General features: G+C 42.3%; 1 protein-coding gene across 1 annotated transcript; it reads left to right on the top strand.

Moving 5' to 3' along the window:
- The first annotated feature begins 49,325 nt into the window (after positions 1 to 49,325).
- On the top strand, positions 49,326 to 143,637 carry LOC139282932 (chemokine-like protein TAFA-1). Its single transcript, XM_070902844.1, has 4 exons — positions 49,326 to 49,449; positions 131,630 to 131,770; positions 142,180 to 142,304; positions 143,611 to 143,637. The coding sequence occupies exons 1-4, from the start codon at positions 49,326 to 49,328 to the stop codon at positions 143,635 to 143,637; spliced, it is 417 nt and encodes a 138-aa protein (XP_070758945.1).
- Positions 143,638 to 144,179: the final 542 nt, after the last annotated feature.

Here is a 144,179-nt window from a genome sequence, read left to right as displayed (position 1 = left end):
TTCATATCAATGGACCCTTTGTATTAAATAACTATGTCAGATTTGCCACCATTCAGAAATTTTCACAGCGTACAATCTCTATCTTATCCATGATGCAGGGCGAGATTGATGCTGATGTGTGCTCACAGAATCTCATCAGACACGCCGTTCCACCTCAGCTCTGCTCATCTCTCTCCTTTAGCATTGCTCTGATTAGGCCTCTAAATTGGATTCCAGTGCGGTTCTATCATTTTTATGTTGTTTTGTGTTTGTGCACCCTCCCCTACCCCATCCCACTCACGCTCCACCTCTCACTCTATCTGCCTCAATTTTTCAGCTTTCTCTGCTCGTGCAAACTCAGCTTTCGTTACACTGAATGGGCTGACATTTCAGTCGACCGTGCTATTGTAAGACTATGCCATTCAGTTCGGACGATGTGACAACAGAACACATTTTCTTCCATTATGTGGGGATCATGTAGAGACATTTTTTTTCGTCTTTGTTAGATTTGCAGTTTAGCAGTGAGGTCCTGCGGAGCCAATTACGGAATCCGTAATTCTTACCTGACAATATGTAATCATGGCAAATTAATGTGTGACGCAAATTACTGTACTACAATATCAAACAATATCTAACCACTTAATCTATATGAACCCTCCTGTATTTAACATACAACATAAGATGCATCTGAGGCAAACAATGAAAGACGCTACAGTGGTAAAACCTTTTAGCATGGCAGGGCCTGTGGGATAATATCAAATTAAAAGCAGCACATAAGTAGTAGCTCGCTGTATTTTTTGCTTCCTTCCATAGGCCACTTGTCTCATAGAGTGCACCTAATGTGTTACTTTCAAGGTATGCATGCATTCATAATTCATAACAGAATAGTGGTTCGATAATTCTGTCTCAGGCCCGATTTCAAAATAAATACAGCATACCATGAAACACATATATGTCAAACATCAATGTAAATACTGACTATTGAATCAGATGCTCACTTGTTCCTTGTTGTTAGGAGCATTATCTCGCTGTTGTCCTTTCAAAAAAACGAAATGAATACAGGAATGGCATAATCCCTGCGCTAATATACAATGTAAGTATGACTGAAATTATCCCCTGCCGTGCACACACCCCCACACCAATACAAAGCTTCCACAAATCAGAATGTTTCAAATCCTTTGATGGTGCTAAATGTAGCACTTAATGCCTTTATTCTGGCCATATGCGCCAGGTCTCCCACGTACAGATACTTTATTAAACTTGCATTTATTGGGCAGCTGCCAATCCCCAGCCCACTTGCTCGGGGAGGCAGAGGAAAAAGATTCCATTGTTTTTCAAGGAGGGAGAGCCTGGAGGTAGGTGATGAGTGGGGTCACCAGCTGAACAAGCCAAGCGTGCTGTCATGTTGCCCTCGCCTCCACCACTCTGCTTCCAAAGCACGTTTCTCCCGCTCCACTACAGAGCACGCACAAAGTCTCTAATATATGTGCATCCACATGCAGCGCACATAAACAAATGTGCATATACACATGCATCTGTTAACACATAGGCAGGGCCTTGCGCACGCATGCATCCCTACATAGCAAAGGCATCTAAAGAGTTCTAAACCCAGTGGCTTTAGATCCTTGTTTATCATAAAGTATGGATTATGTATATGTTGTTTATAATATTGATGATGGAAAATGTTTATTTTGCAGATTTACCAAGAAAGTGCAAGAAGTCAATGCCCTCTCTTTGTATATTTTTAGTTTGGTGTGAAGATTGCATTACTGGAGCTTTCTAAATGAGAGTACAAGTATATGAGGCAAACACACAACTTTGTTGCAGCACAAATGCATCGAACGTGAATGGAAAGATTAGGAGAACAGGTGTAGATTGACTCCACTATTTTGAAGCACAAGATAAGGGGAAAGACCTCAGTCAGTCTGGTACATCTGCCTGGGATTTGAATTGCTGGCTCTAAGGACCTCTTTGACTGTCTGGACTGCAAGGTGCCTCCATTGATTTTCTTGTGGGGGAAAGATCTCCAGTCTGAAGATTTTATGGACGACGGTGCTGAGCTTCCTGAATTGGAGCCGCGGAGCAGCTCACAGAAATCATCCTGCTCTATCTGCGTCCTGCAGCGGTGGGATAAATAGATAGTGAAATATGTGAATAAAAAACTACATCCTCACCCAGCAGCATCCGTTAGCAGCAACACGAGTATGCTTGTACGCCTGTTAGCACGTGAGAAAAAAATAGCTTATTGCTTGAATCAGTTGATTATGTTCGCAACATCGCTCAAACCATGGGTTGTGTCTATTCGGATTTGTGCCACTCTCACTTTCTGGTGAACAGAGGACAGAACCCGTCTCCAGTGCAACATTGTGTTACCACCAGGCTATTCTGAGAGCTCCACCTTGTCTCTGGTGCCCAAGCCTTAACAGTCAGTGGCAGCAGGGTGGCAGTTCAACCTTCCAGGAGCACAAGAGGGAAAGTTATGTGAATCATTTTCCTGCAGGAGACCAAAAGCCTGCTTGCCACCAGCATGATTTCTCTTAACCCTCTGAAACCCAAGCATTGATTTTATTAATGTAGAATCCCCCGCCTTTAAATTGTTTTTAGCAAGCCTCTGATCAAGAACAAATATCCCCACTTTAATTTGAACAAAGTCCATGGATATAGAGTCAATAATATCAAAATATGTATCAAAATTATTTTTATTGACATGAAACTGTTTGATACAGCACAATAAAAAGCAAATTAATCCTCTTGCCTGTTTACGGTCAGCTCTGTGCATTGTAAACAAACCAACAGTTTGCAAGGCTGGGGTAGAGATGTTTTCAGGAGACAGGCATGTTGTTTGAACTGTGGTATAGTATACATCCTGCGTAAAATGTAACCCCTTTATTCTTAATGAGGAGTATTATTTAGCCTATGCAAAATAGTTGTATGTGTCTTCTGTTGTTCTGGAGGGAGCTTTCAAAGGCTTGGGGAAATAACCCTGATGGGGTTATGTCAGGCTTGAAAGTTCTAGTGGAAACCCAACTTTTTGTCACCCTCTTCCCAGCCAAGCCATTACAACACATAACAAACAGAAGGTTTTACTGCAAACACCTGGTAACTTAAAGTTAATAATCTTAAAGTTATTGGAATATTTTGGATCCTGTTTTTTGAGCTAATTTTGTTTTAAGGGTATTTTAAGCCGTCTGTCATTAAGGCTGATAACAGTAGACTGTTTGTGAGAATCTTCCTCGTTGAACTAAACAATAATAAACAACTGAAATTATTTCTATGCAAAATCTCACCCACCTACCTTGGACATGTGCCAGTCAGCCATTAAATGCACAACATAAATAATCTAGCATTATAAAAAAAGACATGATAAAAGGTCTCTTGCCTTAAAGGTAGAATATAGTCTTGAGCAGAATCTGAAATGTGAAGCTAAGCATCAAACACCATCACATCAAATTGATAATGGTGATTATAATTTGAAACACTTAAAGCCACTTAGATGATAAAAAAAAACAATGGAATCTCACCACAGTAGTGTTTCCAAAATTAAGATTCATGGGAGACCACCTCATATTTAATGTTTTTTAATCATGTTTACTGATTGCTGGCACAGAATTCTCCAGGTGTGTAATTGTAATTCTGTGGCTCTTCCAGGTCCTGAAGGAGGGAGTGTTCAACTCTGAACAGAATCTATTTCATGTCTAATAAACACCTGCCGCAAGATTTGATAAAAACCCTCTCAGCTAAACCTTTCTAATTAAGAGGCATTGCCTTTCGCTGCTCCGGTTCTGCCTCCCATTCATTTCTTTGCAGCTCTGTGTCAGCCGTTGGTCAGCGGTGGTGGAAGCTGTGCCTTCCTTCCTCTCAGAGCACATTTCCTGCCCATGACAGCTCCTCTCAGGGGAGTGACATTCATTCTAGTCTGGTGGAGTGAGAGCAGAGCCCAGAATACACTCCTCACACAGTAGTAAAGCAGACTATACAGCAGGGCCAAAGAGACTAGTGCCTCACCTTTACTTGACCTTGTATGGACTAAGTTGCTCTCAGCAGGCAGCGGCCTATTGCTGCCGCTCCGAAAAGAAATACTCAGGGAGAGCTCCAACATCATCAGTCACCGCTGGACAACTCTGATACAGACAATGACACACACACATCCCCTCAGGGCGGCCGAATGATATTACATGTTGGGTTCAGATACAGGTGACGGTCTGTTATAAATAACTACATCATTATACTGAGCTGTGAATAAATGCAAAATCATGTCAGTACAGCAATTAAGGGAGTCAGTCGTCACTGCCCGACATCCACTACATGACACTGCAATCAGCAAAATAAATAGCCAATGAATTGCCCAAAGATCAGAGGCGTTTATACTTTTATTTCACAGAAATGTAATTCTGTTGTGGAGTTTCTGCACGCCACATGAACGCCCTTTTTGACTTCCAAAAGAGAGGGCTCCAGGCAAAGGTAATTCATGCCAGAGAAGAAAAGAAAGGAACCTTTGTGCAGGCAGGAGAAAATATTCTGTGACTCACAGCCTACTTTGTCCCCCTTGTCAGACACAAAAAAGAGGCTTTTACTGAGGCACAAATCACTCACAAACAATTCTATATTCCATAATTGCATCATAACTGGCTTATTACGTGTGAACTGCACATTATGATTGATTGCGTAAAATGATGAGCTCTGGATTTTCATTCATTCCGTCTTTGTCGGCTGTTTTACCTATTCAGGATCGTCAGAGCCCTTAATCAGCATGCTTTGGGCAAAGGGCAGTTTGAAAGGTTTCCAGTCTGTCACACTGTGCGCACACTCACAGTGACATTCCCACCTGTTAATACATAAGTGCAGGAATAACATGAAAACTTCAGAAGCCCGGAGCATTCTGGTTGTGAGGCAACAGTGCTGCCCACTCAGCCTCTGGACAACACTCTACATACATTAACGTTGGCAGTTCACAGACATGCAGATTGTTGCTTGGTTACATCTGCATATATGTTTAGGCGCCGGAACAGTATAGTGGCACTAACAGGCGTTCTGTGGAGGATTAATGTGGGAGATTGTGTGACAACATTACAGGCAATGTCACTGTGACAGAATGCAAACAAGACTGCTATGTATGGATGTGTGTCGTTACATGAATCATTCCTCTTTGTGCTGTGCTGAGAGCTTGTATGTTATACTTTGAATGGGAGAAAGATTCTCTCACTCTTTTTTTCTTTTTAGGTGTAAATCTTCTCTACTTGTGCCTGAGGTGTGGAACAGAGAATTTAAATGTTCAGCGAAAAAGGATAGAGAGGCGAAACATTTCACAAGGTTGTAGAAGAGAGTCAGGATCCTTCGGGCACTTGGTAATGTTCTGACCCCAATGTAAATCCATCATTGCCATTTTGCTAATGAACTGATCTATGATTTACGCTGTCAGTGGAGCTCGTTTCCTGCTGCCGACTCTTGCAAAAGTGCTGACAGCGGCCTCTCCGTATTTGCCAGACCTTTTGTGTTATTGTGAGTAAGCTGATTTGTGTTATTCATCTTAAAATCCCTGATCCGGTCTGGCTGTCAGTTGATAACTTTGGGTCACTGTAGACACAAGGAGAAGAAACACTTTGGGGGTGAAGTTTTATTACATAAAACCAATTACTGAGCTACTCTGGGTGTGTAGTGTTTGCATACAGATCTTGTGCTTATGTGCATAATTCATGATGCATAATCGAGATTCCTTATGCAGCGCATATTTACCATGCATATGGCGATTTTTCAAACTTTTACATTAGTGTTGATTCGGTGAAAACAACAAAAGAATGCATAGGTGCAAAAAAGACCTAAAGATCTTTATTTCCATAAGCAAAAAAAAAATATCCTTGTGAGCTCCTCAGTCTCTGCTTATGTGATCACAAGGTGTGATGGGAGAAGGTAAGAGCTGTGCAACATCTGTGGCACAAACATTAAGCCTCCTGAGGTTTAATGAGGCTTAATGTTGCAGATGCGTGTCTCCTGCTGAGTGATGCCCACCTCACACAACCTGGCCCTTTTTCGTGTGATGGGATTAACTAATAAAAAAAAAAGGAAAAAAGGGGAAATGGAAATGGTAAATAAACATTGTAGAAAGCATTCACTCAGTTTTCTGTTTCCTTTTTTTGAGCAAAAAATCCAGAGAAATCTTACAAAGCACAACGGCAACAGTCAATAAATTAAAATTCCATCCACAAAATAATATCAGGCTTACATACATAACAAATACTGACATCACGGCATTAACACATTCTTAACACACAACTTCAATCACGGCTTGGATCAAGTGTTAATTAAAAATGAAATGAAATGTCAGTTTTCTCTAACAGTGCCTCTCACATGGCAAAGCAAATATTCCCTTCCTGGTAAATCACGTGAGTGCTGGACCCTTTGTCCAGTTTCTGTTTATTCGCCCCAAACACCCCATACACTGACTGCACTGACATTAGCTGTGAGCTTGCTAGCAATGTACACTAGCTCAAGATGAAACATTTTCACCTCAGTTCACCTGTCCCCAGGTGAATATGCATCTACCTGCCTAGTCTCTTTTTGACTTTTTATGCAGTTTTATGTGTCACGTCTAAAATCCAAATCGCATTCTGTCTGAACACAAAGAAAAATCCAGTTTATTACAACTTGTTCAGATAAAACAAACAATTGTAAACAAGCCAACAGTTAAGCTTTACTTTTACCATTCTGGTAAGATAAGAGGTTTGTTTAAAACCTGTCCGATCCTCTGACTCTGGTATGCATCTTAATCGGTGCCCTGATGGTTAAGATGCACATCACATGAACGCAGCTTCCATGGTTTCACCGATTCCCTTCTCTTTCCCCTCATGTTTCCTGTTTCCCTACACTGTTGACTAAAGACAAAAGTGCCAAAAAAATAATAAGTATTACCAATAGAGAACCGAAGTGAAACCAGAACTGGTTCTGTTCCAGAAGTAAGAAAACCTCATTCAAAATCCCAGTGACATTTAAAAAGCTAATAACTAAAAATCCAGCCTTGGAACAGAGCCTTTCTCAACATTATGTCTAGATATGGCCAGTCAAACTCTCCCTTAAGTCAACTGGTGAGTCCAGGGGCCGTGGTTAGCTCAGACATGTCTGTAATAACAGCAGGACAGAGAAGAGTGAACGCCAGGCCTAGGCTGGCCATCAGGAGCACCCGGAGAATCCTGACAGGCCTGGAGTGTCGGCCCAGTATTAAGGGTAAGTATATCATCAAATTCTACTAGATATACATATCAATGAAAGGTGTGTCTGTAGAGGAGTGTCATTACATAGCCTTAGTAATTATCACGATTAACGTTACTGTTCATCAGCCCTAAATATGATATATCAGTTATCAGTGGGCCCATGTGTTGTGCACTTGTGGTCAGCAGCTTTGTGCGAGAGGCACAAACTGGGGCTATGGTCAGCAAGTGTTCAGCTTTTATACTTGGCGCGGCAACTGCTACCACAGTGGGGGGCCTATCATGATTGCCTGGTTATGTTTTAAAATGGTGGAGCAAACTTGGAAAGAGACATAATTGGCGGGTCTTCTGGGGGTTGAGGGAAAAAAAGTAATTTAAAACAAATTGTCTGCATTTCTACACCATTTAACCTGACTTATGGTAACAATTTTGTATAGGCCCTCCTCAGTCTTACAGTTAGATGAATAATAATGACACATTATTAGATTGTGTGTTCCTCACTTTGTTCAATGTAACTGCATGGCTCATAAAATCCCATTTGAGCCAGTTGGTGAAGCAGGGTTGGATGGAAATTAGGGTGGACAGGGGAAGTGTGGTCCAATAGAGGTTTGGAAAACACTACTCTAGGTTAGTCTGCTGTTGAGCCTGAGATATTAACAGTAATTGGACAAAATCACAGAGGGGATGTAGTGTTGAAATAAAAGGTGGGTAAACTATAAATACCTGCTGGCTAAATTGTCCAATGTTAGGAAATAGTGAACTCATAGAAAGGTGTTGCATTTGAAAAAGGCAGGTAAAGACTTTTTTTTTTCCAGAAAGATGAAATAAATGCTGCATGAGAGATTGCACTGAGTTACAGAAGCTTTCTATAGGAACAATGGACCAAACTACGAAAAGACCCAAGCTGTAATAAACCAGAGATATCCTTTAAGTTTGAATGCCAGAGGATTTGTGTTTGCTCCTTATCATTTCTGTTATCAGAACCTGCATGACTCCCACACGTTCCATTAAACACTTCTTTTCACATGTACACTTTGTAATTCAACTTCAATATATTTTTGAATGGCAAGCACAAGCTCAGGGCCTATATTAATAATTCCAATTCCCCACTCTCCCAAGGCAGAGAGGAAGAGACTGTCCTCAGATCTGATTTTATGAGGCATTTCTCATTGATTGTTCAGTTTTCACCCACAGAAACACCGTGATGAAAGTTAATGATGTATGCCTGGTCTTCCTACAACACTATTAATTATTTTACCGTGGGTGGCGAGGTCATGGTGTGAAATGGCACTGCTCCAGTTTGTTTGAGTGATTTCCCTAATAGACAGACAGGCAGCGACATGAATTGTAATATATATGGGTTGCTGTGGCGATTGCATAACCCAGACAGACAGATCAGTGACGGGGGAACGAGGGAATCCTAACTAAATTTGGAGATAATGGCAGATGCTCTGCTGTCTGCCCAATGTCTCCTGAGAGACCTGTCTAGGAGGGTGGAGGAAGGGTCTGGGTTAGTGTTGAGACAAGGTGTCTGATGGCATGTCTTTTGCATGTTGTGATAGTGTTTCAGCTAGCTACTCTCACCTTTGCTGTGGCCTGCTGTCCTGTCACTTCCAGCCTCAGTGCTCCTCCAGCTGCAACACCATCATGTCCACCTTCACACACTCACAGCCAGACGCAGTCAGATATGGCTCCATGTTGCTCGCCGGAGAGCCTCAGGGATAAATGGTCCTGAGTGTTGACAATGGCTGTAATTTTATGAAGAGGGTGAGGAGCTGTGCCTCTTTATTCAGCTAACCTGATTACAGACCTTCTCTTTGCCTGTGTGAGCACACGGTGTAATCTAAAAGCAACACCTGGGCCGCTAGGCGATGCAAAGACGGCATGCCAAAGTACTGGCACACCCTCAAAATGGATTAAGGTGGACTATTCAGGTCTGTCCTGACCTTGGGGAGAGATGGGCATACTGGTTTCTGCTCTCGGAGAAACACGCTGAATACAGTCTTTTATTACGGAGTCACTGTGAAATGTGTAATGTATGTTAATCCATCTTGGATTGGGAGGAGGAGAGCCAGGTTCTGAAGGGACAAAACGATGGCGTTAAGAGAGAAGGAGAGAGGGAGGAAGATGGAGAGAGAGCAGAGAAGGAAAGGAAATGGGTTCAAACAGGGCAGTGAAGGAGACCAGTCGAGGGAGAAAGAGACATTGAGGAAATGATAGAAAGGTGAGAGTCAGACAGACGCAGCCAACAGGGGGAACAGACAGAGATAGAGAGAGAACCAGGACAGACAGACAGACGGAAAGACAAGGGCACATTCACACTGCAGCTGAAAAACCTCCTGATTCAGAGTTTTTCAGATTCAGATCTTGGAACACAGATTTGATATTTTCCTAGTCAATGGGTTGCAAAGAGCAGCGTGACATCTATTTTGCATCTATTTTTATCGCATAAAAATCAGGTTCTGATGCATGTGACAGGCATGCAAGTTGACAGCGCTGCCATGACGATAAGTAAAGTGTGCAATTCACCTGAGACGGCAGACATAATGTTGTCCGTGCCTGCTCGAGTTAACTTTAAAGCAAGATACTTTTGAAAGGATAAAAAGCACATTCATGCTTTTAAATGAAAAGTCAGAATCATAAGGAATAGAATGCATGCTGACTGAATTTAATACAGCAGAGGAGTTTTGCTGCTACGAGCTCGGCCAATCAATTCATTCCACTGGAATTAAATCAGTGGTGGTGGATTCTGACATGTTAACTGCAAGCTGTCCTGACAGTGCTGACCTTTGAGGGAACAGAGGGCCGGATAGTCCAAAATAAAGGATGTTATTGTAACATAGTGTTGCACTGTCCACTTTGTATCTAACCGTATAAACTGCTCCACAAAAAATAATGGTTTGGATACGGTTATGAGACAGGAGTTGATGGTACAAATACATCTTTTGTATAAAGTGTGTGAACGTATTGTCCTGTTGGTGACCGGGCAAACAGTTCAGTAAAGAAAAAGTATACACTTAGAGAGATATTGTGACTGACTAGCATGCTCCTGGCGAGCTAGCATGTTAGCTTTGCCAATAGTTCCTACATCACCAAGCTTATAGACAGTGGTGTAGTGTACACACTTCTAAATCCCCTCTGACGCGCATCATTCAATATTTTTTTCTGAGGATGGCGAAGCCATGGCCCACCCTACTCTGCCTCTGATTGGCTAGTACTCGTTGCCTTCGTTGGTTGGGTTGGTTAGGGTTAGAGTAAGAATATCAGGGTAAGCCAATCAGAGGCAGAGTAGGGCGGGTCATGCCTTCGCTTTCGTCTGCAGCCTACCTGCCCTGTTGGGTTACCTCAATAATGCAACGAAATATTTGAAATTAGAAATAGAATTAGAATTAGAAAATTAAATGTATGTGTTAAATATATAAAGAGTGCAAGTTGTCACTGGTAGCATTAAGTCATGGGTAATATTGGACACCCCGTGCCCAAAGTCAGGCTTAGTAATCAGTGTGTGGGGTTCTTGGGAGAAACTGTTCAGTCTGCCGGTCTGTGACTGTATGGTCCAGTATCTCCTACCAGACGGCAGGGGGACAAACAGGAGGTGGCTGGGGTGTGATGTGCCTCTGGTGATACAACCGGCTCTCTTCAGACATCTCTTGTCAAAGATGTCCTGTACGGGTCGCACTGCAGTCCCAGTGATATGCCGGGCTGTTTTCAACACCCGCTGGAGGGCCTTGCGGGCAGCCACAGTGGAGCTGCCATGCCAGACTGTGATGCAGCTGGTCAGTGTGCTCTCCACTGTGGATTTATAGTTTTTAGCATGAAGGGGTTAAGGGGTTGCTTGCGCACGTAGCTGCCATATGTGGTGAGTGCCTCATATGGCATTGCACTGGGGGAAACACTAAAGCAACAGACTATGACACAAGACCTGTTTTGCAGATAGCACACAAACCTGACATCAGCAAGGTTTCATGTTGTTCTGTCAGTTATTCAAGGAGTGTCAGGACTAGGGATATTTTGACACTCAGGAATTATATGAATATGATTAAAGCAAATAAATAATATCATAATGATATCAATCAATAGCAAAGTCAATATAAAAACCCAACATATTGAGTTTATATATTGACTGAGCTGTTGATATTATAATATCTCCCAGGAAACAAATCTAAAATCTAAATGAAATACATAATAATCCTGACATTAAACACTGAGTGAAGTTTAAGACGAATGAAGAACATAGACACTCAGGTAGAGGGAGGAGGGGCTGCTTTGGGGGTGGGGACTGCTGTCTCCAGTGGGCCTGAGTCTGCATGAACTGGTTCAATCTTAAGATATGTGGCAAATTAAGCAAAACAGTTGTGCTACATGCAGTCAGCTTTTGTTTTAGCATTAAACATACAGGTGGTGAATGTGAATGACAGTCTGCAAAGAGGTTGAAAACAGGGTTTTTCTGCAGCTTTATGCTTGTTTAACGGGTGCTTTAAATTAAATTACTCTTATTGGCTTTTTACTCGCAAAGGTTTAATTGCACTTACAGCCACGAGTGTGGTTGTTGTTAACTCGAGTAAAACATCATCTTTCACTCCCCTCTGCCGCTGCCTCTGTGTGTGCATGTGTCGTGTGTGTGTGTGTTGTGTGTGTCGTGTGTGTGTCGTGTGTGTGTATGTGTGTGTGTAGGAGCCCTTCCCTCTGGCAAACACTGACACAAAGCTGAGGAGAGAAAGACAGAGGAGAGGCTGCACATGTGTTCATAAATTACACCAAAAACATATTTTCTGTTGGGCTAATCTCACTCACTCGTTTCTTCAAGTACTGATAAACTAATCTGGGTCCTTACAAACTTAGATTTAGTACCAATTTAGCACCGGATTTTGGGGGGCATCCCAAAGAACTCAGAGTCATTCACACATTTGCACACTCATATGCATATGTGAGCAAAATGCTCACACTGTGGAGCCCTGGTAGTGTCCGTGTGTAACCCTTCTTTGCTCTACATCACAAAGTAAATGAAAGAAGAATGTAAACACATTTACAGTGTGGAATATAACTAAAGCATGATACGACCTAATCACATACATACATTTAGTGTTTCTGTGGCCCTTTCAAGGGGTGAAATCTGACACTGAACCATAAATCCAAACCTGCACCAGAGGTGGTACTCCATTTAAATCCTTCTTTTGGTCTGGCATGACCAGTAGTTTATGGTGGCTAATGTTAGCAAACTTTAGTGCTGTGAAACTGACACAACTGGGTTAGCTAACTGACTTTATGTCTGCTGCTGTTACACTACAGTACGCTTTAGCATTTACAGTTATCCTTTAAGTGCCACTTGTGACAAGAGTAACTGCGGTTCAGAAAGGATTACACAGGCTTGCTTTCACATAGAGGACCATGAGATGGATCAAAGGAAATATAAGTCATTCACCAGACCTGCAGATTGTCTACTGATTGGAAAGTAGGATTAGTAGAACAGACGCAATGACTTTTGATAGTGTATATCCTAGAAGTGATGTGAGCAGCTTTTCCAGAAACAACCAGATGTGAGCAGCCTTGGTGTGAACGCAGACACAGAGAGCTGATGGAAACACAGCTAAGGCTCCAGTCGCATCACTCAGCTCATGCCAGCCCTTCCTGTCTCCACCTATTGAGTGGGAGAGTGAGAGGCGCCTGTGCTGCACCAGCAGCTGTGGGATCAGGTGGCTCTTCTTCCCAGGGCCCCGGCCATACGATCCTGTCCTGCCGTCCTTCCTCTCTCATCTCTCCCACAACTGATCAGCATGCACGTTGCTGCCACCTGCCAAAAAGAGTGAAGGAGAGGATACTCTGTAATCTACGGCTGCCATGATGACTTTGAGGAGCCCCGTCGTTACCTCCCATTCCCTCTCACCTCACCCTCTTCCCTACAGTCGTAATCCTGGTGCTGTCAGCGGGCGGAGAGTTATGCTCTGACCGGGGAGAGGGCATTTTGTCATAGAGATGAAAAGTGGGGGTAAAGAATGTGGGCAGCGGAGGCCTATAAACCTGTTTTATTGCTTTGCAGAGAGGCGCTTCCGTGGAGCACATGCTTTTAATTAATGATACCCCCACCTGACCCTGCGCTACTTTGTGCTGTACATCCAACAGCCGGAGTGCCATGAGCCTCAAGCAGAGAAGTGCTTGGCACGGCATGGACTCGGTGCACCCATCCTTGAACTGAACAAATGACGCACAATTTACAGCTGCAATATTTGCCTATTATTCTCAGTATGATCATCCGTTTGATTGTAATGGATTATCAAAACTTTCAGTGTGGAAGCGTTACCATGCTGGGAAAATTGCTTTTTATTCTTAAAAGGAAGTTCTGTGAAATTGGGGCTTTTGACCTTGATTTATATGATTTATCTGATTCTATTTCTTTTTTGAAACCATAACCTACTTAATTCCTTGGGTGTTATCATTCTGTATACGAACAGTACTTTATTATCATAAACTAATACTTTTGACAATACAGTGTGCAATGTGTTGTGAATGCATAGCTGCTCGTCAGGGAGGATATGAAAGATACATGGGACTCAGGTAGGTAAAGTGCAGGCTAACATCAAAGCCATCACACAAAAGACAGGAGGACTGGCTACATGAAAGATTGATGAGGCACTTAAAACTGAGATTAAAAAAGTATAGAGGAAAACAAAAAGGAATCTTTTATAACTCATCATAAACAACAGAGGGTCTTCGCTTTCACAAGAGAACTCCTGAAATATAGATTACTGGATTTGTGACCTGGAATGACCGGCGTGCTGTACCAAGTCTGTCGCTCTCAGCTATGATGGTCCTTGATAGTGGTTCATGTATTATAGATGCTACAGCCAAAAGGAGTGGGAAGAGTTCCCTGCCCTCCATTGTTTTATTAATCCTTCAACATTTGATCTTAGACCTTCGACCTGGGATGGGAGGGTTTTGGAGAGGGTGTATAAACAATCAAAAAGATATGACGAATAAAGGAGGAAGTATTTGCTTTTTTCAGAGGCAATAGTTCTGTCCCTCACAGTGGGGCAGCAAAAGCTTTTCAAACAATTAGAAAAGTCGGCCATTGATTGAACGCGTATGAGTCTCTGTTGGCATAAGACAGAGGCTTTATTGCTTCAAGGGGCTTCTTTTAAAGTGTTCAGACAGTTTGGTGCCTGGTGTGTGAAATGTGTGATATCAATACTGAAATCGGAGTCTCACTCTCGCTCTCCCTCTTTCTGTCTTTCTCCCTTTCTCTCTCTCTCTCACACACACACACACACACATACACACACCGACAGATGCAGACAGGCCTAAATCTGTACCTTGGACTTGAATTGTTTGCTTATCAGGTTTACCACCCCTAGTCTGTTTGAAGCTAATTCTTGTAACTGTAAAATACAGAAGCAACCGTTTCGCAGGCAAAATCCAGAGGTTATCGAGGATTCCCAGCCAGCCCAGCAAAATGGCTCCAGGGATGGCAATGTGAGTGTGTCGGCTGGTCCAGCACTTTGGTCCAGACTGAAATATCTCAACAGCTACTGGATGGATTGCCATGAAATTCATGTTCTCCAGGGGATGAATCCTAATGGTGATCCTGTGACTTTTCATCTGTCACCACCAGAAGGTCAAACCTTTGACTTAGTCAGTGAAATATCGCAGCATCCACAAGACAGATTAACACAAACGTTGTGTGGTTCCCAGCAGATGAATCTTGATGATTTTGGTGATCCCTTGACTTTTTCTCTAGTGCCACCCCCACATACTTAATAAATATCCCCACAACTATTGGATGGGTTGCCGTTCAATTTGGTGTAGACATTCACGTTCCCCTCAGGGTTACTTTGTGCTCTTTTGCCATCATCAGGTCAAAATTTTAATATGTCCAATACTTATTTCCATAAGCCTCAGCTCATGCTAACATGCTAAACTAACATGGTGAACATGGTATACATTATACCTGCCAAACATCAGCATGTTAGCATTGTCATTGTGAGCATGTTATCAAGCTGACATTAGCATTTAGCTCAAAGCATCGCTGCCCCCAATTTACCCCTCACTGTCAGGTCTTAGCCATCTATTGTTACTTAAAATGTTTTTCTTTTTTTACTTTTAAGTCCCCACAATAAACATAACTACATAATTGCTATAATTCAGTCTATTATACTTATTAAGCTATATATCTACTTATTTTCATTTCACTTATCTAAATGTATATTTAATTTCTCTGTGAAGCAGTATTTAAATGTGCTCTATAAATAAGTAAAATGACTTGACTGTTTAAGTCAGCTTTACAAAATGATTAGCTACAGTGGATTCATCTTGAGAATCCAACACACAGAAGAAGATCCATACAAACTATTTATATTCACAGCATAAACGAAATTGCATTTTTTTAATGTCCTGATTTAAGTTCATGGTACATTTCACATGACATTACACTGTTGGAAAAGCATCGCTGTACATATACATGCTGTGGCCACTGATTAGTGTGCCCTGACAAGTTGCCATCGTACTGCGGGCATGTAAATCCCCTTGAGGGTGGAATTAGTCATATTAATAACAACTTTTTAATTCCATCAGATGGTAGAGAGAGGGAGATAGAAAAGCAGTTATCCAACAGCCAAAGCTGGGATGCAGATCATGCATTTTTAATGAGCTCATAGTCAGATCAGACATTGAAAAGGGCCAAACATCTCTGGGATATTTAGTTCCTCTAAAAGCCACAAATGAAATGAACAAATGTTTTGGGTTATGAAGTAAACAGCGATGGTAGCAACATCAGCATACAGCGGCGACTCTGGAGGGAGGGAAGTTTGGCTGGCAGTGACCTTTTGATGGTTTTCATATCACCCAGCAGGGGTTCTACTCGTGTGGGGGTATTTCCAGAGGCTGCAGTCTACAACAGAAAGTGTTTAAAAGCATACAAGAACACTAGACATACGTATATATTTTTAATCTTGTTCTTTAGGCACTACACGCATCATACACTCCAGATCCTGAGGGAATTAAAGGGCCGTTCATTCTGTTTTCTGTATAAATATTATTTGAACTAGTGGCAGGTATTCAGAGAACCTAAAAAAACAAGGAAATATATTGAGGTTGTACAAAGATTTATCCAGTGTGCTGTAGTTCTGTCGCTCAAAGGTTGTGTGTACAGAAAGATGTCCATGAATAATAAGAAACTCTGAATTGAATACTTTCTTTTCACTCATGTTCTTTTAAATGTCAACAGTGTGTATATGAGTGTGTGTGTGTGTGTGTGTGTGTGTGTGTGTGTGTGTGTATAAGAGCAAGGAACAGTGTCCTCAAGATTAAAAGTGAAATATGGCTTTGTTTAATATTTAAAATATTGAAAACTAGGCCTGGCTGCCTGATGGGACAATAAAGACAAAGATATTACAATGTTTTTTTCTTCTTTAAACAATTTTCTAGGGCTGAAAGTCTGAGTAACTGCTGCAGTCGTTCTCATAGCTGAGAATATATGAATGCTGAAGCTATAATGTACATGGAAACCATAAAGTAGGTCTGATTACATTATAGGTTATAACTTATAGTCAATGTCGTCTTGAAGTGATATTCCACCTTAAATATATCTTGTGTGACACATTCTCTAATCCACCTCTCCTCTTTCCATCCACTATGTTCGTTCCAACCCTGTTTAGGCAATGAGCAGGATTGTGCGTTTGGTGGTTTGTGTATTTTTTGTGTCATACTCTTCTTTCATTGGTCAGGAGAACTGCTCTGTCGTAGCTTTTTTGTTTGTCACATATTAAATGCAAAGATGCAGAGTGGAAGTGCATTATGACGAGGTTTCCATGGCCATTTCCATACTTAGCCATACTTTCCTCCATGTGATGCAATTTGTTGCAACGGCCATGACTCTAAGGTGACCACAGCTTCCATTCTTCATGAAGATGTTTGAAATCACCTCAGTCAGGAGACACTTCATTGCAGAGATGCTTAAAGAACAATAAAATGGTTGAAGAAAGTGAGGAGTGTTTGGCGATTAGGGAGCCACAGACAGAGAGAGGGAGGGTAAATAATAAATAGAGTAAGCATGTAGATAGTCTTCCTCATAAAAGTTACGATAAGCTTCATTTGATGTTAAAACAAGGACTTTACGTTGAAGCCAAATGTCAGTTTAACTGCCATGGCACATCAGTTTACAGTGTGTATGCTTTTGTTGCTGTGCCTGTATGAAAGTATGAGCACATGGCCATGGATGTAGGTGATTCTGCATGTGTGTGTACAGTATATATGAATATGTGTGTTTATGATTCGACATACACTTGTGAGACTAAATAATCCCATCTACATAATCTTAGTGATTAAGTTGTTCCATAGCTGACAAGAGCGAACATAGATTTAATGATTTATTTGTCATATTTCTAGAGTGCATATGTGATCACTTTGTCCTAGATAAAATGATTTCACACAGTTGCTACTGGGCTTGTAAGTTCTCTATCAGCATGAGCACAAATGTATAACCTTTTAAACAAAGGCTCACTCGCTCTGCCTCAGGCTACGCTTGCCAGTTTGCTTTCTTGTCAAGGCAGAAAGGAAACGTACATAAGAGAGAAGTGCGCAAAGATGAAGAAAAAGAACATTGGTGACAAGTCAAAACTCTGACAGAGAGATGCTGAGAAGCTGATAGCACTCTATTTACATGTCTGGAATGCACATTTACACATCAAACACTTGCCTGGTTTATTTAAAAAGCCATGTGCTTTCATAAGATGTCTCTTGTTGCCAGCAGAAAGGAAAGTGAAAACAGGAATTGCGTCTTGTAAGCATATTTGCACACAGAACATGCGCACAAAAACACAGTAATACAGTGGAGGATCCACATGAACAGGGGGTAAATGTGCCCAGTAATATGCAAAAGAAGATATGCACACAGACACAATGAGCTACACTTGACAACGACAGACAAACAAATATTCAGCTTTGATACCAGATATTCACACCAACGCCAAGCCAAAGTCATCTCATTGCTTCATATCTACCAACTGCTGTTGGCTTGGAAACTAATTCCAATAGATTTAAGATTTAGTTGCACACAAATATAGACAACTGCTGTATAATACTTTGTTGTTGTTGTAGAATGAAAACCTCAATAAAAAACAGTTTTTCTGTAGGGTTTAGGGATATTTTTTTAACCGTTATTTTTAAATGTTCTGCATGAAAATATTGTAAAAAGCTAGTGTTTACTCACTGGAATAGATGTGGATATGTCTGTTAAGCAGATGGAGCATCTGTGTTTGAGCATCTCAAGCCTTTAATTTTGCTTTCAACTGCGTATGAGTGAACGGCAGATGAGCACCACATTCTTGCTTATACTGATGTTCTGATAATGCTGATACTTCATGTTCTGTGGAAAGGCCTTTTAAACTCAACATACTAGTTGGTCTTCTGTTATTGCAACCTTCATTATTGAACAGAAATGTCGAAAATCCCTATACATTTTCTAATAAAGCTTCATTTAAATTTAATGGAAGAAGACCAGGTCATAACATGACAACGTTGAAGCACTTCCCCCAAATTGAACAACATTGTTTGTAATTGCCCGATGCCCCAACACATAGAAACATTTTCTGATCTGACGCCCCCATCGGCAGGATGACTTCATTTGTCTGTGCCTTCCAAAACTGTTACAAATCACTGTTGAAAACTAAATCTGTTTTATGATGTGACAACACGATGATTAAGGTTTGATTTAGGCACGAAAATGAATTGGTTAAGTTTGGGGAAAGATCCTGATTTGGATTCAAATTACTACCTAGTTACGTTGGTTTTGTTGACCTATCCACCCCGACCTCCTCCCTACACAGACTTTGTGGTTCTATAGTAACGCCACCTGATTTCCTCCTTTGCTCCCAGCTGACAAAAGCCAAAGTTACAACAGTTGCTAGGGGGCTTTGTCACTTGAAAGTAAAAATATGAAGTTTTGGGGCATTTGCTGAAATGACTGTTTCTGTCGTTTTTCTCAGTCTCAAATGTTCACATGTGCCTTAGTTGTGCTCTTGTTAACTGGTAAAGAGAAAGTTAATACCAGTTGAAAAACCTTGTTTTTTTGTGGTCAGTACACCGTGACATCACCATTAGTCGTGGATGCACTTCTGACCACATGCCTTGGTCAAAGAGGAAACACACTGAAAACTTTTAACCAGGGAGGGCAGTGAAACCTGGTGTTAAGTTACTGATTAAACACATTAAGACTTTTCAAATGCATTTGTTAAATACTTAGTTTGCATGAAGACAATTATCCATGCCACATTTGTTCATTAATTAGTGCAGTAAGTCATGTTAATTAATACAAACATTCAAAGTGTTGCTAATGAACCCAACTATGAGTTTCAGCAAATTGAAATGAACTACACAGTGGGGCAGATTTTTACAGATGAACAGATTTGGTGGATTAGTCTTTTTTTTTTACAGCTACAGTACATTTCAAAGGCAATGGGTTTGGAAGCTTTGTGTATCTTTCAGCCATGTGTCTCCGCTCTCCTCTCTGATATTGATTTCGCTCCTGAGGCAAACTTGTTTTGGCACAGCATTCTTCAGCCTCGGACTAGAGTGAAGAAGTGTGAAAGCTTGTTTTGTAGCATGATGCCTTTTTTTAAAATTTCAACCCGAGTTAATGCTCACAGTGTAATGTGGTCAGAATTCACCAAAACATCGTAGCAGACATGACAGGCCTACACACAAATCATATAGGATCCAAAGATTATATTTAGTCTTATATTATAGATCAATATTTTATTCATGGAGCTGAGCTGCGCATATCATTCTATGGTCTCCAGTAGCAAACAAAACTAACCCAATGTAATGTGTGTGTCAATGTCATGAATCATCTCTGACATTTAGCGGATGCCCTTAACCTCCAGCCTGAACCATAAGGAGCACAACAAAGCTCAGTGAGATAATGTTCTCCTCATGCATGGCTGCGCTCAAATCATGGGAGAAAAATCTTTGTGACTAACTACAGATCCATTTTCTAATGGTATTCATGTATGTTAGTTACTGGAAAACATGCCTGGCGGCCATCGATCCTGAGACAGTGGGCCCGGAGGCAGAAATGTCTTTATTGTATTTCACCTAAACAGGCCTTTCATCTTACTTACAGTATTGACAGGGAGAGAGAATGAGACATGGACGGACAGAGACAGAGAAGCACTTACTCTAGCCTAATTTTTCCCTGATCGCTTTATCCACATCCCTCTTAAGCACATCTGCGTCCAAGAGGATATTATGTGCGACTGTCCCCCGCATTAACAATTGGAAATATAAGAAGTTGTAACACCACAATTCATTTGCTATGAAGAAATACAACATTTGAGTTGTGACAGTCTTATATAAAACACAGAGAGAGAGAGAGAGAGAGAGAGAGAGAGAGAGCAAATAGAGGTTTTATTGCAACGCATCCAAATATATCCAGGCGATGTGTTACCAAATATGCAGGACCTATTTATGTCAGTGAGCATCAGTGCATCCCACTTACAGACAGAGAGTGCTGCTTCGACTCCTTCAGCACTGCCAGGCATATGCAACGCATGTCACATACATAGAGAAGATAGCCTTGTTGTTTAGGGAGCTGCGGCCACCTTTTAACCCAGATTATATGGCCAGATTACACCCCTAAATAGGATCTCCATTTCCAAGGCCAGAAGACACTAATGTGTAATGACCAACTCAAATGACCCATGACTGAGCTGGGAGGAAACAAGCCTCAGGGGCAGACAAGGATCTACTGAGTAGTCCTTATAGTTTGAGGCATTCAATTATTTTCCACTTAGTATAGTGATGACTATGGAGAAGTGGAAGTAAAGTTTAGTGAGACTTCCAATTTCTATGTGTGGTACGGTAGGAATGTTTGGTGTTATCATATTGTGCTTAAAGATAGGGAGGGTGGGGGCACCAGAGAGATAGCGAGATTGGGGGATGGAGGAAGATGGAGATTGCGCTAACATGCAAACTCTGTACAACTCTGTATTCACAGGTGTGAAAGAGAATAGCAGCAGAAGGAGCACAATGCGGAGACGTCAGGCTGCGCTGCTCAATGCTAACCACTGCTGGCAATGAGGGGGCTTGACTCCTCCCACCCAGGCTCCGGGTGGAGTGCCTCCCAGGAGGCTGCCGCTGATTGAAATGGAAATTCAGGAAGTAATGCTTCAGAGGGAGGAAGTGTGTCGCTCTCCCTGCCAGTCAGTCTGTCTGCTCATCCTGTGGTGTCACTTTTTGTTCGCTTTAACCCATAATCATTCATGGCACATAATCACTTTCAGTAAGTTCAGCTCCAAAATCCACGTGTGAGCTCCAGAGTTTGAAGGGTTGCAGTGAATTTTCCACAGCTTTTTTAAATTTTCAGTCAACAGAAGCTAAATTTCTTGTTTCCTTTCATCAGACTCCTAAAGAGTACTGCAATAGTTGACAAGAAATGTCATAACTGCCCTCATTAAATAAATGAATGAATTATATTTGATAACAGTTTAATATGAAGATTTCCTGTTGATCCGAGTAGCAAATATAATAATTCTCTAGCCAGCCTCAAAGAAAGCCTATAAATGTTTACAACATACTATTAAGTCATTTATTGAAGACTATAAACTTGCAAATATATTGTAAGCTGACTGAAGCTGCTAATAAATAATGACTCTCAAGCTACTCAAGAAAAATCTGTTTATATATTTATCTTTATGTTTGTTTGTGGCCACTGGCAAATTACACGTTAAACATCAGAAGCAGCACAGCCGCTCTTTCCCTATTCATGCCTGCTTCTGTCATGTCTGTGTTGTTGTTAAAAGGCGAGATATCAAAATCTTTAAATCTTTGATTTATGCAGCTCGAGCACTTCAGAGAACAAAGCAGCCCTGGGCTAGCAAGAGGTTTGACAGTGCAGCCTCAATGCAATGTATTCAGTCGGTGTGTTTGAAAAGGTCATTAATGATGGGCATGGACCTCTCTGGTCCAAACGCCGATATCTCTTTATAGGGCAAACAGGCCTGAGCCAGTCCCCGCTGCGCCTCTCTGTCAAACCCTGGTGTGTGTCACTTTCCAAACAATACCAAACAAAATCACACACGTCACCCCTCATCTATTTTGTTATAAAAGACCAGACGCCGGCGAGCACTAAAGAGGGGAAGAAAAGGGTAAATTATATGCAAAGTGAGTGGAGTAGGGGGCGTTTGGTTCAGTAAGCTGCAACCTTGTTACCATAGTGAACAATATCCCTCCCTGTTTGAAGAGCGGTAGTGGACAAAGAGGCAGATGAAGTGAGGAGAAGAGGCGGGAGCAGGTTGGTGCTACCCAGTAGAAGCAGTTTTGGCCATTTATAAGTGAAACAATAGTCCATGCTAGCGGCTCTGTGATGCTGTATTTAGGAACAGTGGCGCTTTGAGCTAAATGCTAACGTCAGGATGCTAACATGCTGACAATGACAATGCTAACATGCTGATGCTAAGCAGGTATAATGTTTATCATGTTCATCTTAGTTTAGCTTGTTAGAATGCTAACATTCGCTAATAAGCATTAAAAACAGAACAGCACAGTTCAGCCGAGGCTGGTGGGAACGTCGTTCATTTCACAGGTATTTGAAAGTATTGGACATCATTATTATCATTATCATTATTATATTGGAAATTATACTTCTTGGGGTATTTATGCCTTTATCAGATGGTGCCAGTAGAGACATGACAGGAGACCAGGGAGAGAGCGAGATTTAACAAAAGTCCCCGGCCAGACTCGACCCAGGGACATTGTGGTTCACGGTCGGCGTCTTAATCCCTCAGTCACTGGGGCGCCCCTCAATTGAAAGATCTTGACCTGATAATGCCGCTAGATAAAAAGTTAAGGGATCATCAAAGTTATTACAAGTCATCCTGGGGGGGACATGAATGCTTGCACCAAATATCATGACAATCCATCAATTGTTGTCGAGATATTTTGCTCAGCCACAGGTGAGAAAAGAGCTTATCGAGAGAGCCGTAAATCTCAAAGGACCACTGAAAATGGCACTGCACATTTTTTGTTCTCCTCTCATCTCTGCTCTTTTACAGCTTCAGTGCTCAGTGTTTTCTCATTCTTTCAATAATTCTTCTCTCATCATCAAAAGTGATCCCCTGACTTTTACTCTACAAATGTGAGCTTCTACATGAGGCTGTAAGTTCTGCTGAGCATCTGCTGTTCGGACTGAAATGCAGTTATTTAAATTATAATGGTAACATGTGACCTAGCAGTCTAAAAACACATTCAGACCTCTCAGACATCTCTTCACCTGCAAATACCAAAATCCATGCTTGCTGGAAAGAAAGAGTAAGAAAACACAGAAAAGTACTGAAAGTGAGCAGAGGTGAGAGGAGAAAAAATGTGCATTGTGGCAATGAAGGCGTAGTAATGTGAAGTCAGTGGCATTTTTTCAACATGAAAAGAGAACAGGGTGTCATTTTCAGTGGCCTTGAACACAGCTCCATTGATATTTACAGCTCGACTTTCTCCCTTGTGTGTTTCACGTGTGTTTTAAGTCCGAGGCACTCTATTCATGCTGTCTGATCTGATCGTTGTTTGACTGGAGTGTCTGGATTTCCTCTTGAACGAAAATTGACATGTCATTATGAAGATGCCAGCTGTGTTAACATCCGCTATCATGTTGTTTCTGTGCGCAGTTATTGCTGCTGTGGATACTGCGACTTTTATTGCTGCTGTTGTAAATTATGGAGATGATAAGGACGATGTTGATTAGTAATGAAGCTGCTAGCTGGGGTGACAATGGGTGGCGGTAATAGTGACAATAATGACATTTGATCATACGTGACCTAATAACATGACAATAACATGATTGTTTCTCTATTGCTGATTAATAAACAAAGTGTTGATTGAACAGTGAAGGAAAAAGAATATGACGCCATCTGCAGAAACTCAAGCTGTTTGAGTGACAAAGCAAAAACATCATAGCAAAAGTTTATCTTACCATAATAAAGAAAAAAAACATCTGATTTACCAGATGACCACCTTAGATATATTTTTTCTGTCAGCATTTGTTTTTGTACTTGTGATTTGTGCAAGCCTGGCCATGACCGGGGGTGCTTTACTGTGCTTGGCTTTTTCATGAACTTGTTCCCAATATCGTGAGTTTACTAGCACACAGTAATAAACAGTTTCAGTTTAGTTTTTGAAGCTGCCAAGAGCACCGAATGAAATATGACGCCCCCAAAATAAGCACTCACGCAATTTTCACAGGAGCACACAAAACTGAAATGTTTTTTCAGTTTGGGGGTGAGGGTGAGATCAACCTAAAGTACAGAGGCGGAGGGCGGGTCGGGGGTACAGATATAGCATCCGGAGCAGAATGAGACAAGGCAGCGGTGAAGGGAGAGCTGAGGGATAGGAAAATCAGCATTTCAATTACATGAAAGCAATTGTTTTTTATCTTGAGTGCAAGTTAATGAAACTAATTAGTCTTTGCAGCATGAACCCTCTGGCACGTCAGATAATCGCCAGAGGCTTAGATAGTGCCAGTCAATTTTTAGCTTACTGCAGTGGAGGAGAAAAACAAACAGGGCCTTATCGCTCCAGCAGGCATTACACCTGGGGTTTACATCAACTTCAAGACCTCTTTTCACCTTTCCAGGTTACTTACTGGCCATTTACATGAGGTATCCACAACATAACACTTCTCTCAACTACAAGCCTCAGGGCCTTTAGAACAACTTAATTAGCGTCTGATTGAGAACTCAACCAGGTAATTTGAATATCTATCTGGAATAATACGTAGCAGTCCTCAGGAAGCCTATCTGCTTTACAAAAATGTAAGCGTTTGATGCATTGCTATGCAGCACAGGTAGACAGACCTTCACATTGCTATATCACAATAAGTATATTAAGAATTTCACTGAAAGCCTGGACTACCCAGGAGTGAAGACACCTGCAGTGGGTTTGTTTGTGTGACTCACGGTGTCTACGAAGACACTGAATCAGAATCAGACAAGGCTGTAGTGCTGTGAAGGAGACTGGAATTCACAGCATACAAAAGGATCGACATATTGTGTGCAGGCTTTATCTTGGAATTCACTACTCTCACTACCTTTCAAGAGGTGCTATATAAGTAAAAAGTGATTTACAGTAAACACAATAAGAATAAAAGTAAATCAAATCCAAAATAGAAAACAAGATTAAGTAATTTAAACAATTACAACAAATACCATGAAGCAAGAAAGAGCCCTGAGATAAAAGTGAGTTTCAAAGGAAGCGAGGCGATGAAAGCATGGATGACCTTTTCTAGATCTGCAGATGAAAGGAATGACCTGATCGTGGTTGAATGTCTCAGTTGGACAAAGCAGGGCTGCACTTTTCTTTTGTTAACTTGACAACTTAACATCTTATAAGATTGTCCCAAAAGGGTTTAGGTGCATTAAATAGGTGTTGTATTCACTGAGGGAAGGTCATAATAGAGAAGCAGAGACTTACTCACAAACCCAAAGTGTTCCATTCGAGCTAGGACACAAGCAGAAATCTAAACTTAGCTACAAGGCCTCTGATGATGGTGTTTGGTCATGTAACAAGCCATGAGAGCAACGCAGAGAAGAGAAAGCGCTGGCCACTTCATATGTGAGACAGTGTGAGTTGTGGGAGCTGTCCGTGGTGCTGAACTATCAAGCACAGAAGCCCTCTCATTGGCAACGAAAAATAAAGACAACCGAAGTGATAACCCTTTTCTGTGACATCTAACTTGAACTTAAGTTTATAGCATATTTATAAAATAGCTTCCTAACAGCTACATGGAAGATTCATGAATTATGAATCTCCTTTGTTGTATCCTAAGTTCATCTGGATTGTTATCAGTGCGTTTTCCATGTGAATGTCTAAGCATGTTAAATATGCTACTAGCAAATAATTCATGCATTCAGTTTAATTTTAAAAGTGATGCCTACGGAGAACTTGCTCAAAGCTAAAAGCAGGCGGGGAAAAAAAGGCACCGAGTGATCCAAGGAGATTTAGAATTTAACTGAAAAGGTCAGAACTTTGTGGAGTTGCACCGTTAGACTCGCACATTGATCTGACAAAGCATCACCTTGTGTTTCTTGTTTTAATACCAACTATCGATTGACTGACCTTCATCTATATAAATGGACGCTACCCTCAATGTGGCCAGCATGGATTATTTCCACTTATATGTGTTTGTCAAAGCTCTTAGAACCCCCAGCTTGTCAATCAATAGTCAGAACTGCATGGGGATCTTTTCGATCTACATCAGAAAGTAATGAAAAACAATATTAGGTGCATTGGCTTCAGTCACATTGTGGAGTGCATGAGGAAAGCAGCTCTGTTCTGCAAGGCCTTTTATATAATAATCATAATTTCAATTTTGCAGTTTCTTCTCATGAAGAGAGATTTGTGTAATAGTAGTCAAAACCTGTAGTCAATTATTAGCCATTTACTAACTTGCTAAACAATGTATGACAGTTAAAATATTTAAAATATTGATAACAATTTTAGGAAACGTGTATCTCTCAGTATTTGAGGTTGATTCATGGCCCACAGTGCAATTGCTTAAAATGCCCTGCTTTGATTGGACAACTTTATGGAAGTTTAACTGCAGCCAGTAAAAACTGAGTACTTATTGAAGAGAACTACATAAAAACTTACAGGATGAAATTAGTGAAGATATTTGGCTCTGGTATCCAGTACATGGAAACCCAGTATCTAGAGGGAGATAGAAGTTTGATGGTGAAGTACAGAAGCTCCAACTAGGTCAGAACTATTCCTGGTCTCCCACCATATGCTGAAAGGTGCTCCAGTATACTGGCATTTGTGAGTGGGAGAATATCAATGTAGCTGCAAATTCATCAGCTGGCACTATGGGTATACAAACCTTGGGGTGTTTACTGCAGCGCTGCCAGTGTCTAGCAGCTGGTCAGCCATCCAGCTCTGTAATACCGGTCCTGGCTAAAACCCAGTCCCACAAAAAAGAGAGAGAGAGCCAGCATGCATATACCAGAGGCTAGCTATTTTATCTATTCTGTGAAGCTGCTATTTAACAACAAGGTGCCAGATGAGTCAGAGCTTATTCCGGGTCAACACGTCAGATGAACAGTATCAGAAACATGTACTAAAATCTCTGAAATCTAAAAATGGTTTCAACTTTATCTCCGGACTCGATTCATGTTTAAACCTGACATTAAACTAAAACCGCTGCTGCTGCTCCATCTCTTCTAGCATTCAGCTTTGAAACACACACACGCACACATAAAAAAGGATTGGATGAGTCTACAAATGATATTCTGGAGTCTCGGGCCACAGTGTGAACCATAACCAGGTTGTGTACAGACGGCATGAAGAGGCGGCTCATGCATTTTTATTTTTTCAATACCAGGGAGTAACTTTGTACAACATCTTGCAACTGCGTAGGTACATCTCATGAATACATTGTGGCTTTCCACTATTCAACTACGGTACTGAAAAGCATGCACAGAATATTATGTACTGCATGTTGCATTTAAAGGAAAGAAAACATTTGTAATTTAGTTTAATGAGAAGATAGCACTCTCTGTACAAATGTGAAGCTACCACCAGCAGTCCACTAACATAGCTTAGCACAAAGACTGGAAACAGGTAGAAACAGCTAGCCTGGATAGAACCATCCAAAGGTAACAAAATGTATCCTACGACCAGTTGTGTACTACAACTAGTGGAAACTCCAGTAAGTTACTGCCCCCGACTAAGAAATAGTCTGACACGACCATCTGTAAAATGGTGATTTGACGTTTTTACACACTGTATAGATTAAACAAAAGGCATATAACGTGTTAATTAGTAAACTTTAGAGGTCTTGGTAGATGGATTTTGTTACCTTTGGACACAGCCAGGCTAGCTGTTTCCTCCTGTTTCCAGTCTTTGTGCTAAGCTAAATTAGCTGGCTGCTAGCTGGAGCTTGAGAGTGGTATCTTATTAAATAACTCTCTGCAAGAAAGTGAAAAGGCGTATTTCCTAAAATGTCAAACTTTTTCTTTTTAACATGAGATGGAGAACAGCAACATAAATTGAGACTTCTGTGTCACTCAGACATCCTTAGTGATGTTGTTGACTTATTACTCATGTACAATGCTACCTTTATAACTGTGTTACTAGACAGAAGAACATGCCACCATCTCAGAAACTAACCATCCCCATCAACTTATTGTTTTTTTTTTTTGTCTTGGTATCTCTGAGATCTGAGATGTGTTCAGGATCTTTAATTAAGTCTGCAGTGTCAGGAGGGGATGTCCATATTACTCCTCTGACATTTCAGCTGCACTGATATGGAAACCAGAAGTGCACTGATTCCATTAAGTGTGCAGGGTGCGTGGCGGCAGAACACGGGGCACCCGCGGGATTCCTAAAGTGGCATTTCCTCGGCCTGTCATATCCTCTCTGCGAGTAATGAAATCAGTTTGGCTCCTTCACTCCTAGCTCAGCACTGTCTGATATATTGTAGAGTTTTACTAAAACTCTACAATATATCAGGGGGGGGGGTAATAATAATGTGCAGCAGGGACAGTGATGAGGACAAAAAAGTTCAAATTTCACATTTACTTTCCTGTTTTTGAATAAAACACTTACTGAAGTGATAGAAACTATGATTAGATGAAAAATATAGCAATTGCTTAATTAATGAGGTGTTTCCACCAAAGACATGTATCTGTCTCATATTTTACAGTCTTGTTTATTTCCATACAAGATCATATTCAAAGCACTACTTCTAACCAGACTCCCACAAAGTGCAGCACACCTGACTGAGCTCTCCATCATTCCGTTTTCAAGCCTCATTAGAGAAAAGCTTTCCTCGCGGCTTCCATTACAGGAGAACATCGCCCGATTTCAGCTCAATTTAGAAATCATTAGAACCTCACCGCCAGGGTTTTAATATTTCCAGTGGAGAATCTTTCACAAGTACAGTTCTAAAAGGCCTAAAACATGCATGGTTGGTGTTCCTAAGGAGGAAAAGTCTGATGCATCGTAGTATCAAATCTGATCCCACAGAGACCTGCTTAAGGTTTCTGAGAGGAGCATTGTCTTTGTGTGTAAAGTCCCGACCAATAAATGAACCCTAACAACACCATCCTCAGACTAGAGGGCTGTGTCAGCCGAGCTGTCAGAGGAGCAGCTGGATTCTTTCTGAGCCGAATCTCTTGAAGACAATTGAATACTTTGTGTGCTACCTCACCGGAATGAAGCTTGAAGTGGGATTATCTGGTTATCTGCTTATGCCCTCGATATCTGCAATGACTGACTCTGCAGACAAAAAAGCAAAGAGCTGATGATAGCGCAGAAAAATACTGAAGAAAGATTTTTGGGCTGCCACTAAAGCTAAGGCTGAAGAGAGGGTGCTTTGGGGTGTATAAAGCTGAATTCATTCAATCCTTGGAAATAAAACAAAACAGCTGGCGCTAACTGCTCAAAGGCAACAACAGCACACAATTATATGCACTCTTCAAGGCCACATGTCCTTGTCATTATACAGTAACAAAAGCCTGAAGTGTAGACAAGAGGATTTCATAAACGTGGCTTCTATTTGCAACAAATTGTTCGACATGGCGTAAGTGTGTCTATGGCACGTTTACATGTGAAGACCTTGCATGGCAGGTCAGTAAAGGATGTCGACCACATGAACCTGCTGCTTCAAACATTCTCTACATGGTGAGCATAAATCTATCACTCTGTCCTGTTTTACATGGAAAATCTCCGGCTGGGTTAAAAAATGGGCTGCCTGCTCAGCGTCCTAAATTTCACTGGGCCTTGACAGGTTGATGCCATATTTACTGTGTGAAATATAATGCAATGAGATGTGGCTATTAGAATGGCTGTAGCTCTTTTTGATCAGAGCCCTCTGCAGCACAGAGCTGTCAGCGGAGCTCCGTGAGTTTTTTATTGGGTCGGAGTTGCACAGCTCATCGGGGAGCTGGGGTAACAGATAGATGGATCCTGTGGGGTTCATGTACACAAGTCCGACACAGGCGAGCTCAATAGGTCTGGATGTTTCTGCGGTGTTGCTTTACTTATTGTTTAACAACCCTTTACAGCATGAAAATGGGTGGTGAACGCACACTAGACTTGTTTCCCCTCCTGTCAGATCTTTCAGAGTGCTTAAATGAGACAATTACATTGTGACCTTTACATTGCAGGGTTGTTATCTGCATTCAGAGTGGTTTTGAGATACTAAGCTTCAAAGATTTTACATCCTAGATAGCAAAACTGATAAAGTTCTCTTTATTTGTCACAATAACAGCACGCTAAATATATATCAAAATCACATCTATTTATTTTTAGAGCAGGTGTTTTGTAGATAGAACCTAATTTTTTGCTGGTTCTATCCGCTGAAGGAGGACAAAAAATACTGAATGAAGTTAGGAAAGCAGATATTTTGGAACAGACAACAATTGAGCAACATAATTTAAACATTTAGTCGAATAAAAGACTTACATTTAGAGATTTAAACAGTCAACAACACAGTCCCTAATTCAAAACGAGTTTTTCTATCAATTAATCAACAGATGTGCTTGAGTTATCGCTGTTAGGAAATGATTGTAACGCCTGTTATCAGGTTATTGTCTACTGAAGTACACAAGCCAGTGAAACTGCAATGTTTAGCAACTAGCAGCAAAAAAATATTAATATATAATATTACTACTAATATTTTATCTCAAATTTCTACATATGAAAACTCCCTCAAGTTATTAGCGATAACATGAATTCCTTCTAACACACATTAGCATGAGCAGTGTAGTTTACTTTAGCAAGCTATCTTTCAAGCATGATAGCTAATTTCAAAAATAAACTTTAAGGCAACTTAGCTGGCATCTGTAACAGCGTCATTTACAATGTCTGCAATAAAATCATCCGTTTTAAAACATCAGATTTCACAGTTTCATGATTTTTTCATCTCCTTTTACCTCAGTCACAGAGCAGTGAGGTGACACAGTAAAGAACCTGATTGGACCCCCTGTGTACATTCTGAGCGCTTTTTTATTTTTATTTTCTCGAATTATAGGGCCAATAATGGATTACTAAACTCTAAAACTAAAAATAAACCTGCACAAATTGTTAATAACTTGTCAAAAAACAGTTTCATGTAAGCATCTCCTTTAGAAATAAAAAATGTCAGCTATAACCATGTAATTCTGAGGTAGTTCATTGAAAAGTCTTTTGAAAAGTCAAGCAGAAGTGTAAACACGGCTGCAAACATGTACTGTATATATGCACACTATACTTTATTTTTATGCAGGTCACCACATGACAGACATGCCGGTGCCAGCACAGCAGAACCTTCCACTGGGAATATTAGCCAGAGAAGAATAAGAACACAGGCGGAACGAAATAACAATGAAACAACCGTATGTTCTCCGGCCCAGATCCAGCTCCATTGTGCCAGCTGACATTGACAGAAGCCCCCGAGCCTTCCTGTAAGAGAAGCTTCTAATATCTTGCAGCCTGCTGATGACTGTGCCCTTTCTTCCACTTTTTCCCCATCGTGTCCAATCCACAGATTCGATTTACAGGCCTTTAAAAATGATTCAAACTTTTATTGCTCTGCTCACGGAACAGAACGCTGCTGAAATGAAATATAGGTGGAACACGGCAGACATATTTTATTTGAAAGTTTTACTCACCTCTAATGTCACAGTTGGTACACAGTGTGGGGTCAGACTTTCATTGTTTTAGTTTTTACTAAGGCTGTAAAAATACATTTGACTATTTTAACAGAGAGAATGGGCAGTCCAATGTTTAAAGGACACTGATACATGGTAGATGGTCGTTTTGAATGAAGAAAAGCGCTTCGATCATTTCCCCGTGTTCTCACTTTTCTCAGCAGGAAATAGTTTAAGGACAGATGCCAATAACACACAGTTACGAAGCATTTACTTACTGTACTGGAGCTGAGGGAAGTGGAGGAAAATGGTTTGAAAGTTACCTATAATGACATGCCACATTATGTATATGTAAGATAATTATTCAGACCTCACGTTGTGTAAATACACAAAGATTATTCAAGAAAAGAGCAGCAGACGATATCTATCCTTGCCCAGGGGCACTACATTATATATACAGTAGGTTAGTAATGCATGAATGTATAAGGAGAAAGAGGTGCGAGTTGGTTGGTAAACTGCAGGTAGTGAGCAGTAAATGGCCTCTCATGGTGGTGTTGCAGTGAGCTCATTGATCTGCTGATGTAGAGGTGCGGCAGCTAAATCACACTTGGGAAATCATCTTTGACCTGAAATGTCACCAGTGGATTTCCACGCGTGAAATGGGCAGGGGAAATGAATGTTAAGGGGAGAGGACAGCCTTGAGAGGATTGTCAGCATGGATTTCCTGGATTAGTGTTTGGGGGGGCGGTGGTGCGGAGTGACTGAAGCTGTGTTTGTGGCCACGGGAAGTTAATTAATTAAAAACGCTTGTAACGCACCCTGCTCCGTCTCATAATGCCAGTGCTGATGCGATGCCGGGCGTACTCACTGCCTCTGTATCTTTTCTCCACCTATCTCTTACTGTTATCATCTGCCTCTTCTGAAAACGCCGGACCATGTTTCTTAACAGTCTACAACATCCACCACTTAAGATTCATCCCATTAAAGTCCAGAGCAGTCAATTTACCAGCATGCTTTAATAGATGAGTCAGGAGGCAGGACTTAGCGGGAGATTGGAGCTGATTATGCCCTTGTTCTGTTCATTTGCACAGACCCCAGTTAATTGACTCCTGAGCAGTGATCCATTGGACACACACTATCTGCTGCCAACCTCTTCCTGACCCTACTCACGGCAGGGAACAAAAGAGCAGCGCTTGTTTAAACCAATTGGGGTTTTTTTTTGTGTCTGTGGCATGTGCGCAGCTATTTGTTTGTGTGTGTAAAACAAAGATAGGGAGAAAGAAAGAGAAGAAGAGGCAGAGATGTATCTATCTGCTGCAGGGATAATGTGCAGGACGAGGAACAGGAAGATGAGATCAGCGGCGAGAAAGCGAGAGGTAAGATTGATGCAGATGGCAAAACGTGCTTAATATGAGTCAGCAATTGATTCATAGCTCAGTAAAATGAGAAAGTATGCAATGAACATGTCTAATTCTCCAATGATACATAGACAGCTGCAGCCTTTTATCTTACCAGTCATTGCACAAAAACAGCAGAACTATGGCACCATAATTTTAAATCTGCTTTCACACCTGTAGATCATGAGGTTCAGACCAAGGAGGGAAAAGGACACATTGATGACTTTTGGTTCTGGTCCAGTTCGTGTTCACACACCCACAAACTTACCAAGAGGGGTAAACATGAAGTTATTTGCACTTCAGATAACTCATTCAATGGACAGTTTTGGTGAAATCCTGCGTCACCGGTGCTACATGGACCTACAAGGAGAAATCAAATCCCAGGGACGAACAGCAAGTCATACAGCACATTACTGCGCCTTATGTGTATATTAATCTTCTGTAGTTGTCACAGAGAGCTTGCAAAAAAAGACTGATTATGAACATTATTAGTCAAGATTGCAACCGACTGGAAAAGAGGCATTTTCTATCGTAACATCACAGAGGGGGGGATTCAATGTTTTTACTCACTTTGTATTGGGAAGTTGATAAAATACACATAGTAGGATACAAGGTCCACACACCTGTCTGAGCTCTTTTTCTCAGTTCAGCTCAGTTTCTGATGTATCAGGGAAAATCCCTGCATTCATGTGCTGACATGTATCGGTATTTCCATGGTTACAAAATGATGTTTAAATGTTTAAAATAAGCTACACATTGCTTTGGAAGAGTTTACTCTCACTTTCTTACTACTTTTTTATGAGTTCATGACCAGTAGATGGATTTAATAGTAGTTTAGCTTTGGAATTTATGCTAGGATCACATATCTACTACCATAAAATCATTGGGTTTCACACCACAAACCAACCACAACCACCAAGACCCTCTTTTTTCAGGCGGTCTAGGTTTACTTGTTGATTTTCACAACAGCCTAATAGAGGTGGAAATCAAGACTCACTGCTAATTCGAACCATGTCGTTCAGGTCAGTTCAAAGATTCGCAGTCACTGACTATGTTGTTTGTTCACTTTTTTCCCTACAAGTGCATTTCACTATTCAAATGCACTTCAGTGCTTACGTCAATAAGTGAATGCATCACTGTTCCTACGTTCAGCGCTGACTGTCTTCAGTTCAGTAGTGCGTTCAGTCTGTTGCTCGTACAAACTGTAATGTTCAATTCAGTGCCAAACTAGCCTATACAAGCACTGCACATGAGGTTAACAGCTCAGCAGCCTATTATTTACGTCTGAGTTATCAGATTGGCTTTCCCTGTCTTTTAATAAGCTTTTAACAAGGAAGTATGTACCGTGCATTACAGGCTGAGCTGACAGCGACACTCTCGGTCACTAGTGAGGGGAGCTCCATTGCTAAAAGCTACTGATTTGTTGACAATGGTGATTCAGTATAGTCAGTTCACTTTAAAGATTTGTTCATACAGGTACTGAACACCTCTACAGCCTAAATGAACTGTCTAAAAATAGATGCTATCTGTTTCACAAAGACTCGCAACACTGTTCTCCCTTTCAAAAACAGGTCCAGGTTGACCTTTCATCAGGTATCTGATGAAACAGATAGGTGGGAAAGCACCCTCAGCACTCATCAAGGTGTTTTGCCTTCACTCCCACCAGCAACGAGTTGTCAAACCACATCTTGTAGAAGAATTCTTGCTGACTGTAGCTCTGCCACGTATTGCAGTTTTCACTCTCGCATAAAGCATTGACAGTGTTGTGTGACTGTCTGGGATTTCAGAGATTGAGCTCAGCAGCCCCTCGCTTAAATTCCTGCCAGGGGTCATAGGTCACAGATGAGCTTGTGACAGGTGAAGCAGGCACTTGTCAGCAGCTGTGCCACAGAAACAGAAGTAACCATGGCAATACAGCGTGAAGCCCGAACACGCACTGTTCCTCCTCCATCATTATTCCGTTATTAATATGCCAGCTGGAGAGGGGGCCACACAGTCGACTGCAAAACAACCAAAAACAATAACACATCTCGTAGAGCGATACTGAATGATGCTGGAATCGATGTCGTTGTGCTGAGTCCAAATATTTCCCACCACTTTTTAACATTAAGTATATATATCTGGACCCAGTGCCGCTGCTTAGCGACTCCCAATTTTGGAAGCAGGGCATTGGATTTCACTCATAAATGTTTTAAAATCCAGCAATATTTATGATCATCCACTTTTATGGCTAATCTATAGTAGAACCATTAGGCATGCATTAGTGAGTGAAGTATATTTGACCTAATCCTGGTCCTCACTGAGAAGTCAATAGCCTGCATTAAGCCTGCCTAAATAAAAACTATGGCCTGGCAATGTTTTTGCACCAGTCACTTGAGCACCACTTTCAAGACCCTCTCCCTCCACCGCCTGCTAATTGGGACATTCATAACTCGAACATGATCCCTCTGTGACTATTTTAAACCTCAGGGACACAGAGGAAGAGGCAGGAGAGGGGGAATGAGAGACAGGCTAAGAGAGAGAGAGAGACGAAGAGAGTCACATCAGGGACAGATGTATTGCTACGTGTACAGGAAAAAGAAAAGTGACTATGCTTCTATAGCCAATCCACCCCACACTGGTCCCAAGAGTGAGTATATCCATCCAGTTACCTCTCCTTCAAATTACCTTTATATTTATGATTTCACGTATTATTTGAGCTACTGCTGGATTCTTAAAATGCTCCGAATGGGCTTATCAAATTTGTGTTTTGATAATTACATCAAAGCAAGGAGCAAATGTACAAAAACTGGATTAGTGGCGCCATGGCAGCTTCTACGAAAACAGCCTAATAGGCAATTTGGGGTCCTACTGAGTGCACTTCTGAGGTACAAACTAAAATATGAATATAACTGTTTTCAAATGCCACACTGTTTCTTTTTTTGCTACTTACCTCTGAGTCACTCACAACCGCTCAATATAACTAAAGGTCCAATCCAAGCAATCATGAAAACATGATGATGAAATCTTTTCTACTAACTCCTGATTTCCACTCTTGAGAAGAAAGAGGAGACTGTGGGCGTGGCTCCACCATCTCCACTTTGACAGCTGGCTGGAACAAACCAAGGCTGCTGCAGTATTGTAGCTTTGGGCGTGTGTGCTGTTTGTGAGATAAATGGCGACATGTGGAACACTCTCCACAGCACTCCACCTCCTTTGTTACCTAGTCAAACTCTCCGGCTGCTCCGGATCAGCTGTCTGGCTGAGGTGAATGGAAACATGAGGGGTGGGACGGCTGTCAGGAACGGTTCCCAGCAGCCTTCGGCCACTGCGGCTTATCGCACCCTCAAGTGTGTTATATCTTCGCTGCTCTCATCACGCCCAGGGATCTACTGAGAAGTACAAAGAAAAACCCTCAGCAAAATGATAGCCTCAGTTCAACCAAGATGTGTCGCCTGGCCCAAGAAAATGCACCAGATAGGTTTCGGTTATGGCAACATTGTCAAAGCAGGCTAACGAGAAGAGACGCGTTAAACTGCTTAAAATGCAAATGCCCTTTGCATTTTCCCCAGAGCTTTTAACTGGTTTTTCCCCAGTGGTTTTAAGTGGTTTGAGATATTACATGTCTACAATTTGAATCCAATTTATAGACATATTGACCCATGAAAATCATATGCAAATGGGATCAGTCGTGCCCAGGTTAAGTGAGCGATCTTGGCAGCGGGTAAGAACTTTATGGCTCACAAATAGCAAATGGATGGCTGGACGAGGCCCACTTGAGTCCCTCTTTCTCTCTCTCTTTCTCACTCTTCTTCCTCAATAACTCAGCCCCGGCATGAATATAAATGGAGACCGGTGAAGAGCAGGGACCGGGTGCCGGTGAATGGCTTTCTGCTCGGCCTCCGACAGCAGCGCACCCCTAATGGGTTCAGCCTGACTGGATTCAATCATGTCCCCTGATACCCTCTGAAGAGGATGCAAATTGTCAATCAGACCTCTCCCCTCCCCTCATGCTTCCCCATATTCTGCTGCTGTCTTCACCTCGTTTCCAGTGATCATCTTGCCATCATTCACCTTGCTCTTACTTCCCATTTTCTGTTCTTACAGCCTTTTTCATATTAGCCCTACCTCCTGCTTTCCTGTTCAGTCTGGCTCAAAGATATTGACATGAATTTCTTCCAGGTTGACTGAAATAATGAGTGCAGAGAAGGTCATGTACATGCAAAATTCAAGGAAAATATTGCTTGTCAAGGATACATTTTTGAGTGTCTGTGCTGCATGAAACAGTCTGTATCATTTCCAAAAAGAAAAGCAACAGGTTTACTGACTCAATAAACACTGGTCAGCCCAGTATAAATGAAAGAGGATAATTATGTTTTTCTTTAATCCAACCATTTTAGGCAAACAGCAACAGCTAGGAGGAGATGACATGTTTTGATTTGTAAAGGTTAATGTATTTATTGGTTTGCTTCATAATGCCATCATATTTCATTAGCTTCATGTAAAAGCAATCAGACTGTGAAAGCTCTTGCTGGGGGGCAGGCACAATGAGGAGAAAATGAAACATATTTCCACACTCAGTGACAACTTAATCCACCCTGCGGGATACAGGTGCACCCAGATTCCCTTCAAAATGGTGCGACTTCTTCACGAGTCACATTAGTTTGTGGTATGCAATACTCAACACGTTTGTTGTGTACGTTGCTTGCTGCAGCTAACATTTATGTAATAGTAAAAAATAAACAGACTGCACAAACAGCCAAGTAGTCAAATTTGATGTCTCACCTCTCACGCCTCTGACCACAATAGGTCACTTGTCAGGAAAATGTATCACAGTCACAATAGTAAACATATTTCCACACTGACTGAATTCACCCTATGGTTTACAGATGCACGCAGAGTCCTATCAAATTTGAAGCAGTTCTTCACAAGTACTTTGTGCTATATAATACATGCTGGGGTGTCCTTGTGGCTTAGTAGTCTAATACATATAAAGTGACCAAAGAGTTCTCAGATTTATTACAGTTTTTCTCTATGGTTTCTACGTGTATCATCAAAAAAAAAATGATTGTCATCTAAGTTACTGATAATTGACAGACTGTTTCTTTTTCACAGCTAATGGGGTTCAGACTGATGAAAAGTAAATTGCTCAGCTCAGTTTCTACAATTTCACAGCTCAAGATGTCAAATATTCACTACCTTTCCTCCGCCATTTCAAACTGAGTTGAAATAGAACAAGATGGTGCTGACATGATGGATGACGGGAGTGATGCGCTGCAATTAGCTGTGATGAATTGCGAGACTCTTTGGATACTCTGTAAATAATTGATTTTAAAAGGAAACATCAGATGTAGGCATTCCAAAACTACAAGCATCAGTGTCAGCAGGTGATGTATGGAAACCAAGTTAAGAGCCCATTTCCCTCCCATTCCGCCGGGAGAGGAGAGGCCGCAGTAAATAACCACCACATTGCCAGAGGGGGAAAGAAAGAGCGTGGGGAGGAGAAAATCCCCATACTCTCACTACCTTTCTTTCTCTCTCTGCTTCCTGCTTACACTACTTCATGCATTCATTTTTGCCTGCCCCCCCCCCCCCCCCCCCCCCCATCTGTATGTCCCAATCTCCTTTGCTTTCTTGCCCTCTCAATCCTGTTTCTTTCATTCCTGTGTGCATGGTGGACGATGGCTGAAAGGAAGGTGGAATTGGATGCCTCCCTCCCAGAGCTTTCCTTTGAGACTCGTAGGAGATTTTGTTTTGCTGGAGTGAGTTGTTACAGCTCACTGGCTCATCATCATCCAAACTATCAGCTGTCTGTCGGCTACGGCCCTCAACAGTTCAAAGCATTCAGGACAACAAACATGCTTCCATCACGCCATTCAGTGGTTCATCTGTGACATACTATAGAAGTTTGACATTGATGGTTATCATTTCCTGTTCTGAATGATGGGATGAACTTTGCCCTTGCATGCTCCTCAGGACTGTACTCAGGTGCTGGATTCTATTGCAATCGTTATTATCTAGATTTGGTGAGTCACTCTGACAGATGTGTGCTCTATAATGCTGCTGTCAAGTATGGCTGAGTCATCCCTAGTACCTCTCAATAAAGAGTCTCCAACTCCAATGAATCGTATTGGAAAATGCAATCCTTTGTGGGTGGAACTCTGAGTGTTTGGCATTCAGTTGCGGCTGAATTTTTCCTCAGGGCTTCACCGCCGCTTTTGACAGATCATAATTGTCAGCAGAGGGAAAACGTTGAACACCCTTGTCTCATGGCTGATGAAAAAGGTCACTTCAGTTCTTCCATATTACGCTGACCTGCTGAGTCACCGGTACATTCGGCGGCAGCTGCAGTGGCTGACAGCTTAGTTGTCCGTTCACCCCCTTTTTTTCTCCCCATCTCTCCACAGCAAAGCAACAGAGGGTTTAATCCCTTCCCACAGGTTGAAACCATCTCCTATCTTATCTCCCTCTGTTTCTGCTTCTCTTTGAGTGATGGACAGGCAGCTTGAGCCGTTATGGAAGGCAGCCAGACAGGTCAAAGGTGACTGAGCGGAATAATCCCTTTATGAAACCCTCCTCCCCCACTGAAGTAAAGCTGGCGTAAGGAAGGTCAGCGTGTAGGCTATGTCCCTCCTCAGCATCAGCCAAAGATTGTACTGCTCTATTCACTCTCTTACCTTGAGAAGCACACAGCTGGCTTATCGCCCTGGAATTGGATGTGCAGCATGAATGCAGCAGAAGAGAGAAGCCAGATGAATGTTTGAATGGGGCTCGAGTGTGAATGCCTTGTTTCACTCTATCCGCCGCCAGCTTTTCTCTATCCTCTATCTGTTGTTTCTCTCTCTCTTACTTTTATCTCAATCTATTCTTCCGCACATTCCCTAACTCCACACGCAGGGAATTGAATCTGTCTCCTGTCTGTGATCTGTGTGTTGATGACATAAGTGAAGAGTGAGTCTTGCTGAAAGGGATCTCTTTGAAAGGGAAATCTTTTTGTGGTAAAATACATTTATTTTACTTTTCGCAACTTTGCTGTTTTGGCTCACTCTCACCTCTCTCATCAGTGGCCATTTCCAGACACAGCAGGCAACTGTTTTCCGTGGAGAAGCTCTGGTAGACACTACCTGCCAGTAACACCAGACAGACAAAGTTAGTGACTAGCTGGTGAACACAAAGGAGCATTTAGCAGCTAAAGAGCCAGATATTTCAGGAGTTGTTGAAGACAAAAACACAACTAAATGGAGAATAATTTCAAATGAATGGTAATGCTGGTCCATGTCTGCTAGATGTGCAAATATGCAACTGTTAACAGTGGGGTGTTAATATGTTGATGTCTTGTTTACAGCTTGTTGCAATGCCCCCAAGGTGGCCAAAAGATCAATTAATGCAGGTTTAAATATCAACACTTGTAGTTGGATGTGAAAATAATGGACAAAGGGATTTTGTTGCTGAATAACTTATTACAGATGTTTACAAGGCACAGAGAATTTTCCCAAAAAGGCTCACTGACTCTTTGTTTGGTGAAGGTTTTTATAAAGTTTGATTCAGGTGCATATGGTAGTTCTAAACTAGAGCTTTGTCACTACACAGAGTTTTGTCACTTGATAATATAGATTGGGACCTGTATTATCAAGCAGTCAAATCAATCACTCACTCTTTTACACACTGGCTACTTGATTAATCTCTGACAACAGTGAAGTGGTTTGGGGAACATTGACAGCTGTCAATCTGAGGACACCTTGAGCAATTACACATCTGTTACTTTTCCAGTTTGAAAAATGAAAAGAAGTGGGTTCTGTTTTTGTTTTTGTTTTTTTGTCTCCTTGTTCTCATCAGCATTACTCTCTTTATCACGCTTTTTTCTCTCTCAGCGAGTCCCCTGTCTCATCAGTTTAATAGTGGTGTATTGAGCAAAGCATTTCCACAGGTGGTCTCCTCGGGCCAGAACCCAACCCCACTGTCCCCAGTCCAATTACAGCAAGAAGGAGAGGACATTTTTATTGGTCTGCGAGGGGACATTTCCATTGCTGCCATCGTCTCCAGGAGTAGAGTCGTCTAGCGCTCAATTACTCCTCCACCCTGAACCGGCAAGGGAAAGAAAACGTCCCCCGCGGAGACCCGGTGAGTCCCAGCGCATTACCAGCGCAGAATTTCTGACCTACTTCAAACACAAAAACCCCACAACTTATTTTCACTCCTACCTACAGTATATGATTGAATATGTGGCGAGTAATATCCCCCCAGCACACAGACTCTTTAATAACATACTTTTCCATACAACACATAAAAAAAGCATTTAAAGCCATTTCAATAAGCTTGAGTGCAAAGATGCCATAAGTGATAAATTATCTCAAATATACACATTAATAAACAGGTGAAAGCCAATTTAATAACAATGATAACTATGGTTTGTGTAGGACTTTACAAAACAAAGTGATTTATGAGATTTTAGATGATTTGGTTATATTTCCTCCCTGCGGGGCTGTTTCTCAACAGTACTGTATGCATGAGTATACAGTATGCTGACTTTGATTTAGTTCCAAATAGAATAATGATAACATATTAAAGTTAACATAATAGCAAAAATAATAGAATTAGTTTTTCTTGAACTCTAAAATTACATTTATCTATTTACAAATGATTTACTGAATGACAACTGCTGAGTGCATTTCAATGTTCTCATCTGATGTAAAAATGTGGCTTCTCATGGCTTATTAGATGCTGCTATGTATAAAAAGAGCAGTATACAGAGAGACTGACAGGTGCGGATTTGTTTGCCAAGATTTATAGAGCTAGTCATATGTTCATCAGTATAAATATGCCCACAAGCCAGGCAGTAATAAGTAGCCTCATATATGAATGCATGTGCAAATAGAGAACAACACAATTGGTGTTAGCAAATAGTACCTAAAGTTGCACACTTCATATCTCTGAGATGTGATGATGCTGGTGCAATAGTGTATTTGTACATTTGAACAATGGGTGACAAAGTTTTGTGTTATACGTTATATTTTATTCATGGTGGTGTGTATGGTGGTTGATTTTAATGTTTAAAATTGTACCTGTACATAGATAATCTAGACGTACCACAAACTGTGATCTTTGGGGTTGAATTTAGATGCTTTGTACTTCATGACCTCTCTCCGTTAAGACTCCGTGTCATACTGCATCCATTGTTATTGAGTTTAAGGAGATTATTAGATATCCAACATTTAAAATCTGCCAGGCAGCTTTACATGGAAAGTGAAACTTTTGGTGTCACTTGATTTCATAGACAAGGAGGAAATTTGACTATGGATTATTTAGCCAAGTAATAGCACACAATTGTAGAGGGCCTAGGTAAGAACCAGGAGGAACTCCACAATTCAGAGAGTCAGTTGAGGATAAAGAACTTTCAAGTGCCCTTTAGAAAGAAAGGGAATCAATCACTTGAGAGTGGTGTCTGAGAGTCCCTTCAAGCCCTAAAATACTGTGATAAACCATGAAAGCAGAACTCAGATCAAGTTGAAATAAAACAGTCCATTCACCAGCATCGAGCAAGGAGGAGATCATTAGTGAATTAGCCCAGACGCCAAATGAGGTCATGGACAACTGAGGCTCGAATGCCAAGACAATATAAAGGATCTGGCAGAGAATGACCACTGGTAACCTGGTAACTATATATATATATATATATATATATATATATATATATATGCCCTGCACTAATGGGATGATAAAGGGCAGCTGTACAGACAGAAGACTGGCTCGGGTGACGGCTAGGGATAGGAGATGGTATGCAAACCGCAATTTACCACAAAGTCACACACATAGTATGCCCAACCATCTGACCCAACCTCCTCCCTAAGACTTAGTACAATGATATGATGTACATTACTTTTTCAGCCTTTGCTGAACATAAATATAAATACCAGTGAATTAATAATTGTCCAATTATAGAGGAGTGAAGTGTGTCAATTACCTGAAGTTGCCTCTTGATGAAAACGAGAAGGTAATTAGGGACGTAACAGCCAAAAATGATTTGTTTATGGCAATGAAATAACAATTTGCTTTTGTGGAACTGTGTGTATCCCTTCCTTTTAGAGTTTGAACAGACATGTTAGCGTTTGTTTGCATAGGATCTGCTGACAGGAGAGAAAAGCTGAAGGTAAAGCCTGGGAGGTTTATGTGTGGAGAACTGTATATCCACTAACCTTGCCTTTTACACTTCAAATTCCACTGTTACAAATCGACAATATCCTCAAAGCCAGGTTCCCTCAGTAATGAACACCTGTGAGCAAAAGCAGAAAAAAAGATGCTCTGATAAATGTGAAATAAATTATTTCTACAGATCAGGCTCCTTCATTTCATTAATCATCTTCTTCCCTTCACCATCCACCACTGAGCAAGAATTGCCGCTGCATACTTCTTCCAAATGAATTTTCTCCCCCTGCTTTAATCTTTCCTTCTTTCTTGCTATTTTCTTTCTCTCCTCCTGTCTCTGCCTCCCTGTGTCACTCTACCTTTCCCTCTGATAGAATGTTTTATGGAGCGAGTGTCTATGGAGAGTAGGTATACTAACACAACAACTCCCCTCATCAGATGAAGAAATGCTTGTTTTGCTCCAGTGAGAAATGTAGAGAAGTATGTAGGAATAATAGTGGACAAGGTCTCATTTTTTAAAGGGAAAGCAGAAAGCTGCTGGGGGGGAGGGGTTTAAATGGTATTTTGGTACTGCTAGCAGGTGCATATTGAAGCTTGTTGGCTGCATTGGCAGGAAGAATTTTATTAGCCAGAGGGAGAAACAGAAAGAAAGAGAACGACAAAATGAGAAAGAAAGACGGAGAGCGAGAGAGAGATATTGGCAAACGCTGCTGTTTAACAGGGCTGCCCAGATCCAAACACAGAGTTGGCCAGTGATTGGTCGGTTGTGGTTAGGTCTTGGCACAGGCTCCAGCGACAGCTGTTTGGAAATGATGGAAGCCCCTGAGAAGGGAGACAAGGAAGAGCGGGACCACGACAACAATCCAGAATCACTGTGAAATTCTGTTGTCCCAGTCCATCCTCCCAACACAGCTCCGACTGACGCAGAATGGAAAATAGGAGACTGTAACAAATCAACAACAGGAAACAAATTAAGATACAAATGGGAGACTTGTGTTGGTACTGCACATTGCTGAAAGGAACATGTAGTAATTGGATGCCTTCAATCTTAAGTTCTCCTCTGAGGCTTGTTTGTGGGCCTGTTTCATTTCACGCCTTCATCTCAGTCCAATGGGACAGATCATAAAAACATTAGGCGCCGAAGACAAAATGAAATTCAAGCATGCATGCCATTAATGCTCCTTACAAAAGGAAATATCAACAACTAAGCACAAATACAAATAAGCCTATTTACTGGTAATCAAGCCATTTTGTGCAAATATAGCTTGACAGTGTAGAAACACTAATCAATGTGGTAATTACTCTGCAGTTCCTGCTTAATGTGAATCTGGTCACTTAACATGTGGTGTGCTTTACCCAACAGAGATCCAGATGGCAGCTTCACTGTTCATGACTGCATTCCCATTAGATTATTACAGGACTATGTGAACAGAAAGGACACAGTCCAAAGGCATAAACACATCAACACATGGCTTAAAACAAATCCAGGAACAACTACAACACTGCACTTTTGTTTTTGCCCAGTTTTCAGGAGGTCTCTGTTAACACCTACTAGTTTACCCACTCAGGTACTCACATCACCCTTTGAGTAATCCAACAGAGGGAATAATACCCCCCCCCCCCCCCCCCCCCCCATCTCTTCCTTCATTTTGTTACACTGCTTTTGTACATTCAGCCCCTCTCTCCCCTGCAGATTGTAACTCTGTGGGGCTGTGCGCATCTGGCTGTCAAATCCCACTATGGCGTGTAAAGAACAAGCAGAGGTGATAGCAGCAGCAGAGATGGTCCAGGATGCCCTGTGGCATGGCACGGTGACCAGCAATTGAAGGGCTTGTTAACCATCTTCTCCTACTGGATAACTGGATAACAACAGCCAATCAGGAAGCTGATCACTTTGCACCATAGCTCTCTGAGACAAACATGGATGGACTGTATTCACACAAATCATAGCAAACAGGGTGCAGTTACAGCTCTGAGACAAAGTTTGTCCAGATATTCATCATCAAGTTCATCTGTCTGTACTCCCCCACAGCACCAACACTATCCTCACTGTCTGCCAGCTTATTTGGCCCCTCAGCTGTGTATTGTTTTGAGTAGCATAGGGCTAATTTTCTGTGAAATGTCAGACTGTGAGTGAGTCAGCCGTGGCAGGTGCGTGGGATTGGCACATACTGTAAATCTCTGGTTAACAGCATAATGAGTTAAAGGGGAGCTCCTCCATATGGAAGGAAATGTGTTGGAGGAAGACATACTCCACGCAAACAAGGACTGGTTGCTTTCACCATGCCTGCACGGCTCAGGCACAGTGGATACACACACATGCATACAAAGGACAGTGGATGTCTTTCTTTCGGAGAGACAGCAGATCCACTTTGTGAGCAAGTGAAGTGATCCGGCTGCAGATGCAAGTTTGTTTTGGTGGTGGGAAACAAAAAAAAAATGAAACCCCGCTCATCACCACAAAAACAGGTAGAAAGAGAGCACAGCCAGCTTGTAATGGATAATATGGTGATTGCAGAGGGTGATGAGGCACTCTGCCTTCTATTAAAAGTGCTGTGCTCGGAGCACATTTCACTCTCACCCCTCAAATGCTGGGGGGCGATGACTAAAAGAGGCACATTCAGTCATCCTCCCTCCACACCCTCTCCACTCCTCTCACACACGTGCATGAGCACATGGGTACGCTCAGACATGTTCAAAATGAGCTGAAGGCTGTACTTGCATGTCACTTGATGTTGTGGATGGGAGGTTAGGATGTAAAGAGGGGTGGGTTGATAAAGCATGCTTCATTTGCTGATGAAGTCTTGATGCAGAAGTGGGCAGTCTTGCTTTAAGACATGTGATCTCTCTCAGCTCTCTCTCTTTTCCAGCTGGGCTACATTGTAATACACACACACACACACACACACACACACACGCTCACTCACACACTCTCGCTCTGCCTCTCTGACACAGACTCTCTACTTAGTGCGTTAGAGAGAGGACTGAGGCTCACACTATCAGCACAGCTTCTCAATGGGGGGACGCAGCCAAAAGCAGACAGAGCAGTCATTCCACTGGAGCCTTCCGCTGCACGCGTGAGAAGGAGACGACAAGTGAAGAGGGTGGGGGGCTAAATTAGCTCCCTGTCATCACAACATAGGAGTCCTACTGACGGAGAAGAGACACAGACTGAAGGAAGGAGAGGACAAGAGATCTGCTCGTGTGTGGCTCATCCAGCAGTGACATGATCAGTCTCCCATCCCTCAAATCCTGGCCAGTTTGTGACATAGACCCCCGGGTGTTTTGCTTTTGGTGACTGTTTGTGTTGGATTTCAAAAGGAACTGAGCAGCGTGGGGGTCCAGAGGAGAGACTCTTGAGGAAAAAAGGACAGCATTTTTAGCCCCCCTTTTTTGAGCGGTGTTCAGCTTACCTGGTACTGGAATTTCAGGTGGGAATCCCTGGCTTCAAAGTATGGATGGATTTAAGACAGAGGAGTGAGTCTGCTGGGCAGGCAGGCAGTGATTCTGACTGAGCTCCTTTCCTCCTGAATACACTGCTCAGGTAAGGGTGTGGGACTTTCGAGGAATACCTCTGGTGTTTGGGGGGGGGGGCGTTGATTTACTAGGACAAGGACAACAGCATCTTAGGATACATTTACCACAACAACATTGAGCAAAGACGATAAGACTGCATTCAAGTAGTGAAATGTGAAAAACAGCTTCTACTAAAAACATCCTGTGTATAATACAAATATTCCTTTAGACCAATATGTTATACACATGTCAAACATGTTTAAATGGAGCAAAAAGGTTGCATTCAGTGTACACAGTGAAATGCATACTTTACGATCATGGTATTTAATGCAAATCTAGTTAAGATGTGTTACAGGAGCCTGTATCACCTCGATCATCCAGAGTGCTTTACTCGTTTTGTATGACGACCAGACATTTTTTTTTGTTGTTTTTTTGTGGGAGTCATCAGCTGAAGTCGTCTCCACAGCGGAACAAGTGCAGGCGAGGAACAAGACGAGTCTCATTTTGTTAAGTCAACGTCGCACACAGGTGCATCAGTGGCTTATGCGCCTGCAGGTGTGTCTGCTGTTTCTACTCCTCCACCGCATTTACTATCTCACGCAGGACCCGCCAATTACGCAGAGAGGAGAGGAGCTGTCCCCTCTCCTTTTATGTGACACCACAAAACTGAGAGCAAACATCTTTGAATGTGTCTTTCTTTTTACGCACGGAAAACAAGACGGATATTTATATATATATATATATATATATATATATATATATAAAATGCTGTCTTGCGCAGAGAAATGAGGCTTAAGAGTTTGGTTCTGTTCATCTGGAGAGCTGCTTTCTTTCCCTCTGAAGTTCCTTTAAAAATGATGCCCGTTTTATTTAAAGTCTGCGTCTGCACCGCTGGTAAAACGCGCTGCTCGCAAGGACCACATTTTATTTTCGGTAAGAATGAGCGGGAGGAGCTCAGAGTCTCTCTATGCAATATGCAGTTAAGCATGCAAGCGCAACGGTTCTCTTGAATATGAAGCCAGCTTGAGGAACAGAAATGCTGTGTGGTCATAAAAAAAAGAAGATACACACCCGTGGGACCAGTTCACATTTCCACAAACCCACGGATTATGGTGGATTTAGTGCAGGGGTGGGGATTTACAATGTGCTGTTAATAACTATATGCTTAATTTTCGCTGAATATTTAGCAGCCTCAATGTCACTGAGGGCACAGAACGCAACATTTAGCAGCCTAATGGCTTTAATCTCACATGCACATCCAAACACAAAGTGGTCTAGTTGGAGCAAACAGGCAAACGCATTGGATCAGGCCTGCTTTCATGGCACTTTCTTCAGACATTTGAAATTATACAGACTCCTTATTTAAATGTGACATTGCCTGGGTTTGAAGTTCATATTAAAGAAACTCCCTGGGGTTCATAGTCTGCTTTATATTCTCTTGCGTATTGAGATATGGGAGAATCAAACATTAAAGGAGTAGCTATTAGATTCTCAGTCACTTATTAGAGCATCAAATTCACTCAGAAAGTCTGCACCTCCTTGAAAAATGTAAAAAAAAAAGTAAAACAAATGCAGTCAGTGCCTGTGATGTCTGAGATATCTGAGTGATGAAGTGAGTGATTTGGGGGGGGTAATATATTCTTCGCAAAACCAATGGTCAGCCCAAGGGTTATTCATTTTTCTAAATAGCCATCGACAGTCTCAGTGAATAGGACGTAGTCGGCAGGGAGCCCGAACACCAAGCCACAGTTTGATTCAGAGGAGGTGGGGGTGATGCTTTTACATTTTCCCACCGAGGGGTCCTGAATGGAGAGAAGTGCTAACAACACCTGGAAAGGAGGAGAGCCTCATTATTCAATGAGGGCTAAGGCGTGTCTCCATATGCTGGCCCTCACCAGCCATTAAGCAGTCGCTGAGCAAATCTGCAAGAGGGCTGTTCGTGCTCAGAAATGATAAACTTTTAGAATATTAAATGTTTCTGCTGTTGCTGTTAATGGAACTGTAGTTTTCATGAAGAGATGACATGGCTCATTATGAAATTATAACAGTCTGACAAAGAGATTGCAGGAGGTTATTTTCCCTTTTCTGCTTTTGGTTATTTATTTTTGTGCGGTACAATTCCTTTTCAGACTACAGCAGGTTTGGACAAGACAGATGTTGACAAGATTAACTTTGTGTTTGATTATTTGTTTGAGTCTTTTGTCTGCAGGGTTTTTTTTTTCCCCCTGGAAGCCTCTATTTCCAGTTTTTATTTTCATTCCTAGTGTAAATACCCACACACATCCTACTAGTAGACATGTTGGTCTAAATATTCCTAGGTGACATCGGAGTCTATCAGGAGAAACATCAGTATACTTCTTTGTTCCTTTTGTTTGGCACATTAAAGTAAACACAAAGTGTGTGTTGTAAATATGTATGGAGATACAACTGTAATACAACTCTGTCCCTGTCTCCCTGTTGTTTCTCCCCCTGCCGTGTGTCGTCCTGCAGAACTCGGCCTTACCATGTCCTGGTTGTTGGCCATGTGGATTAGCCTCGGCTTCCTGCTGCTGTGCCAGGCCACAGTCTACCAGACCATCCAGCAGCACCATGTCGCCCGGCCCGGTCGCACCGACATTCTCACCCTGGGTATGTGTACCTCTTTGTCAGATTTCGATTTCATGTTACGGTGCGAGACGTTGCCTTCTCGATGTGGCTGGAGCTCTCAGCTTTGGCTGTTTAAAAAGCAACAGCAAGAGACTGCTGCAGTATGTCAGAATGATTTGCCACGGTACAATACTGTAACATGGTGATTCACTGTGCTCGCAGTCATACAGGAGAAGCAAAGGAGAAGACTGCTAATTGTGCTTCTAATTGCATGTTATGTATATATAGTTATACTATCTACCCATATATATTTAGTGCTATTTATGTAAGAAATATGTAGGCTGTACATATTGTTAGGCTTTGGTTCTTTGGCTGAGCTGCACAATTCTGTTTGAATGTGATCGCGCGAACCTTGTTAGACAAAGAGCATCTTCAAACACTGTGAGTTTGCTGGTAGGGAGATGACTTGTGTGTGCAGCAAGGAGACTACTACACCCTGAATCTTGCTGGCAGACTGTACGAGTAGGACAAGCTGTAGGCAAAACTCCCTATTACTGTGCTGGTAGCCAAGGGAGCTTTGATCACTGTGGCTTAGATGGAAATGACAATTATGTTTCCCTCTTTTGCACTGGAAACGTTTGGCAATTAAGCCCGACGCCTTCTGCACCGTAGGGGCAAAAGGGGAGGTTAGACGCTGAGGCGGATCTAATTCTCTGATTATGGAAAAGCTTACCAGTATTGCTTATGGAGTATATGGGAGTGTTACAGGGAAGGCAAAGGTTTTTCTAGAGCTTTCTTTAAGCTTCTAACAATGAGTGTGACTCCCATGCTGAACCCTCGTACAGAGTGGGGCTCTCTCCAGAAGCCAAGCGGCTGTTAAACATTGATGCTATCTTCTGCTTGGTTTCTTTTGTGTGTGTTGCATTGCCAGCAAAAAAAGGCAGTAATTGAAGCACAGCAAGAGGGGAAAAAAAGCATCATTGAATTCTCCAATGCTTGTGTTGAACATTGGTGACTTTAAGCAGCATGTCAGAGAACTGGCTTACTTTTGCTGTGGAACAGCTGACACATAAAAATCCCAGCTATGATAGATAGAAAGTTCTCAAAGTATCCTGGTCCCGTTAATTGGAACAAGAGGGTGAAGGATGAGCGACAGAGAGCTCCGAATGAATTTTTAAAGGCTGGATTCCAGTTTTTCTGTTTTTTTTTCTTCTTCTTTTTGACTGGTTGGCAAGTCGAGCTTGGTGCCAAAGATGTACAAGGAAGTGCAAGGCTCAGTAAGTGTCTCTTGAATAATGCAGTGGTCCCAAAGGGGAAGAAGGGAAAAAAATAAGAGCCCCCCCCCCCCCACACACACACACACACACACTCCAACCACCACCCCCAGCATAGATCTAGAAGAGTCATCCAGGCAAAGGATAGTTACGGCTGAGAGTTGTTCTCTGGGAGGTTTCCTGTCAGACAGATCAACTCGCACACTTACTACATACGACACTGATCGCACATTTACACACCTTTTTCTCACTGTGGTCATTACAATGTGGCACTTTCATGGGTCCCTCTGGGGATACTGGAGCTGTGTTCAGGACACACCAGGTCTGAGAGGATGCAAGCTTACACTTAGTGACGGACAATAAACACACACTCATTGTTGATTTGATGATGATCTTTTTACGTCAGTATTATTATTATTAGACTGATTCAGGCGGAGCCGCTACGTCACATAGAGGTAATCAGATGTTTTTACAGTAAACCAGCATTCACACTGAGGCCGATCTCTGTTTGTTAAAGTGTTATTCTAACACAAGTACTCTCCAGGAAACTTTTAAAATCAAACAAACTGTGATGGATGACAGCCATAATTGGTGCTGACAATCATAATCCGAGGATATGTTATGATATTTTACTATCCTCATCAGCAGGCTTCCTAGGGATAATAGTCTATCACAACTGGGCGTTCGAAAAGCACACAGCTCTGTCTGTTTTTTGTTTTTTTCTCCCTCTGCTGCTCGGCAACTGTACAATTTACTGTATATCATGTTTTTTTTTAGAGGATTAAGCTGACATCAATCTTACTCAGCCGTGGAGTGGCGTTAACCGATCTAACCAGAGCTGCTCTCTTAGAATTGAAATGCTGTGATGAATATTTGAATCAGAATTGATTTTATAATTTGAGAAGCTCTCTGGTTTCATTGAGGCCAGAACCCTCAGATTTAAATAGATATGGCTATGTAGGATGTAGCAGGAGATGTCTTGCTTTGAAAAATCCATTGGCTTTCATGCTCTGCTGTTTTCCGTAATCAAATAATGCCTCTGTGTTTCCAAAAGATGATGAAAAGATGTGTGATATACTGTCTGCCATACAGAAGATGAAGTTGTAAAATGGTTTTGTTAATGAAGCATGAGATGTACAGGATTCAAAAAGTCTGTGCTGATAAACAGATTAATAGAAATAGTGCTTTATTGTAGACTCACACACGCCGCCCATTTGCTGAGATTATTGATTCATTATGTTTAAAATTGCTTGATGACAAGATAGGTGAAGCTGCCTTTCAATGTGGCATGAAGCAAGTCTCGGAGTGAAATATGGGGTTGGTATTTTGTAAAAAAAAAACATGTCCTGAAATATATTTTTGTGGCCTTGGCTTGCAGCCCGGCTGACTGTCTAAGAGACTGAGTACAGACTGGTACAAAAACTCACAAACCATCCCACATAGACAAAGGGGCTGTGTGGGTATCTGAGGAGGGGGAGTGAAGGTCCCGTTGAGCTAGGTACAGATGTAATCCTGCAGCCTGTCGAAGCATCTAACAATGTTTGAGAAATCAGCTTTTCTGCCTTCTGCAACAGTGAGCTGACAGTGCATACCAAAAAAAAAAGTGACTGTGTAGATAAAGTTTCAAGATTGCATTTATTTATTTTTTCCAAAATGTTTCCGTGACAAATCGGCGTAGTCACCGCTGAGGCGCAGATTGAGTAACGAGTCGCCTGACTGCTTCGTCACCTGCTCAGGAAGCGGCGCCGCTCTCTTTCCCATGAGCCTCTGCTTCGCTCAGCCTCCCCTGCGTCCCGCTAGTGTGGCTTGAAGATTGATGGCGGCCTGATTCTGGGCAGCCAATTCGGGTCTCTCAAGAAATAATCCACTACATTGACAGATGAGCTGAATGTGACATGACACACACAAGCCTGGCTCTGCACTCTCCCCACCTGCCAACACAGCGAGCAGAAGTGCTCACTGCCAAGACTGCACAAACCAGGCCACTCTTGACAGCACGTAGTGTTGGACTCCATCACAAGTCAGTAAAAGTGTAACCAATTTACATTGTCAGTGCATAGCTGGCAGAAGTTACTGTAGATTTGGGGTCTTCTAAAATCAAAATGAAAGTGCTCCCTGATGTGTTGTCTACTCAGTGTAATACAGTATTGTCATTAAGTTACGCTTAGCAGGTACAGTTTTTTTTTACCCTTGTTCAGCTGAAGTATGCATACAGTAGCCATGCTCATAATGTATCAATACCCAGAGGGGCAGACTGAATATAACAACGCTTTAGCTGCTGCTTTGTTTTATTATGACTCTGACAGGGCAGTTTAAGAGAGTCTCAGATCTAATAGAACAACATGATTCCTGTTCCAGGTGCAGCTGTAAAACTAACTCCTCTAGCCTGTTACGCTTTGATAGCAGTCTGTTGCTGACATTTTGTTTGACCATTTTTTTTTTTGTCAGCCATGATGACAAGGCAGTACAGTGTATGTGTGCACTACTACATAACTGTACTTCACATATTATTCAACCACTTATTATGTAAGTTCTCTAAAGTTGTCATAATCAAAGGCTGAGATGAAATGTGATTCAACTGTGAGTGACAGCCACGGCCACGCTGACTTTACATGAACATGAAAAATGTTAACGCATGACTACACAGAAAATGGGTTATGGTATAGTTGAGAAGGCTGATAACCAATGCAGTGTTGCTGCTGTTATGTTTTCATCCTTTGTTTTTGAAATGACTTGTAAAGTCTAATCACAGATAATTGGAAGGCATTGTTCAACGTGCCACACCGCTCCCTCAGTGTAGAAAACCCTTTGAGGTGGAAGAAAACATGTAATTACTTTGATTGGCCAAGCCGCATCTTATGGCCAAACTAGAGCAGCTTCACAGGCAAGGATGTGTTTGGTAAATTAAGAAATGCATCTGCGGCTTTAAGAACTCAACCTGTCAAAATACTGTAGTGCTCAACTTAAGATTTATGTGTTTATTGAAGCTCCAGTTTTTTAACTTTAGATCTAAGGATCTGAGTTTTTTGGAGAGAGAGGAGAATCTGACAAGATACAGGGTGTTGAAATAAACCTTGAACTTTGATTTAGGATAGCTCTCTTTTGGGAAATGAGGACACCGTAGAAGTCTGGAAGCCAAACATACGTGTACGTAACACAGTATGAATTGATTTTATCTTTCTTTCCATTGCTGAAACGGCTGGCTGCTTCAGAGGATTGATGATTTTTCTGGCAGCGTTTGGGAATGTTATGAAATTAGCCACAGTGGCTCACAAACTGAATGCACACACTGTCTTCGACTTGGAACTCTTTTCCATAGCTCTCAGACTCCTCATTACAAAAGCTCAGTGTTAGCGGCAGAAACGTGGAAGTGAACATGCACTTTTTTCCCCCTTTTTTTTATACAGTCATCTTCAAAGTGGTAATCTTGCAGCTTTGCTTCTTCTGTGGATGTGTGAGAGCTTTTGTGAACGGCAGATCCATCCATAGTACTGACAGGAGCAGCTTTCCACATAGGCTCGCTGTGTTTTTGTTTTGCCGTTAAATCAGCTTTATTTACATCCCCATTAAACTGTGGGGACTAATTAGTGCGAGAATTGATGGTGAAAGCAAATTCAATTAAATTACAGTCACCGGAATGGATGACGCCTTAATCATATTTTTGTAAATTGGATGAAAAGGAATTGTTTGATCCGGCTGGCAGCATTGGCTCATGTGAAAATACAGCATCATAGAGTATAAACCACATACATATGTATACACACACACACACACACACACACACACACACATCCTAGTCATTACTGTCCAAGGTTGTGGAATAGCCTATTATGTGGTTGGAGTAGGCAAGTTTTCATCCATGCTATTTAGTGACTAAATATTCACTTGTGTGTGTGTGTGTGTGTGTGTGTATCACGTAAATCCACCTCTATTAAACTATAGGGCGTTGGAAATCATAAATTATATATGACGCCTTCATGTTTTGAACATGGCATTTACAAAATTCTGCCTTTCGCCAACAAAGGAACTAAAATCCTATGATATACTTCCACATAGGATTATAATTGCTTTGAAAACAGTGGGCTTGGGTTGGAAGCTCATCAGCTCTATGTGATCCCACTTTCTATCACACAGCATGCCCTTCGCCGTAATGAAAGCAACCTTTCTAAAAACTAGGCAATAACTGCCTGATCATTCAGGTGCTGAGCAGCACCCTCTCCGCTCCTGGCCTCTTCCCCCCCAGCCCTCCATCCTCTTGGCCCCCCCCTCCCCCCTCCATCTCTTCGTCTCTATCGGCCCCTCAGACGATTTGTCATGGATCAGATGAGACAATTTGTCATGGATTAGTGCACTTAAATGTCTGTGTGATAGTGGAAGCAGTCACTGGAAAAGCTTAGGAATCCTATTACACTGCGTTTTATGGCCGGCAAGAGGGGAGGGAGGAGTGGAGGTTGAATTGGCACTTTCTATGGCCTGTGTGCCATTTCTTGACTTTTTCCTCCACACGCAATCAGATATTCACTTAGAGGTGAGCTCCACTGATGTGTCTAAACTGGGAAAAGTACACCCGAAGTTGTAAGTTCTTTCTTGGTTCACCACTTGCTGCATATGTTGCCATTTAATTGACCGTTCGCCAAGCCCCGCTATACTGCCTTTACTACCTGTCAAGCTTTCCGTTCTCTCACAGCACTCAGTTTACAATGATAACAGTGGCAGATGTGCCACAAAATCCATTATCATTTTTGAAACAATGGGTCCTTGATTTCACACAGAAGTAAACAAAAACAGGCTTGCAGGTAGTTAGCCAGACTTGCTAATGCACATCTGCGGACAAACGCACGGTTTAATCCACTCCTTCTACTTTTGCTCTTGTGTTTCTAGTTTTGTAAAGGCTAAAAAAAGACAGCGCTGTCCAAACTCCTTAGAGAGAGCTCTTATAAGAGCCTCATACACATTGCTTCTCTATGCAGAGACATTTAAAGCTTGACAGGCCTGCCTTGTTACAGCTGCTAAGCTGCGATCGGGGGCAAGGTTTAGCAAATAGTCAATTAGGACGTTGTTTGCCTTTTCAACATTGTTACAGTACAAACGTTCCCCCTACTGTATCTATTAATTTCACCATATTAGTGATACATTTGTGGCCAAATATGAGCAGTCTGTAGTTCAATTTGCTATGAATGAGTCAGTGACAAATAATCTGTCTCTCACTGTTTCATATTCTGTCTTGGCAAACACACTCTGATTCACCTGTGGCAATATTGCCGTGTCATTAGTATTTATTTACTCAGCTGTATTTCTCATCTCAAGCCTTTAACTGCATGTACTCTGATGCATTTTCTCCCCCCTCCACTGAGATTAGATGGTATTAGATTAGATCACATTCTTCTGTGATGTCAGATGGTATAGGAGCTATTTAACACAGGTGGCTCATTCCCCCAATTATTTCCAATAAATTGAAGGATATGAAAATAGACAAACCAGTCACACAGTGTAAGTTGTGTTCAAACAACCCATCAGTCTAGCAATAGTGTCTCAGCGTTAGCCTATTTTCAGCTGTCTATTTTAAATAGTCCTCTGTGTACTATTTTTCTGTCAGGTTTTATTCATTCCAGCTCCTTGCAGCACATCCATTTTGTTTATACTAAACAGAGCAGCAGAAAGTTACTGTATCATAGATCATTACCATCTTTATTCATACAATATCTTATGCAGCTTCTTTGTCACCTTTAGGCCCCTCAAGCCCTTCAGTAGCGTTTCACTGAAGTGAAATAGCTTGCTTATGTTAATGGAGCAGAGAGACACACTGCCAGGTAATTGTGATGCAGCAGAGCTACTTCGTGGCATCATTTAGAAGCACTGCGGGGGACAAATGTTACTCATTCAGTGTTTTGTTTGCAGAGGACTTGCTTTGCCCCAGCAACTCATTTACCCAGTGGCAGTCGAATTACATTGTCTTAACCATACTACTAATTTACTTTCTAAATTGTTTCACTTTGCTGGACTTTTTTTGCAATCAATTTTGTGGAACACTTTAGTGAGATTTTTCAAATCGATTCTTTTTCACATTGATTTCCACAGCCACAGTTCAGGAAATGTGAACAGACAGCCAACAGAATCCAATGAAAACTTGTATATTGTCTTTGCCATCTAGCTGGTTATTTCAGAGTACCCCGGAGCGTGCTATGTGGGTATCTTCCCTGGCTTCTCCTCTGACATGTTAAGAGAGACACAGACAGAATAATTGATCACGTTACACCTCTAAAGGTACACACACCTCACTTACATACACTCACAAAATCTGTGAAAACCACTTCATCTTTGCCCCTCTCTGTTTCAGAATTGTTTTCACACTCCTAATAACATGAAATTTGAGATGCACATATTCAATTTGTTGCCAAGGTGACTTGCTTTCTCAGTCCGGCCATTGAATCATTCATTCGAGCCCTGACAGGGGACAAAAATGGATTATGGGGTTTGGAATTATGGAAACAGAAATCCTCTTGCTTGAATATGTCCCCACCTGTCATACGAATGATTGAAAGTCTGTCTAAATTTTCCACCCGGGGTGCTCCGTCAGCATTAGCTGAGGTCTATTTGTCTTGTCTGATGTGTCTAGATGAATCTATGCGGCTGCTGTGCCGAGGCAGCACCGTATTGTCTTATCACAGCTTTATCTGACAGCAGACGCTCTAATAATGGAACTTAGGTTGAGATGTCACAGTTAACTGTTCATCACTGCTATACAGAATACAACACATGGACACGGCCAAATACCTGAATAAATAGACAGGATATGTTGTTTTGGTTTTCGCACTATTGTGTAGCTCGTATAAAATGTGCCAGTCACTTGTACTGTACGCGCGAGCACGGTGACAGACTGTTGAAAATGTAGGAGGACAATTAGTATCCACTGGCCCTGCAATGTATCTTCATTTGCCACAGTATCTCCAGCACATGTCAGGTTCACTGAACATGGCTCAATGCCCTCATACCTTCCTGCTCCGTGTCTGTTGGCCAGGAGAGTGAGCGAATGAAAGATGAGGTGGCACCTGCATGTGTCTGTCTGTAGCCTAATGACCCAGAGGAGCTTTCTGTCTCGCACACTGTCTCTCTCCTCACTTTTATGCTCTTTATCTTAGTCGTTGTCCGGACACCTCGTCTGCCTATAAGCTGTGCATCTCGTCTGCCTCGGGTCTTATCCCAAGTCTTATTCTTTCACTCACAAACTCCTCCTACAAGTCAGTTTCCTCTGTGGACTTACCAAAAAAGACACATTTAACTGCAACTATCTTGGGAAACTGAGCAAAGTTGGCAGTGTGTATTTGCAAGGAAATATTATTAAAACCTCAGGCAGCCAGGCAGGCTATGTAGGATTTTCTCTTTCTCATCTCACGTCCCAGAGGTTTAAGTGGTATGAGCTACTGAGCTTTTCCAACAAAAAGACCTTTTGACCTGCTTTCTGTAAGTTTTGTGAGTTGAGTTTAAATGAGGATTAATGCCTGCTCTAAGGAACTTGTTCAGCCTTTTCCCTGAAGGCATCAACGAAAGTACGAGGATGGCATACATGTGTACAAAATAGGAGTGCTATTGGAACAGAGCTGATAGACCTGAATACCTTTCCACATGCCGTCTTTGATCATAACATCTTTTGCTCGTCCTTGTGGATTTCAGTCCTCTCCAAGGCATCAACTGCAAGGCACACATGCATGCTAAATAAAGAGTGGAACTGTACTGATGTATAACTGGATCCCTCACCTCATCTTTTATCATAATATTTTGTTCTCTGTCCTTGTGGAGTTGAATCTGCATCAAGGCCTGTGAGCTTAGGTTCCTTCATGAAAGACTAACAAAAACATCAGTTTTTATAATCTAGCCGCCGCACTGTTACATTTGTAGGACATTCAGGTCTAAGTCTGGGTGCAAAATGATTTCATCCCTCGCATCCACAAAGAGGAGGAGCATGTCTGTGCCCAACATTTGGCCCAAAAGCAAAGTGTGCAGGTTAATGCATACTGTCCATACCACAGCAAATGTAAAAGCAATCAATGGGAATTCATGTTTAATCTCAAGACGCTGTTATTAATTCCTGCTGTAATATTTCCTGCTGTAGAAATGATTTCCTTAGACAAGCTAAATGCTGCTTTATTTCTCTTTTCTTACAAGCCATTTTGTATTTTTACCCCTCCATTGACGATGTTCCTGTAAATGTGTGTGACTTGGTGTAAGCATGTAATGAAAGTCTATTCAGAGCTAAGCCAATGTGCTCTGCTCTCGTCAGGATCAAGGGCTTTAGTTTTGCTCTTCGCAGATGCAAAAAAGCAGAGTAACAGTGTGATGTCTCGCTGAAGAGAGAAGAAGTACCTCTGGCTCACTTACTGTATATTAGCTTTTAGTATTACATTCCACCTCTTCCCCTGTTTTGCTGAGTGCAAGCCTCTCATAGAGCTGCGCTCACATCTCGACACGACTCCCGCTCTTCTCTTAGGTGCAATCAAAGCACAAGTCTGTGATTTAACCATGAATAAAATACAAAAAAATGTTTTGTGATACATTCTGTGGAGTGAGCAGTACCTCTGTCTAGCTTAGATGCTACACCTTTTTTTTTTTTTTACAGAGTGCATGCCAGGCAGAGAGCTAGCAGAAAGAGAAGAAGCTGGCTCTGTCTCAGCACTCATATAGGTCACAGTCACCAGTATTATTCATTCAATATCTTAGTCACTTATGTCATACTTCCACACCTTTCATCTTCTGTCTGATTGCAGGATTGATGATTATATTTCCCGACACATGACAGAGCGTCACCTTAGCATGAAACGCAGGAGTTGCTCCTTCTCTGGGTTTGTTGGGATACAGAGGAGCTGTGCACATCCTGTCAGGGCAGTCACACCAGACCGGGTCTCTGTGCAGCAGCATGTTGCTGGAGTGATGTTATTACAGTTTTGGATGATTCACATGAGAGGGCAGGCAGGCAGACAGCATCGCAGTTTTTTTCCCCGGCTCTTCAGCAAATGAGAAATGTCACCCACAGCTGCAGCTGGGGCTGGCTTGAGGGGGTACATATTCAAAGAGCTATGACTATTTGTTCCACTGGTGTAATGTAGTTGGCTATATACACCGGAGGGTAGAGGAATACACGCTAAGAAGGGTTGGTGGTGACGGAATACTTTGTTAGGGAAGAGGAAGTGGGAGGGCAGAGGGGTGAAGAATATAGAAACCCCTGAACAAGGCTCATTGAGCGCACATGAGTTTGACTTGGAGAATATCTGTTTCTGACAGGTTGCTCTCTGCTCTGACATTGTGCTCTGCTGTTTGTTCGTCACAACAATGTGTCTTGGGTTGAGATGTGCAAATAGAAAAGGTATCGTTCCCACTCAAGCAAACACTGAGGTGCAATAGTGTTTTCACATTTTCAACCTTGAACCTTCTGTTAGATTGTGCCTTAGCCTTTTGATAAATTGGTGTTAGATGTGTGTCACACCGCTTCCAGGCCACAAAATACTGTCAGACATCCTTACTTTCTTACAGTATAGCAGTGTCATGGAACAGGAGCTTCCCATTTACTGCTGTTTTGTGTCAAGTTTATATCACCTAAATAATTTACCAGTGCCTGCCACGTTCTTATCTGGTGCTGTGTCATTATTTGTATTTACTTATCTTAAGTTGCTTTTACAGGACAAACTTTACAATGTCAAATCAATCTTGAAATGAATTGCTGTTCTGGATCACAAAGACGCCTCAAATAAAGATAAAGGGGTATGGGAATAAAGTTTATGGCAGCATGTTTGAGAAGGGTTATTGCTTGCGGAGACCACGTCCTCCTGTGAGAGAGTGCAATCAGCAAAGATGTCAGCAGCCGGTGTGTAGTTCTGACCTGGTCTGACCCTGACTGTTAGGGCCAGGATGGGCTCGGATTGATCTGAATTCTCTCCTGTTTCACCTCTATCTTATTAATCAGAGCAGTGCAGGTAGGGAGTTACTATATAGCAATATTTTTTACTTTGTTATAAAAGTGTATCTAACTCTAATCAAGTTTAAGGTCATTAAATGCTGCAGTTAGGTCTCAGGTCTGGTTAAAACTAGATCTATATTGGTTTTGGCTTCAAGACTCTATTGTCTGGTACACTTGGGTCTGTTGATGCATAAACTGATATGAAATCACATTACCAAAGAAACAACCATTGATGTAAACACCATCAGGAATAATGGAGAGGTTAACGGATCAATCGACTGAAATTATTACCAACTATTTGGGTAATTGATAAATTGTTTCAATAATTTTTCAAGCAAAAATGGAGTTGATGGTTCTAGCTTCCCAAATGTGAGAATTTGATGCCCTTCTTTGTCATATATGATTGTAAACTGAACATTTTGCTGTATATGTTGCCCTGGGCTCTGTAAAATTAACAAGAATTTTGTTCACTATATTCTGACATTTTGATAAATAAAATTAATAAAATTAATTGATAATGAAAATAATCATTAGTTGCAGTTTGTGTGGTAACCGCCATAACAGGATTAAGACACCTGGAATTAACTGGAGTACCACTTCAGTGCTGAATCGATGAGGGAGATTGTCTGGAGCCTGAAGGAGATGAAAGCCCTACAGTTGTGCTTAACTGATGTTATCCAACACCGGCGCTGACGACGAGGGGGGCGTCTTTCTTACTCTTTCGCACGCCCGAGGTGCGGTGCGCTAATGTTAGTAGTACTGGTGATATTGGATTGTGAATACGAGCCCCTTGTAAGGTCTTACAGGCTCTCGTGAACACTCCATCTCATCCTGAGGTGAATTGGATGAGGAGCGAGTACAGATCTCGTCAGTCCCCTCCAGGAGTCATGGCTCTCTCTGCAAGGGCACTTGTAATAGGTGTCTTACACATGGGACAGCAGCGATATAACAGCCTCATATTCTTTTTCATGAGGAAGAGGGGATTATGTCAGTCTTAAAGGAGGGATGTGGCTCTCGTACTGTACATGTGAAGGATACAAATCAACACCAGAAGCATAAATTGTTGGTGTAACATTAGTAATAGTGTAAAACATTTAAGAACCATAAGGTGATGACTTGCTAATCCTGCCAATCTCTCTCTATCTTATTGTTATCCAGGCAGAATGCTTAGTGCCTATGTGGCTGAATACGAGAGTAGAGACAATAAGATTCATGTATTCTGTGGATGTGTGGATACTGTTCAAGTCTTGCTGGCAGTTGGAGGAGGCATCAATGTGTTTGAACAGCGAGAAAATCTGGCCAATCAATCTCACGTTCCCTGTCCAACGACTAGACTACCATCGATCATCGTTTACCTGTTACATCTCATTCCAAGCAAGATGCTAGTTGCCAGCTCGTAACATTTTCCTCCAGAGATTTGCATGTCTGGCTGGATTCACCTGTTTGTGTGTGTTTGTGCGAGAGAGAGCGGGGAATGAAGAGAATGAGCTTATGTGTATGCAAAAGAACGAGATAGGATGTGTCTGTCTGAGCCAGCCAACCAGCTTGCTGCGTTGCTGTTGCTGAAGCCCGGCCAGACAGATGGCATCCATTTGATCAGGGAGATGCTGTAATGGTGGGCCAGGAGCAGCTGAGAGAGGCTGTTATTGGGTCGTCATGAGCAGGCCATACTTCCAGTCTGCCAAGCAATGAAAACTTTAACCTTTTTAAAAGCTTACCTTCTTTTTCCTCTACTGCTCCACTGATGTGTTGGCTGACGTGCCAGATCGTTATTCATCAGTGTTTGCAAGCTGACATACCTGTGTGTCTGTCTACACTTCTAGTGTTATTCAATCTCTAATCAACTCAAATACTATTATCCACAAGACCTCTATGAGACCAAACTCAACAATGAATTTAAACTGACATTTGTTTATGTAGCCACAACCTGGTGTATGTAAGTTATGGCTTAGTGCCATAACCAACAAGACTTGAGAGTCTACAGCCATGCAAGTGCCTCTGAGGCTATATTTAGGGACAGCAGTGCTTTGAGCTAAATGCTAACATCAGAATGCTAACATGCCAATGTCTAGCAGGTGTTTACCATGTTCACCATGTTAGAGTAGTGTGGTAGCATGCTAATATTTTAGAAAAAATAAGAAATTAGAACTTGAACTTAACACAAAGTACAGCTGATGGGGATGTCATTCATTTTGCAGGTATTTCATCACAAACCAAAGTACTGGACGAAATGAAATTTTGACTTGCAGACGTGGTTTTGTGTTTATACTGCTGAAAATAATAAACTATGCCGGCAGTGCTCACTGTAATAAAGAAATGTGTCACCCAGATTCAATAGCATGGCTTTTTTTATGTGTTCTTCATGGTTCTTGGGTGAAAATGGAGTTGCATGGCATGGTGGCTTGAGTTATACCAGACTGTGGCTCTACAGGCAAAACATATTAGCAGGTGTATTTCACTGTTTATTTTGGTCTTTCCATGGTTGTTGACAAAAATAAAAAGATAAAACAACGCCAGTCTTATCTTTTAAATCTGGGAATGTACTACTGTATGTGATAGAATTGGGAGCTCGTGCTGGGCTCCAACCTACTTCTATGATTTATAAAAACAGATTCAAAGAGAACAATTTGTCAGCCATGGTGCTGTTTGGATTTCAATGGAAATAGCTTTGTGCTGCATCGTCAAAGTAGTTTGTTTTACTTCAGTTCAACATATAACTTATGTTAAGTTCACAGAGTGTTAGTTTCCCTTATACACACATTTGGTATTAGATAAAAGGCGACATCTTAAGCACAGTGTGTTTAATTTCACTATGAACCCTGTGATTGTCTCCCCTTCTCTTTCTCCCGTTTACTTGTCACCGGGCAGCGACATTTTCAGGATCACATTCGGCCCTTATCTCGTCACACTTGCAAATCCATTTTTAAAAGGTTAGACATTAATGGCAAGAATCCCCTCTTTCCTCCTCCTCCTCTCCCTCCCACTTCTCAGATATGAGATTACACATTTCACCCCGAGCAACAGACAGAAACTAATCCGCGGCCCATGTGAGATATTAGGCCGATGCTCGCCGCGTGGCTGACAGCTCTGCAGGGCCAAGTTTTGATATTGGGCATTTAACAGGCCACTGTAAAAATCCAGCTGCAGTTGGGCACTAAACCACACACTCACGCTCCCATACACACTTGCTTTTGCACCAACCATGTGTCTAAATGAAGACACAAGAAGCAAATACACAAATGTGCAAACATGCTTGAACTTTCACACACACAGACCCAAAGCAGATCTTTCATGCCAGTGTTGATGAAACACTGTGCAGCGTGATGTCGAGTATAGTAAATGTTAAATAGCAAGATAAGCATTGGGCCTATCTGCCTAAGTGTGATAAGTATCCCATTAAGTGCCCTATGGCTTCTACTTTCTCTCTGAATCAGTGGATCCTAAGTGGAGAAATTAATATTTAATGCCTCTGGTAGAGTGCTACAGACACTTCCTGGGTGATTGCATCAAACTCGCAGTAGGTCTGACAGTATCAAACCAACCTTTTGCATTTCAGTGTGCAATCCTATTGTATTATGACAATAGCCCCTATTTTACATTTATCGCACTATTTCTTTCAGTGTGTGCACACATGACTGCATATGTTTACTTCAAAAAACTTGCAAAGGTAATTTCATGACACTTTACAAATAGAGCAGGTCTAGACCGACTCTTTATAATATTATTACAGAGACCCAACAGTTCCCACCATGAGCAAGCACTGTGGCGACATTGGCAACTTACAGTACAGAGCATACAGTATTCACACTTGCATGTCTACTATTCTTCATTTATGTGAGAGGTATGTTGCTATACATCTACACCTTTGTGACATTGAATGGTTGGGCCTGTTGAAAGATTAGTCCCGAAACAAAGGCCAGCAATATTCACAGTCAGTTTGAGATGTAAGGAGTAAAAGAAGGGTCATGCTGATAGGAAATGTTACCAATGAAATACTTATGAAAACGGTTTAAAACAGGAATTCATTCTAGCTGTTTGTAATTAATATTAATATTTATCAGACTGTGTAGAAAACCACAAGACCTGTTGGCAGGTTTTCCATCGGCTTCTGTACTTTACAACACTAATAATGGCAACAGGATCAAACATACCCTCAGTATCTGAATATGAGTAACTACTGTTCACTCTGTTTAAATGAAAGACAGACTGGACTGCAGTTTCAAGAGCCAGGGGGGAATTTACTCAGCATTCATCATGCATGTCCAATTCATTAGCATCTAGCGCTTTATGAGGGTATCATAAATTTCAGATCTGAATTTTAACATCAAGAACTTAGCCTTATTAATAAATTACCACCACACGATTTGGATTAGTGCAGTGTGTTAAAACATAGCACGTCTTTACGTTGGCTCAGGACACGAGTGCTGGCACGACACTACGTGTGGATTTTGTGGTAAACCACCCAGCAGGGTCTGATGATGAATTATTAAGTTATTTATCATTTTTCAGCCACGTTTTTAGTTTGGCTCGGACGTACACAGGGCTTGTTGACATGACCTCAAAACAGAAACCGAAAGAATGTGAAATTTAAGCATGTATTTTCTTCCCCTCTCACTGTCTTTTCCCCTTATCACTTGCTATACTAACACATGTGAAACTTGCATATCAAAAGCAGCAAAGTACCAAGCTCTTCCTCCTTCCTGAGCTGAGATTAAAAGCTGCTGTACAAAATCATATTAGCGACACAACACAAGTTTTGACGTCTGTGGACATGTTTCCTTGAGACCCTGTCATTCAGCGCCACATTGATGAGATTAAAGTGTCTTTTGTCTCTTTAAAGAACAGCACGCTCCCTGCACAGCCCTATGTACAACATAGAATAGATGCCAGTTGATAGACAGCCAATTTTCTATTGTGCTTCTGTTGTGAATATAGCCGTGAGCTGTGGACCACGTTAATGAGTTACTGTATGTGTGTTTGAGACACCGAGCCAACACAATTCACAATTCGGGTTGCAAAAGCATGTGGGGAGTAGAGGCTGTCAGCTTGCGCGCTTAGACCCTCCATTCACACCAGTCCGCTGGTCTAAATCCAATTCATCAGCCCTTAATGGACTGCACAAATTGTCTCTCTAGGATCTTAACTCGTGGAGTGGATGGACTAAGCAGGAATAGAGTGGCAGCATATGGCGCATAGTGTTGAGCACAGTACAAAGTGGCAGGGGCTGCAGAATTAACCATTAACATGTAAGAACATCAAAGTTTTTGTGTCCAAAATTCAATTTTTTGAAATTAGAAAACAACATTCAGAAAGACGGGAGCTCCAGGATGCTCAGAAGAATTATTGGCTTAGAAATCAAACATTCACTCTGGAGAAAGTCTTTAATATTACACTGAGCAACAAAGCTGAACCTAAAAAGAAATCAATTAGTGTCAATTAGTTTCCCTAACTGACATTTTTTCTGAAGGTCTCAAGAAAAGCGTGTCTGCATTGCATTGCACATTTAAACTCTCCAAACTGTGATTGCAATTGTCACACTTTCCACTGCGATCACAGTTTGGACGAGCCGAACAAATACGTGTGGCTGAATGTCACTGCACACATTTCCCCGTGCGCATGCACCTGCAACTAAAATTACAGATGGCATGTTTCGATAGCAATGAGCGTCTGTCACAGAGCAACGTTCCGGTGGATTCAGCTGCGAGAGCTATCCTTTCTGCTAAAATCCATTTGCTCCCTCCATTTCCCTGCATTTGAACATGATCACACAGCTCACAGGGCTCAACAGCAGCGACAACAACAACACTGGTAAATTGTCAGTCATTTACTCAGGGGCAGCAACACTTATGGGCACTCTGTTCAACTCCATCAGGCCTTTGATCCCATTTGTGAACAGTGTGTGTTTATGTATGTGTGCATGAACATAATACACGCCAAGAAATAAATTGTATTTTTCAGAAAGAGTCCAGGATTCTCCTGAAAAGGCGCTTAATATCTGAGCTTTTAAACAGCAACATTCACTGTAGAAATTCTGTTGCAAACACACCTTTTACTCTTTCTCCCCCGCACTGTTTTTTTTTCCTCAGCTTGGTTTGTCTGCACTCTCCCCAGCTGTCAAATTACCACCTCTCTGACTTGTTTCACTACAATTGATTACTCAGTACAATTTGGGAAGAAGAGCAACACAGGTGGTTCTCTCTGTGTTTTAAATGGAGAGGAGAGTAGGAGAGAATGAACCCATCTGCACCAGAATGACTCATCAGTCCCTTTCCAAGGTTGATAACATCTCTAACAATCTGGGAGCGCAAGAAAAGTCCCCCAGCTACTACTGCTACAACATCACCTGTTGTCAGACGACACGCAGCAAAATCTGACTGGACCACCTGTCAACACAACACACGCTCAGCAGGGAAGCTTTTATTTTCTTTTTTTTCTCAACTAATATTGGAAAATGTGAATGTGTGTTAAACTCGACCCTGTCATTAGGCCTAATCACAATTTTGTATTGTCCTGAACTTGTTCCAGCTACTGTGTTATGAGAATCAGTTGAGGACCAGTGAGTTTTCTCTTAAAGGGATGGAGCTTTAACCTCTATCCCAGTATGAGGGACTCCTTCCTCTCCCCTTCACTGCTCTCTTGCGTGCGGCTCTCCTCACCTTACTTCACGCTCCGCTTGGCAGGAACACTTACAGACTTCTCTCCATCCATCGCTACACTCCCTCTCCCTCTCTCACACCTTCCGCTCTCCCCAGCCGCGACGCAACCGAGGGGGATCGACTCTTCATGATTTTTTAATATCTCCCACATCTTGGGACTCCGTGGCCGAGGTGAAGAGTGTTTTGTGTGATCAATGTTTTCCAGACTCTACATCTTGTTTTAATCAGGATATCATCTACCCACTCTGGCCTGCTGCGACAGGTGTGCCCTCTCCCTTTTTCGCTTTCCCTCTATCACATTTAGTCACACTTTTGCTTCCACCTCTCCCTCTTCCCTGAAGTGTGAGCATGTTATTTAAGACTTCCCTGTGAGAGGACTCCCCAGGGGCAAAGGCAGAGAGAAGGTGTACGGTGCGAAAAGGGAAGAGGGAGAGCTTTGACTCAGAGGTCAGTTACGTGATGCAGGGTGGAGGGTAAGGCCAGGGCAATGCACATTGATCGAGCCAAATCACAGCTTCTGTTTGATTTTAACTCTGTGGATTGATTTGTCGTTCTGTTTTACACCCTAAAAGAGACACCTGTGAGCAAAAGCATATGGCTTAGGGTGTTGAAGTAAAAGACGCAAGTGTGATATTTTAGTTTATGTTCACACTATGCTGCAGTAACATCTCACGTCGAGGTGCAAGGCTGTCATATTAGCTCTGTGCCAACCATTCAGAGGCGCAGAAAACAAACTTTGTTCCAAGTTACATTGTAAGGCTGCTGGATGTTGCAGCAGCAGCTCAAGCTAAAACTTCTTTGATTTTTAGATTGTGGCTTTTTGTGGATTCACTTTGAGGTAAATATTGTCATTTTCAGGATCAGAGTGGCAAATCATGTACAGTGTAGTCTATCAGAGGCTTCTTTACCTCCCCGGGTCTCTCTGCGCTTTGGTGTGGGTTGGATCAAAAGCGCTCATTAGATCAGAAGGATGCCAGAGCAGGCCTGAACCCACATCGCAAAGGTCACGGTTCACTCCATTATTCATCAGGTTCCCATGCTAAAGCCGGGGAGTGTTAGGAAAGAAAAGAGAAGGAGAGAGAGAGATCGAGAGATTGATTTAGAGACGCGTCCCCCTTTCTATACCTGTCCTCCCACAGAGACCCCTGCCAAAAGTCCTCCTTCGTTATTCCAAAAGCCCCAGCTCTCCTGTGGATAGGGAACAAAGGATGGAGGCGAAATGAATGAGAGAGCAGCAGAAAGAGAGAGGCAGAGGAGGGAGAGCACCTCCCTCTTGTGTGGCCTGACCCGCAACTTAAAAGACCCCCTCTCTTGATTTAGCCGTCTGCCACCACTACCACCCCTTTGAGGTAGGAGACCAAAAACAGAAAGATGCCTTAACTCCCCAAATATGACACCCACAATGCCACCTTGATGTCCACAGCTGCAAGCGCCACTTTGCTCCAACACCCTCAACCACTGGCCAAGATGAGTCGAGTGTCCAGGAACAGAGAGAATATTCATTTGGTGGGTTCCCCTGAAATGCTCGAGCCTCTCCCCAGCACCAGCAGCAGCTCGGCACCCAACAATCACCGTGTCATCTCACCCCTTTCAGTACCTGTTATTCTCTGTGAAGGATGGAAAAGAGCTGAAAACACAAAGCAGCAGAAAAAAAAACACGTTCACACTTTCTCTGTGAAATCTAAATACGTTTGGGGCCCTTGTTGTACATTCTGTTCAGCTATTGTATTCCCCATGGAGCATATATGCTGTAGCTGTTCCGGGTTGTTTTTTAAATTTATTTTATTGTTTTTTTATGCGGTGGCATGGGCTTAGCTCTGGCCGCCTGCTCTCTCTAGACAGTGACCCTCGCTATCCAGCCTCTCTAGAAATCCTGACGTCTCAGGGGAATGTTTCAGGAAAGGAGGATGAGAGGTGAGATCTATAACTGAACACGTATCACTTTCTTCTCCCCATCCGCCCCCGCTATCTCTCCCATCCCGTTAACACACACACACACACACACACACATACACACACCACCTCCGCAGAACAATGAGAGAATTCTGTGATCCCCAGTTGTGCAAAAAAAAGGCTCGCTCCCCCACTCAACTTTTTTTTTTTTAATAGCAGCATACAGTATCAGCAGAATTACTGCGGTTCGGCTTCGACGATGCAGCAGCCTTGCTAGAGTGTGTCAAGCCCAGAGGGGTTTATGGCTTTGATCTAACGCACAATACCCAGTGTGTGAGGGTGTGTGTGTGTGTGTGTTGGGGGGGGGGGTACATACACGCACACGCTCCCATACGCAAATGAGCGCATGGGCTCACCCGAAAATGCTCCTACAAACACATACACCTCTACAGACACACACAAGTGAGCGCACACATCCCCTTTGATATAGTTCCAGGCTTTTAGTGGGTGATTAGGAGAGGCGACCCAGCTAAGGTCTGGAGTGATAGGAGGAAGCAGGAGCCTGCTGCTCTTTAGTTAGAGGAAACCAATACTCTGTCTGTAGATAGAGGAGTAATTATGCTCAAGGGTTGAGGGGAGAGTGGAGTGAGCATTTTGGAGTAGAAGCCAATGAGGGGAGGAGGATTAGGGTGAGGATGACATAGACTGTGCTGGGGGTTGATTTCAGATTCCCCGCTGTGTCACCCCACAGACAGCAATTAAAGTTCCTCTAGTGGGATTTTTAGTGTGTGTTTATTGTATATGTGTGTGTGTGAGGCTAAGCGTATATGTATTTACTTCGTGGTGCAGGGTGCGGTTGTGCATGAATTTATCCAGTGCTGCATAAATGCAGTCAAGGCTACCACTGCGGTGCATGCACACACGTGTGCGAGCGTGCACACGCCTGTTTACTGAATCCACTCCAACACTTGTTGGTGGTCTGAGGGCTATGAAATATTAATGCCCCCTCTCTCTTAATGATTCATAAATTGTATTCCGATACTCGCCACTCTGCTTCTCCTCGCTACTTTCCACTCCCTATAATTGGACCGTTGGCTTGGTTAAGAAAAAAAAGGGGAAAAAAGAAGGACAGACGAGTGTGGAGTGTGGAGCATGAGATGAAAATCAAGTTTTCCTCCCTCCTCACACATTTCAGCAAGCCGCATGCAAGTGCTGAGGGATCATAATGTCAGTAAATAGTATTCATGAACAAATGCTCTCCTAGGGAATGTGTTTTTAGCATTCACACCAGCACTGAACAGCGCTGTGTATTTGGCTGGGAAAACCGCTGCAGACTGCCAGTGACACCTTACAAAATATCAGCTTTAGCAGACAGGAAACGAGGGAATGCTTTATTTACTGTAATAAAACCTCCATTATAAGGAGAAAGTTCACTTATTTTATTCTCTCTCTCTCTCTCTCTCTCTCTCTCTCTCTCTCTCTCCTCACATTAAGATATGGCGAGGCCTCACTCTAATGTGTGCTAATCTAAAAGAAACAGATTCACATTATGTTTGTTTTATTTATTTATTACCCAGCATCGATCGGAGCCGCAAAATCACCACTCAGGACTAAATGAAAAGAAAATAACCTTCTCACTCTATAGCTTCTTTATCTGCCGTTTCTCTCTGTCCCCCCAGCCTTCAACGTGCTCTCTATTTGATTCAATAACACTTTATAAGGCAGGAACGTTAATATTAGGGTAGGAGAAAATCTCCAGTGTGAAGAGATTGGCTGCTTTGGATGCTGTTAGTCTGTCTTTATGTGTTTAGGTGTCACACATACACACCTAGACACACATACAGGGGTATAACTGGCTCATCTGCAGGACCAGCTGGATGTCTGTTTACAATAACAGGTGAAGTAATAAACCACAGAGCTCCACTTATTTGCCTGTCTCAGAGTAACTCATGGAGCTGACTGGCGACATGGTGACACGTCTGCACTCAGTGAGAGCATACATTCGTGCTGTAGATGAGCTTTAAAGTAATCTCCCTCGTTACACACACACACACACACACACACACACACACACACGTAATGAAGGATAAGCTGCTGAAGCTTTTGAAGCAGGTGGGTTGCCATTCTTGTAGAAACAGAAGAATCAAACAGACATAAGATACAAGGACATATACAAAGTCGTACATGTGTATGTTCAGTCACGCTCACCTTCGTTCAAGGATTCCTCGGGGAATTATCAGTACTGCCTTAAGTCCCTCCTATATCTCTCATGAATAGAGAATGCTCTGAATGTTGCTGATCATCAATCATTTACACACTAGAATGTAACTGGATCTTATCATCCATACATCTGATATGTAGAACACACAATTGCATCTAATTGGGATTTCGGGAAAAAGAGAGCGTCTGAACAAACCCTCCAAAGATTTAGCTAGAAGCACTTAATAAACCAGGGCCAAGTGGCTCCTCCATCACCCCTCCAAGCCCTACTGACTACAGCAAAGGTCAGTTCATGTGAGAATCTATTGAAACGACCGGCCCTAGATATCTTTGCCTGTGACAGGAGCCTCTTTTTTCCTCCTGCCTGAACCCACACTGACCAATGACTAATGAAGATTGATCCAGTATATTATGGGCATAACAACTTCCAGCAGCTAATAAATCCTGCCAGTGCTGTTGTGCAGACAGACGGAGAGAAAGGGACAGAGAGACAGGTAGGAAATGGGGAAGAATGTGCAAAAGAAAGAGCTGATTCACCCTTTTTTCTGTCCTCGAGCTGCAGATGTTTTCCTTGGGATAACGGGAAGCTATGCGAGTCAAAGGCCAGGACTGCGGTGATGTGTGATGTAAGAGCATGATAGTACTTGCTGCAGGGTTGGAAATGTAAAATATTTCAAACAGAAAAAAAAAAACAGGAAAGGAAATATTGACATGGTCTAACGTGCAGTTATGGCATCCACACACAGGATCGCTATAATGAGCATATCATCGTGCTATACACATGTCAGGCCGATGGAGAGGCCGCCCACTTGTTCAGCGTTTTCATGATAATGTCACCCACGCTCAAGCAAGACAATTTAGCATGGCTGGCATGGAAGCAAAAGCACCAGTGTCCACTGTCGGCAGGGTAATGATAACTATTGAGCATATAACAAACAATTACTTGCTCTGTGTATTTAACACAAAGCTGAACAGGGGAAGTTAAGATTCCCTCCTGGACTGTGTACATGCATGGGGCTGTACACGAGCACGCGCTCACAAAGCCATCTCCTTCATATACACAGCACTGTCTCTTTTTTTAAATTTAATTATAATTCTTTTTAATGAGGCTAACAGAACGGAGTCTGGCAAAGACAGGAAATAGATAGCTAGCAGGCAAAGCTTTTAACCGCTGGGACAAACGTAAAGGTTGGCTGGCCACCAGCGTGATGCAACAGCGTGACATTTTTATCATCCGTCCTTACGTAAGCTGATCCTGAATACAGTAGGTACAGTGCTATTCTTTATTGAGATAACTCACCAAACTCCCATGTTTCTTCCCAACTCTCATCTCATCCTTTTCTCTTTTTTTTCTTGCCGAGCCACATACACAAAAGATACAACCACGTCTGTGCTCTCAAGTGTACAACGCGGATAACACACAAGTCATTAACTGCCCCCACATTTCCCATCCTTCCCTCCTAAAATGAGACACAACATCTCCCTTCTTTTCCATCTAAGTGATATATTAAAGCCAGCAGTGACCCCCCCCCCACTTCATCTTTCCACCCACTCTGGGGGTATGTTGTGATGGGTGGAGACGTGCACTCAAGGCCCCCGGGCCCTTCCACATCTGGAGCCTGCCACTACCGCTCTGTTCCAGCAGGCTCGTGAGCTGCAGTGATGACCACCACAGGCCACCCCTCATCCCGTGTCCCCGTCGCTGCCATCTCCTCTGGGTGGGTGGGGGGTACACCTCCGCCAGCTGACATGGATTCTGTGCATGTTTATGTGTGTGTTCACTCAAATAATGTTCAGCTCATTTATCTGCCAGACTAGACGGTGGTGGACCACCATAATGCGACTTGTCTTGCACTCTGACTTGCCTGTCCGCTACATTTCTGCCCTGCCAACACAGGCATTGACTGAGCATTGTCTGCTTATTCACTCGCCTCAGGGTGTTCCAGCACAAGCTGCTGCATAGACTGTAAATGCCTTCCCTACCGTTCCTGTCGCTGCCTCCCATCTCCACCCATGTCAATATGTCATATTTATAGTATGCACTGCACCGCGTAATAGAGAGCGCTAGCTTTTGATTAGGTTGATGTCTCACAATAATGCACTTTGATGCTATGTATAGAGGGGGAATCGAAAAAGCCGACCAGCCTCCCAAGACTCCCTTCACCGCCTAACACAGACTGGACTGATGTTTCGCCCCGTGTTTAAGATAGCAGAGGAGAGGGAGGGAGAGGAGAGCAGAGTGGGCAGGAGAGGCAAGAGCAGAGAGGAGTGGAAACCTAATAGGGAGGGATGGTTCCGTGACGCGGCCCTACAGAGAGAGATAGCCCTCCATCTCACTTATCTCCTGTTTGCTCAATTTCCTCTGTGTACGACAGTGCACCTGGGGTCTGGCTGCAGCCTCCCAATGCTCCTCAGCGGCAGCCCCCGCGAGATAATAGCCAATCCCACTCTCCCCACTCCCAATTCAGACAGGGCCAAAAGACCTTGTGCTTTGTTTAAGATTTCCAATGAACAAACCCATGTCCCTGTGGCGGCAAGCCATTACAAAACCAGACAGACTTATATCAGACTCCTTTTTGCTCCGCTAATAGCACAAAGGAAAAAAACGAAAGCTCTTGTCGCAGACAGAGGTCGTGTCAACTAAAAGGGGCTATTTGGCTATTGTGTGCTACAGGATGACGACTCCATGGATGATAAAGAAAAGTATTCCACTGTGATTAACGTGAAGTCACCTCGAATCAGAGCATTACTTACAGTATGATTGGCTGTTAATGGCCGCGGATTGTGTGAGCGACACGACACACCGATAACAGCGATAGCAAAGTGCTCTGTATACAAAGTTGCAGGGCTGCAACTAATGCTTTGATGTCCTCTACCATTATCTTCCCACTCAACACCTTGTCTTTTTTGTGTTTGTTGAAGGAGTCAGATGCAATTATCAGATGTCTCTTGCGGCTGTGTCAATCAGTCCCCCCGTCTCCCAGAGACCTAACTCCTCTTTCAACTTTGACATCATATCTGTCATTATTAAAACACAACAGCTGCCTTTTTATATGAAAGGTAGTCACACTTCTCCATTCAAGCCTCTCAAATTCATGTGACTGCTGTAGACCTCTGAGTCTACAAAAGGCAGAGAAAATAGCTGGTAACTGGATATTTTTTGCAGTATTTACATCCAGAGAAGATGTGAACAACTGAAGTGATCGACAAGCATGAATTCTGAATTTGTTTTCTTTCTAGAAATGTCCAGCAACCAGTTTCCTCACATTTTATCTGTATTTGCAACACTAGCCTGGGTCTTTTCATTGGTAGATGTAAAATGCTGATGCCCATTGTGCCTGTTGGCCTTCCTGTGGGGTACCAGGCTGATACTTGATGATTTGAGTAGACAGATTTGTATTTTACAGTGTCCGGGAGTGTCTCGACCTCTCTGCCATAGCATAGCACATAGCATACAGTAACATCCCAAGGGTACACTCTTTCTGGTCAAAGAGGAATAGAACCGCAGGTGAATCGTTAGGAAATCCAAACCCTCAAAAACCCAAGCACAAATCAATGAGCAGAGCTGCCTGTAAGGAGCACGCAAACCAAACAGCCTTCGACTTCCCGATCGCTGCACTATCAACATTTCATGTTGATGTGACGGGGATCTGCAGCACGCTGGGAAAACCATTTGGGCCCCGTCCGTCATGGAGGAGACATACGAGCTGCTCAGGGCCCTTAGAGATGAAAACACAGATATTATCCTACAAGCACTCAGGGCACACACACATATGCAAACTGCACACTGGCACCCAAGTACACATTCACATTCACATGTACAGTCACGCTCGCTCACACATATTATGAGCAACAGAGCTATCAGAGCTTGTAAGCTGCAAATCCATTTGATATGAGAAATCCGAACAGAACAACAGGATAATCAGCAACCCTCTGATACGCAGCTCCTCTTTCACTGTTCTACAGCACTCCCACATTTTATTCCGCCTGCTCCGTAGTTTTCTACAATAAGCCTTGCTCTAAAGGAATCCAATCTTAATGTAGCATACTAGTGGGGGCTTTTAATGTCTCCTGTTTCCGCACTCTAAAATGCCAAATCATTGCTAACCTCCTTAACCCAGCACCTCAGGAAGGAGTGAGAGATTACAGCAGACTTTCATCCCTGTAGTAAAAACCACACTTGCTAGGGAGAGGATCGGACGGGGTGTTTCTTTCTTAACAGGCCACTCTCTAACTAATGCTCTTAAATGATAGATTAAACAAGGAGACTCTTGGTGGTACAGAGGGTAGCGGAGAGATCCAAGAGATCCGTGAGTGAAATCAGAATGAGAGACACGTGATGAGGGAGAGGGAGAGAGAGTAGGAGATGCAGTCGAGTAGTCGAGTCTCAACACAGCAAGTCATTCAACACACAAGTTCTAAATATGCAGGTTTAAACACACAAAGCCCTCGTAATGTTAACTGAAATGCTTTACCACATGTGGCCCTCTTGCTAATCGATTACAGCTTATGGGCTGAACCAGCAAGCCAGGGTGGGTATAATAGGAGATAGTTTAAGCCTTTTATGGTGCAGTGGATGCGGTTCTTTAAAAGTAAGGCCTCAGTTTCAGAGTCGTCTCTGGAGAGCTGCCATTGAGAAGGAAGCGAAAGGGGCTAGTGAGTTAGACACGATCAAACCAGATCATAAAGAAACAGATGGTGCAAGGCGGCCTGTTTACACTACTAGTCTTAACTGCAGGGTCATTAAACACACCCACACTGGTACACTCACAATCACTCACATTAGCATGACTCAGACACGAGAATTGCGCAATGTCAAGAGAAAGTCAAGAATGCTTGTTAGCGTTAATGGAATGTCTGGCAACATTGTGAAATGCAGCAATGTATCATTTAATGCTTTTTATTTTCCTGCCGTTGCTCAGACTCATTCTACAGATGCTGCTGTCACTGCTCTTGTCTCTGAACGACAGCCAGGAGGTGTAAGTTAACTTTTCCCGTTGAAGAGAGGCACTTAACATTGATGTGTGCATGCTGAGATATTTGCTGGTTCATTTACTCGCGAGGGGACATGCTGTGCTCTCTCTCATGTGAAGCAGCGTGTGTGTGTGTGTGTGTGTGTGTGTGTGTGTGTGCACCTGTGCACAGATGCATATTCATCTTAAATGTTTTAGCATGCTGATGCATGCATCCTTTGTCACTGCAACGTTTCAGTGCAGTACTCTGGTTACAAACACCCCCTCCAACCTCCTGAAGCTTCTCATTCACTTGCCGATACTCTGTTTGTCTGCGCCTCCCAGCTCATTAAACGTGCCGGTCTCCTTTGCCTCACAAGTACCGTTATCTAAGAGATGAGCAAACACACAAATAATGACTCATCTACATGTAATTATGTCAGATTATTGTCACATTACAGTCATTGCATTTGATCGTCAACCCCCTCGTTATCAGATGTAATCTATTCAAAACCCCCATAACTGTCTCGCTGCTTTTACTTCCAGAAGGCATGTGCTTTGACACAATGCTACATACAATTACATGTAATTGGTGATGTTTCATAAAGACCTTCCCCTCTCAAGAGCAGCCTGATGATTACTTAGATACTTAGATAAATATCTCTCACAACACCTGGCCACTGTGCCTGATTGTCACAATTTATTAGACAGCCTAGTAGTCACACTGGCAATCTTCATACTCAAAAAAAGCAGAAATAACTCCTGATTATCCAGAGAGGATACTTTGAATTTTCTGATTCCATTATGCTAAGAGGAGTCTTGTCAGAGACAAGGAAGCTCTTGTGTAATTTGCTTTTTGAATGACCCGGTGAATTGTAAGAGCAAAATATTACTGGGTATCATGACGAAACTGAAAATTGCTGATGGAAAGAGAGTCAGGCCAGAGAAAGTAAAGAGTGCAGAGACATGAGCGCGTAATCTATAAATGTTTCAGAACAACTGATACTGATATTGATCAAATGTTTCCTCGCCTATGTCAGATAAAAGTCAGCATCTGAGTTTAAACATGAATCATCCCGCATGTGCAACCTGCTTCTGACCCTCCACACATTCGACATCAACACTATAAATTATCTAAACTTTGTTTGTACGCTGAGGCAAGAGGTAACAATATGCCACCTTTTATACTTCACAAAAAGGTGTAAAAATACCTTGACTTTGCTCTGCTTGTGTAGTAATGGGCTCAGTTAAAAATAATACTTTGGCAAACAAAAGTGTTATTAATCCCTTCTATGGTTTTTAAAAGGACATATGTGCCTCAGAGGGCAGACTGCAGCTTTTGTGATAGTTAAAAACTAAAATCTATGAGACAGCCAGGCCTTGGAAGTGTAATTAGGCAGCTACCTGGCAAAATTCTCTCTGATGCCAAAGTTTTCAAAGCCCACCCGGCTTCAAAGCAAAGGACCCCTGAAGAAAGGAATCAATTAATTCATTATTTATTATTTACTGACTATTCACCGGAATAAACAAAATCTTTTTTAAGCACCTAATGCAACCTCTAAGCTAGACTCCTCAGAGAGTAAACAATGGCTGGTTTTAGCCCTCCATTTCTGCATCCAGTCTGCATTTCCTTTCCATTGTGTCTGCTGCTGGCTGCACTCTGTAAGCTAGAAATGTTACATGACTAAATTATATGACTTATTCATGTGAATGTGAGAGGAAGAGAGGTACTGGAGGAAGATAGATGGAAAGCATACAAGAGACAAGTGAAGAAGAAAAAAATAAGAAGTGACTGAGACTTGGCACCACAGTAAAAAAATGGCAGCTTTGGCTCTGACTCACCTTTGGGCGAGGGCCTGGTGGACATCTGGTGATGCTAATGTTGAGCGACACGGCAGCCCATTGGCTAATAGGAGCTAAACAAAGTGCCCCCCTTCACACACTTGGTGACCGAACTGAAACCAAAATCCTTTCTCATCATGCACTCTCTGTCACACAAACATTTATCATTTCATACAGAAGGCGCTCTCATTTCAGTGTGACGTGCATTGTAGCACATCACAGCTTTAGCAATAAATTCATTTTTACCGTGTTAATATTTTCAAACCTATCCGGGCATAGATGTTACTGTAGCGAACTTTGCTATGTGCAAATAATGAGGTTGTTTAATGAGATTATTGTGATGTCAACATGATAAATGTGCTTTTGTTTAAGTTTAGAAATATTAGAAATATTAGATGTTCCACTGGCCTTCTTAAATATTTGTGGTATTAGAACATAACACGACAGAATTAAACAATATGGAAAATAACAAGTCGGCAAAACAAAATGTGAAGCTCATAATTAAACTGCAGCAGAGCACTGAGCCAATCGGTGTCTTTCGAGGTGAAGCAAACTTTGCCTTCTGACTTTGCAATAAGTTAAGTCAAGTGAAGTCTTTTAACTCAATCAGCCCTCTCTCAGCACATTTTCCGAAGTCTGTTTGAAGATTCATATGCAACAAGCAGCGAGCAAATGTGTGCAAGATTAAAGGCACATACACAATACTCAGACAGCGCTGATCACTTTACATTCAGACAGGACGAGGCTACACGAGAGGTTTGCACATATGTCTGTGCATGTCTGTGGGGAACTCCGACTTTCACTTCACACTGTAATTTAATGACTCAGTGCACATGGAAATAGCATGAGTGCTATAGAGAGTATCAGCATGCCTTCACAAGTCTATGTTCTAAAGCCAGCAGGCTTTGACATGATTGCTATCAGCTCTCAGTGTAGAGGAGCGTCAGCAGCAGCAGACACTGAGGAGTAAATCACTCCGTGTAGATGATTCACAGATGATAGATTAAGTATTCAACATCTCAGGGAGAATGCCGCTATTGTAAATAATGACCCTATCAGCCTTCCACATTATGCACGAAGACCTGTTCTTCAAACATTACAGCACAAACCAATGTTGTTACTCAACATCACTTGTGCTGTCAGACTGCTTTTCCAGAAGTAAAGCTTCCCCTGTAAGCCGTGCCCTTATTGTCTAACACTTAATTAGCTAGAATCTTTTTTTTCTTCGCTTGCTGAATTGCCGAGCTAGAAACGGAGCAAGGTCCAGTGACACTCAAGTTGAATGCGGACACATGAAAATTTGCTTGACCCTGGGCGTCAGTCAAATTCTCCTCCTTGCATCATCTGTTGTTAAGGAAGTGTTATAATTGTTGCCCTTAGATGCTGAGAACCATGCAATGCTATGCAGTGCTGCAGATTCTATGCACAAGGGTTGAGGGTTGCCATGGAGACAGATATCTGGACTACCTAAGTTTTGATATATAACAAACACCCTCAGGTATGTAGCCTAGATACTTGAGGCTCTCAGGGGAAGACGCTCCTTGGCTACACAAAGCGGCTGGTCAGTCAGGAATGGATTGTAAATCTGTCACAAACATAATGGCTGTTTAAGAGTCGGCCTTTGTCAGGGCTTTATGTCAGGGAATCGAAGTGAAGGCTTTTGTGAAGCATGCAACCTGCCATGTTTTTGCCGCGTATATTCTGCAAACCTGAGTTATGCCAGCAGTGTGAAGTCAGAGCAATGTATAATAATGGGAGCGAAATCTGCCGTGGCGTTTGGAGTTTGAGTCGGCTCAGGGGCTGTAACCCGAGTGAACTGGAATCATTACGACCTCTTGGACCTGGCTCCGCAGAAATAAAGCTCCGCGCTTGGAGCTGAGGAAAAGGAGGTCAGGGGCCAAACGGTGGCTGGGGAACGGGTCAGTGATTACAGTAAGAGGCCCGCTCGCTCATCGATCCCTCGGCTCGGGGCTCGAGCGGGTGAACGACTGGAGCTCTCACAGACACTCAGAGACAAAAATGGAGCTGATGCAAGAAAACAGGGAAGAGATGAGGGCCAAGGAGAGGCCAGGGACACTGAGAAGCAGAGGCATGCACTATGAAGTCTTTCCAAATGAGAGTAGGAAGGGCCGTGTCAGCGAGTGCTGTGCAGAGACAACACGAAATGTGTGAAGTGAACCTGAAGTGAACACCCCTGGAGAAATGCTCTGTTCTTGGTCTAGAGGTAAACTAAAAAAAAACAACAACAACCTTAAATTCAGTGCATTCAATTTGCTTCTTGGAGTATTTGTGTACAAATGCACACTCTATAAACATAAGCTCTACCTTGACATGCACAACACTTTTGACTGCTCCAAAACTTTAATTACTTTCAAACATGGATGTGATTATCTAGCTTGCAACCATTTCTTAGTGAGAATCACAGACTAATGTAGTCCAGTAATCACAGTGAGTAGGGCTTATTGAAAAGCTAATTGCCTATTAGGCTCAACTTGTTGCCTTGGATTTTCCCAGCTCGGTTATGAGGCTGAGGACTAAAGGGCTTGAGAAAAATATGAGGCGATGTTTTCAAACTTCAGAGAGAAGCTGTCAAGCTGTAATGGAAAATGCCAAGTTCTGCAATGATGGTTTTACACAGCCAGAGCAACAGAAAATATTTATAAAGTTCGAGCCACTCCATCATGCTCTGTCTGTGTGAAAAGACTGTAATAGAACAAAAGTACCTTTTCTAAAATAAACATCAATATTGTATAATATGCACCTCAATTCAAGTACATTGAAAATGCAAAGTGAAATATGCTGGCTGAAGAATTTGTCTTATTTAAGTTATTATGTCTTTCTCATGCAGGTTTATACCATCTATACACTATACACTAAAACAAAGAATATAGTTCGACTGATACGCATGCACACACCAAGTGGACAATCTCATCAAATTGTCCACCCACTCCCCCAGCCAGCCCCACTTCTTCTCTGCACTATCATTTTCCTTGCCAAGCCCTCTTCATCCCAGTCCCCATGTAGCCCTCACAGTCATTTTACCCCCACTGAGTTAATCAGAGGTACAGCTACAGCAGTAGGCCTTCAGAGTATACACTATAATCTGCCTAAACACGCACACACACAAACACACTCACTGCACCTGCACAGGTTATAATCAGGCTGCTTGGCTGTCTCCTGGTGTGAGTAGAAGAGGGGCCAGGCAGCCATGGGAGACTGGATTGCACTGATGATGGCCTGAGTGGTAATCACTACCTGATGGTACTAAAGGGGATCCACTCAGGCCTCGGCTCTTGGCCCCTACACCCCAGTACTGGACACACATTATACCCCCCAACCACATCCATCATAAAGATGCAAATCAATGTATTCCGTGCTTCATGCACCTCCTTTTTTCATTTTACACCCCAAGATGTCTCTGCTGTTTGATTCGGTGGCACTTAAGGACAACAAAGCGATTCTGGAAGCTGTAGATTACCGTGCCTGTCGAATGATGGTGTTTAAAAACAGCCACTACCAATGTTTCATTCAGAAGCAACATGAGTTTTAGCCAGAGCCACCCCCAACTGAATGCTCATGGGGATGCTAAAAATAGAAACCATTTTCATATTTCTTTTCATCAACACCGGGGCCATTGCCCAGCATATCATTTTCTCATCATGCAAATTGGCAGAAACTTGTACCATTTGCATTGTTTATGTGTGTGGCAGAGACAGCCTGTTCACTTGATGGGACAACGCCACAAAGCTAACTGGAGGTGTCTGCTTGTTCATATATAATACATTGTGGCAGAATCCGAAATATATGAAAGGGAGAGACAAGACTGAATGACGTTTTGAAGTGCGATTTGATCTGCTGATGCATATTTATGGATGTAATAGTGCAATGGCATGTGAAGAGTGGAAGAAGACGAAGAACACAACTTCATCTAAAATTAAAATGGAAATAATATGTCCTGCTGGGTAAAAACTGTCTTTGTGATGAGAATAAAGAACAAAACTACAAAAGATCCAGCTTGAACAATTATTACAAACTACACAAGTCTGCTGCCCCTCATTGTTTCTGGGTGGGGGATACTCTAACTTAGGAATGTGTAAATAATTCATGCTTCAGCTTCAACAATAAGTCCAAAATACTTATATATTCATTTTAGGGAAGAAGAAGACAAACTCCAGCCAAACCGCCAGAGGCAGTGAAAAGTGTTTGCATAGTCTGGATGGTGCTGAGAAAGTATAAATAAATTAATAAATAAATATAAATAAAGAAGTAGCTGATGGAAATAGTGTGATAGGGATGAGAGTAGAACAAGAGAAGAGAGAGAGTGAGGGGAGTGTCTGTGCTGTTGGCAGGATGTGGCGCGGTGCAGGAGGATAGAAAAAGGGGGGCGAGGTGGTAGAAACAAAGAGGTAGAGGAGCCCACAGCTTTCTAATGGATCAGATCTACTGCTGCCACTAACTGCGCCTCTGCTGTCACCATCACTTCTCTTCAAACCTTTAAGGATGGAATATGTGGCCAAGAGATCTGGCTGCTACAGTGAAAGCACTACAGAATCTTTGTTTTGTTGCCCACTTAAAGCTTTGAGGTTGTGTCCTTTGGGCACTCTTTAGGTAGCATATTAGCCGTAAGCAAATGTACACTAAATGTTTGTTAAGAAGGACGTACATATGTCCTTTTATTGTCCCTTCCTCTGCAGCAGTGTTCTAACAATGGTTCAGCCAGTTCAGGCCTCGCCCATGTACTGTAGGCGCAGGGAACAGCGGGGTTACCTGCTGAACATTCGCAATTTCTCTATCTTTGGTTTTAGTTTTGAAGATTTTGCTCCATTTCTTGTTTTCATGGATTAAATGTGTTTTGACCAGATTTGTTGATATTTGCCAAGCAGTGGCATAGTACTGAGAGCACTGAAAGTATTGAGAATGTAAAAATAGCAGTTACACAGTAAAAAACTATTTTGTTGGCAGTAAAAGTCATGCATTCAAAATTTGACCCAAGTAAAAGTACATTGCAGTATTACCAGGAAAATGTTCTTAAACTCTCAATAATAAAAGCACTAAATGGCACCATTCAGTTATTGGACTGTTATCAATGATGCATTTACATGTACTATACTTTATCGAAGTATAAAGTAGCATAAAATGGACATATTTAATTAAAATACAAGTACCTCAAATTTGTACCTAATTACAGTACTTGAGTAAATGTACTTGGCTCGCTGCTAGTTATTTCACAGAAATAACAGGATGAATTCATGATGATTAATTACGTCTTTGGTTTGATGGAGTGTACCAGCAGGATGTAGTGGATATGATTCAATAAATATGAACATGTTTATCAGGGTGTAAGTGAATTGCATATTATGAAAACTGTACACAAGTGGTAGAAGTCTGCATGTTTCATTTAAACCTTAAACTGATCATTGTATTAGGTTCAGGTGTTTTAGATAACTGACATTAAGTGCAACACTTGCAAAAGTTGCCTGTAACTTTTTCAATAGGGTGCCCAATGCAGCTGGCTTTTTAATATCTAAAGATGTCAACAGCATACATAGTAAAAGCCCTTTGACCAAGAACAAAATTTTATTCAGACTCACGTCTTGGGCTATATTGCTATTCCCCACTGCAGAACACACTTTTTTACAAATGCCAGAGTCTCAAAAAATGTTGGATCAAAATCTTAAGTGAGATTTTTTTTTTCCCCCAGCAAGTACATTTTACTTTTTTTTTTTTGACATGGGTAAAGTTGCCACAAACATCCAGACTTTCAGTGCTGAAAATTCCAGCGAAAAGAACTTGTGTGTGCTCAAGGGGGAGCGAAAAAATGTCTCCAGGCATATTTTGTGAGGTGAATGATAAAATGGTGCCCACAGGAAACAATATAGTTGCATAGTGAGCAGAAATTACACTTAAATTCAGCCCAAGTTGTATTTTTCTTCCTGTGGTGGCCTTAGATGCTTGTCTGACACTTAATCCACAGCAATGTGCGTGTCTTTGAACATATTTCCACTCCTGCATGGCTCTCCTGATCTCCTAATAGACTTGTGGGTATTTTTCTGTCATACAACCATAGAGGAAAGCAGCACGTCCTTCTCCATGTCATCACTTTTAATTACTTGTGATCATTCATCGCATTTCTAAAAGCATCTATTCACAGCACCACAGCTTGACAAAGGCAACAACAGAGCTGACGTTCTTATTGCAGGGATGGAGGAGAGAGAGAGGAGGAGGGGGATGAGTGTATGTGGTATGTCAAGTCAAATTGTTTTTACATTTCATCTTGTTGGCTCCTTATCTATTCAACTGTTTATCTGCAACTCTGCTGGGGTATGTGCAAGCTCCTGGCGTGTGTCTCTGTGTATGTTTGTGAGCAGCAACTGCCAAAGCAAGGAGGCAGGCAGCTTGCTGTGTCAAGGGCTGTAGGGGGAACGTTCAAACCTCAGTCAGCGGGGGATTGTGTGTGAAATACAGATGTTAGAAATGGCTCGACTGTTTGCCTATTGTTATCGCTGCTCTTTGGCTAAGAGAAGAACAGTCTTGGGTTTTGACTTGACAAGGGAGCAACAGAATGATAAATTGTCCCACCAGCTTTCATCCAACCCACCGCCCCCACACTTCCCACCCTCCCCACGCACCGCTGCCCCACCCTGCTGTAGATAGCATAAAAAACAACAGATTACAAAGTAATACACAGACAGCTACACAATGAGCAGAGGAGTTAGGAGTCCCCACACTCTTGTCTCACCAGCTGCCACGCAGGGAAACAGGGCACGAGGTAATAAGGTGAAAAGAGGGTTGCAACAGTGTCTTTTCAATGAGTTATTTTAGGGGGCTGAATGGGAGACAGTAGACTGACAGTTAGAAATGTAAGCACAGTTATGTGTGTATAGCTAGAAACCTGCATGTGTCATGATGAAAATAAGACATAAGAGTAGTGTAGACGCTGTGTAAAATAATCATGTATTCTGAGATTTTAGCTCCTCGTGATAATGATTTTCACAACGCTTGTTTTCCACTCGTGTTATATATACATACTAATTAGCCAGAAGAAGAAAGAAGTCAACTCTCTGATCTCTCCTGCTGAATGCTGACGATGGGCAGTTTGGCTACAGCAGTAATTAAGTCCAGCACATAAGCTGCTCAGCAAAGTAACTTGTAATGTTCCTCTGTGAAATTAGGTCTGTTTGTTTTTTTAAAATAAAATAGATAAAGAAAAAGCCAGACACAAACAAACACACATTAAGGGTTCAGACACATCTTTAGCGGTTACATCACCGCTTGAACTGTTTGTGCGGCCTCTGTGCAGGCTGACACGGCACAAAAGAGGAGATAACAAAACAACAATGTTTGGCAGTAAAAATAGCGTGGAACAGAAATATCCTCTTGGCTAATTAAAGACCTGGCACATAACGAGAACACAGTTAGGTGTTAGTCTGAAGGTGGGGATGTCTTTGCACTAATTAATCTGCAGAGACCATTGGCATGGTTGAAGCCAATGTTGCTAATAAGTCCATGCATCTTCAGGCAAACCTATATTAACATATGCAAAATGCTCTTATAGTGCGGCATAAAATAAAGTAGGAATTACTGAACTGTGTGCGATATTCCTGAGACCTTTTACCCCACATGCCCATAGCCTGTATCACTCACATGAATAGCACACACAATAATCCTAACCACTACCCTCCCACACACACACACACACACACACACACACACACACACACACACAAACACATAATTGTCAACCCACCATTCACCTCCCCAAAGGAAAAGGAAAAGATCTGAATTTCTTCACCCTGTGCTGCAGGAGCACTCAGGCTGATGTGTAACATTAATTTCTCATGATGTCAGTCAGCTTTCATCAGCGTTAAACTTTAGCATACCCACCAGATGACCGTCCGGGACAGACGTGGGAAGACACCAGAGGGCTATGTGAGAAGATGACTGTCCCCTCCGCCCTGGTTGTGGCATACCCTCCACCCCACTCTGAACCGCCATGGCAAAAAAAAGAAAAGAAAAAAAAAAGAGGTGAAACTTATACATTTTAATATCTTCTGCCTGGATGCCTTCCTCTAGCCGCATGGTCATGTTTCCCAGAATGCCTTCACTGGCTTTCCAATTACAGTAGAGAACAAAACAGGAGATGGGAACAAAAGTGTGCAATGGAAACACACGCACTGCCTGGGTGTGTGTGTGGGTGAATGAGCTGGTGTAGGTGTGTGTGTGTCTGGGCTGCGTGGATGGTGCTATATCTAGGCTTCTTTTATCCAGGTGCAGTATTTAGATACATTATTATATAAAACAGTGATGTAAAGCCTTATGTAAATCCTCACAGTGGTAGTTGATTATGCTCTTCCTATAAACTGCATGTTAAGATTGGAATCATGGTTGTAAGAATTTACATTTAGTCTCTGTGTAGGTTTTGTTAAAGTCAATCAGGATTCTGTGAGCGCATTAAGGCTTTTTCACACTGCTTTTCACAGTGAAAAAGCTATATGTCTGAATATTCAACAGATCAGTTCAGTAAGTGTGATGAAGCATATGAGCTGAATGCCTCTATGCAGTGAGAGCACTCTCTTCTAGGTTCAATCATAATAGGTTTGTATTCCTGCGCAGATTGGGGCAACAATGACACAAAATGTGACCTCGCGCTGCAGGTAGCCGATAGCTCCCACAGGAACGGAGCAAAAAAATCGCTAACCGATAGCGATAGATGGAACTGCAGCTTCCTCTCCTCATAGTGTTCAGCCGTTTCCGCCGCGTTTCCATCCATCATGCATCACCTTTCCATGATAGCATAGCTTCCACCAGCCAGCTAGTTTTACATTATGTATTGTGAGCCAAGTGGTCTTATGCAGGCTTATTGCCACTAAAGGAACAGCCAGCGCCTCTCTTACTAAAAGGATTTTTTTTTTGTCTGTGTCACTTGTTTGCCTTTTTGCATTTCTATGAAGAGGAAGAGGCTTTTAATGTAGCACATGCTGGTGCTATACAGAGAAAGACCTTCACTTTTCTATTTTATCATTGGTTCAACTAATCCAATTGGCCATGGCTAGACAGGAGCAGAAACATGTCTCTGCGTTATCTTACAGTACTTTGAGCTCTGAACTTCAGTGATTTTTCTTTTTTGGGTTGTGTGGGAGAGTGTGCTTTCATCTACCCCAGTGATAGTATTGGTTTATTAAGAGCCTTGAATAATCCTTGAAATCATTCCCAAATGCCCTGTCCCCAAAAAATTGGGAGGAAGGTAAAAAATGTAAAACAGTTATTCTATTTTTCAGATGGTGGATTTTGGGATACCCTCAGTTCACAGTCTTAAAACCATCAACGAGCGATGCATAGTGGGAGAAAAAACTCGTTGTTTGTTTCAGATTGCTGTCAAAGAAGTCTTTGCTGTGGCACAGAGGAAAAGAATATCGCCTCGCACAGTTTCAATGAATGAGTCAGTAAAACGTGGTTCACCCCGTAGTGTATAAATATGCAGTCAACGTGCACTCCCCATAGGGATCTATGTGGACTATCAATATGATGGATTAGTCTTTGCCTACTGGAGAAAAAAAATAATTACTCAAAGCAATAATTACACCAGCCCCATGCTGAATTGCACAACACACAGCCAGTAGAAGATTTCATTGTCGAAGTGCTGAAGTGAATAACATACAACATGAAGGACAAGCAGAGATGAACTTCACAGGTTATCTGTGTGGATATTTCTTTGCCATTTTTATTGCTTAAATACGTGACACCTTAATGGACCTCAGTGTTTCCTCAAGGCTTTGTGTTGTAGTTGGGTGGTTGGTCTCTAATTTGTTAATGCTAACTACTAACTTGTCACTAATGATAACCATTCATGCATAACAATAAGTTCAACATTTCAAAAGTTTGCTGTAGCACGTCAACCTTTTTTTAATGTCCCGCTCCATCCAGGCCGTGATTGGCCGGTTCACAGAAGGTGACAACGATAGTTAAACACGTTTCAACGAAAGGCACCCGATATAACAACAGCCAAATCCTGCTTATTTTATCCCAGTTGACTTCTGTCTGACAGCTTCAGCTGCAGAAGCTTGACCAACAGTTGAAGTGGTATTGAGGATGTTGAGGAAGGGGATGTGGGCTGCTGCAGAATCAAAGCCGACGACTCATCTCTCTCCATCTTGTTTTTGTACAACAGGTTTTGTAGAAGAGAGCAACCGGCCCTCCTGGATTTCTCCAGGTGCTCCCGATGGCCAGTCCAACAATGCTCGGCCCCCAGGAGAAAATGCTGTACTGGCGCTGTTGTCATGATTGACGTCCTGTCACTGTTCCTGTTGCTCATCCTCAAAGTGGGGAGAGAGCGGACGACTGTTCGTTTGAGTTCAGTTCTCAACTGGCAGCTCTGCTGAGTCGTACAATTGCGACTTCATGACTTTTCATAAAATTCTGAAGCAGCGGTGGCAAAATGTACAAAACAGAAACGCTGGACTTTACATGGTCCAAATTAAGGATTGCCAGGTTAACCCACAATTCTTACCTGATTCCACCTAAAACATCAGATTTCAACTCCCCATGAGGAGGAATTGCAATGTGGAAACTAGCCAATAACAACAGCCAGACATCGTTCACCCCAGCCTCTCCCTGCTGAAGTCGATGGTTTCCCTGACTGGGCAGGGCCAAATGTTATGAGCACTAATCATCCATCTAGTAATTAGAGCTGAATCTTGTATGGCAACCTTTAATTTGGTCAAAGTTGTCAGCAGGCAGTTATGGCTGCGGGATAATTGAGTAAAAATGTGAGTGATTTCTGAACGCCCTGCCACATCATTACAACCTCTTACAGTGCATTCCTCTGGCGTGCTGTTGGACTGTCGTGCATATTAATGGTCACCTCACTTGTGTTTTTGCGCTGTACACAAACACACACACTCAGCATTCTGCTGTTGATATGTTTATTGAGTCAGTGAAGTCAACAACACTAGCAGATTCAGCGGCTTCATAAGCCCTTTAGTGGCAGAGAAAGGAATTTGATTGTGACTTTCCAACTATGGTGCTGTGGACCTCTGCATGAGCCTGTGTGCTCACGTATGCATGCATGCAAGTTCATCATATGGTGGAGATAAGCCTGTAGCCTGCGAAGAAACAAGCACTGCTCCAGTAATTAATTTATCATTGAGTGACAGTTAAGCTGTGGGGCAGAAGCTCGCCTGTCGTGATAAACAGATAGGACTTGATTTATGTAGAAGTCCAGGGCATGTGCGCTTATCTGTGTGTGTTTCTCTGTCTGCTCGTTTCATTCTGGCAGACAAGCATGTGTGCGTGTTTATACAACATGCAGTCACTACAGTTGCTTGCCTCTAGCTGTGTTTTTATTTATATTCTTAAGGTCTTTTGAGTCTTCCTAAAGTTATTTCATAGTGAGGAGATCCATCAAGCCGGTGCAGGAAAAACAACAGAGGATCAGAGGTCAATTGAGAGCGCGGAGCACATCAGAGGAAACAATGGTTGCTGAATTATTGAGTCCTTCCTGTCCCATCAGCCATTTGTCCCCAGCCTAATGGGTTTTTTTCTTTAAAAGGCAGTGTGAGAGAAGGGAAGGAATTGACTTACCTTTTTTTTTTTTTTTTCTTAGGTAAAAAAAACAGAACTGGGCTTCCCAGCAGCCTCCTGCCACAACTTGTTTAAAAATGCTGCATTCAAAACGAACTCTTTCACTTTCACTTTGTCTTTGGGTGTATCACATTGCTTCTAACTAATTACATTTACATTTTGACTGCACTATTTATTCAGAGTAACAGTGTCTGAACTGGCCTGAAACATTTTTGTGAAACTCCCATGGGTGCATGGGGATGAGGGTGTTTTCAACACACACACACAGATATGTATTGAAAAAGAGGCATTGACTGACCAGCTGTCTGGCTGGTGCTGTCTGCAGCCATAGAGGAATCTGTCTGCCAGCGTCTTCGATTAATCCACACTTCCCCGGGCTGCCTGGATTTAACTCTCATCACACTGCTATCAGTCGATATGAACTCACACACACACAAACATGCACACGTTTGCACGCACACATCAGAAATGTGTCCAGTGATGCAGACAGACAGTTGGTAGATACACAGTCACACACACACCCTTCACACCTTTACGGAGCATGTGTGCTTCTGTGGGTTTTTATTGGTTGGGCCGCCATCCAGCCATAAGTTCAGGAATCTGGTCTGTCAGCTGGCAGTCAGGACTCGGCAGGTGTCTCCTCAGCACAAAAGCGAAGTCAAGGGCCAATAAACAACCGCAGCAGGAGAACCCAGGGCCAAATCAATAGCGAGACCATGTAGTCTCCCTGCACTAGCAGCAAGACCTTCTTAATCACATAAAAACCCGCCTGCCGCTCGTTCATGACGGTACATTCACACGCACCTCCGCCTCAGCGACATGGAACAGACACGCCGTGGGCTGCAAATGTCTTCTCTGGAAAGCCACGCTGTCATTCGGTACACTCGCCCAAAACTGCACTTGTTGTCCCCCAGTGTCTGTTTGGGCGTGATTGCTGTCAGGTCATTCAAATCAACACATGGAAAAAGCAGCCCTTTTTTTTTTAATTCTCCTGCGCTTCTCTTCTCCCTGTATTAGCTGTTCATCTAATTCGCTGACCCGGTAATATTTTATCTGGTTGCATGCAATGTTCTCAAATGGAAAGTGTTTACGTCTTGTGGGTTGAGTGCCAAACTTGCAAAATCTGCAATTCTTCCATGACTGGAATAGATGCATCCAAATATGTTAGGGAGTCAGTTGGCTGGATGAAGTTTGACTGATCTTTGAGTTGCTCACAGTGAACTCTGATGCACTCAGGCATGTGGTTACTGTGCTGGTGGTGTTGAAAATAACTCTTTTGGCTCTCTGCATGTTAAGTCTTTTGTGGAATACAAAGTGTGGTCAGACTTGTACCACAGTGGACCTAGTGCCTATGAGAACATGATATCAAATAAATCATACGGTAACAATGGCTTTAAGTAAGGCATGGGAATTGCTGTGTAACCTCTCTCATAGTCACCCGGCAATTAGAGGGCTAACTAATGTTTGACAACGCAGCATGGTTGGAAATATAAAATGAGAATCAGGGTGCAAATATTGCATCCAGCTCATAGGGCTACTGATTGATTTCTTCTCAGTTTCTCGTGGTTTATTTTTACACAACCTCAAATACTGATTTATTCCATGGCATAAACAGCATGAATTCATTAAACCTGTTCTTAACTTAATAGCCAGAATATAACAGCACATTACAATTCGCCTCCTCCTCAGGCCGTTGCTGCACCCTGGAAAATTTTACAGCCTTTATTGAGGTTATCTCCCTCCCGCACGGCTTTTAAATCTCGCACATTAGTTTGTTTTACTGCAGCTGGAAAGTGTGCTTTCCCCGTCCGTTTCTTTATTCTCTTTCAAGAGGTATATGCACTCAGATATTGGTACTGTATGCATGTACGAATACACCCTCGGACTTCAAAGACACGCTGTCAGCAGCAAGACCAGAAGATTTTAACCAAGTATTGATGGCTCGCCTATAGATTCCGGTGAGAAGCTGCACGGGGTTGTAGAACTGCGGAGCCTCGTTGCAGCTGATTGGTGTTTCCTCAACCTAACAGCTCAAGCGGTCAGAAGTCAGTCTCAGCCTAGAGCACTGTGACATCAACACAGTCAGGCCCAGCGCAGTCACGCTGAATGTAGATACAGAATCAATTAATAATACAGTGGCATATGTAATTACATCATAATTTACAACATATTTATAATACATAGCTGTAGCAGCAGTGTGTGCCGCCTTGTCCTGTGATAGCTTTGATTGATTCTCGTACTTATCGTACGTATTAGCTTTGCAAGATGAAGATTGTGTATTTTGTTAAAACTTTGTATGTTCTTGCGTATTAACTCTGATCAGGTGAGGTTACTCCGTCCACCGCCTGTTTTATTTCTAAAGACCTGGGCCCGTACAGCATTGCATATTACAATGGGGCTCCCTGGTACTAGCCCTGATGTGTGTTCTCCACTACTGGGGGCATAATGTTACTACCCCCCTACTCCAGAACATGTGCACAAGTGGTGGACAAATAACGGCCCATAGGCCGAATCTTTCCCTCCAACAAAAATATTTGGCCTCCACGTGCAGGAGAGGCATACGAACTACGGCTGCTGTGTCTCATTCAGCACCAGGCTGCTTGAATAAGTAATAAATCCACCAGAAGAATAACACCAAAAAAACATAACTACTAAATTTAAATGAAGTGCCTCTTAGATTAAAACACAGTTTTGCTTTAGCCTGTCTGAGTAGATTTATGTCAAAAATAGTTCTTTCATTCAACAATAAATGAAGACCACTTTTTATCACATGTGGAGAATCTATCAATCGCATCTGTAGTCTTACAGTGCAACACAGAAAATATGAGTCTCTTTTTTGCCAAATAAGTATTAAAATAAACTGTGGTTAGTCTGTTAGCTCAAATGTATTAATGGATGATTAATAAAACATTTTGGAAAAAAATGATCCAAGGTTGAATCCTGGACCCCTGAAGTAGACTAACTTATGTTTAGACATATAGCCAGTGGTGGTGGCCAGTAATTTACACTCTCATTTTATTATTCCCATACAGGCAGAGGACTTTTTAACTTTCCTCTCATGCACTTTTCTCTGCTTTAGTTCTGTTCGGTCAGACAGTGACCTTCATCAAGACCAGTTAGCTTATCTGCCACTCACGCTGCAGTTCAGCAAACACACCGTGCACTGGAGTAAGAGCCTGAAAATAGAGCCCCGTCATTAAACGGAGGATCAATTTTGAAACTGGAATCAATTCGAAATCGTTACACCAAGAAACAGAAACAAATCGTGAGATTCTCAAAGACTCCAGCCCTGCTGATTAGTGACTATATTGTATATTCTTGAAATATTCTGCACATATTGGTTGATGCTCGTCTTCAGCTCCCTCAGTGAGGCCTATAAACATTTACATTTAGTGGCATTTCGTGACAGTGATTTAATCCTGAACATACATAGCTGAACATCTACTTTTTTGACAACAGATGTACATTTAAAGAAGCATTCAGTTGGAAAAATATCAGTTCAGGAAAAATATCTGGGACTGACAATTTTATGAGTGATTTTGAGTAATCAAATGGATTCTTTTCAGGATTATTAGAATAATGCTTCATTATTTCATTGTAACGGCTTGTTATATTCAGTAAATAATCACCATTATTGTTCTCTTAAACTATAGCTCAGTTTTTAAAGTGAAATCACAAAAAGTTTGACACTCTTTTCACCTCGAAAGATTATTCATTGACAACATTTTTCATCATTTTAGTCTCTGTGTCAGTGTCTGGCACACTGTAACACCTCCCGGATTAAATTTTCAGTGTCAACTCCACCCTTTAAGAATAGAACTGCTTGTTAAAAACTCTTAGCTGTGCACATAACATCACAGAAGGCTTTAGTTACTGAATTTAATGCTATGCAGAATCTCTATTTTATACTTTATGTACAGAATTTATGGGTGAGAAAATGTTTTGTGGATATGAGCCAAGAACTTCGAAGATGACTCTACCTAGAACAGAGAGGAGGGAGAAAAAACAGGGGATCCCTGTCTGGGATCCGTTTCACACATCATTTAACTGGGAAACTGTGTTTCTTTTCAACATATCTCAGCAGCCATTAGTGAGGATTGGCCCCCGCTTGCTGGAAGTTTTGGTTCGCCAGCATTACACCCACATGGCTAACTGCTGTTATCACGACTTGGGATCCACGAGAGCCCGAACAATTACAAGGGCCCGTGTTCTTGTGAATATGTGTCACATTAAATTTGCTCTGACAGGAAGGAAGGAGGCAAGCGAGGACAGAAAGGCTGTAGGGATTAATGTTGAGCTCGGAAGCCCATTTCTTCAAGGCATTAGCTGCTTGGTGGAGCGCTGAGGCCCTGACAGGGAACTATGACACAGCGCGTTGAGCCATTTGGGAGTGTTACAACTGAACACACACGTTTTCTTGGACCCCAAGTGTGAGTGTGAGCTAGCGCACGGATCACACCTAACACTTGTACCTCAGAGAGAACACGTAATGTAGCTCTGAAGTGCTCAGAGGACTGATGTGCGTAGACACACTTTACCGATTATAGTAGCATTAGCATGTAGGACACACCTTCAAAAGTTGAATTTTCAATCTGAAAAAAACTAACAAATCATTGTAAGAGAGTATGACATTATAATAAATGGGAGAAGACATATTGTCAACAGAACCCCGGGCCACCAAACATAGAGGAAAAATAGAGGATGATAAATGATGCAGAAATGCGTATATCTACCCACACTCGTCTATGTTGTATGTAAATAAGTTTGGCCTACAGGTTCAGTCTATTTGAAGGGACGGAGCTCTAAAAACAGGCCAGAGGATTTCAGAATGGTGTTTTAACAGTGTGACCTTTGAGTGAGTTGAATACATGCAGACAGCAGTGTGGCACCTGATGAATAGCTTGGGTCTTTTCCCAGCTGGGAGAGCAGATGCTGAGAGGAGAAGCAGAACATGTTTTTCTATCCTCCTGCACTCTCTTTTTCCTCCCTGCTTCTAATCTTATACAGTATTAGAGATGTGGGGAGGGGGGCAGGGGGGTTGGTTGGAGGGGGCGGACTCAGGAGATGACACACTATTAACTCTCCTGGCGTTAATCTTAATGCCTCATGCTAGATGACTATACACAATCCATTTTAATGCAATTAGCTCTTGCCAGGAAGGATGAGTTATTCAATGGGAGCATAATTGCATCCTCAAGTTTTTACACTGGTTCATTCCAGGGATGTAATTACTTTCATACATGGTTTAACACACGGTGCCACTGACACATGCAGTATGTACACAAACTGAGGCACTCATGCAGACACACACAGTCATATGAAATTAAGTCGACGTGCAGTACATCACAACATTTTCACCTGATTATTCAAAGTAGTAAAGTAGAATTGCCCGGCACCAGGTTTCATCAGTGTTGGCATTCACATAGAATTCCCAGGCAGCAGACCCAGACGCACCGGGTCTAGAGATTGATGGGCTGGCTTGTGTGTCACCCTAAGGGGGACAACTGTGTCTTCCTGCTATCCTACAAAGCCATCTAGCTGCTTTGTATTAAAATCAGGATGACAAAAGTTCCAAACATTACCCTTTGATATTTCAGCGGAAGATAAAGTAGGATGCTGGCATTTTTCTTCCTCAGTCTGTTTACCCCTTCCTCTCTCTTGCCATCATCACTCTTTTTGGCTTTAAAAGTCTGCTTTGTCTAAAGTATTTCCAAGAGATTTGGCAACGCCATCTTCAACACATCCCTCTACCCCACCCAGCTCTCCTTCCCACATGTTTTCTGTTTTTTTTTTTCTTTTTTCTGTTTGAAAGTTTGTTATAGTTAATGGATTACTTTTTGGGTTTTTTTACAGTACGATATCTATATGTGACAGATTTTCAAATGAAACTGTTGCACGATTAGATTCATGTTTGAAGTTGCTTTCTCAGAGTTGATGTCTCCCTCCCTTAAGGATAATAGACTTTGAAAACATAAAGACATTGGAAGATGATGACATCTAGTTGAGAGCTATTGCACGAATGCAAAGTACAAAGAGTGGTTTCTCAAAACTAGATCAATTCTCTTGCTGCTCACAGTGAATAGCTGAAACAGTTCACCATCCCTTATATTGTAGTTTATTACGCAGAAGGCAAAGATGGAAGGCTTACAGCATTGTCCCTGCAAGGCCAGCGCTTAACCAGTGATGTCTGTGTAAATAAAGGTTCCGTGTAATGGGGGGGGTTTCATAAGCCCAATGAGCTGCCGCAAGGGAGAATGTTCCTCTGCTCTAAGTCTATAAATAATGGAGATGAAAGGGGAACTGGGCCTAGAAATGATGTCGAGTGGCCCTGGGCAGCCCACGGGCCCCTGTCAGAGCCAGGGGAAGCAGGCCCTATGTCCACCCACGACTCTAGTCCCAAGCCTCCAGTTAAATTTGGCAAGACAGCAATGCTCAGCCATTTACAACGATGGAGTTGATCAATTGTTATGCAACGGTTTCAGCTAATACACAGCTGTGGCAAGAGACCAGAAGAACTTTTTAAAAGCTGGAAGCATTTGTTTTGGCATCCAGGAGCCACATTTGGCCTAAAATGTTAACAATTATGCCTGCTGTAATGAAATCTTGATCATAATAGCGCTTAAAAAAAAGCACATGATCTTGAAGTTACTCAGACAGCCTTGGAACGGTCATGTCTCCCAGGTCCTGAAAAGGACGTTTGCTCTCAAACCCCAATTCTCTGACACGGCTGACGAAGGTCGGCCCCTCAGCGCTCCATGTCATGACCCATGTGCCCTTCACGGTGGCTCCCTCCCATGTCCCCATGCAGTCAGCAGGAGCAGCATGTCCAGATGCACTGACCCCTCCTCTGTGTAGCAAATCGCTGACAAGCCGCTTTTTCAGGCAAACTCAACACATTTCCCGGTGTTGCCCGAGACCCTTAGAGGGTTTTGCCGATCCCCCAACCCCTGCAGCACATATGACCTTGACTGCAGAAACTGGAAGCATGCTTAGGGTCATGCCCTAAGCATGTGAGGAACACACAGACATGACCCCTTTCCTGTCGCGTACCACACACATTTCATCTGGGTGAGCTATTACGTCTCGTCACTGGAGCACCAGATGTCTCAGACTAAAAACCACAGTGGACCACACATACAGTATATGAATGTGTACGCATAGACACACACAGTTCAGCCTCAGCAATGTGACTGAGCCTCATTGCCTTAATCCTAGACTGACCTGCTCTCTTACAGCCATGTTTTTCACCCTTTCTCCTCTGCAGTAAGTGCCAGGATTATTTAGATATGCCTTACCTCTAAGCTGAATGGGTGCTGTGTGAATGCATGCACGTGCAAAAAGTGTGTGCTAACACGCATGAGAGCATGAAAGCATCCTTCCTGCCTATTATTTCTTCGGCTGCCGTTGCGTTTCACACTGAAAATTGGCACAGAGGCCCAACACAAGGAAAAAAATTTACATGGCTGCTAGTGTGATTCTACATAATAACCCTCACTGTAAATCCACTTTGCTGGAGAAAACTGAGGTCCAGCCAGAGCTAGTGTGTCTATTATCATGCTCTCGCCATGCTCAGGCACGTCTCGTGATGCAGACATCCCGCCAACTCATTTATAAATGATCTGAGAGTATGATACAGCCCTAGGAGAAAAAAAAGAAAAACGTGTAGCTGTCCAAGTGAATTTCACTGACATGGTGCTTTATATATAGCAGACTGGACTTCAGAGTGGAGAGAGCGAGAGAGTGAATTCCGTTTGGTGTTGAACTCCACTGTTGTACCTTCAGGCTACAGTCGTGGACACACAAGTCCCACTGTGACATCCATTTCATTGACTTGGTGCTGCAGTATTTACCATTCTGTTCCAGCACGCTGTGTAAAACACACCATTTCCAGTTATTGTCTCCCTCACCACTCCTCGGACAAATAAAGTATCTTCTGAAGTTGAAGAAAGTGCATTGTTTGGAGCTGACTTTCACCATTTCCCTATAAATCTTTCACTCTAGTAGCTGTGTTAATTTACAGCAGCACATGTCTGCATAATGAAAATGCTGTTCGCACCAGCCATCTCTGGAGGAGCTATCTGAAAGTGGAACGCTGTTCTTCGCCACATGTCCCAGGGAGGCATGTTGGGAATGTGACAGTGGCATCTCTTGTAAAACTGCTAACCCATGGCTCCAGCTTTGGCAACTATATTAATAAACAAACTGATGCACATATTAGTAGATCGACAGTACCAGAATAGAACAGAATGACAAAATGATGAGCACGGAAGCGGAAACAAGGCAAGCTTCAAGTCTCTGATAAAAATATCTCGGTTAAGGATCAGCAAGCTCTTGTGAACGCTTGAACCAAATACTTCTCCGTCATCATTGCAATAACCTAGCATTATTCCTTTATAATGTTTTAAACAACTTTCCAGTTGACCCGCTTATTACCTAGATTTACCTACAATTAACAATTCAGTTACCACTCCTGATCTTCTGATCATCTCCATCTGCTCTCTTGACGTCATCCCTGGTGAACTCTTTAAATTTGTCAATGGTACAATTAGTCCCAGCATCCTCTCAATTAAGAGCTAACTGATAACTGGCCCCTTTCTGTAGTTAAGCCTCTCCTTAAACCAAGATGCACAGTGTCCCTGATTAAAACAGCAGAAACCAATATTATCTGTTGTCTGAACTGCAGTGACAGGAGATAAGACCTGAAGTTCTGGATCTACAGCTCTATTGGCCACCTGTCAGCAGAAGCAGCAGCAGTTTAGAAGTGCTAATGTGCACCATCTACAGGCAAAGAATGGCTGCATGGCTGCTGCAAATTTGACACCTTGAGGCACAAGAGTGTTACAAGTGACTTCTTTTTATACCCGTTTCTCTTGTTATTGTTTGTGCATGTTTGTGTGTGAAGATTAATAATTCCCATAGTGAATGACTTTTTAAAAACATCTTTACTCTCTGCCTCTGTGTGCTACGGTATGCTATCTCATAGCACTACTGCACCTGCTCCAAAAGCCAACAGAGGTAAGTGTCATTGCAAAACCTTTATTTTGTCACGGAGCTGACATCCAGCGCAAAAGCTTTCCTATGTTAGAGACATGACAGGGGTATAACAGCTGTATTGAAATTGAAGAAATTAAAGGAATATGTCATCCATGTGTGAGGAACTCTATATGAGATTGGCAGTAGCAACCCTTCAAAGAGAGTAATAAGACCTCCATCACACAGAAACACACACTTCCAAAATGTACCTTAAACATATACTAATTGTTTTTCTTTCAACAAAACATGTACAAGAACCTCAGTTCTCAATAAACCTCCTTATTTTAGTCTGTTTCAGTGTCCCTTCAATAAAAACTGATGGTTGGGCCCAACAAAAAACAAAAATAGATAAACTCTGAGATCTCAGGGAAAAAAAGATGGAAAAAATGTGATCCTTCTGAACAAGATTGCCTTGACTAGGCTCCTACCACCCCTCAGGAAGGCGCGGCATCCAAGCGTCTCAAAGGCTCTCCCAAGCAGCAATGATGGTCCAACCAGCAATAAGGACAGCTCCAACGGTCGACAGAAAATAGTCCGTCAAAAAAAAACAGCCTGCACACAAGTGTTATCAGTTATCAGTGTGACAACAGTCAAAATATAGTCAATTTTCACAGATTCAGTACCTATAATATTTCTTACTTAGACATAGAGAGCATTAACAATAACAAACATTTCAGTAACAACTCTCTTTTTCCTCCTTTGAAATTACAAAATAACACACATTTTGGCCCATGACATCTTCCAACAAACACTTTTCAAATACACACATATTGCCTACACGTGCTTAACTAGCCGTGCACGTTGCACTTAGTTTAGCCGCCAGGTCGCCATTAGTCAACAAGTGCTTTGCATGCATCAACATATTTCAATTTCATCCTGACTTGTTTTGGTTTAGCTTAATTCTTTGAGTGATTACTAGCAAAGTAAAATAAAATTCAAACACATCATACAGAACCAAAAATGCTAATTCATTAGCGTGTAAAGCTAACTCACCAGGATAATGACTAATGATGACGGAGTTTTTTCCACACAGACAACCGCTCTTCCATACAGTCACGCCGCAGCACAACAAGGGTCTCCCCTGATAAACACTGCCAGCTTCACCTGTCCAGTCCCACGCCAAGTTTCTCGCTTCGCAATCTTTCTCCCCGTCTGCGAGTCTTCATGGCCCTAGCCGAGCTTCCTACACCTGCCAGAGCAACTTGCTCCCGGTGACCGTGTGTGTGCGCATGCGGGATAAACCGAATTTACACGCTGCGGTATTTTACTAACGGTGCATTCAGGGGATGCGCGTAAATTTGGCTATTAAAAATAACCTAGGTTACACAAGCAGTTCATTCATTCAGCAATTTTATTATTGATATAGGTCTGTTGTATGCGAACCTTTCCAGGTTTATTGTTAAAGAAAACATTTACAGAAAATTCTCTTTGTCATGCAGGTATAAAAACCATATGTTTTTATACCTGCATGACACTGTGGAGAAATGACAGCATTAATCATTTCAGCTACTGCCCAAAACGACATATTCTTATGGTCAAGTTTAATTGGGAGGAAGTGTTGCAGTATGTCTTTCAGAGTGGAATGACTCTACCATGAAATGAACTACAGTGAAATTGTGTAGATGAGAACGCTCCAGATCAGTATGTTTCAGTGGCTCGGTATGGTGCATGCATGTCAGCAGAGAAGAGGGAACATGTCCTGGCGCCAAAGCATATTTGAGCCATTTACAATTAAGGTCATTCTAAATTTGCAAACCTCTCTACAACCTGCTTGCAATCAAGCTGTCCTCTGTTCATTTTTGACAAGGCGATGTACCCCAGGGTAAAGCCAAGCACATTAACCTTGCCCATCCACCTGGAGCATCTGCTGCAAGGTACCCTCCATCAAGGCTGCCCTTCCACCAGAGGTGTGACAAGTCCTCTGTCACACCTCAGCCTCACAACTCGGTGCTGAAGATGGATGGGTATGAGCCCCAGTGCCCAGGTGAACTGCAGCGGGCACTCTCTGCCATGGTGCTGGTAGTTGCCAGCCCACCAGCTGACCAGGCAGGAGCTGACAGCTACCTGGCCCAGGCACAAAGCTGGATTAGGCAGGAGAGAGCTGCCAACACCGTTCTGGTACTAGGACCACGGGAACATACGACAATTACTCAGCAGATCTGATTCTGGGAAAAAATCAAGCCCAACTTCATTGAATGCTTGAGCCGACTGGCATATATAGAGAAGTTGTGTAAACAGTTAGACTACTTGAAATACCCAAGGTGAATCCAAGGTGGTATCCCACTGCCTACTGTTGTCTGAGGGGGGATGCTGGGTAATGAGCTGGCGTGATTGATCAGAGTTTGTCAAGGGACATCAGCTGGAGTGTGGCCAGTAATGCTCACCAGTCAGCATGGAACCACCATCAGAGGGCAGCCATGATCAGACACAAGCTACAGGGATGTCCTGCACCATGCTGCTCACCACATCAGACCTCCAGAGCAAGGGGATTGGAGAAATCCCTCATACTGTTTTTCTTTCTTTTTTATTTTGGTTTGTTCTCAGGGGCCAGTCTAAGCTGTGTTGTCACAAAATTTGGATGTGATGTGCTCACATACTTCAGTGTTAGCGTCTATGTTTTTGTATGTTGTGGCAGTGTATTGTGGTGTAATGTTTCACGATTTGCTGAAAAACTATATGATGTGATAATTGCATGGAGCCACAGATAATAACAGCTGTGGAGATTGTTAGAGGAGAAACACATTTTTCTTTGTTTTCTTTGCCAGCTCTCTGCTGCTTTCTTTTTGCTCCATTTTGTTTTTCCTGTTATTTTCACACTTTTATTGTGTGTGTCTCTCAGGAGTCTGTGTTCGTAGGCACAGTAAGATTGCTTCTAAACGGACCGCTGGTCCCTCTTGGTAGGAGATAGAGTAGCCATTACTCAGGCCCTGGCCTCCTCCCAGCTTTCCTGGTCACCCATCCCCAGTTGAGTGACAATGAGGCTGGACTGCAGAGGAGGCTCAGGGAGGCGAATATGACAGGAAGCAGGCGGCTGTGAATATGGATGGAGGTGCTGCTGGGGTGGTTTGGTAGGAGAGGAGGAGGAGGGGAGCCACGGAAGCCTGGATCCAGGGACCATTGCTCGCCTGTCAGCAAGGTGGCAGAGCGGACAGACTGCCTCTGTGCTGAGCTCTAGAGCCCAGTAACGCTTAACCACCGTGGAACATCCAAAAACGTTACTGCTCAGTGACTGCTCAGCACAGGACTACACATCTGAGATGCGACTTGGCCCAGGGGCTCAGCAGAGTGAAGTGTAACTAATACAGGAGATAATAAATAAATGTGGCCACAGCCTATTTCAAAACTCAAGACACTGTTAAAATGGCTGCCTTTGTTAGGATCAAATAACAATCCTTTCCTCCACACTGAATATTTAGATTACATTTTTTTCTCATAAAAATTGCTGACCTGTTAAAGTTACTGTTGTAACCCTCCAGAGAGGCACATCATGCTAATGATTCATTTTCCTTTTGAAGGGAATTGACAATACACTGCCTTGGATCCAGCCATATTGATGAAAAAGGTTCATTGCTGATGATGTGGCTTTTAACAATGACAGCAAAATTACAATTCATGTCTCACCACCCTGGCTTTGGTTACAGTCTTTTGTGGATATTGTGGGAAACTCTTTGTGGCTGTTATAAGAGCTTTATTCTGTGTTGAGCAAATTGAGGATATATCTGGGATCTGCAGTTGATCTGAGCTCCCAAGAATCCAACTGCAAACCCAGCAATTATTGCCACAAGTGATGCACACCGTATTGGACTCAGGAAGGAGTCCTTGCTTTGAGGGAAACGCAGTGACTGGGCTCAAATCATAGGGAGCTGATACTACTGTGTGTGTGAGCGCATCCACGGGTTCGCTGATGGGTGGGTTTTTTTCCTGTATGATGCTTTTTTTCTTAAAAGTTAATTGAATCTGTTGACCCCAGAAATGCGTCTTTGTTTTTCCATTCAGGAAAAAAAACATATTAGTCTCACTTCCAGCAAAGAGCAAAACTAGACAAACTCAAAGCGATATAGCAACATTTTCGAGCCATACTAGAGTGGCATTTAGCTTTGTGTTGTCCTCCATCTTTTTTATTTATCTTACCAGTATCCCGTACTGTGTGGCACAAAAAACATGCACAAAACCTTCTACATGCAATCCCACATGTAACTGTGTGTGAACAGCAGATAGAAACATTTCTATGAGAACATTGGGTTTCCCTGAATTATGCTCCTCTCATCCCTACCATCAATCAGCACCTCTGTGTGACAGCAGGAAATCACATCATATTACTAGCCCTTCACTAATGTCGTTAGCGGATATTGTTCTGAGGCGGAGTGTGGACTTGCCCAATGTGATTAGGCCGTATGATGAATTTGCCCTGTTGTTTGGAGACTATTAACTGACTTGAATGATTGACCTGAACCAAGAGCCTTCTGGGCATTTATTGATGTTCCCCGAGTGTTTTTCCTTTAATGATTGCATTCTGATCACTGCCAGCTTTATGGCTTGAGGGAAGCCAAGTTGAGTTAGCAAAGTTAGACTAAATGGAGTTTTAGAGGTTCACAGTCACAAAAGCAGGGTCACTGCGCACACATGGATGGTGGTTTGGCAGTGTTTACCGTGTTCATTCCATGGATTGCTGTTTTTAGTGAAAGTTTGTGATGACTGTAAGGGCTTTCAGATAGGTAAAAGAGAGCCAAATGCCTTGGGGGGTTGAGTTTTTATATAACAGAGGATGTCAGGTCTCTCTTGGGGTGAGGCCTAGCAGTTGTAGCTAAGACAGAGTGGTCAGGGTACACCACGAGTCCTCTAAGTTTATTTTCAGCAGCCTCAAGAGGTACAAGAAGGGGGAGAGATCAGAGGGTTGAGAATTATCCAGAGTTACAGAGATTCATCAGAGAAATGGATGCTTTTTCCTGCCCTTCTCCTTATCTCTTTCCACAGTATATCTTCCAGTATATGACACTGTGTTTAAGTGTGCGTGTGTTGTGTGTGTGTGTGTGTGTATGTGTGTGTACACGCTCTTGCAATAGCCTCTGCCGTGTGTAGGTTGAAGTGTAGTCCGTCAATCAGTGGGTATCTGTGCACTCAAGCAGTCCCAAGAGTCAGACCTTTACCTGTTAAATTGAATCCCCCAGGCCACTTTTGGACGAGAGCTGGGGAATGTGAAGAAAGATACAGCAGAACCATAACGACGCTTCCGAAAAGAAGATGGGTAGCAAGCGTATCACCCACTCACCTGTTCGCCTGCTAACAGTCTGCCCAGCCAACGATGGTTCAGAAACAGCTGGGGCACACGGCAAAATGAACACAGGTTTTAGTTGGAAAAACACAAGGCCAGACACTATTCACCTATCCTAGCTTCGCAGGAAATGAACAGTTTGCTCTGGTTGCTTGCTGTTTGTGGTTCGAGTCTGGATGGGGATATTTGTTGCACGTCGCTCTCTATCTCTCTCTCCTCATTTCCTGTTTTTTTCTCTGCTATCATCTCCCTTATAAAGGCATAATGTGTCCCAAAACACTTGCTTTTAGCTCATTTAAAGCAATAGTAACATTAATTATTCCTGCCGCCAGTTTTGTCAGCCTTTGTAGGTGGACACGGGGAACTGCTTGATGCTATTGTTATGTTTTCAGCTGTTTGAATTTTACACTGAATACGGCAGTCCACTGTGAATTAAGAGCCAGACAAGAACTGGAATTTATCTCCTGTGTTCTTTACATTTTCAGTCCATGTACCATCTGCTCACATGACATTTTATATTGCAATTTCAGTTTGTATAACTCAAATCTGTCTTGTAAAAAATGTTTGGATGATTCATAGCTTCAGTTATCATCCGTAATGGCTTCTTTTATGTTATGTTATGTATTTTTTATTTTTTTTCAGTGATAACTGTTTGCTTGAGTCATTTACACCAACATGGTACTGTACACGGTACTTTTACAGTGTGCACGTGTGACAGCTGGTTTCTGCCATAGATAGCACACCACACATGTTTCTCAGTTACCTTTTCTTTCCATGCTAAAAGCCTTGCTTGTTAGCAGGAGAGAGGAAGGGGAAAAAAAAGGAAAATGGAAGAAGAAAAAAAATGCGAGGGGGGGGTTGACATATTGTTAGCTGAAATTTTAGGTTTCCTTTTTTTTGGCAAAATCTCTTCTGTTGCAAGTAGCCTTATAAAAGCAACAAATCCTGTGTCCTGATCCTTCTGTACCTAGGCGACAGGATAAAAGCTAGACTCAGACACAGAGCATCACAAAAACAGGCCATGCGTTTGTTCCTTCAGAATTAGGCCTTATCCTTTTGAAACTATCTTCATTTTCTGTACTCTGCAGCCCTGAAACAAAGACCAACAACCCTCCTCTTTAAGTCAGCAAAGCTCATGTTTAACAATACCCACATCCTCTCGATATATTACTCTACTGAAAGTTCTATTTGCATATACAATAATAATAAAGTATTTTTATTTTCCAAGATTAATAGTACTAACACTTTGTAATGCATGGAAAATAACATAGACGGTGTCTTAATTAAATGATACATAATTTTATAACATACCCAATAGTAATATATATTGAACAATGTTATACGCAGTATAGATTATATTATATTAGTATATATATATAGTATTCTGTTATTAAAATATACACCATATCTCTGTACTGCCATAGATATTTGTAACACTTTGTGTGGTGTCATGTCCACTGCCCACATGCCTATCACAGGTGTGTTTGGCCCATTATTTGCATATAAGCCTGCCTATGATGTCCATGTGGTTGTGGTAACAATCCACCCTCCATCCCACCACCCCTCCACCCACACACACACACACACACACACACACACAGACCCTGTCCACGTCCACCACAGAACACCCCAGATGTGTAGTTGCCCACCAGCAGAGCAGAGGAGGCTGATCGTGCTGCATGTTGATTTGCAAACAGCCACTCGCCGTGCGCCAACTGCCCACACAGTGCAATAAGCTCCTGCCTACAGGTGCACACACATTTAAGGCGGCACATTGTTACAATACAGTGGAGGGAAAAAAAACAAGCACACTGTACATGCATGAAAAAATGCCATGTGAGACCAGTAAATAAGTTTAAACTGTTGTGACAGCCTTTACAATAAGACAGCATGAGATAACCCAGAACAAACCATCAAAGTGCAGAAGCAAATTATTATTTATCATTTGTATTCTCAGTGTTTAAATGTGCATTAGTAAACACTGTCCGACTCAAGACAAAGGCCATTGAAAAAATAATTGAATATGACATTTGTTATATATTCATGAATACATTACACAAATGATGAATGCATGTATGCCTAATGATGTTATTCAATTACAATGTATCATGGATGCTGTCATTTTGCTTGTATCCTATGTTCCATAAAATATAAATCTTACAGTTACATGCAGAGTATTTTTGCATTTTGCTCTGTCGCTTTCAATTGTTGCAAACACAGCAGGAAGGCTATTATATTATGGCTATTTTAACAATGTAGGGATTGGAGAATCCATGAATACTTAATAAGTGTCTGGTAAAAATGATGTAATGGTGATGTAAGCCACTGAAAGCCATTAGTCAGAAAAGTTAAACCTGAGCCATTTTCTGCTCCAATTCACCTTTTGATAATATCCTTATGAGTCTTCTTTGTGCTTCAACGGCATCTGTACATACAACATAGAGAGTGTGTGGTTTAATGTGTGCTCGTCTGTGTTTGGGTCAAGAATACTTAAGTGGTTTAGCATGAAAACGAATGCAGGCTGTCAAGATTTGATCGTTCTATGTGATGTACCAGGACAATTGCCTTTTGGTATTCACTTTGAATGTCTGTTCAGCACTGATGTCAGCCTTTCAACTGCTGGAATAAAGGTCCCTCGCACAGTAGCCCTGAGCTCCGCCATACGTTTGCATACAAGGATCTGAGCCTTAGTGGAGCTGACAATATCACTTCATGACTCACTTTACGCACAGTGGCAATCCTTTGATCCCCATCACTTTGAGTGTTGGATGTGACGCACACGTACAGTGGGAGTCATTTGGCCCCCACCACAAGGGATGATCTGGTGTAATGTAACTAAGTACATTTACTCAAGTACTGTAGTGTAGAATTTTGAGGTACTTGTACTTTACTTGAATATTTTCATTTTCTGCTACTTTATACTTGTATAAATGTAGTAGTTTTTTCTCTTTACTTTGCAGATTAGCAATACAAAATCTAATCAATAAATAAATGATGATGTATTATCATAGGTTAGGATAAGACATCACAAGCTGAACCAGCAGTATGTCAAATAATTCACATTAGCTCCTCCTTTACCAGCTGTAACATTAAAGTGATGTATATACTATACGTTTTCTTTAAGTATATTTTGATGCTAATTCTTATGTACTTGTACATATAAGTATAATTTTGGATGCATGGCTTTCACTGAGCAGAGTATTTCTACACAGTGGTATTGCTACTTTTACTGAAGTAACAGATCTGAGTACTTCCTCCACCACTGCTGAATAGAGCCAATTAGAGCAGGAAGCATTTAGTGATTCATGCAACATTTGACACATCCCAGTGGATCTACCCTTCCCATCCTTTCTCTCTTCCTCTCTCTCTCTGTTCCCTTTCTTTCAATCAGTCCCTCTGTGTATGCGTATGTCTCTTACAGGCAGATGAGAATGAGACTCCTCCATCCTGTTCAACTCCATTAAGCAGCTAGTGTGCCTCAGTTCACCACAAATCATAATCTGCTCATGGTGAGAGGAACTATTCAGCATGGATGGGACTTGACGCCAGAGAGTCACATTGAGTTTAAGTGATTGAGCTTAAGTTAGGGTGTGTGTGTGTGTCTGTGTGTGTTTGTGTGTGTGTCTTAGAAGAGAGACAGACTAACTGAATTATTTACACCTAACTCACATCATACCTGGACTCATGTCACCACTTGTACCAAACATGTATCACTATCGCTATCTCGCTGCAGATGTGACATTTCTTGGTGCCTGGATGCTTTTTCATTCTTTTCCACTCCTAACTCAAATCAAAACATGGGAGTGTGTTGGGGGCTTCCTTCTCACCTCAGCAGGGGGTGGAGGGTTCAGATCAAGACCTCCTTCTGTGCAGACCTCACAGTGGGACTCTGCAGGACTTGTCAGCCACCACCGCAGCACGTTATATTGATAAATCTGGCCGTGTCTCAGATACGACAGGCCAGCGTGTCACTGCAGCAAAAAACTACTCCCCACGTCTCCCAAGTCAACAAGATGGATCTATTGGTGTGCTGCTTTAGTCAAAAGTGTTCATGGGATTTCTCTGTTTTTGGAGGGTTGTCGCAGCATTTTTGTTTCTGGTAACAAGAATTGAGAGTGATTGACAGAGAGGGTAGAAACATACAGAAGAAAGAGACTGAAGGAAATACTGAGGCCAATGAATTGATGATGTGGCTGTTGTCTGTTTTCTCTCTCTTGCTCTTACCCTCTTTCTCTCCCCCACCCTCTCTAAGGCCATTATTAGCATGCATGAGTCTTCCGTTCTTCTGTGCTCTTGGGGAGGCTCTCACCCGGCCAGTTCATATTTAGTCCCTTGAATGAAACATTCATAACTCAGGTATGTGGTCTTAAAAACAATGAGTGCTGCTGCTTCGGAAAGGCCTGCATCAATCACAAGCCTGGAGAAGCCAAGCATGAGATAAAAACAAGTGCCCTTGTCAAAGCAATTTGGGCTCACCTCGGGGGCGGCGTGGGGGTCACGGGCACACAGGTTCCATCGTAGGATCCGCAGGAACTAACAACAGCATTTACATTTTTCCGGGACCACCCATGTCTCAGTGGGATTATTATTTTCGCCTTTCAGCTGGTTTATCTCTTAAATACACAGAGGCGTACAGTAGTGCAGCCTCATGTTAGCTCTGCCTGGTTTATTTTCAGACTTCAGCCTCCCTCGGTTGTGTAACCTACCTCTCAGCCCCCGCTATTTTTCTTAGCACATTAGTGCTGAATTATGGGTATGCATCATGTAATTATTGAAGAAATGCCCACAGAAAAGGCTTTCCCAAGAGACTCAACTGTTGTTATTGTTGTTATTATTATCATCATTAGTGCTATCAGCTTGTCTGCAGAATAAATATGCTGGCTCTCAATTGTAGGACAATTGCTGATTAATCCAGTACAAACAAGGCCTTGCAATTTGTGCCTCAAGAACAAACACAAAGAGTTCCTCTTCTTAGTAACCCCTCTCCCTCAGCCTCTCAAATGCTGTTGAATATCTCATTAAACCCCTAACAGGAGAAAAAGGGACCACCCTTGGGATGCTCTGACCACCCAGCGATAAACCTCTGTGGGAAACTAACCACCCCTGCCTTCTCCGTCATCTTCCCTGCTTCTCTCACTTGCAGTTGGACTCTAACTATTTGCTTTGATGATATTAAATAGTGCATTTCAAATTGCGGTCCAATTGAGACCCTGTCAGACCCCCTACCTCTTTCAAATTTCACACCCCTGTGGGTTTCCTGGCATGAGTAGGAAGAAGCAACACACAGGATACACACAGTCTTCATGTTCAGTGTACCTAAAACCCTCAGTGGATCCATGCAGATACTGGTGCTTTCAGTAAGTGGGGAACGGTGAACTCATTGCAGGCCTTTTCTCTCCTTGCTCGCTCTCTTTCAGTTCTGAAATATCGCAGACAGCTGCCACACACTTTAGCATGCGATCCAGGTGCTGTTTGGTTGTCTAAAGGCTCCCGAGTGCTGGAGAGAAGGCAGAGCCTCAAGGTTTCCTGTGCCAATGAAGAAAGGGAACAGGTGAAACCAGAAAAAGGAAATTAGTAACAGTCTGCTCAGTCTCACACACACGCATTGGCAATTGCCGTGTCCCAGAAGAATACACACATTCTCCAAATTGTTCGGCTTAAAAAACAAGGGTTATATTGTACATACTTGAAACTGTGCCAGTTGGTGTATGCTGCAGAGCTCCTCTTCCAATGAAAATGTGTTCCAAATGAGAGCTGCACAGCTTCAATCAGGACTGAGGGTAAGGACGATGTAAAAATAGTGTTGGCAGTCAGCAGACTTCACTCGAATGTGGAAGGATAGGTTTGGATTTTTTCAAGTCTGTCTTAATCCAACACTCACATGTCCCTTATAATGAAGGAGTAATTGGATGCTGTAATTATTCCTCTTCTCTATACTGGCCATGTAGCCATCCCTCCCCAACACGACCACTGGGCATCTTCCAAAGATAGTGTCTTTCTAGCACCAAGTTCCTTCTTTGTGTTTCCCCTGACAGTGTTTCCTTGCAAGACCCTCAATAAACCTACACACGACTACCACAGACAGCCTCATATTAGCTTTAGCTAAACTTTAGGATGCATTTTTGTGCTGAATGGGTACTGTGGATTTTTTGTTACATTCAGAGCTAGAAACTAGCGTTTAAACCCACAATAACTGTTTTTTTGTGGGTCATGGAAACTAGCTAAAAACAAGTTTGTTTTTTTTCAAGATTATTTTTGGGCATATTTGCCTTTATTTGGTAGTGGCAATAGAGATACAGACAGGAAATATGGGGTGGGGATAGAGAGGGGTATGGGGGGTATGGGGTACTATATGCAACAAAGGTTCCCCGGCCGGTCAAACCATGGATGTTGCAGTTATGTATGGTATGCAGGTATGTGCCTACACATTCACTATATTCACAATATTCACTCTCCTTTTAGCTCGGTTTTGGTCTCCTGAAGGGAAATATTTGTCTCTTGAACGGCTTCACTATGTTCACCGGCTAGCCACTAACATTGTCTGTCTGAGGATTGGTGCTGGACAGGTACCGTAACGCAGGTTTTTAGAGCTTTCTCACTGAAAAACAGCTGGCTGCTGCATCCGAAAAATAATTAAATTATATTCCTGGAATATCGTTTAGACCATCATGTAGGGACAGAAATGTACAGACCATAGCAACTGAACAGGTAAATTAATCAATACAATGTGGAACATTTAAATATTGTATAATATAGTTTTTCTGGTATTAAGTCAAACTTTTCTTTGGGGGGTGAGGTTGCCATGGGGGGTGTTTGATGTATTCCTAAAAACCTGGTTACGGCCATGTTTACCGTGTAGTTGCATTAGGAAGGAATCACTTCACGGCCAGTTTGTAGGAGGAATGATTATGGCGACGATAACTTTTTCAACGTACATATGACATAAGAGAATTGTATTAAGATAGACTTGAAAATATCTGAAGCTATCCTTAAGCTGATAAATAACGAAGGTACTGCCATGTATTATTTTTACCCAACAAAATAATTAATATGCATGTTTTCATATATACAGTATATGTCATAAATAAATACACCCACCTTGTGTTGGCTGTTATTTTCAGAGCCTGAATATACAAAATCTTAGTCAGCATCATTGACCATTGCTTTTTTCCTGTTTCCGTGTGGGTTGCATTCATGATGCAGGCGGATGTCACCTTAGAATGAGTGTAGGTGCTCAAGTGTAGGTGTTATTGAAAGAGGAGAGGGAGAGAGAAGCAGACAAGGTCCAGTTGTGACAAAAGTGAGTCAGCCAATGGAAACAGGGCTGGTTGCTGCCTTCCTTCTTTCCTTCCTTCCTCCTCCTCCTCCTCCTCCTCCTCCTCTCTCTCTGTGGGGATTTAGTTATTGTGCATTTTCTCTCCTGTTTGGCAGGTAGTTTTGCCTGATAAATGAGCAGCATTTGAATCGAACAAACAGAGCAGAGGAAATTGCATTCAACAGTAAAAAAGCTTCCTTATCCTTCTCTTCTTTCCACCCTCACTCCTTATTTTTGTTCTTTTAGCTTCTCCTTCTTTGACGGTAACAGTTGAACAGGATAAGTGACAGTGTTTGGTGGTGGTACTAGAGCTTGGGGAAAAAAAGAGTGTGTGTTGGGGGGGGCATCTTTATGTCTGGCAAAATGGAAATGTTGAGAACTGGCACTCACGTTCTGTACCTGCTCTCAATGGAAGAAAGCTGTAAAAGCCCTGCTTCTGCCGATGCCAGAAACAGGCTCATTTTCTCACTGAGTTGAAGAAAAAATGTCTTTCACTCGCTCTTCTACGCCGAGAACAAGGGAAGCTTTCAGTTTAAGTGGAGTGTTCAGGAGAAAGGGCGAGTGAGAGTGAAACAGACAGGGAGGAAGAGGGAAAGTGAACGAGGCAGTGAGCTTGGTTCGGGAGCCATTTCATCACTCATTGTGTTGTGAGACTGTCCCACTGCATTGGCTCAGCGATGCCAACTGCTTGGAGGAAAGCATCCTGCTGAGTGCTGTCTATTGGCTGCCACTCAGAGAACTTTTGAGGCAACATAAAATGGGCAATTTTGTATAATACTAAGTTAATTTCGGCTGGAGAAACGTCTTGGCTTTATATTGAAGGCAAAAAAAAATGCCACTTTCAGCCTTTTGGACATTAATGTTTCTGGTAATGTGGTTTCAGTCACTTTCTTTGACTACAATTCAAACATGGGATTATAATTGAATAGCAGTTTCACCACTGCAGGTGACCTCCCATAGTGAAAATTATGTTTTGAATAATGACTCAAACAATAGTGACTACAACTGTGTCGTGACCCTGTTTCTTTTATAATATGTGTCAGCATTTCTTGCTCCAAATCTTGTTTTCTTGTGTTCATCTCTCTGCAGGGAGGAGTCACATGTGGCGTACTCTTACCTAACGAGACTAGGTTGAATCAGAAAATGTTTCAAGAACAATAATTTCCAGTCATATCTAAATTTGATTGATAAAATAATAATTTAAATAAAATAATTGAATCTAATTATAATTATAACTATTCTGATGATCTGCTCTTTCATTCATTTCTCGTTGTTCTATGACTGACTCTGTATTGAGAGTGATTGTTATTTGTTGTGCTTTAACTGTGCGCTCGCCCTCATGCCTCTCCCACCCTCTCTGCTGGACTGTTAGAGTGCGCAACCATCGTCTAACTACTTGTGTGTGACTCTATGTGTGTGTGTATGCGTGCGCTAATTGCCCCAGCGATTCCTTTGCAGCCAGGGCTTATCCCTTCAACATGACCCCTAAGTCAAAACTAAAAAGGGTCACCAACAGACCTTCATTATGCCACAGCCCCATGCAAATCAACCACACTGACAAATTCCAGTGTTTAAAAAAAAATAAAAACCCTTTCTGAAAAGGTTAGAAGAGGCCCCGTCCGCCTGTCTCTGAGTCGTCCTTTTTCAAGGTGAGCTCCCCAGCACCACCATAATTGAAAATTAAGTATTTGCCGTGGTATAATTAAATGGTGACTTTTGAACTCAAATGAGACCTCAGACGCATATTAAGAGATTAGGGGGCTCGGATCTATTCACGCACACATGCCCACGCACACAGACACACACAGTCAAACTCGCACACATACAATGACAAGGTAACAAACGGTGACAGCTTCTTAATTATCACCCTGCCCAAGTCGTTAAAGCACAGCCTCTTCGATCACCTTTCGATTTCTACAGCCCATAAGTTCAGAGAATATCTCATTTATTTTTAATTAATTATCAGATAGCACCATAAAGGTGGTGGTAATGACGAGGGAGAGGGCTGGATGGCTCTTCGGGGGCTAATTCGGGGGCTAATTCGGGGGGCTTAATTCGTGAACTTTGAGTTTTGGGTGAGTAGGAATCAAAAAAGTTGTTACTCTGTGTTACTCTTATGAAAGAGATATCAAGATATTTAAAACACCCTATTTTTTCTAACAAACAGTTAAGACTACACCATGGGTATTTCCACAAGCTTTCATCTAGCAGACATACAAAGAGTCCCTGCACAGCAGCTTAATTGAAACAGATTAGTCATGATGGGGCTTCTGGACCATCTTTTGAAAGTGCTCACCAAGTAATATTATTTTCGTTTACTGACCACTTGCTACCTAATGTCTCAATTCCAATTATCTCACTCTGCGGAAAACTGTGAAATACTATGATTACTTTCACTATTATAGATTCCTAATGAGTCATAAATTAAAGCGGAGGATATTTTGATATGTGAAACAGAGAGAAAAATGCCGAGAGCCTTTTCTCATTTCAACAAATGGAATCATCAATGGAGTTTGGTTAGTATAAATCTTTCAGCAACGTTAATATAAATGTGATTAATGATTATGGATGTAAAGGCATATATAATTCTGAATTATTCATTTGTTTGATAGGGCTCCCAATTCCACTTTAATTCATTTGATTCCCCTTTTATTGCCTTCTATTTTATTCAAATCTTCAAGTTTTGCAAAGATCACTTCAATTCAAAGATCAGTATTCAAAATAAATACATACAAAGAAAACATCAGTTGACAGGGTGAGGATATCAAACCATCTATATAGTGAAAGTGGTTCTCCCTGATACTACTGATATGTTCCGTTTGCTCTGCTGTTGATGTTGTGTTTTGAGTTGGGTGAAATGGCAGATGGACTTCAGGCTAGTAATAGCATCACTTAACTGGGATCAGCACCAAACCACAACACTCACATCAATCCCTCTACACAAACTGGGAGGGGATTGTTATGCGTGATGCTTTGAGCTCAACAGGGGTTTAAATTGATTAGCACGCAGTGTCTGCTACTTATTCAGAAAGGAGGTCTGCATTTAAAAAAATCACAACAGCTCTTTATCTTGGCCCTGAACGAGAGCAGAGCAAAGGCAAATCAATAGCATTAAAATGTAGTTCTTACTCCCACTTATCTTAGTCTCTTTCTGTAATATAGGGAGTAGAGAGAACGGGAGCTTTGAAAAGGCTCAGTGCACAATTCAAGCCAAATGTCAGCAAGCTATATGGTGAAGTCAGGAAATGTGCTTTGGCCCACAGCAGCTCAGGGAACCCTTAGCGCAGCACAAGACCAGCCGCTCAGCCGAATATCCCAACCGGGTGCTTCAACCAAAGATTGAGTGAAATCTTTTGATATCGACTGGATTTTTGGACTTAAGTGTTTTTCCTGCGGCTCAACCTTATTCACTGACTGCATGGGAAATATTTCAATGACATATTACACTTCATTTTGTATCTCTCGCCTCTGTCCACTGCTGTATATAGCTGCGTGCGCACCAGGGATAAATCACTTCCCGGCCAGCTTATTACATGAAATGAAGGAATTCATCATGGTGACAGTCGGCCGTTGCGAGGCATTCGCTGTGATTTATCTGAGAGAAATTGATTGATTCATTAACACTGAGTGAACAGTGCTTTGCGGTGGGGGCAGCGCGGCGAACCTTGCCACATGCCGCTGTACATGTTGAAGGAACACGTCTCCTGTACGGAGGTCTTAGCTACAGTAGGAGTCCCCCGTAGCAGCATACATGGGCTCCTACGTTGCCAGCTCAGCTCATTACCTGGCCAGTGTAGTCAGTGGCCCAGAGCTGGGAGCCAGGACTTTGTGGCAAAGAACAGAGCATTCCTAATTAGTTCATCCATATGCCTTCCAACATAATGGAGTATGCCTTATAATATGACAAGGTGTTTTGATTTAACAGAGCTTTTGTTCCAAGACACTGCAAAGTAAAGTGCACCAGGCTGAATTACTTCTGATAGCATGTAACAGTTGTGAATTCCTTTTACAGTACAGTATGTGCACTGATCAACAGTGTGACGCTTTGCTTGAGTGAATTGAGAAATACATATGTAGTTAACTTTCTATGTGTCCTTCAAGGGATGTGAATGCACTTTCATAGAAAAACTTTGTGTAATTTCCAAGACTACAGTGTTCCAAAAGTGCATGACAGAAAGGATGTGTTTAACAGTGTTTAAAGAGAGATTTTACAGGTGATGGTGGCTAAAGTTAAGGGTTTTGCCTGTTATGTCAATGTTGCAGGAAGAAAAATCTCAAGTTTTGATCTGAGGTAGTGATATTGATTAAAGAGTTTTTCAGAGGCCTTCTTTGCAGCCAGATCGTGCATCAATACTTTTGCAATTGAAAGTCTTCAGGTACTCCAGCTGACCTGTTTATCCTCCCTCCCCTCAAAAAAGGAGCAAATAAATACAGTGGGGAAGTTTTGTTAAACTGTGTCCTCTGAGGAAAGTTTTAGATAATGTTGTGACAAGGTCAGTGAGAGACCGAGTCTTGATGAAGAAAGGAGAAAAAAGAGATGTGCCTTGTGATGAGTTATATGAGGAGACACAACAGTATGGCGAGCTTGCTGGCTGGCAACCTGTTCCATCTGTCTTTTTATCCGACTTCCTGTTCCTCCGTCTCTTTTCATCCTTTTCATCTGCCGCTCCCATAGGACTGCAACTGAGGATTATTTTCATTATAGATTTCTCTATTGATTTTTTCAAGATTAACTAATACATCACTGAATTAAATGTTATATCAAAAAGTTGTGACAAATTTATCCAGATACCAGATTCCTAAATGATATCCATAAATTCCATATTTTTCTGATTAATTTAACGATATGAAAAAGAGATAAGCAGCACCTTCACATGTAAGTTGCTCCAACCAGCAAATGTTGGGTGTTTTTAGTTGGTTAGATCAGTTGGTCCACCACTTTGGTCCATCCTTAAATATCTAACACTGATCGCATTTCTCTGAAACAGCTGTGCCTCTCACAGTGAAGTGTGACAACAGTACCTCAACAAATGAAAAGACGCTTCTTCAGGAAATCATATTATTGTCTGATTGGTGCAGAGGCAGATGGTGTGGGTTTTTTATTTAATTTGTAAAATGATGATAGAAATAAGTGATGCAAACGTTGATGGAGCCGTTATTATGATCAATCCGTCATCCGTCACGCCATAAATTCACCCACGTGAAAGTGAACTTCAAGATCAGGAAAATATCTAATGGTCGGAGCGCTGCTTGCACTGGTCGCTGCGGTGCCATGACTCAGAATCAGTCAGAATTGTACAGTACCGGTGCTCCCATTCAAGAGTAGAAAGTAGCATAATTTAGAACTAAAAGTATGTACAAAATATAAAAATAAGAAATAGAAAATAAAAAATATACACATTTACAGTATTTAATTGAACAATGAGGTAAAAAATATATACAACAACAATGTATATGCATGTATGTGTTGCACTGAAGTGTATGACTATATATGTATTGCACTTAAACATTTAAGAATAAATAGTGAGGTAGTGTATGAACAGGTGAAGTAGATACAGATTTCCAGTCTCTTCCTGAGTGTCTGACACTCAGAGGGAGGAGTTAAACAGTCTGATGGCCACAGGCAGGATTGATTTCCTGTGTCGCTCTGTTGTGCATTTGGGAGGAATGAGTCTCCCACTGAAGGTGCTCTTGTGTCTGACCAGTACGTCATGGAGAGGATGTGAAACATTGTCCAAGATGCCCCGCAGCTTAGACAGCGTCCTCCTCTCTGACACCACCGTCAGAGAGTCCAGCTCCACCCCCAAAACGTCACTGGCCTTGCGGATTAGTTTGTTTAGTCTGTTGGAGTCCGCCACCCTCAGCCTGCTGCCCCACCATGCAACAGCATAGAGGATCGCACTGGCCACCACAGACTCATAGAACATCCTCAGCATAGTCCGGCAGATGTTGAAGGACCTCAGCCGCCTCAGAAAATAGAGACGGCTCTGGCCCTTCTTGTAGAGGGCATTAGTGTTCTTTACCCAGTCCAGTTTATTGTCTATGTGAACTCCCAGGTACTTGTAATCCTCTACAATGTCCACACTGACCCCCTGGATGGAAACAGGGGTCATCGGCGTCTTGGTTCTCCTCAGATCAACAGTCAGTTCCTTTGTCTTTGTCACGTTGAGCTGCAGGTGGTTCTGCTCACACCATGTGACAAAGTTGTCCACAGCAGCCCTGTACTCCTCCTGTATGAAAAGAGGGCCCTTAGTGGAAAACTCTTGAGCTTGAGTCTTGTTTTCATAGCTATGACCATCATTTCTATAAGCCATGACAACAATGTATTAATCAAAATTGCCAAGATCTGAGAACACAGTGACATCACTACAACAAAGACAGGGACAGAAACACATTATTACCTATAGAAATCAAAACTACAACAGGTCATATGAAGCCAGAATTTCCCTGGAAGTGAGAGTGAGTGAGAATTTGAATATCAAAATTTGTCAGCTTGTTCCTTCCTCCCTTAGGTTCCTCTGTAGAAGATGCTGCGATGCCTCTAGGGTTCCTCAAGTTAGAAACTAGACCCAAGAATACACCACCATCTGCGACTCACCCTGTTCCTCCGTCTTATCGAAGTCCTCCAGCTGATGCCAACGGAGGTGTGTAGGCCAGAGAGGGCGTGCCAAGCCCGACTCATGACGTCAACAAAAAGCTGCGCTATCCTCAGAAGGCCACATGCCAAATTTGAAGGTGATTAATTAAATTCCAAAGAGAGCAGGCGGATCTGAAGACATTTCTATTTTGAATGGAGTTGGCATCTGCCTCAGCCACCGCAACTCTGAGAATGAAAGATAGGAGACCTTTTAAACACGTTTAAACAAGCCGCCATTGTATGCAGCTGTCTGCCTGGTTTAAATCATATGGCAGTTTGCTGTTACAAAATGCCATCAGTTGGGAAAATGGATAAATAATGGAGCTCTTCCAGAAAAGTCTGTGGAGATAAACATAGGAGTGTCATAGTACAGTAACTACTGGGGATTTACTCTCCTCTTCATCAACCATCTGTTGCTGAGCCTTGACAGCTGCACTCTAATTTGATTTGTGTGTGAGAAACAGCTGGCAAATATCATTATTGCATTTTCTTCCGTTTAGAGTGCATAGGTGTTGACAGATCAGAGCAATAATGTGAAATTAATGTACAAATTACTCCATGATGAAATTAATCAAAAACACACTTCTTCGCAACAGCGTCAAGCAAAAGACAACCAGCACAATTCCATTAGCTGCCATTTAGGAACATAGACTTGCGCCGCGCTGAATGCCTCCTTTGTATGACAGACTTAATTGCAATAATTACCCCAACTCATAAGGGTCATTTCCAAAGTAATTTGTGTGTGTGTGTGTGTGTGTGTGTGTGTGCGTGTGCGTGTGTGTGTGCGTGTGTGTGTGTGTGCATCCATAGCATACATCATTATCATTTTTTTCCCTGTCACCTTTCTGCATATTCTTCATTGTGTCATGTATGCGTCACATCCCAATGTATGTTTTTTCAGGGCAGAGGTGCATTTTTATTGCAACAGCTGCCAGCCAGTGGGACCACTGAGCCTCTGCGACCTCTGGTCATTGACCTGGGGTAATGAGAGCCCATGCATGGCGCGATCTGCCCTCTTTGAACATGTCACAGTTCAGTCGGGTCAGATGCCATACCTCCCTCATACACCACACTGTTGGAGACGCCTTTAATGAGAGAGTGAGACCCGAGACGTGCGAAGGTAAGGCAGGCAGTGTGAAAAGTGAAATGGAGACATTCTAAGACAAGCATTAGAGTGAAAGATAACAGTGCAGGGTGTGTGTGTGTGTGTGTGTGTGTGAGAGAGAGAGAGAGACACAGAGAGGAGTTGATGAGTCTCTAACAAGCGGCTTCATCAGAGTGAAGAATGAGCTGCCAAGCAGGATCTTTCTTTTGACCTACCTTGAAGAGCGATGGATGGATGGATGGATGGACAGATGGGTGGATGGATGGAGGGAGACGGAACAGAGAGAAATAGGGAGAGCATCTACTGAAGTGATTTGCAGAGGCTCTTTTCTTCATTGGCTGTCAAGGCAGCTTGTCTGTCTGCCAGGAGACAATCACTTATCTCCTAGCTCTGATCCCACAGTCACGATTTGGAGCACCACCAGTACACAGGCAATGACCAGGGAAATGATGCAGCGGATATGATGGATAAAGAGGATACACGCGGTGACTGCCGCTTTTGGCACCATACCAGTCATATCTCTTCCCAAGTTGATGTGTTAAGGAGGGGGGGGGGGGTTTGAAAGTATAATCTATGGATGAAAGGTGAATACCAGCATGGGGAAGTAGTTAAAGTGGACCTTTATGTACCTGAAATTTTGTTTAACCTTATTTTTTTCCTGGATAAAATATTCACTAAATGTCAACACAATTCATTTTTTCCAATATATAAATTTTTCTTTGAAGGGAGATTTTCCCTTGTTGTTTTCTCTCTACCTCTCTCTCTCTCTCTCTCGCTCTCTCGCTCTCTCTACCTCTCTCTCTCTCTCTCTCTCTCTCTCTCTACCTCTCTCTCTCTCTCTCTCTCTCTCTCTCTCACCATCACAGAGCTCAGTGCATGCATTGCTCTAGCATTAGTATGCACACTGAGTTCAGTCACACTTTGATGTGCAGCCACATGATTTCACAGTCCACCCTGGTGGCACAGATCAAATTTACAGGTATGTAGAGGCAAGACTGATGAGGAGATTCAGGTTTTCATTTCAACTCTACTTAAGGGTTTCACAGTTACGAGACAATATAATGCCCAAGGTACATGCACTGTATGTGAATATTGGTTGTTACTGTTGATACAAGACTCTAAAAATTCAATCAGTTGGTCATTTTGTCACCATAACTTTGTATAAGTGAGCAACAGAAAAAAGCATGGAAAACTATTTAGTCATTCTATCTCTGTGTTTCTTTGCAATGAAGTCCTCTTATAAGAGAGAATGACCTTGAGAATCAGTGCGGACACGAGTTCAAAACAAAGTCATGATTCTTATCTTTATAATTAATGGCTACAAGAGCCTGTCATTCATTACGGCTGATATTTAATCTCGTAGATGGGGGATAGTTTCTGTGACTGAATCATGGCATATTTCAATTCATGATTGATTCCTCTCTGCAGAGGATTGCTGTGGAAGATGAAGTAATCACTCTCAGTCAAAAAAGAAAAGAGGGAAAGTTAAGCCTTTTTTCTTTTCACAAAGCTCCAGCATTCAGCAAGTCAATTCAGTGCGTTCCCAGTGTTGCGACGTTGGGTAAGAAGCCACAGGAAGCTTGAAAACATATGATTGCAATATTATCTCCGCGCACATGTGATTCATATAAAAATGCTCTTAATAAACGCACAAGAATTCACTGGAATATAAAAGTATTGATTCAAAGACATGTCAAGAGTGGGGAAAGTTTGTTGTTGTCTTCATCCCTGCGGGGGTGTGAGATGGCGGCTTGTTAATGATAAACTCGTCAATCACTTTTGTAATGAATCATCTCACATCTCATTGCCGTGGTACGTGGTTCATTTTTCTCTGTTGTGGCCTCGACAATAGAAACAGATGAGACTGAGACTCTTCTCCCACTTGTGTTACCACATCAAGATGTTATCTCCAGCTTAAAAGCTTATCAAGCCGACAGTAATGATATTGAGTGACTGAATTGTGTGTTTTGATGGATATCGCTGTGAGTAATCTGATGCCAAATTGTGTTCCACTTCTCATATTGTTCCGATTTTAGAGTCTGCAAATAACTACGCTCCCCTTCGGCTCTCATTCATACCCCACCAACCCGCCACCCCCACCCATCTCTCTTATCGCTTATAGTCATTTGTCATAGCTATGACTCTTTCCCACAGGTGGAGGAAATAGGTTGAAAACCCATTTTAGTGCTCTGTAACACAAAAATAGATTATCATTGTCCGATGTCTATTTGGCCCCTAGTTAATCTGTTGCACATTGTGTACTGTGCTGGATTTTCAATAGTCCCCATTCTGCTCTCTGATAGGACTGAGAACGTGTCTCTAAAGGTATCTGCAGTGCTTTATGAGGAGGATAATTAGCTTCTACAGAAAGACGAAAGGCTGCTGAGGATGGTGAGAAATAACAGAAGACTCCTTTCGTCAAATCATTTTCCACACAATCGTTGGCTACAATTATATTTGATCATGTGTTGGGAGTGTATGGAAAGGGTCCCCTCTTTGTGATGCCTCTTTTATTGGAAAATCACTAGATGGTACGATGTGTCGTCTGACCACGTTGGAAGGAAAAAGTGTTTATACTGTACTTGTGCCAAATGGCCACACTTAAAGGCAGCTGTCATGAGAAATGAAATAAGAGCTTGAGAGAGAAGTTGAAACGACTACTTTCTCACCTCTGCACACTTGGCCAGTCGATTGTTGGTTGCGGAAAGTTACAATGGTCAGACACAACCCCCAGCAAGTATGTGTCTATTACCATAATTTTAAGAATGTGTGTGTGTGTGTGTGTATATATATATGTATATATATATATATATATATAGTCATTTTAATGGACAATCATTTTAGAAACGTTGCCAACCCTAGTTCAAAGTGTACACTGTATATGATGAGCTCCAGAGTTATATTCAGACAAATGTCCTCCTACGAAATTAAGGGAACCTAATGACAAATTGACTAAGTGAAAATAACCTTGTGGCCTTTGTTTGATTAATCTAATGATGAAAAAATAGGATTCAAGTGATTTACTTTGCGTAAGACCTATCCTCTAATAGGTAGGTATGAAAAAATGGCTGTCGCCCAATCAGTTTAAATAAAAATTTCTTCAGTCATGATGAATTATTGGTCTTTATGACAGCTTCATGCTCCTGTCTTCTCCATAGTCCACAACACGCTCTTGTCCTTGCCGCCACCGAGAACAAGGTCAGTCACTAAATGCCACATCTGACATCGTTACTCTGCATTGTCAAACAGGAGCTAAGTGTTTAGCATATTGATTTTCCTCCCTTTTGCTCGTGCTTAGATTGATCATCACGTGGAAGTCGGTCTTTGGGAAAGTGATCAATGCTCTGTCACACAATTATCATCTCACGAATGCGTCATTTAGAAGCCAATATACGTTTTTACAAAGGTGCTTAGAGGAAAACTCTTTGTCAAGTACATGTCAGGCAATGACACTGGACTTAAATAGAGAATACAGGCTGTGAATAGCAGAACATGTGCAAGAGCTGGAAGCTTTCATTAATATATCCTTGGCATTTGACACAGCATACTCTCCATGCTTGAGACCAGACTGCTTTGGCTCAAATGGGCTTCAACCCATTGTATGGCAAACAAGGTTACTTTTTCACAGCTTTCTAGCTACAACAACTAACAGCCTGGAGTTATGTGTTTGTACGCACGTGTGTTAGTGCATTTAAAATGTTGTTTGTGTTTACAATAAAATAAATAAAAAGCTGAAGCCAACTGCCTTAATGCCTAAAGGCAGCGTTACACCATGCAAACATACCAGTGAGAGGGATTTGAGCTTATTAACATTTATTGCATACAGGGCCCGGTTATGCAAAATCATGCAACTCCCTGATTGCTCGACTTTACAGAAAGTTGGCAGATTATTTGCACAGCAAAGTGCCTTCTCTCTACATACACTATTCCGGGAATGTTTGCATGCATCCATAATTTGATGTTAAGTGCCTGCTGATGCATTATGCATATTAGATAATGCATTGTGTGTAATCCGGACAGAGCTCGTCTGAACCTAGAGCAACATGTCATTCCAGACCCCACACACAGAAAGCCCCGGTATGGGCTGATTGCTGGTTGAGACAGCCACCATGTTCTCTGCATCACACCTCCTCCACCGTGTCTTTCTGTGTCACACAACATTCAAAATAGACCTTCGACCAGAAAGATGCTCTGATGTATTGCACTCAACAATTCTATACAGCGTTTAAAAAACTTAATTTTATCCTTTTTCAGAACTTTTTCCTTTCTTCCTCTCTTCTTTCTTTTTTCTTTTATTTAGAAGAGGTGAACTAAAACTCATGGTCGGTATTCAGGCCATTTTCCAGGGCTCACGGCTTCCAATTGTTTTCTACCAAGGAATGTCACTTTTTGAAGGCTGCTCTATGGTGCCGTTCAAAAAGGCAGTTTTGTGATTTTGAATGGACAATTTAGTTTCTCATTTCGCCATCCGACTCTCATTTAGAGCGAGCAGTGACCTGTGTCATATGAACATTGGACAGAGGTCAGGCACCGCCAACTGTACTGCAGGGTGCAGTAAAACCCAGAGAGACACGGCCACACCTGCAGGCTTGAATCCGATGGTTGTGTTGCTTTGTAATAATACAAGAGGAATAGAGCAAGAAAAAAGAAGAGAGAAATAGAAGTTTGCAGACTATGTAATGCATCTCTTTATGTGACTGTGACAGCATATAGTAAATTCTGTACAATAGTGTTTCTGGCACTGCACTACACTATTTCTGGCTGCACCCTCCTGTCATGGAAAAGCAGGATGTAAGTGAAGGGACACAAGCCATCTCTCCCCTTTACTGCTGGTTTTTATTTTGATACCACATTTAAAATGCAATGAAGCCCTTCTCCATACAAAATATGACTGTCATGCGCATAAAAGAGTATCCAACAAAGTTATCATTACACCTGAAAGACTACAGAAGTAGGTTACATCCTGCATATATTTACCATAATCACCTCCCTTTTTCCATTCATCTGGAAGGTAACTTCTGAGAACTTTTAATGTGTTTTCTCCAAAGCTGTGTTTTGGCTTTTTTTTTTACCTGCCAGTTATTAGTTTTCATTGCTTTTCTGCACAACCATGTGGGTAATAAAAGCTTGAATTGACATTTAAGCTATAATGGTTGTCAGCAGCCCCTGTAGTGCCCCTCCCGTCGCTGGGCTTGAGCTTGGCAGTGGGTCTTCTTGCAGCGGGCTGAGTCCATGACACGGAGAGTTATATATGCCAGGGCATTACAGAACCCTTCTTAATCCGGTTTGTCACGCTGCTCCCTCTGGACTGGGGTAATTTCATGGTGCTGAACTGGTATTGATAGAGCCTTGGTAAATGAGGCACGCAGCAATCGTTAACTTTAATAACCATAAAGATGTGAGCATTGGAGTCATACAGGCCCACAAGAGGAAACCCATACAGGTGATTAAGAATCGACCAGGGCCGTGGCCAGCAGCACCTCGCATCTCTTATTCGTACTAATGGAATTACCTGTTAAAGATGTCAAGACTATTACCACCAATGGTGCAATTGCTGCACTATACTTTTCCTATTCAGTATACCGGAGCCGTGTCTCCATGCACAAAGAAGACCTGTTAAAAGCAAAAAAAAAAAGTCTCTTTTTTTCTCTTGGCTTTCTCCTCATTTATCAAACACATTCATGGTAGGTTTCTGTAAGTTGGCCCCACTGTATAGAGCAGTATTCAGTATTCTGTAAGACTATAGCTAGATTCAGAAGTAAGCCATACCAGCAGAGGGGAAAAAAACAACATTGATTTGCACGACCCCAGTATAGCTGGGTCAGTGGTTCCTGTCAGTCAGCTTGAGCTCTGGATTGTCTTTCTCCCCTCTCCCCTCTCCCCCCTCTCTCCCTCCCCTCCTCCCTCCCTCAGGTTTGTGGTAGCTCCAGGCACTACTATAGCTGCTATATCCACTTGTTTGTCTACTCCCATTACTGTGGGTGATGCTACCTCAGGAGGAAAGTGAAATCCAGGCCACAGAAGGGTCAGTGAGAAACCAGCCTGAAGCCTTCACACTGGCTGAGGTCAGAGAAACCATACGGATCACTGCAACAGGGTGCTGATGGGCACTTGATAAATGGTGAATCCACTCCAGCTCCTGATGCATCAGTGACACATGGGTCAAAAGGTCTTTAGATTGGATAAACAATAGTTAACAATGCCTGGGATTAATCTGTTTGTTATTCTTGGAGACAGTCTGCGCTGTAAAACGTCCCAAAGCTGGCATTCCTCCCACTTCTTCTGTAGAAGCGTTTAGTGGTGAACAGTACAAGCTCCTCTGGTAGCCTTCCTCCTTGAGGCTACCTTTTATTATTCATTGGCGAGAGTCAGCTCTCTGGGAAAGGGCTTCAGAGTGAGAACAAGTGGCTGGGGATCAAGCCTTAGTGCACGATTTCCTCTCAAAGGCCAGGAGAACTTCATGTCCAAACAAAAAGAGGAATGCTGTCTTTTTAAGCTTTTACCAACAAAGGACTCTCTCTCATGTGGAATACACACAAGTCAGTGTCCATGTTAACACCTCCCGATAGTGACATGTCTAACAGCATAGCTCTAATGTGGCACATACACAGAAATATGCACTATGCATGCAGTCTATGCTTTTCTCTTATTCTTGCTACTTCACACACCTCCTCCATTCTCCACAAGGTGTGATTCAGAGAGCATTAGCACCACAGAAGTGATATACTCCATCATGAAAATATAGCAGTGAGGTCTAATTCTACATCTCCCAGGGATTTCTCTTCACACACACTATTCATTTTAACTGGTCCTGTTACAGAAGTAGAGGAATTTGAGCAGTAAATGAGGGTTGTGTCATTTCTGATAAAGATATATAAACCGTATCAGTTGCCAAGAGGAAGGACATGAAAAGTTGTTCCCTGGCACTGCCTCTAAGGCCTCTATTTGGAATCCAATCGACGGTGCTTTGTAGCATGTTTAAACATTATCCTAAGTAATCAGGGGTAGTGTTCATGAAGTTCGAACTTGATGTTTAAGTAATGAAAAGCTAAATTCTGGTGAGCATCATTAAACATATATGCAAAGGGACAGCTGGCCCAAAGCCACTTTGATGCCTTTGCTTCTTGAAACGGATCATTAATGTCCGTCTTTTTTTCTTTCCTCAAATCTGAAAAACATAAAACTAATCGGGACAAACAGAATAGAGCTTTTTTTAATGTTGGACATATCTGACAATTTTTCAATCAGATTCATTTTATTATGTTTAAGACAGTTCATCACAAGTTGTAAAAAAAAGGGTAATTTTCCATTATGCATGATTTCACTGAAAGAAAAAGAAACGACACAATAACAATCTGCCGTTTAATGAAACTTTGCAGGGGTTTGAATTGACTTATCTGGCACATAGTACAAAGTAACTTTGTTCAATTGTAAAAAGGCATTTGGAGACTGTGCAAGTCTCAATTTGTCCCCCAAATGTGCATCATTTTCAGCAATAATTCAAAAATGCAGCTCTCAGTCTGCTTCTATAATAGGAAGAGAGTGTCACATTTACATTTCTTAGCTCTACACATGTCTACATTTATTTACAGACAATGGGAACCATAATTCTTGCTGCCACCTGAGATGTAAATTAACAATGTGTACTAAGACAGTGGATAGATGTCAGTTACACAGAAGCACTGGGGAACAACAAGCCCACAGAAAAGCAGGACTTGTAAAGAAAGATGGACTGTGGTTGATGCAGCAGCTGCCTGTCTGGCAAAACAAAACAGGCACTCCAGCATACAGGCGGAAACGGCTCATTTTCACCCGAGTGTGCACTGATTAAGTTGTTATGACGAGTCCTTGAGAGGCTTAAGTTTTCCCGGCTGCTGTGTTCCTTCCCTCGGCCATATGTCATTACTTAATAACTGTAGCAGTGAGAGGAGCAGTGTGTGAGAGAGAGAGCTGGAGAGAGAGGAGGTGACAGAAATGCTTGCTGATGGTGAGCCAGTGATTACTGCTTTTGGCCACTCTGCATAGATTATAGTTGTTGACGCTGAAGCTGTGCCAAGGTGAGGTGGGATTTTTTATTTGTGTGTGTGTGTGTGTGTGTGTGTGTGTGTGTTGACATTGTCAGGAGCACCTGCATTTATCTCTGTGTCAAAAAAATTGCCAAATGCAGTGAGATCATAAGGCAATCAGCTCTCAGTAGAGTATGGTCTTTGTCACTCAGAGGATAAAAAGAAACTACTGTCACTTTCATTCCTGTGAGATGTACTTACTGTAACCTTGAGTTTATGCACAGACATAATGATGCCCGTCATGGGCTGTGTGTTGTCGCTCTTGATGGTGACCCATCTATTTGCGTGGGTTTAAAGCATTTAAGGTTTACCATATTGGCCTGATTATAAGACACCCAGCCCCCTCGTAAAAGAAAAACGTGAAAAAATACCTCTAAAGCACAATCCCACATTTGTGCAGCTTGTCTCTCCGTCATATACTCGCACACTCTCCTGTCAGGCTCTTGGAAGCGGTCAAACTAATTTTCAGTCAGTTAGCGTTTTTCAGAACTCCCCATCATCTGATGATTTGGTCCATGGCCTGTTTCTGCGGCAAGGACGTCGGTAGATGCTTTGGACTCGTTTTCACTCGTCATGAAATTATTTTCTCCGTGGCAGCAATAACACAAACCCTCAGAAACTCCTGCAGGTTTAACAGGGCTAATGAAACACTTTAGGGCTGACTAACAGTCACACTGTAAACAGAGTTAAAGATGCTAGACTTGCAACATGAAGGCTACAAACAACCCATAATGCAACACACTCTCCACAGGAGTTGGTGTTACAGCAGTACTATCTCCATTCAAAAAGAATATCTAGTGTTATGAACACGTAATTGTCTAGTTCATGAATTGAAAGACAACTCCCACTTTTTCAAACATAATTTCCAGAAAATATATCTCATATTTTACATTCAGGCCAGGAAAAGGTTATTATTATATGTGCACCTTTCCATTTTTGCTTTTTTTCAAAGTGTCTGTAAATGCACAGACAAATACTATAACATGAAGTATGGCTTTTTATCTTGAGCTTCCATTCCTTCTCCCCCCATCTATCTCCACATTTTACCTCATTAACAGCTCCTAAGTGGCCATTGGGCTAAGCTGAAAACAATGAAGCATTGATTTCCTTAAACATAATCACCTCATCCAGTCATTTAATGGCTGCTGTCACTGTGGGCCGCCAAGAGAAAAATGACCAGTCAGTGGTCCCATCAATGCCCTTCACCTCCCCTCACCAAAGGCTAGAGAGCACAGCCACCCACTCCATCGTAGCAGGTTGGTTTAACCCTTTTAGCTGCCTGACAGGCTCTAAGCACTACATCCATCAAAAAATATCATATAGCAAAAACACGTACATGCAAACAAACTCATATGGGCACAGACACACACACATACACACACAAACTCAGACAGATAACAGAGGTTCATTTACCCCACTAGCTACCTGAATGGGATTATGTCTAGTCCAAGCGGCCATTTGTCGTCTAAGTGGCTCTCGTGATCGGCCCGGTGGAGTCATTGGGAAGCCATTTACACTGCTCTCTCCTCCACATACCAGATGGTTCATAGTGATCACGCCTAATGTCCACCTGGCTGATGGCTAGACCTCACCCCATGGCTGATACACACACAAGCACATGCAGAGTGTGTGTGTGTGTGTGTGTGTGTGTGTGTGTGTGTGCTAGGGACAATCCCAAATTCTGATGGCAATAATTATAATAATCATCATAACGATCATAATAATCAAAGTAATATGTTCTGTCCAACTTACTTACTGGATGTATAGAGCGATAAGTCTAAAAGTAAAACAAACCCAACAATATTCCACTGAAAGATCAATTTTATCCTCCAAATCAGCATTTTTACAGACTTAAGCCTCAGAAACCATGTATTCTTTACATTACTGATGACCATTTTGCAAACCATGCCATATTTTTATACAGTATATTGTTGAATGTCCATAAGGACAGCAGCCAGTTTTCATTTCTTTCAGTACAGGTTGAAAATCAACTCGCAACGACCAATACTGGCTTGATCTACTGTATGTTGTACATGTACTGTATCATTGTTCTGTTATTACTATAGCTTCAAAAGAAATCCTGAATCACAGTGCAAAGTTAATGTAATTTAATGCTTTCATAATTCTGCTTGGGCAAATTCTTACCTCATGCTGAAACAGGTGTCAAGATGAATCCTCCCAACTCCCTGTCCAATGTTAAAGTCATATCGTGTAGCCTGTAGTAAGTCTACAACGAGGAACCTGACTTGTGATTCATTTATTGCCCGGTCAAGTTTCACACTACTTCCTGTACAACTTTTGGAGTGGAGCATGGCTTTAGTTCAGTTGCACTCGAATCAGCTGATTGGTGTCACAGTTTTTGGTGCTTCAACTGTTGACTAGTAACATTCAATCCCTTTGATACAAGTTTTACATTTATAAATTGTCAGTTCTCAATTTAAATCTTCTGACCTGGTCTTGCTGCCACAACTCCCTCCAATACCCCAACCTCCTTCATGTTATTGAAGCTTTGGTATTGTTGACTCTTGTGCATGTCTGTTTACGGCGATCCCTGGTTATGAGCTATTATGTGTTAAAGCTGACTAAAGTGTGAAAACGCATAATTTTGAATATTTGACTTGCTTCTGTAATTTAAATCCCACGGGGTTGCCTTTTGTTGTCCCTTGTCAGGTGTTTGCTGCTAACCTGCAAATCAGGCATTGAAGCTAGCTGAGGGGATTCAACCCAATTCAGTATTCTGTGACGCAACACAAAGTCCTCACTTATTCAGAGATCTGCTTTGACTTGAAAGCAAGTCTGCAGGTCAGGAAGCTGTCGGTAAAATATTCAACAAGCCAACACATGGGGGGTTTGGGGTTTTAGCACACTCAAGGGATTTTTCTCCTCACTTTTATAGTCTGTGTTCCTGCCTCCTCTTGCCTAGAAATATCCAACAACAAGCGCTGAGAGTGACATTAATACTGCACGACAGCACAGTCCAGCAGGACTGCAAATGTTTGCCTTTTAATCCAGGACTCTGCGGCCTTTGGTCTGGCCACGGCAGACATTGATGGGAATGGGAGAAGAAAACTGTTGCCAAACTTGTCGAGGCTGCTGGGAGCTCAGTTCCGTAATTCATGACCCGAGCCATTACAAACATTTGCACAGCCAACCCAGCTAGAGAAACACATACCGGTTGTTGTCATGCCAGTGGAGGCAAATGCATCTTCTCGCCGCAGCAAGATGTTCTCTTTAAAACTTGGTACGGCCGAGTGAAATAAGGCACAGACAAGATGGGATGTGGCATTTGGTTGTCTCCCCTTCTCTTTGCACTCTATCCATTCTGTGTATTGGAGAGGATACGTTCAACCCTCCTCCTCTCCTCTCCTCTCCTCTGTCCGGGGATGAGCTCTAGTTTAATTGTTGGACGCTGGTGTCTGTTGCGGTGGCTGTCAAGGGAAGATAAAGAGTTTTTCCTGGGGCGTAAGGAAAGGGGAGAGCGGTGATGGAGGGCCTCTCTCCTGCAGCTCTGCTGGCTGCATTAGCCCCACGCTTTATAATTGTGTGAAGGGGGCACTTCCAGTGGCTCCCTCATTACTCACTGGCATGGCCAGTCCCGGGCAGGCAGACACACCTTGTCCTCTAGCTCTCTCTCTCTCTGGCTGTCTCACTCATTTCAGGATGTCCCTCAGCTCCATCACCCCCTCTCCCTCCGCTGGGCGATCCTCCCTATTGTTATTTTGACCCAGTACCGCCATCGGCGCATATTGCCTTCTCTTTTCGCTGAATTTTTTTGACATCCTCTTTTGTCAGGCTGGGACCTATTGTACAGCATTTGCTCTGACTGATGTCACCTATACTTTGGAGTTGATGCTTTAGTGTAGTATGGCCTAAGATTGCAATGGCTCAGTAATGGGAATGGAAGATGTCAGCCATCTAAGTCTACGACTGAATGCAGCCTATGATTGCCAGGTCCTCACTGGAAAAGATGAGACAGCAGATTCAACCCTTTTTAAGTTGTATTGACAACATATGGAAGATATCAAGGATGCGAAAGCAGGCACATTAATACATAGCGCATGATGTGATCTTCATCATGGGCTGATTGGTATGGACTAAGGACAGCCAGCACTGAGTGAGAAGCAATTAGATGACATAATTGAGATGCCTCGAGGGCCAATTTGTTACACATACTTACAGTGCCCAATGATTGTACTGCAGCGTGCTTCACATGATATGATGATGTGAGGTGGTCGACTTTCCCTAAGCCTATCTTTCATTCACATTATTGTTGCTTATTTGAGATGTTGATAAAAAACACATGTATAATCAGTTAATGAAAAGTTGCAGGACCTTTCTGTGTGGTTGCTTCAGTTGATTTTCATGACATGTTTTCTGTTATTCTCCCACATGTACTGACCATGTACCTTTGTGTCTGTCTGTCTGCAGAGGGAGGTACGTGTGAGGTGATTGCCGCCCACCGATGCTGTAACAAGAATCGTATCGAGGAGCGTTCTCAGACAGTCAAGTGCTCCTGTTTACCAGGGAAAGTGGCCGGGACGACACGCAACAAACCCTCCTGTGTGGATGGTGAGGAAGCCTCATGTGTTTTAACATTGTGCTGCTGCTGACTACTGATGGGAAAAAGACCTGACCTACCCAGCCCAGTATTCTTAGGAATTATGTACACATTACATCCAACATGCCAACATTCAGTGCAAACGCAGGAAGTGGTGTGCCCTTTGTAGAGAGGTGGAAAGTAACTGAAGTCTGGGTGGTTGATGGGCATGTAGTGTGTTTGACTTTCATGCAGGAGGCTGAAGTTTGCCTCTTATCACAGAACTGCAATCGGCATTTTCATTTTTATTAATTGTATCCACGATCCTCTCCAAACCTCCGAAGTCTTTTTGCTGACAAACCTCAAACCCCTTTTATTTGCCATAGATACAATCTTTTCGTAACCCTAACCATACTGTGATTGCCATGTGCAGATATTATTGAAAGAAAGAATTTTGTCAAAACATTCAAAATTGTAGTTTAAAGTAATCCAGGGTTTTGCATCATCCATGTCATGCAATATTGACTTTTCTTTTCTGCGAGTAGGGTTGGTTTTTCCAGTAGTCAGTAATTCAACAGTGCTTAAGTTTCTTTATAAGAAGACTGGTAGAGAAAATAGTATTCATGTCAAATTAACAATAAATAGGACACTGTCATGAAACAAAATTGGGATATTACTTTATAAAATTTGTCAACAAAATGATATTGTGATGATAGAGCCTCTAAATAATGATGATGTAAGTTGTATTTAAATTACAATAAATCAGGATACAATTCTGAAAATATTGCAAGAACTCCTAGACTTTTACACTAAGACACTTTACACTTTCCAAAATACTTCTTCTTCACATGCTTTAATAAACACCACAGACAAAGACCCACAGCATATTCCAATATAACTTTCTCTGCTGTCTGTGTGTGATTTTTCCAATAATGAAAATACATTCAACCATTAAGAACCCAGTAGTGCTGTGCTGCTGGGCATCATGGGAGATAAAGGATGATCCAGTTGGGCTGTTGAACACCTGAGCAGGGAGCACGTTGCAGATCACATTGCCTAAGGCAGCTCAGGCTGATGGAAATGAATAACTAATAAACACAAGTCAGGGAAGCTCCAGGCTAGTGCACCTGAATTACCTCAGCTGAGAAAAACAATCAGGCAGAGGCAGCTCCATGGGAGAAAAAAAAAAAAAACAGACAGGAAGTCACAAGTCTACTGAGACAGAACTGCGATGCCCCCTTCACTTCACGGAGCTCATTTATTGCTCCTCAGACTCGATCTTTTTTCCACCCCCACCTTCAGCAGAGATCAAAGTCATCTCTCTGACTGGCCTCTCGCAAAAAAAGAAAAAAATGACGCCAAAATATCTTCATTATGAGGGATGTTACATGAAGGCCCAGACATGGGCTTCACAGGCTTGGTTAGCCACAGCTGACACTCAGGAAGATCCTACAACATGAATTAGATATGAGCCAAGGACGACACAAAAGAACTTCCTCTCAGTTTGATGAAAAATTATCCAAAAACCCTATGAAACTTTCTGTCGAACTGCTGAATTTTTAGTCCTTGAGACACTTTGTTCACTTTGCCAACGTGTTTGCCCTGTGGTCGGAGGCATCACCTGAATGAAACATTTACAGAGCTCTGACCTTGAGATGCAGCTTTTTTAGCCGACTGTGTTGTCCTTGTACAGAGAGACTCACAACCAGACACTGTCTCCTCCGCAGTGCCAAACAGACAAGGGACTCCATTCATATTCACTCAAATAGTGTCTTTTTAACTAAACATGGCCTAGACAGGCCTAATAAAATGCCTGAAAACCTTAACATCAGACAGAGACATTTTCTTGTCCACAACTAGAAAGATCACCTCAGTCTTTAAGATGAAAACCATGTAAAGATAAAAGGGGGAGATGTAGGTCCGTTGATGTTGTTAATGCTTCATGCCTCTATGCCTCGGGCTCCTTGTTTTTTGTGTATTGATTAACAGGCATTTATAGAGGGAGTAGTGATAAAAATGGATGTGACAAGTTGCTGAGGAGCAAGCTACAGTATTGAGAACCATTGCACCACAGTGGATGTGTTAGGAAGATCTGACCTCTTAATAATTGTATTGCTTTTATTTGGGGCCTTTGCTTCTGCTCTTGGATAATTTTCACCTGCTTGAAAGTGAATCAAGCAGTTTGTTTTATTATTTAACACTGAAACCACCACGGGATGAGGGCTGAAGGGCAGACCAAATTATTATGTGATTATTCATAAGAGCTCATTTGTAGTCGGAAGTGTCACGCATTGCAAACACACCTTTTAATTAAAACATCTTTTTTTGTACTTTTAGAATTAAATGGGGGGGGGGGAGTGCACTCCGTTCAAGGGTTTTGATTATCTAGGAAAGCTACACCTGAAAGTTGCACGTGTTTGTCAGCTGGGCCCCGCGGGCTGCCGTTGCACTATGTGAGGGATTATAGACTTGTGGAGCTAGTGGTCTGTCCCCTCAGCGGCACACGGCCTGGCCCAGATGGAGCTTCCTCCCCAGGTCTCGGCGTTATTAATGTTCCGTCCAGATGAGGAACGATGCCGCAGCCCGGCTCATCTCGCCACCCCCTGGGGGACACCTGCCGCCACTGTACCATACACAGGTTATGTTCCCACAAAAACAAACTATAATATACCACAAAATATATATAAAGACTACCCAAGTGCTCTGATGGAACAAATCAAAAGCATATCTTCAGAGGTCATTTGGTTCGGACACACATGCAGAGCCTGGAGCAATGAACACTCCTTTATCTTCGGCCAAATTTGCAGAAACAGACAGTCTCCCTGACGTGCTGTATTATCGGTCATTAGCGTCAAACTCCAACATCAAAGCACACAGCGAAGATCAGTCCCATTGTCAAGTGTTTACTAACTCGTGAATGTGGGCCGCATGGGGTTATTTCAGTTGCTATTGGTAACTGTTTGGGTTGTTATTAATATATGGAGATGTGACGACAGCTTGCGTTGGGAGGTGTCATGCTCAGTGGGGGTCTGCTGTCAGATTATCCCCGAAGTGGGAATTGATTATTAGCTTTGACAAGGAGAACTATGTCCCAGTTATGTCAAGGCCAACAAGGCTCTTAGTGAAGAACATCCCTTTTAACAAGTCAAACGCTCATATCTCTCCAGCCTCGCCGGGCCGATCACATGCACTCAGATTAGGCGCTCATCACTGCACCACTGCCTTTATCCTAGTGTATGAGATGTGTAAGCCCCTAGCCACAGTATGGACATACACACACACATACGCAACCACACAAACATATACACCCATTTACTAAACACGTGCATGTAGATGCCCTAATATGCACACATGCTAACACTTTGTGTTGTCGTGTAGCTGTTGTAGCGGTAAACTCTTTCAACACGAGATGCACGCAGATGCCCGCTTGCCGCTGATCACTGATGGGGAATGAACCCTTCTGTTTGGCTGCAGGCGTGTATAGCCGTGCATGACAGGTTGTCATGGTACATTTGCGATACATCCGGGGGGGAAACACACATGGACGCTACTTGAGGGTGCTGCCGTTCTTCCACATACATTACTAGTCAAAACATATGAAATCAGAATACCAAGAGCATGCTAGAGTACGATGCACACTTTGACACAGTCTTTAAAACATAATTGTCTCATTAAGGAGGGCCACCATTGTTATCAGCAGGAATATGGTTTATCAAACAAAGTGCTCTCTTATTGGTAAATGTTATCCTTAAAAAACATATCTCAGATCTGCCAAAGTCCAAACTGATGACACCCAAGAACAACCAAACCAAAGAAACATCTCATCCTCCTATTATAAAAAATCTGCCCCCCACAGTTTGGCTCTCATGTTGTTCCATAGCCCCCCTCTTGTGGTTGGCAAGACGCAAACCTGCTGCAGATACTGCCTGAGGGGATGGAGAGAAGGAGCACATTATACTGTACAATAGAAAACAATAACTCCTTTCTCTTAGTGACAAACACACACACAGGCAGACATAAGGAGAGACTAACAAACAGTGAAATCCTCCTGGGTCAAAAATGATGTTTGTGTCTTTGGAGAAGTTTGAAGATAATGATTGCGAAGCAGGTTTTCTCCTCCATCTTTGTCCCATCCCACTGAGCTCGCGCAGCACTGACGATGTGATTAGACTCTCAACCTTTAACCTGCCAGGAGAAGATCTGACCCTCAACCGGAGTTGAAAGGTCTCCTTAGTTTTCTTCTTTTTTTTTTCTCTCCCTTTCCCTCCCTGCAACATCATATTTCCTCTCGGCTCTCCCTACTGGAGTAACAAGTCTGCGGTTGTGCTGAGAGAGGAGTAAAGAAGCATAAGGCAGATCTGTGTCAGCTGTGTGGGAGATGCATTTCGTAAATCGCTTTTGTACCCACATAAAGGAAAGGATATAACCACACAACAAAAGGACTCATTGTTCATCCATTAATAGGCACGCATGTACACACCTACTCACACACACACACCAACTCTACAGGCACAAAGTTACCCTCATTTAGACACTGAATCGTTTTTAATGTAACAATATTAATAGAGATACCACATGTATATTTTTTCGTTGTAGTAATTTTCCCCATGACTGCCAGTATTTTGCATTATCCCTGATGAATGTTGCTGTGTGTATGTATAACTGTACATGCAAAATGGGACACCCTTTTCTGTGGCATTTGTAAGAATGAATTTGAATTCAAAAGCCATCCTGAAAGTAATCAAATGAAAACACAGGAGTTCTTCCTCAAGTATGCAGGTGCCGAGGTGTCCATTACAAATTCAGAAATTCAGAAAAGCCGTGTGATTAGAAAGCCAAGCGATATTTTCTGAATAGCTAATCAAACCTCCACTCCCTCTTTTCTGAGAGGGGCAAAGATTAATGCAGAATAATGACTCTCTGAAGCTGACCTCGGGTTCAGGGGTCCAAGTCTCAGTCCCGCTGTAATTATACACTTGCTTCATTTGCTTCATGCTCCCGTGACTCTTTGAATACTTCACTGCTGTTGCACAATGCTCGAACTCGTACCTCTGTCTCATTAAGATGGAAATGTGTTTTTTTTTTAATCAAACAGTTCATTGTAACTCTTTTTGCTTACTTGCATGATTATGTGAATGAATGACCGATTGATTGGCCATTTGTTTGGTTAATAACTGAGTAATCAGGGCACTTGCAGAGCACGGATGTAAATGGCTCAGGTAAAGGGGAAGAGACAAAGGAGCATAGATAGATGACCCAAATGAGGTGAAGCTGGTTGTTTGCCATCATCTTGTGGGAAGCATCGATCCTGCACCCCAAACTGTAAATTTAACCCCAACAAAATGGCATGATAATGTAAAAGCCTAATTGCTTTCTGCTCCGGATCTTGACTGAAGGCAACTGATTTAAGTGACTCACCAAAAAACACACACTATACGGCTGACATCACTGGAAGCCGTACTTCTGTTATGATTAATCTAAGTCCACCGAGTGCTGTGCAGGCCGCTCCACGTTAAAAAACATTAACTATTCATTGAGCCCACAGACACGTATTCACATTTTGACACAGACAGAAATCAATTCTCTTCCTCATCCGTCAAGGTGTTCAAACATTCTGCTACCTGGCAGGGACGTGTCAGCGAGTTCAATCCATCACAGGGCCCGCTCACCAGTGATCTGACAGATGCACTTGTAAAAGGTCCATCGCTTCATGTTTTTCAATCAATTCAAGTCCCACTTTCGGGTTGTTTGTCCATCAAAGCTAAAGACTCCAGCCTGCTACATGGCTAACATCTTGAATCAAACACTCTTTCAGTCCTTGTTTGCTGATTATTCCAAGCCCATCTGTCATCTTTGACAGAATACAGCAGCAACTTTATGGTAACATGAGAGGAGCGTGTTAATTAGTGTTGGTGCTTTAAATCACGTTGAAGGCTTTCAGCTTGTAAACAGATGGATCTGAAAATGAATAGTGGGCCCAAATGGGGTAGTTGGAACAGTGGTCAATTGTCAGTCCCCCCTTCCTCTTGCACTCCCTAGCAGACACAGAGGAGGAGTGAAGTTTGCTGATGGTGGAACAAAGGTTATACCCTCTACGTTGACGGTTGCACTGGGAGTAGTTAAAGTAAAACGACTGTTGGAGGTCAGTGGTCACCAGAGAGTGATGCATGGATCCAGGCCCAGAGATGGCTCTTCTCCAGTGGTCAAGGTCAGAGCCAGATGTCCTGGCCCGGGTACAGTCACCGTCATGAAGCATGTGTGTTCACATTAGGCTCGACTCTCTTCTGTTTTTTTTATCCTCATGGCCATCCGACCAGACACGTCATTAACAGTGTGCTGTCAGGTTTCCTCAGATGGACCTGCTGTCTTCCACATAGACTGACTGAAATAGATATTTAAGGCAAAGATCAAATTTGAACATGAATATTTATAAGTTGTATTTCATACTCGCTGCTCATTAAAGTTTTACTGTCATTTTAGTACAAGATAGGAAGCTGTCAGGATATTAATTAGGGTGCATTTTTTCAAGATGGTGGATTAACCACATCATCTGGCCTGTGCTGTGGAATAACTTTAAAACTTTTTTTTTCCTTTTCGAACACAGACCTGGAGCCCTGCTCTAGTAGGATAGGGACATATTTTTTGGCTAACACAGTGCAATTTGTCAAGACTCTGGTAATCCATCTTTAATCTTGTGGGCGTAGTATGCATACAATAAGGAGGGAGCGCTCTCTCTGGTTGGATATTTTATTTTCATGTTAAAGACTTATGAAGGCTACTTAAGCACAGCCTCATTTAATTTAATTTCATTGATTTATTCGTAAGGACAATGCACATTAATCAACATTTCTGTAAATATGCCAGTGTTAGCCAGCTGGCTAATTTTCAACTGCAGCCCTTTGGCAAGATGTTTTGAAACTAATGGTGTGATGGTTAACATTACAGACAGAAGAAAATAAGACAGCAACGGCAACAAAATAAGCATTCTCAAGATTCAGTACATGCAGCCATGAAAGCAACACAAAGCAAGGCAGAACTTTTAAAATGTTGGAATAATGCATGCTGCAATTTTTAATATATAAATGTAAAGATCCCCCCAGACATGTTTTAAGACATGTCCTTCTCTCTCATTGAAAAAAGTTGTTTCAAAAGTTTAACTACTACACTCTAGATGTCTCCTACTTCTGTGAAAAGCCCATTCTCTCCTCTCTTCATACTGGATCGTGATTGGCTCCAAACTAGTTGTGATGTCACAAAATCCTGCTTGTACATACACACCTTAAACTCAGATTTAAGGTGTGCACACCTTTAAAAAAATAGAAGTATTTTAGTGTCAAAACTCTGCACAGTCATTCTGCATAGTGAAGTACAAGAGAAGAAATAAGCAAAACACATTATTATTATTATTATTATTATTATTGTTGTTGTTGTTGTTGTTATTATTATTATTTGTGGGACTTTAAGTGTAATAATATAGATCTAATGTCCATTCTTAATATCCACCCTCACAGACTTTAATATTTTTGATTCTGGAGCATCCCACTGTAATATGAATCAGTGCATGAGAGCCCTTTCACACAGGCTCTCCAAAAGCATGAGATACAGCAGAGAACTTGAGTGAAAACCCCCAAATTTTTGCATTAAAAACAGGAATCTTAGAGGAAGCCTTCGATACCAAAGACCATAAATTAAAGCAAACAAAGAAACAAGGTGAAATGAGAAGGCAAAATGACACAAAGCCCACAGATGATTCAGTCCTTTGTTCAGATGATGATGATTTTTGCTCTGATGATTCAACAACACACTGTTATTAGTTAGCACTAACTACTGAGCAGTCATGCTGCCGTCTTGAGCTATTGGCTTAAATGCAATTCCTAGCAATTAAAACACAACATGGAAAACACAGTGACATATTTTAATGGCCAAAACAAACCACAGAACCTTGTAACTAGTTGGTCTTCTGACTCTCTAATTCAAAAAACATTGTACGAGAATTTAATATTGGTCATCATAGAAATAAATAGGGAAGGCAAGAAATAATGCAATGAAAAACTTCACATGCCCATGCAATGCAGCCGTTTTCTAGACTATTATCTTTGGTCTGTGCACATATTTCAGGGCATGAAGGGAGAGGTGAATTCAGTTCTGTGAAGTACAGTAAATATCTTTTAACTTTCATGCAAAGCGGCTGCCGTGTTTTAGTAGCTCGTGTGAGGCAGCGTTTTAATCTCCTGCCTCGTTTTTCGCTTCCTTTTTTTTCTCTTTCTTTTCATGCTTTCTCTCCGGTTCCATTTGAAGGAATTGATTTTTAACTTTGCAGGCATTACTTCACTATTTTCACCATTTCAAGTGGATTCTGCATTCACATTGTTGAATATAAATCCTCCTCGGTTGGTGGTATAATGAATATAAACAACTTCTCCCCTCGCTCTGTAGCGAGAAGAAGGGGCTAAACAGAGTGGAGATGTCGCGGCACATCACCATCACTCAGGAACTGATTAAACACAATCTCCTCACGCCTAGTCATAATTTGCCACTTAACGAGGACTTCCTGAATACTTATGGTGTTGCGCCTAAAACACAGCTGAATGTAAACATGATTAATGATGCATATTTAGAGCCATGGATGAAGACAGAGGGAGGAAAAAGTAAGAGCAGAGGGAGCAGAGTGGATGATGGACCAACATGTGGTAATTAGTGAATAAGGTAAACAGCCATAGGGGGAGCCAAAGGGCGAGTTCACAGCCTGTTAGTGGATGCTCTCATTCTGGCATTGAGTGCCCTCAGGGCTCATGGAGGGAAAAGCTCAGGAAGAAGTCAGGAAATGCAGCAAGTTCACTGAACAACAGTGGGGTGTTAGTCTGTGACCAGTCTTTTTCTGGCATATATTTGTGTGTGTGTGTGTGTGTGTGTGTGTGTGTGTGTGTGTGTGTGTGTGTGTGAGTGTGTGTGCGTGTATATTCACACAGAACCGTAGCTCTCTGAGGGACTGTACTTTAACTGTCCTCTTTCATCAGTTGGAAACGGCATGTTGCTCATACTCACAATTGATTGGTGGTTGGCCTGTAACCTTGGCAACACAGGCTGAGGGGGGGGGGGTTTGGAAAAATGAAAATGATACTGGTTTAACTCATTGCGTTCACGTTTGACCTTCACATGCTCTTTATGTCAGCGTGATGAAAGGAAGGATGAAATTTGGAGATTTAAGCGGCAAATTTTAAGACAACATACAACATGCTGAAATATTTCTGGGGAGAAGATGACTTATCTGACAAACCGCCAAGAACTTTTCACGTATTCTGTCAGAAACCTCAAACGGAGGACTGTGAAAAACAAAAACGTTCCCCACCCATCATGGTTAATAAATGAATCACTTCTTGACTTTGAAAGAATGGTTTAGATTTTTGTGCTATAATTTAATTCAAGGACAGGTTTCCACTGCAAGACATCTGGATTTAGATCTAGAAAACGATATATATAACACACACATATATATATATACGTAAAAACTATGACAGTGTGTTACAAGAAATACAGTGTTCATCTGAAATACATTACAACCATCTGGAAGTGGAAGAGCAGGGAAGCACATTTCCTCATGTGATTAATCCAACATATGGACTGTGGTGAGAAGATTTCTTCTTTTGCATATCATGAAAGTGATAGTATCATATAACACCTAAAACATATTTTCAGATTGTTTGGGGTTTTTTTTAGACACACACACACACACACACACACACTGCACACCCAGAGACTTGTAGACGAAGAGGAAAGGAGGGAGAGAGAGATCTTGATGGGAGGATGAGAACATATTTGTTTTTGTCAGATAGCTGGAGGAAGAATTCAGTCGATGTTAATGAGAAGCAATTAGTTTTGATTAAAAATGAGATTGCTCCCCTACATGCAATGTAGCTATATCAAAACAAAATAATGATTAATTTCTGTCGGTATAAGACATTATTGTCAACAGCAAAAGTACCCATGCAGCAACGATACAATTGCTCTGAGGCCGGAGAGGAGGAAAAACATTCATCTAGAGACTCGGCTGGGTGTTCCTCTGGAGTTGCTCATAATGTAATGTGTGGGTGCTTGTGTATGTGTGTACATATACGAGTGTGTCTGTGTAGAATATGTAGAATATGTTTGCGTGGGAGGTTTCTGTATGTGTTCAACTTTTTGTGATGATTCCACTCACATTTTAAACTCTGGTTACTCCTTATGTTTTTAATGTGTGTTATGATTAACTACTTTTATTGCTCATTTAAGGTTCATTTGTAATTGTGGCCCTTAACATTTCCATTTTTATCTCCTGAATTCTCTACTTTTAATTACATCCTTCCACTATGGTGTGCACGTACATACGTGAATGTGTGTGTAAACATGTCTCTGTGACATAAACTAACCTGCTTTGTTACGTGTCTGTGCTCACCTTCCCCAGCGTCCATTGTAATTGGGAAATGGTGGTGTGAGATGGAACCATGTCTGGAGGGAGAAGAGTGTAAGACTCTGCCTGATAACTCTGGATGGATGTGCTCTTCTGGGAACAAAATCAAGACCACAAGAGTGAGACCTCACACACATTCACACACACACTTCAGCACAAATGCATCTACCTGCATGTACAGTCCTACACCCGTACATGTACAATACATGCCTATGCCTGTTGTGTATGAACTGTATATGCCCATTTAACCCATAAGCATACGCACACACATCCACTCACACCATTCTTCAAACAGTAGATGCCCTAATGCCAGACAGATTTCACTTTACTATTCAACCTCTCGTCTTGGACTTGAAATGAGGAAATCACTAGAAGTAACAAGAAGCTGTGTTTGAATACTTTGATTAAAAGCTTTAACAAAGCTTCTCTGCCAACTGCCGGCTTCATTTTTAATTAATCCTCTGTTATTTAACAGTCAAACATTGACAGTGTCAAACCTGCATGTAAAAAGGATGCGCACAGATCACGCTGTACAAAAAGCACAGGGTGGATTCTGTTCGGTGTAAGCAACCTATCTGAGGGCCCATAGTAGTAAAGAACAAACATAAAGAAGGCAGTAAACAAACAGGTGGGCTCTGCCTCAGGCCACACTCCTCTCAGAGATAAAGTTAACGGCCACTCCGCTTCCCCACTGCCTTTCGGCTCTGTAAACTGACTCCGAATGCGGCATGCAAAAATAATGAAGGGAGTTAAGTCCTTGAAGCCAGTAGTCCAGCACTCTCTGACAGGTTGATCACCCGATTTGTATTCATTTAATTGACCCCCCCCCCCACACCTGCTTGCGATCAGCAAACCCCGTCTTCTCTTAGTGCTTGGTGACAATGACTTTGAATAGAAGCAGAGACTAATGTGATGGCAGGGAAAAAGGGAACAGCCAGTGAAGGTTAGACCACACGGGGCTTCCCAAGGTTGTTCTGCAGATTTATATGCCAGCAGATAGACGTAAAGCTTTCACTGGGGCCCCTTCGCAGCCACCACAAGCCCAAAATTTTCAGAAAGAAGGTGATCGAATGGGGTCTTGCCATCCTGTCAAGGTAAGTTGTGGCATTTGGTTCACTCTAAAGAATGCATCTCTAATTCTCAATTCAGTCCTTTGCGCAATTTGAATGAAGTAAACTTGAAATCATGATTGTCTTTATATAACGTGGGACAAATTATATTGTCTTTATTCTCTTGAGATACAGTATTCAAGATTGTACATTTGTGCACACAAATGGAGAAAGAGCATTGATAGGTATCTATGAGTAAAATGGCTTTGGTCTAATATTATCAAAACCTTAAGAAAAGAGGGCCAAAAGGTCAGGCCTGAAGCTGCTTTTCTACCCAATACACACGTGTCCTTTTTTCTTGACCCTCTCTTTGCAGAACACCCAGCCATACTCCCCTTTTTAGCTTCCGGAAGCAAAATGCAGAGGATGCGTCAACAGAAATTGAGCTGCATTCTTGCTTCTGTAAAGGTTAGTCTTTTTCTCAGCTGTTCTTTGTTTTTGTTTTCCCGTCTCTCTCTCACATCACTGTAATGCGCTTGAGTGTCGGGCGGTAGGAGTGGGACCAACTCATGTTCAATGACTTCTCATTAACCCAAATACTGAGTGCGAAATAATCAAGTGTGTGTTTACATGCTGTGCATGATTAGGCAGGCGTGACACAAATACTGAACGCACCGCCACCCACTGTAAATATTTATCACCCGGCACAGGCAGTGCACGCATAAATAAAAAGTAAGTTGCTGCATTTTCATATAAACAGTGGCACATGTATCACTAAAGTATATCAAATAGAACGCAGAAACATGGGGAAACATGCATATGCTGCAGGCCTCCTGTAGCAGCACACTCATTGGGTACTGTAGACACACACACACACACACACTCACACACACACAGGTCCAGGTCCACCCCTGAGCAGAACCCTGCTGTCTGTGAACAGTGTGT

Source organism: Enoplosus armatus, chromosome 3, assembly GCF_043641665.1.
Source record: "Enoplosus armatus isolate fEnoArm2 chromosome 3, fEnoArm2.hap1, whole genome shotgun sequence".
Taxonomy (NCBI): domain Eukaryota; kingdom Metazoa; phylum Chordata; class Actinopteri; order Centrarchiformes; family Enoplosidae; genus Enoplosus; species Enoplosus armatus.
Note: the sequence above shows the minus strand (reverse complement) of the source record. Positions and strands in the feature narration are given on the sequence as shown.

Bases quoted from the DNA above. Each gene is read 5' to 3' on its own strand.
- LOC139282932 (XM_070902844.1), top strand. From the start codon at position 49,326: ATGTCCTGGTTGTTGGCCATGTGGATTAGCCTCGGCTTCCTGCTGCTG. The intron at 131,771-142,179 runs GTGAGGAAGCCT...CACCTTCCCCAG, and splicing joins CAAACCCTCCTGTGTGGATG to CGTCCATTGTAATTGGGAAA. The intron at 142,305-143,610 runs GTGAGACCTCAC...CTCTCTTTGCAG, and splicing joins ACAAAATCAAGACCACAAGA to AACACCCAGCCATACTCCCC.